The 115,072-nt window shown below is 42.8% G+C and overlaps 4 protein-coding genes and 1 non-coding gene across 13 annotated transcripts; 3 read left to right on the top strand and 2 right to left on the bottom strand.

The window, feature by feature from the left end:
- Positions 1-2,844: 2,844 nt before the first annotated feature.
- Positions 2,845-31,374, bottom strand: LOC129855694 (sarcalumenin-like). Of its 7 annotated transcripts, none has more exons than XM_055923620.1 (18): positions 30,891-31,374; positions 28,919-29,048; positions 26,920-28,800; positions 26,722-26,807; positions 26,279-26,467; positions 26,011-26,122; positions 25,231-25,315; positions 10,050-10,161; positions 9,720-9,813; positions 9,510-9,564; positions 9,159-9,299; positions 6,026-6,186; positions 5,327-5,425; positions 5,027-5,172; positions 4,685-4,856; positions 4,449-4,561; positions 4,268-4,352; positions 2,845-4,175 (listed from the first exon to the last, which is right to left on the bottom strand). In XM_055923620.1, exons 7-18 carry the CDS (start codon positions 25,265-25,267, stop codon positions 4,119-4,121), a joined length of 1,272 nt encoding a protein of 423 aa, XP_055779595.1. In that variant the 5' UTR covers positions 25,268-25,315; positions 26,011-26,122; positions 26,279-26,467; positions 26,722-26,807; positions 26,920-28,800; positions 28,919-29,048; positions 30,891-31,374; the 3' UTR covers positions 2,845-4,118. The 7 variants fall into 7 exon arrangements, with proteins under 7 accessions (XP_055779595.1, XP_055779599.1, XP_055779594.1 ...); XM_055923624.1 differs by lacking the exon at positions 30,891-31,374 and having other exon boundaries at positions 26,920-27,364; positions 28,722-28,800; positions 28,919-29,210; XM_055923619.1 differs by lacking the exon at positions 30,891-31,374 and having other exon boundaries at positions 26,920-27,364; positions 28,711-28,800; positions 28,919-29,210.
- Positions 31,375-37,074: 5,700 nt separating this feature from the next.
- LOC129855696 (mitogen-activated protein kinase 1-like) lies at positions 37,075-53,945 on the top strand. Of its 2 annotated transcripts, XR_008759549.1 has the most exons (10): positions 37,075-37,478; positions 39,023-39,205; positions 40,635-40,824; positions 41,641-41,757; positions 41,891-42,005; positions 43,253-43,384; positions 46,150-46,259; positions 49,753-49,881; positions 50,029-50,156; positions 53,507-53,945. XR_008759549.1 is itself a non-coding variant. In XM_055923625.1 (9 exons), the coding sequence occupies exons 1-8, from the start codon at positions 37,276-37,278 to the stop codon at positions 49,870-49,872; spliced, it is 1,170 nt and encodes a 389-aa protein (XP_055779600.1). In that variant the 5' UTR covers positions 37,075-37,275; the 3' UTR covers positions 49,873-49,881; positions 50,029-53,945. The 2 variants fall into 2 exon arrangements, 1 of the variants encoding a protein (XP_055779600.1); XM_055923625.1 differs by having other exon boundaries at positions 50,029-53,945.
- Positions 53,946-54,142: 197 nt separating this feature from the next.
- LOC129855697 (lysophospholipase D GDPD3-like) lies at positions 54,143-75,645 on the top strand. 2 transcript variants are annotated; one of them, XM_055923628.1, is made up of 11 exons: positions 54,143-54,227; positions 55,645-55,877; positions 56,190-56,232; positions 64,885-65,020; positions 65,266-65,311; positions 67,392-67,510; positions 68,863-68,952; positions 69,159-69,292; positions 69,549-69,608; positions 70,016-70,067; positions 73,691-75,645. In XM_055923628.1, the coding sequence occupies exons 2-11, from the start codon at positions 55,739-55,741 to the stop codon at positions 73,817-73,819; spliced, it is 948 nt and encodes a 315-aa protein (XP_055779603.1). In that variant the 5' UTR covers positions 54,143-54,227; positions 55,645-55,738; the 3' UTR covers positions 73,820-75,645. The 2 variants fall into 2 exon arrangements, with proteins under 2 accessions (XP_055779603.1, XP_055779602.1); XM_055923627.1 differs by having other exon boundaries at positions 54,171-55,877.
- LOC129856315 (U7 small nuclear RNA) lies at positions 72,802-72,856 on the bottom strand. The gene has a single exon (XR_008759724.1). It is a non-coding gene; the product is annotated as a U7 small nuclear RNA (small nuclear RNA).
- A 1,333-nt stretch (positions 75,646-76,978) lies between the features above and the next one.
- Positions 76,979-85,308, top strand: LOC129855698 (protein yippee-like 3). Its single transcript, XM_055923629.1, has 5 exons — positions 76,979-77,370; positions 79,078-79,196; positions 82,307-82,350; positions 83,086-83,194; positions 83,369-85,308. Exons 2-5 carry the CDS (start codon positions 79,080-79,082, stop codon positions 83,456-83,458), a joined length of 360 nt encoding a protein of 119 aa, XP_055779604.1. The 5' UTR covers positions 76,979-77,370; positions 79,078-79,079; the 3' UTR covers positions 83,459-85,308.
- The last annotated feature ends 29,764 nt before the right edge of the window (positions 85,309-115,072 follow it).

Raw genomic sequence — 115,072 nt, forward strand, 5'->3', positions numbered from 1 at the left:
AGTACACTTGTGTCCCCCGTGGACCGCCTCGTACATAAAGCCCCTCCATTCAGGCTACAAAGGCATCATTTTCCTCCTTATCTAGCTTTAATGGCAAGCCGCCTGAAAAATATGTGTACTGTCTTAATAAAACAAATCAAATCAAATGTATTTATAAAGCCCTTCTTACATCAGCTGATATCTCAAAGTGCTGTACAGAAACCCAGCCTAAAACCCCAAACAGCAAGCAATGCAGGTGTAGAAGCACGGTGGCTAGGAAAAACTCCCTAGAAAGGCCAGAACCTAGGAAGAAACCTAGAGAGGAACCAGGCTATGAGGGGTGGCCAGTCCTCTTCTGGCTGTGCTGGGTGGAGATTATAACAAAACATGGCCAAAATGTTCAAATGTTCATAGATGACCAAAACAACATTTTTCACCACAATTTTTCAGATTGTTGGACAATTTAGGATGTGGTGGAAAATGTTGATCCATTAAGATATTTTTCCCTTCCGGAAATGCAGGAATATTCCAGTAGGCCGGTCTGATCGGACCTGCGTGGGCATGCTCCTCAACTGTACTTTTTCTCCCTTTCTCTTAAATAATTGTCGATCCTTCCTGATGACCCAAATGGAATCACGTGATCGTTCCTCAACCCATTGAAAGTCCTGCCTCCCGCCCAGTTGACTACTTTCACATGGTGGAAGCCCTCAATGGCAATGTCCATGCAAAAATGGGTTTTATCCATCTTGAGCAGGGCTCTCCAACCCTGTTCCTGGAGCGTTACCATCCTGTAGGTTTTCGCTCCAACCCTAATCTAGCGCACCTGATTCTAATAATTAGCTGGTTGATAAACTGAATCAGGTTAGTTACAACTGGGGTTGGATTGAAAACCTACAGGAGAGTAGCTCTCCAGGAACCTGGTAGAAGAGCCCTGATCTAGCTACCTCTATCAAACTATGATTTGTTCCGTCTTCCTCTGTTTTCCAAGTAACTATTCGGAGTAGTCTTGTGGCGTCATAATGAAGAGAAAAAGAAAAGGTGGCATGGAGAAATTGAGAGAAACAGCAAGCATAAGACATAAGACGTTCCGTAGGCCTACGCTGGCTGCTGCCGATAGAGATAGCAAGGGAGCGTGATGGGGTTATTGACAGGGTTGCAGAAAAAAGTGCATTGCTGAGCTGCCTGCTGACCATGTAAGGTAGGACCAACAGCCTTCTATGGTTTGAATGAGATTCACTACATGGCCAAATGTATGTGGACACCACTTCAAATTAGTTGATTAGGGCAATTTCAGCCACACCCACTGCTGACAGGTGTATACAATCAAGCACACAGCCATGCAATCTCCATAGACAAACATTCGCAGTAGAATGGCCTTACTGAAGAGGTCAGTGACGTTCAACGTGGCACCGTCATAGGATCCCACCTTTCCAACAAGTCAGTTCATAAAATTTCTGCCCTGCTAGAGTTGCCCCGGTCAACTGTAAGTGCTGTTATTGTGAAGTGGAAACGTCTAGGAGCAACAACGGCTCAGCCACTGAGTGGTAGGCCACACAAGCGCGTAGCACGTAAAAATCGTCTGTCCTCGGTTGCAACACTCCCTACCGAGCAACTGCCTGAATGAATAGTGCCAACTGTAAAGTTTGGTTTAGGAAGAATAGTGGTCTGGGGCTGTTTTTCATGGTTTGGGCTAGCCCCCTTAGTTCCAGTGAAGGGAACTTTTAACGCTACAGCATACAATGACATTCTAGACGAATCTGTGCTTCCAACTTTGTGGCAAGTGTGGGGAAGGCCCTTTCCTGTTTCAGCATGACAATGCCCCTCTGCACAAAGCGAGGTCCATACAGAAATGGTTTATCGAGATCAGTGTAGAAGAACTTGACTGGCCTGCACAGAGCCCTGACCTCAACCCCATCGAACACCTTTGGGGTGAATTGGAACGCCGACTGCGAGCCTGAACGGCCAACCTCAGTGCCCAACCTGACTATTGCTCTTTTGGCTGAATGAAAGCATGTCCCTGCAGCAATATTCCAACATCTGGGGGAAAGCCTTCCCAGAAGAGTCAATGCTATTATAGCAGCAAAGGAGGGACCAACTCCATATTAATGCCCATGATTTTGGAATGAGATGTTCGATGAGCAGGGGTCCACATACTTGTGGCCATGTAGTGTATGACTCAAATGCTGACTCAACTGAGGGAATGGTTTCTGACATTGATATATGACAGAACTGAGCCTACCTGTGATTTAGATTTACTGTCTTATTATTAGGCCTACTATTGACCAACCTACAGGATACACTGAGGGAGCACAGCAGCACGCCTTCACGCAGCATTCCCCCTCACCCTTTACACTTGAAATTCCCAGGGCTATATCTTGTTCCAGTCCGTCCCTGGTTTCACCTCATGACAAAACGTAGGCTACATCACGTGAAATGTCATTAACATTACCAGTTTTAGGCAGTAGTTAGATGCATCAATGTGTGTTAATTTCTGTTCTCTTATCACAGAACCGGAGTGTTAGGTTCCATCCAATTCCACACCCCAGGAGGACCTGCCCCCTGCTAAGGAGTCCCCAAAACACCCTCTCATGGTCAGGATGTTCCATTCCCTCAACTAGTCAGAGAAGCTTCTGAAATACAGTATGCCTGGACTACCCGGGGCACCCAGAAGAGGACTAGCCCCCCACCCCTGGTTCCTCTCCAGGTTTCTTCATTCTAGAGTTCTTGCTGGCCACTGTGCTTTTGGTTAGCTTGCTCTTTGGGGTGTAGGCCGGTTGATTTAATGTCTAAACATGTTAAATGGTTTGAAAATGTGATGCTGTCTGCTCAAATCCAATTTGTAGGTACTACACACCACACAATAGGTTAACAAATGTGACAATTTTCTCACTGCCCATATTTATATATATATAAAGAGGTTTACATGGCATCGATATCCTAAAAATGCATGACCCCTGCTGAACAGAACACATTGTACAAACATTTGCATTTATATAATTTTGAATGAAACGTACTAACAATGTAGGAAAAGTAAAACATCACTGATAATCAACATATCCTCAGTGTCATGGTTGTGAACTGCTTGTTAACACGCAGCCGTTGTGCTTATTCATTAGTCTTACAGTTAGAAACAATTGACATTCTTGGTCAGAAAACGTGTGGAACAGCAAGTAAATAGTATCGCATAAGTCATTTAAATGCTGATTTGCTCACAGAGACATTGTTGCTGAGAGTTCACCTTGTACAAAAACACAGGTCCCATGATGCTCATATGTTATTATTGGTTTATATTGCATCATAGGTGTTTGTCAGATGTTGAAGCCTGGAGTAGCAAACAGGCACAACTGGATACCAAACATTGTAAAAACGTATATAAAATGCTTTGTTCAATTCATAATGTAGTTTGTAAACAGAATCTAATCTCACACAAAAATGCAGGTCCCATGACGTTAGGTAGATTTTAAAAACAACAATCAGGTAACATGGTAGTGAAAAATATTGGGAAATTAATATTACAGTGATTGCCAGAGTTAGGAGTTGGGTTCTGAATGCTCAAATTAAATCAGAAATTGAGGCGATCTATGGTTTACAACTACATGAATGAACAGATATTGGACTGACAACACTTGGACAAGGATTACATTTTCCCATGTCACCCTGCGTACTCCGGAGTGACACGTAAATGGTGCGTTCAAGACAACTCGGAAACTCAAGACATTTTTTACTTGGACATTCGTTGTAGAAAGAGGAGGCCAGAGTTCTCCCACTTGGAAAGAATCACAATCAACCAATAGGAAGCTGTACGCCAGGACCGTTCAATTACGGTCCTGGAGGGCCGAAACACTTTTTTGTTTCTACCTGGTAGTTAATTGCACTCACCTGGTGTCCCAGGTCTGAATCAGTCTCTGATTAGAAGGATGAAAACCAGAAGTGCTTTGGCCCTCCATGACTGACATTGAACAGCCCTGCTCTACACAAACAACTTATGTTAATTTTAACTCTGAGTTTCAGAATTGTCATGAATGCACCATAAGGCATGGCCAGGAAGGTAAAGCCTGAACAGTTTAAACCCTACATTACATTTGGTCCTCTACAGTAGGAATGTTAAGTGGTACTTCAGTGGTTTCCTCCATTTTATTTCAGTCCATATCTTGATCACCCACACTCTGGCGAAGGTATTCCTCATAGAGCTTCTTCTACAGGAAGGGAGAGATACACACAGTTAGTGGTCAAGCACACACAGCACTGCATGCTCACACACATACCACTGCATGGTCACACACACTACCTTCTTTGTCTTCACCACCTCCTGCACATAATCCAGCTTTTCCTGTAGCTGCCTCTTCTGTCGGCCAGAGAGAGTGGGCCGAGTCCTGCAGAGATAGAGAGAGATGCTTTAGGCATAATTAATTGATAACTGGTGGTACTTGAACAAGATGCCGCAGTTTGTGAGTGTGCTCAACTCTTACCTGAAGGAGAAGCGGGCAAGGATGAGGAGTAGGAAGGAGAGGAAGATGAGTCCGCCACAACTGTAGAGCTGGTACTCCACGGACATGGAGTCAAACACTCTCACTACAGGAGCCTGTGGGGGGGGGGGAGGGGGGCGTCAGAGAGTCACACAAACACAAAAATTCCCAGACTCCGTCTCACACACACAACCACGGTCAGACTAACCACACCGTCTCTCTCTTACAAATACACTGACCAGGTAGAGAGAGAGGGCCTCGATGCCGTCATCCCCCAGGGCCATCTTTAGCAGCTCTTTGGAGAAGCTGCCCAGCACCAGGGCTGCCATCAGCATGAAGGGGACACTGAAGCCCAGAAAAGCCAACAAACAGCTTTTACAGCGCGCCCGCCGGTTATCTACACTGGTCTGCCTAAAAGAGAGGGGAGAGGGGGGGGTTATTGTTGTGTTGGAAAGGAGAAAAGATCCGTGATGTGTGTGTGCTCGTGTGTGTGTCATCTACAATATCCTCAGTCATACAGTCTTTTTATCAGCAAGTTGAGAATGAGTGTAGGTGTAAAACACACTGCATGCATGTGTTACCTGTCTTGGCTGAGTGTATCTGCAATGGCCTCAGTGATAAGATCACAGTCCTTCTCTAGTGAGTTGAGTGTGTTCTGGACTGTCTGGTTGATGGTCTTCTCGATGGTGCGACATGCCTCCTCAATCTGGTTCACACAGCGACTGGGCTGGGGTTGGGACAAGCAGGTGGCAGTGAAGTTCAAAACTTAGTATACATACATTTTATTTATTTAGCTAGGATAGTCCAAGATTGCCCAGGTTGGCACATCCAGTGACTTTCAGGTGCCGTGTACAAAAAGGTGGGTGCGGTGCGGTAGCTACCTTGCTGGGGTTGGGGACATAGATGGTAGGCATGTCAAAGCCACACTTGTTGAGTCCCGGCCGCTTGCACAGCTCCTGGACTATCTGCATCATCACCCTCTGAAAGAGCCAATCACGACAGGGATACATTTTCTGATTAGCTAATGTTTGAAACTTCAAGCTGTTAGATTATAACAAACTGGCCAACTTCCTCCCAGCCCCTTGTCAACCTTGCTCATAATGTAGATATGTATACAGTGTGTGTAATAGAGAATTTCCAGGTGAAATAAACACAAAAGCAGCCGTTGATATAGTTAAAAAAATATATATATATATTTTAGTACAATTTGCAGGAGGGCAGAACCTCCAGCACAGAAGCAGAGAAAATGTCTTCCGAGCCTTCCCTGAGCTGGCACTAATATCCCAAGCACATATGTTCTCTAAACACATAAAAGACAAGGCAGTGAATCACACACTCTCACACAATACAATAATAACCCGTGTGTCCTCAGAACTGGCACCTTTAGACTGCACTATCACCAGATAGGTTATGGACAGTTCTCCTTCACAACTGGCCTCCAAGTCTAGTGATTAAAAAACCTTGCACGAACAGAATCATGTGTATTACAGAAAAGGAAAAGTATAATACATTGCGTTAATAACTTAAGTGAATATGAACTTTATTCATCTTAAATTTCCCACTACAGTGTGTGTGTGTACCTGTCTGTCCGACTCTCCCCCAGCCTCGTCGGCCTTGCTGAGGTACAAGCGCAGGCGGTCACCGTGCTTCTCGTTGAGCTTCTCCACGATGTTGAGGGTGCGCTTGCACAGCGCCTGGCCCATGGGGTCAAAGAACACCAGGATGAGGTCACACAGCTCGCCTGGGAGGGAGTGGACAGAGACGAGCCTGTTATGTTCTTCTCAACTAGCCAGATAAACAAAAGCAAATCTTTACACACAGATGGTGTGTGTGTGTCATGATGAAACACAGACAGAGATGAATATGAAAGCATGCGATAAAGTCAAAAGTACAGTACCAGTCAAAAGTATTAACACCTACTCATGAGGATTTTTCTTTATTTTTACTATTTTCTGCATTGTAGAATGATAGTGAAGACATCAAAACTATGAAATAACACAGAATCATGTATTAACCAAAAAAAGTGTTAAACAAATCTAAATATATTTTATATGAGATTCTTTGAAGTATCCACTTGATGACAGCATTGCACATTCTTGGCATTCTCTCAACCAGCTTCACGAGGAATGCTTTTCCAACAGTCTTAAAAGTAGTTCCCACATATGCTGAGCACTTTTTGGCTGCTTTTCCTTCACTCTTCGTGCAAACCAGATGGGATGGTGTATCGCTGCAGAATGCTGTGGTAGCCATGCTGGTTAAGTGCCCCATGAATTCTAAATAAATCACAGACAGTGTCACCAGCAAAGTACCCCCACCTCCATGCTTCACGGTGGGAACCACACATGCAGAGATCATCGGTTCACCTAGTCGGTGTCTCACAAAGACCCGGCGGTTGGAACAAAAAATCAAAAATTTGGACTCAAGACCAAAGGACAGATTTCCACTGTCCATTGCTCGTATTTCTTGGCCCAAGCAAGTCTCTTCTTAATATTGGTGTCCTTTAGTAGTGGTTTCTTTGCAGCAATTCAACCATGAAGGCATGATTCACACAGTGTCCTCTGAACAGTTGAGAGGTGTCTGTTACTTGAACTCTGTGAAGCATTTATTTGAGGCTGGTAAATCTAATGAACTTATCCTCTGCAGCAGAGGTAACTCTGGGTCTTCCTTTCCTGTGGTGGTCCTCACGAGAGCCAGTTTCCTCATAGCGCTTGATGGTTATTGCGACTGCACTTGAAGAAACTTTCAAAAGTTCTTGACATTTTTCTGATTAAGACATGAAGGTCAGTCAAAGTAATAATGGACTGTAATTTCTCTTTGCTTATTTGAGCCGTTCTTGCTGTAATATGGACTTGGTCTTTTACCAAATAGGGATATCTTCTGTATACTATCCCTACCTTGTCACAACACAACGAATTGGCTCAAACGCATTAAAAAGGAACGAAATTCCAATGAACTTTTAACCTCTCTAGGGTATGTGGGACGCTAACGTCCCACCTGACCAACATCCAGTGAAAGTGCAGGGCACCAAATTCAAACAGAAATCTCATAATTAAAATTCCTCAAACATACATGTATTATAAACCATTTTAAAGATACACTCGTTGTAAATCCAGCCACAGTGTCCGATTTCAAAAAGGCTTTACGACGAAAGCACACCAAACGATTTATGTTAGGTCAGAGCCAAGTCACAGAAGAACACAGCCATTTTTCCAGCCAAATAGGAGTCACAAAAAGCAGAAATATAGAAAAAATTAATCACTAACCTTTGATGATCATCAGATGACACATTAATAGGACTTCATGTTACACAATACATGTATGTTTTGTTCGGTAAAGTTCATATTTATATCCAAAAATCTCCGTTTACATTGGCGCGTTATGTTCAGTAGTTCCAAAACATCCGGTGATTTTGCAGAGCGCCACATCAATTTACAGAAATACTCATAATAAACATTGCTAAAAGTGTTATGCATGGAATTTTAGATCCACTCCTCCTTAATGCAACCGCTGTGTCAGATTTCAAAAAAACTTTACGGAAAAAGCACACAATCTGAGTACGGCGCTCAGACACAAAACCAAGCCATACAGATATCCGCCATGTTGTGTAGTCAACGGAAGTCAGAAATAGCATTATAAATATTCACTTACCTTTGATGATCTTCATCAGAATGCACTTGCAGGAATCACAGTTCCACAATAAATGTTTATTTTGTTCGATGAAGTCCATAATTTATGTCCAAATACCTCCCTTTTGTTCGCGCGTTTAGCTCAGTAATCCAAATTCATGAGGCGCGATCACTAGGTCCAGACAAAAAGTCAAAAAGTTCCGTTACAGTCCGTAGAAACATGTCAAACGATGTATAGAATCAATCTTTAGGATGTTTTTAACAAATCTTCAATAATGTTCCAACCTGAGAATTCCTTTGTCTTCAGAAATGCAATGGAACTCAAGCTAACTATCACGTGAACGCGCGTAGTCAGTTTATGGCACGCTGGGAGAGACCTTACTCAATCCCCTCTCATTCGCCCCCACTTCACCAGTAGAAGCCTCAAACAAGGTTCTAAAGACTGACATCTAGTGGAAGCCTTAGGAAGTGCAATATGATCCCATTTCCACTGTATTGGATAAGCAAGTTAAAAAACAACAAACCTCAGATTTCCCACTTCCTGGTTGGATTTTTTCTCAGGTTTTTGCCTGCCATATGAGTTCTGTTATACTCACCGACATCATTTAAAACAGTTTTAGAAACTTCAGTGTTTTCTATCCAAATCTACTAATAATATGCATATCCTAGCATCTGGGCCTGAGTAGCAGGCAGTTTACTCTGGGCGCGCTTTTCATCCGGACGTGAAAATACTGCCCCCTACCCCAAAGAAGTTTTAACAAGGCACACCGGTTAACTGAAATACATTCCAGGTGACTACCTCATGAAGCTGGTTGAGAGAATGCCAAGAGTGTGCAAAGCTGTCATCAAGGGAAAGGGTGGCTACTTTGAAGAATGTCCAATATAAAATATATTTTGATTTGTTTAACATTTTTTTGGTTACTACATGATTCCAGATGTGTTATTTCATCTTCACTATTATTCTACAATGTAGAAAATAGTAAAAATAAAGAAAAACTCTTGAATGAGTAGGTGTGTCCAAACGTTTGACTGTTATTGTATATTCACAAAATTACACACCCTACACCAGCATATTGTGGTGACCTACCCAGCCACATGATGGCCTGGTCCACATCAAAGGGGTACTTCATGTCCCCGTCCACCAGGCCAGGAGAGTCCACAAACGTCACTAGGCTGAAGCGTTTCTGCCGCGACGTGCAGATCTCAGTGCCCAGGTACTCAGACACACCTACAGGCAGAGCAAGAGAGCGAGAGCCCTTTAATTGAACGGTATTTTCATGCATTTCACTCAGTGCTGACTAATGTTTAGAATGGGCCGTCAGTCATGCTGCCATCACCATTGTATTTCTATCGCATCATATAACACAGGGGAGGGAGGTGTTTCCTGAGTCTTACTATGACGCAGACTAATGAGGTTGAATCAACTCTGAAGTCTCACCCTTGATCTCGTGTAGAGGTTTGAAGTGTGGGTAAAGGTGCAGCGTGGCATTTCCCTGAAATACAGCAAGAAACAAAAGTTTACATTCTGCGAGAAGAACAAATATCCACCGTGTGAGAACTTACTCAGTGAAAAGGTAAAGCCCCTCAAAGTACCTCAACCAAAATGCATGAATTGAGGAGCAAACTGAAGTGTACCAGCAGTACTCACTGTGAGAGACTCTCTCTTGCGCCCACTAGTAACAAAGCTGAAGCCTTGCGTCTCAATGGCCACTCCTGTACGCTGGATGTGCTCCTCCACATACCTGAAACAAAGTTACAGCAGACATTAACAAGCACTCTCTCTGGCTTTCATGTCCACACATTAACAAATGGACCATGGGACATAATTACAATGACTGAAGCAAAAGGAAGCATAGGGGACAGGAAGTATCAGTGTACAGAAAAGTCCCAGTCCCTGATGGAATACTTTTCAAAGTGCATCCTTCTCTCTACCTCTTCTGGCATTGTCAATGGTAACCTTGATTTGATTGAACATTACCAGTTGATGAAGGAGCTCTTGCCAGCAGAGTGGTTGCCCATCAACATGACAGTGATCTTTTTCCTGGGTGCCAGCAGAGTCACGCCAACTGACTGGGCCACTGCTACCAGCCCTAGAATAGAGACAGCAGATGAGGGATGTGATCAGGACAATTAGCTAACGTTAGATAAGCGAACATCGGCTAGCTAGCTATGAGATAAATACTAGCGGTAAACTTGCGCATCGATTTGATGAGTTTCACATAATGCTTATTTAATCAACTTTGTTAGCTTACTAGTATTAGCCGCTAAGCTATAGCTAGCTAACTAATCTAGCTACCGCTAGCTATTGCTAACAACTCCTGCTGGTAGTTACGTTAAAGCGGCAATCCTAATTGAAATATTAACAAAGTGTCCTCCCCACCAGTTTCAGTAAAAAGCTGAGGGAGGTGGCTGGAGAAATACAACAACTTCAAATCCATAGACGAAGCTATGTATGCAAGGGTGGTCGTGTAGTGTATCTGATTGGAGTTTAACTTTACAGTAGTACAATTGAATTCAAAACCCACATTTTTGACCAAACAACTCAGATGCTTATAAAAGGGTCTAATATTAAATTGTTCGTTCTCTTATTTGTTCCTGACCTGCTGTGATGACACTTTATTTCTCTCTCCAACCCATGGCCTTTCAGGCTATGATTTCGCTCTCTCTGACCATGCTTAGAATAATGCCTTGTAATTCTTGTTAACGCCTTGTAACTTAAGCTTTATGCCTTGCATGGGAATCCATCCATTTCATAAAGTACTTAAATACACTTGTATTTAGAATTCTATTCCCAGACTTTTCTTCAATGCCTATTATTGTAACTCAGGTCTCCTTGCATATTCCTATTTGTACTATGGAGTCAGATAAAGATAATTAATTGAATGGGATAATTGCTTAGTCTTATGAGTCGCATGTGAGGTATATATACACACACGAGGCAAAAAAAAGAAACGTCCTCTCACTGTCAACTGCGTTTATTTTCAGCAAACTTAACATGTGTAAATATTTGTATGAACATAACAACATTCAACAAATCATACAAACTGAACAAGTTCCACAGACACGTGACTAACAGAAATTGAATAATGTGTCCCTGAAAAGGGGAGGGAGGGGGGGGGGGGGGGTCAAAATCAAAAGTAACAGTCAGTATCTGGTGTGGCCACCAGCTGCATTAAGTACTGCAGTGCATCTCCTCCTCAAACTGCACCAGATGTTCCAGTTCTTGCTGTGAGATGTTACCCCACTCTTCCACCAAGGCACCTGCAAGTTCCTGGACATTTCTGGGGGGGAATGGCCCGAGCCCTCCGATCCAACAGGTTCCAGACGTGCTCAATGGGATTGAGATCCGGGCTCTTCGCTGGCCATGGCAGAACACTGACATTCCTGTCTTGCACGAAATCACACAGAACGAGCAGTATGTCTGGTGGCATTGTCATGCTGGAGGGTCATGTCAGGATGAGCCTGCAGGAAGGATACCACGAGGGAGGAGGATGTCTTCCTTGTAACGCACAGTGTTGAGATTGCCTGCAATGATAACAAGTTCAGTCCGACGACGCTGTGACACACCGCCACCTCCAAAATCGATTCCACCCCAGAGTACAGGCCTCGGTGTACCGCTCATTCCTTTGACGATAAACTCGAATCCGACCATCACCCCTGGTGAGACAAAACCACAACTTGTCAGCGAAGAGCACTTTTTGCCAGTCCTGTCTGGTCCAACGAGGGTGGGTTTGTACCCATTGGTGACATTGTTGCCGGTGATGTCTGGTGAGGACCTGCCTTACAATCAGGCCTACAAGCTCTCAGTCCAGCCTCAGCCTATTGAGGACAGTCTGAGCACTGATGGAGGGATTGTGCGTTCCTCGTGTAACTCGGGCAGTTGTTGCCATCATGTACCTGTCCCGCAGGTGTGACGTTCAGATGTACCGATCCTGTGCAGGTGTTTTTTTTTAATATATATTTTTTTACACGTGGTCTGCCACTGTGATGACTATCAGCTGTCCGTCCTGTCTCCCTGTAGCGCTGTCTTATGCGTCTCACAGTACGGACGTTGCAATTTATTGCCCTGGCCACATCTGCAGTCCTCATGCCTCCTTGCAGCATGCCTAAGGCATGTTCACGCAGATGAGCAGGGACCATGGGCATCTTTCTTTTGGTGTTTTTCAGAGTCAGTAGAAAGGCCTCTTTAGTGTCCTACGTTCTCATAACTGTGACCTTAATTGCCTACTGTCTGTAAGCTGTTAGTGTCTTAACGACCGTTCCACAGGTGCATGTTCATTTATTGTTTATGGTTCATTGAACAAGCATGGTAAACAGTGTTTAAACCCTTTACAATGAAGATCTGTGAAGTTATTTGTATTTTTACAAATTATCTTTGAAAGACAGGGTCCTGAGAAAGGGACTTTTTTTTGCTGAGTTTATAATATACTGCATATTCACATATTACTGCCCACTACAGTTAATGGTGATCCCGACGTAATATATCTTACGGATCATTTGGAGTTTATTTCATTAGATTCTCCGATATATATATATAACGAACACATGCATGGAGGAGAATATGCAAGCAACAGATATGTTTGAGTTATGGCAATCTCGAATTAATGATTTGATCAAGAAAGGCAAGAATGGTCTGACATTTAATTGACTAAGGATGAAATTCTTCATTACTGGCAATATGTTGGCATGCAAAAAAAAAAAATCAAAGACGTTAATTCTATAGCTTGTGTTTATACTTGGAAAAAGTGAATTGTGACACAAACTAGTGTTGAACATGCTTGATATGACTGAAGTGCCAGAGGACATCAGAGCGCAAAATAGAGCAGTTGCAATCAGAACTTCAAACATGCGAAAAAGAGCATGATTTGACAAGGTAATTTCTACATGACGCACATAGAGATTTGTTATAACAGGGCACAAATAATCTCCAAAGTGATTTGTTGGAGTGACGTTGTTGGAACCTAGACTGAGGAAATCCAAACTCGTCATAAGATGCAGAAATCTTGGGATTTAGGTAGAGGCAGACCGTCTCGATTCTTATTGCAACAAAGAAGCTCAAAAATCTACCCTAAAACTTAGGATGTTGATTATTTGACGATGTGTTAATCAATTCTTCCTTTGCAACTCAATTTCTATATCCATATGTGATGGTTATATAGGTTACTTTTGTAAATGTGCGTTCTTTAATGTACACAGATTGCTAAATAAACTAATAGCTCATTTTAAAAAACACAAATAGTTTATTTTCCTATGCGTGGATAGGCCAATGTATAGAAGTATGCGCGCTATGAAAAGTCATTGCTTTGTTTCACAAAATGGCCTTAGAACTTTCACCATTGATATGCTAATGTTGGGTTCTGTAAAACTAAGATGCTAATACATTTAAAAATTGCTTGTGAAACTGAACTTACACTGTAATTCTCACACAGACTAGAATTTGTCAGATTAATTTTTCCGTTGCTTGAAAGTTGTGATTTAACTTCAAGAAATGTTCTTGATTATTTAAAAATTCTGCTTATTTTGTTAATTTTCAAAGAAAACCCATTCGCTCTCAAAGGGAGGAGAGTTTCCAAGTTGTGTTTTAAATATCCTGTCTTCATGATAGTGATCTTTGATCATCTTTTATGTCTAGTACTTGTCCAAAGTTTGGACACGCCTACTCATTCAAGGGTTTTTCTTTACTTTTACTATTTTCTACATTGTAGAATAATAGTGAAGGCATCAAAACTATGAAATAACACATATGGAATCATGTAGTAACCCCCCCAAAAATGAGTTAAATACAAATATATTTGAGATTCTTCAAAGTAGCCACCTTTTGCCTTGATGAAAGCTTTGAACACTCTTGCCATTCTCTCAACCAGCTTCACGAGGAACGCTTTTCCAACAGTTTTGAAGGAGTTCCCACATATGCTGAGCACTTGTTGGCTGTTTTTCCTTCACTCTGCGGTCCAACCCATCCCAAACCATCTCAATTGGGTTGAGGTCCGGTTATTGTGGAAGCCAGGTCATTTAATGACGGACTCCATCACCCTCCTTCTTGGTCAAATAGCCCTTACACAGCCTGGAGGTGTATTGGGTCATTGTCCTGTGATACTCCCACTAATGATACTCCCACTAATCCCAAACCAGATGGGATGGCGTATCGCTGCAGAATGCTGTGGTAGCCATGCTGTTTAAGAATGCCTTGAATTCTAAATAAATCACTGACAAGAACCAAAAAAAGCTGATACTGATATATCTGACTATTAAAAAAATAAATATAATAATAATAATAATAATAATGTAATAATGAGTTACTACAATACTGAATGAACCCTTCTATTTTAACTGAATATAATACATCAATAAAATCAATTTTATTAATGAAACATGTTCAATTTGGTTTAAATAATGCAAAAACAGTGTTGGAGAAGAAAGTAAAAATGCAATATGTGCCATGTAAAAAAGCGAACATTTAAGTTAAACTCAGAACATGAGAATATATGAAAGCTGGTGGTTCCTTTTAACATGAGTCTTCAATAATCCCAGTTAAGTTTTAGGTTGTAGATATTATAGGAATTATAGGACTATTTCTCTCCATTCCATTTGTATTTCATATACCTTTGAATATTGGATGTTCTTACAGGCACTTTAGTATTGCCAGCCTAATCTCGGGATTTGATGGGCTTGAAGTCATAAACAGTGCTGTGCATCAAGCATTGCTAAGAGCTGCTGGCAAATGCAGTAAAGTGCTGTTTGAATGAATGCTTACGAGCCTGCTGTTGCCTACCACCACTCAAGACTGCTCTATCAAATGATAGACTTAATTATAATAAACGCACAGAAATACAAGCCTTAGGTTCTTAATATGGTCAAATCCGGAAACTATCATTTTGAAAAACAAAACGTTTATTCTTTCAGTGAAATAGGGAAATGTTCCGTATTTTAACAAACGGGTGGAAACCAAGTCTAAATATTGCTGTTAGATTGCACAACCTTCAATGTTATGTCATAATTATGTACAATTCTGGCAAATTAATTATGGTCTTTGTTAGGAATAAGTGGTCTTCACACAGTTTGCAACGAGCCAGGTGGCCCAAACTGCTGCATATACCCTGACTAGGCTTGCACTGAACACAAGAGAAGTGACAATTTCCCTAGTTAATATTGCATGCTAACGATAATTTATTTTAACTAAATATGCAGGTTTAAAAAAAATACACTTCTGTGTATTGATTTTAATTAAGGCATTGATGTTTATCGTTAGGTGCATTTGTGCAACGATTGTGCTTTTTTCTCAAATGTGCTTTTGTTAAATCACCAGCCCTTTGGCAAAGTTGAAGTAGGATGTGATTCGATGATAAATTAACAGGCACCGCATTGATTATATGCAACGCAGGACAAGCTAGTTAACCTAGTAATATCAACCATGTGTAGTTAACTAGTGATTATGTGAAGATTTCTTATTAAAAAAAAAACAATAATCAAAGTTTAATGCTAGCAACTTACCTTGACTCCTTGCAAGGTTCTTTTGATGCTGCACTCGCGTAACAGGTGGTCAGCCTGCCACACAGTCTTCTCGTGGATTACAATGTAATCGGCATCGAAAAAGACATCGATTGTTATGAAAACTTGAACTCGGCCATGCCGATTAATCGGTCGACCTCTAGTATGTACGTACGGTCACTGTGGGGCCGACGTCATCAATGCACTTATTGATGAAGCCAGTGACTGATGTGGTGTACTGCTCAATGCCTTCGGAAGAATCCCAGAACATATTCCAGTCTGTGCTATCAAAACAGTCCTGTAGCTTAGCATCTGTGTCATCTGACCACTTCTTTATTGACCAAGTCACTGGTGCTCCTGCCTTCGTTTAAACAGGAATTAGGATAGAATTATGGTCAGATTTGCCAAATGGAGGGCGAGCTTTGTACGCGTCTCTGTGTGGCGTAAAGGTGGTCTAGAGTCCCCCCCCGTCCCCCCCCTCCTTCTGGTTGCACATTTAACATGCTGGTAGAAATGAGGTAAAACAGATGTAAATTTCCCTGCAATAAAGTCCCCGGCCACTAGGAGCACACATTTTGGTTCATGTCAATGCAGAGCTATACGGAGCCCTCCGCATTGCAAAAAAACATTTGAGAGGTGCACGGCGATGCGGTACGGAGTTCAATTTGGCCTCTGTGTGCCTCTGGAGGCTACGCAATTGCGTTACACAATCCATACGGCGCCGCCGACCACATTTTCAGATCAAGCATAAATTGGTTCTTAACCATAAGATAGTTCCCTAAAATTACAAATACACTATCGCTTTAACAAATGTGTGATGAACATGAATATATTTTATGTGACTATTTAACCATTAAATGTATGTACTTCTCTATAGAAATCCTTTTAACATTATGTGCCAGATAGAACCTTATGGCTGAGCACAGATTGAAGAAAAATAATACATACAAAAACATATTTTTGGGGGCCAGGGCTAAGCCAGGGTTTCCCAAACCAGTGTTGCCAACATAGCGTATTTAGCGACTATTCAGACCCCCTCTAGTGACACATTTTCAAAAAAATCAACTAGCGACATATCTAGCGACTTTTTCTGGTGTTATTGGAGACTTTGAGACACTGACGTGAAAACACATATTGTTCTTACTCTTCTTAGCGAACAGCAGGTGCTGTCGTGGGCCCCACCCCCGTCCCAAAGTTCTCACGCAGTCCCTCCCAGATGCAGTCAGAACAGGAGATGTTCACCCCTCCACGTCCAGACTGCAAATGAATCACGCATGCGGGAAGCCGCCGCTGGCTGATCCCACCCTGGCTTACATTCAGGATGGTGTAAGAAATTGTAATAGATACTGGAAACTAGTAATAACAACTTCTCAACATAAGCCATCTTTTATACAAAATACACACACTCTTCTTTTCTCTTGGACATATGCTGGACTCATTAAGACACCAACCACAGACACACACAACTCCCCTCCCCCATGACAACCACAGACACACACAACTCAAGGTTGGAGCACAAAACAAAGAACTATCTCAGGAACCAATGGAACGTTGACACCAGGCCTGATCAGGACTACCCAAGACCCAGATCAACCAATCGGAAGGCCAGACTACTAGATCAACCTACTTCATTCAATGCATATAGAAAGCTGTACAACTGTTTAGACTGCCTCTTTCCTGACGATTCCATACGAATCAGACAGAAGGAGCCGTGCTGCACGCTTTGCCTGATATTTTTACACTTGAATAAACCTGTCTTATTATACAAATATCCACCTCGTCCTATGTCTCCACTTGATCTCCTGTCTCCAGTAAACGTTTTATCAACAATGGGATGTAAAATGTTCTTGTCTAAAATAAATCACTGCACAAAAATAAAATCACTGCATTTGACTCACACAGCCTCAGTCATTTATTTACTCACCTTGTCCAATGTGTGTGTGTGCGCCTCTGTGACAAACTAAACATCTAGCTGGCTAGCTCATCATGTCTCAGTCTAAACTGTACACTCAAAAATACAGAAAGGAGTGGGAATCAAACCCTGAACTCAAAGGCTGGTTGAAGCCATTTAATGGAGATGATACACGGGCATACTGCCTATATTGTAAGGCTGATTTCTACGCCAAACTTAGTAATGTAAAAAAAAACACATGACAACTCTAAAACATACTCAAAAGGCAAAGCCTTATAACAGTTCCACCCAAAACAAACTGTCATTTATGGTTAAAAAAAATTACTCTGCAAAAAAGGCTGAGGCCACCATGGCATTAGCTATCGCTGAACACTGTTCCATGTCTGGTGAGGCTTGCTATGAGCACCAGCTGCCTGATAATGTTTTGCAGCTTTTTGGCACATCAGCTGCTTACTCATTTAAGTCAGCTCCCTCAGTTGCCGAACCTGCCATATATGGAGAGCCTTGACCAAAATGACCCACACTTTCTGTGAGCCAGCACAGCCTGTGTGTGTGTGGAGGGGGGTCAAATTTTCACATTGCCATTGCCAGTTTTTTCTATTGTCTCTTTTTGGTCCATTTAGATTGTTAATGTAGATTGTATACAAAAAAAATGTAAAACAGGTTATGGTTAAAAATGTTAATGTTTTACTGTGAAATTGTTGTAGGCTCCTAAGTGAACCATAATGTTAAAAACCAAACCAAATTATGAAAACTAAACAAAAAAAAATTATTAAATAAAAAACGAAGTAATCCGACAGAGTGTTGTTTCTGTATGATATGTTGGATAAAGGAATAAAGACAGACACTAATGTCAAGCTCAACAGCCTTGTTGAGCATTGTACAAATCCCTACGCGTGGAGTCTGGGGAACAGTCCAGCTAGTCGATTACCTATCAACTAGACTCCGTAACATCATCCTTTTCAATAGAAAGTGCAAACATAACGGCATAACATTGAGTTCTTAACAGTCAAGTCATAACAATTGAAAAGCATGACATTTTCTTTTTACTTTAGTTGTCATCTTCCTTTTTTTTCTCTTTTTTTTTAAATTAACAGACAACAAGTTAAGTCTCTTGCTTACAGAGTAAGCCTGTCCGGTGGCTTGCACAGTCGACCCACCCGTGAGTAAGTATTGGCTCTGACAGGTGTAGGATTAGGGCCACGAGCTGGAGAGTTTGGTGGGGTAGAAGCCTCACCTTCAGTTGGCTCATGTCTCAATTCTGCACCCCTTACCCTTTGGCCTGGACTGTGATCCAGCTCATCTAGGTGAGTGTATGGCATGTCCTGGTTTGTCTGCTCTGCTACGCGCAGACCCACCTGATTGCGACGATAGAGGGAGCCACCAACATCCACCAGGTAAGAACGTGGTGCAACTCTCTGTAGGCACGTGCCCAGCCTCCAAAGTCCTGTGTGGTTTCCCGGCAGCGGTTTCATCCTTATCGTTTCACCCACCTCCAGCTCTGGTAGGTCTCGAGCAGTCCGGTCGTAGAAGCACTTAGCGAGCTGCTTTCTGTGACGCAGTTTGTCCGTGACGCCAACCATGACGCAGGGCTCAAGTAGCTTGTTAGCTACGGGGATAGTAGTCTTCAGACGTCTGGACAGAAGGCGTTGTGCTGGGCTGCTGTCCATGTTTTCGGTGGGTGTGTTCCTCCACTGTAAGATCGCTTTCCATGGGTCGTTGCTGTCGCGCAAGGCCCTACTTAACAGGTTTTTTGCAATCTTGACAGCTGATTCTGCCTTGCCATTTGCTTTTGGGTGTCTTGGAGAGGAGGTCACGTGGTCAAACTCCCATTCTGAGGCGAAACGCTTGAACTGTGCAGTGAATTGTGGGCCATTGTCCGTGATTACCTTGTCAGGCTGACCTTGCCTTGCAAACTGCGCCTTGCAGCGCTTTATGACCGTCTCTGCAGACAAGTCAGGGAGCAGTTCAATTTCACAAAAGTCAGAGTAATGATCAACAATGAGAAGATATTCAGCCACAGACAAAAGGACTAAGTCCATGCTGATGATTTGCCAGGCCCTTGTGGGCAGTTCGTGTGACATCATGGTTTCCTTTTGCTGTTCATGAGCGTACTCGTTGCATGTGGTACAGTTGCTGACAAAGTCTTTAATTTCTGCTTGCATGTTTGGCCAGTATAATGTTTCACGAGCCTGGCGGTAGCATGCGTCACCTCCAACGTGACTGGAATGTATGCGGGTAAGCATCTCTGGACGTAGTGATTTGGGAATAATGACCTTCTGACCTCTGAACAAGACGCCATTTTGCACACTGATCTCATCTCGAAAGGTCCAGTATTCTCTCACTGTGAAAGGTGTCTCCTCTTTCAGATATGGCCAACCTGCGAGAGCCATGGACTTCAGTGACTGTAGGTGTTCGTCCTTGTCAGTATGTTGCCTGATCTGGGCTAGGCGGTGATCTGTGACGTTTAAGTAGTCTGCCTGATTGATCTGTTGAACATCTTGTTGTTCCTGCTGTAGCGAACAGATGGCCTGCCGCTGATAGGCAGTGCCTCGACCTGTACATTGTGCTGTTGCCCTGCTCAGTGTGTCGCTGATGTACATCTCTGGTCCTGGCTTGTAAATGACCTTCAGGCTGTAGTTTTGCAGAGTCAAGAGCATGCTTTGAAGCCTCTTGGGCGCATTGAGGAGAGGTTTACTGAATATGGAAATGAGTGGTTTGTGGTCAGTTTCAGCGGTGACCAGCTCTCGACCATATAAGTAGTGATGGAATCGCTGGCAGGAGAAGACGATGCTGAGGCACTCTTTCTCAATTTGTGCATAGTTTTGTTCGGTGGGGGTGAGCGCTCTCGAGGCAAACGCAACGGGCTGGCCTTCCTGCATAAGGCAGCATCCAAGTCCCCTTTGGCTAGAGTCGCTCTGGATTGTGACAGGCTTCGTGACGTCGTAGTAGCGCAACACTGGCATGGATAAAGCCAGAGATTTCATCTCCTGCACTGCGGCCTCGTGCTTGGGTAGCCAGTGCCACGGTGTGTCTTTGTCTAGCAACCGGCGCAGAGGCTCACAGACTGCTGATAGGTGTGGCATGAACTTTGCAAGATAGTTTGCAAAGCCGATGAGACGCTGTACTCCTTTTGCATCAGACGGGTTTGGCATGTCGAGGATCGCTTGGACCTTGTCTGGGTCCGGCTTCAGGCCTTTTGCCGAGAGAATGTGGCCATGGAAGTGGACGTCTTTCACCTTGAACTGCAGCTTCTTCAGGCCAAGACGAAGCTTAACTGATCGGCAGCACTCCATCAGTGCCAGGAGCTTCACATCGTGGTCGCGTTCTGCTTCTTCGTCTGTTTCACCACAGCCTACGATCAGGATATCATCGGCGATGGGTTCAATGCCCTTGAGCCCAGCCAGTAACTCGTGCTGCTTGCGTTGGTATACCTCAGGCGCCACTGAGACACCAAACGGGAGCTTGAGCCAGCGTTTCCGACCCCAGGGGGTCCAGAAGGTAGTCATGAAGCTGCTTTCTTCGTCCAGCTTGCATTGAAGGAATGCATCTCGGGCATCCACCAAGGTGAAAATCCTGGCCTTGGGAAGCTTATAGAGGACATCCTCTAGTGTCGGCATGATGTAGTGGGATCATTTCAGTGCTTGGTTCAGATGCTTTGGGTCGATGCAGACCCTCAGCTTCTCTGGTTTTTTCACTATGACCATATTGCTAATCCAGTCAGTTGGTTCAGTCACAGATGTCATGTGGCCATCGGCCTCATACTTGTCCAGCTGGGCCTTCACAGCCACTTTCATTGCAATGGGCACATTGCGAGGAGCACACTGGACTGGAGTGATACTCTCATCCACTTCAAAGTGTACCTCCCCAGGCACTGATTCAACGGGCATGTTGAATACATCGTCATATCTGCTGAGTAGTTGTTCTTTGGACAGGGGTCCATGCTGGACATGATCCACAATGTGCAGGTCATTTGGTACAGTGAACTGCATCAGTCCCAGGCGTTCGCATGTAGAGCCTGAGAGGAGAGGATTTTGACTGGTTTTCACAATCTCAAACTCCAGCTTGTGTTTGCGTCCCCGAATAACACATTCGGTCTCAAAGGTGCCCATTGAGCTCATTAGTTCTCCTGAGTACAGCTTTAGTCTAGTATCGCTGGGCAATAGATGTGTGTCAGGTGCCAGATTGATTTTGTCTTTGTAGCTCATTACGTTGCATGTAGCACCCGAATCCAGTTGACATTGTTGTTGCTTGTTGTGTAATCGTAGTGTCACAAACCATTTCTTCCCTCTTGAGTGTTCAGCCCCAATGGATTCATGCATGTAAATGTCACTTTCACTGTTCAGCTCTGAACATTGAGTAACATCATCAACACAGTGAATCTTGCCCTCACTCACCCTTCTTTTGCTTTTGAGACACACTTTTGCAAAGTGATTATTAGTTCCACAAGCTCTGCATGGTTTACCGTAGGCAGGGCAGTGCTCTTTGCCACGTGTGTGTGTATTCCCACAGTATTTACATGCTACGGGGCTCTCTGTGTTCACCGTTCGTGGTGAATTACTCTGCCTCGATTGGTTTTGTCTGAATGTCTGCCTAGCAACAGCATGAACAGTATCAACGTCGGAGCGTGGGGTTTCCGTTTCCATTGCTCTCATTCTCACGTCAGTGACTTCAGCAGTGCGGCACATTTCGATGGCAGTTACTAATGTTAAACCTCTCTCTCTCAGTAGACGCCGGCGCGTATTCTCATTTGCAATTCCCAGTACTATTTTGTCACGAATCAATTCATCTTTCAATCCCCCGTATTCACAAGTGGCGGATTTCTCTCTCAAACGGGTTACAAAGTTGTGTACTGACTCACCCTCTTCCTGTTTGCAGCTTCCGAAAACGAACCGCTCGTAAATGACGTTTCTGGCGGGTTTGAAGTAATTCTCCAATGCATCCAATATAGCCTTTGCATCACACTGTTGTCGTGCCGTGAGGGTGAGATTGTGCCGGTAGATATGCCTGCATTCGCTGCCCATTAAACTCCTCAGAGTTGCCGCTTGTACCTCGTTGGGTTTCTCATGTAGACCGGTCGCCAGCGCATAGTCCTCGAATTCATCCCTGAAGTTGTCCCAATTAGTATTCCAGTCCCCTGTGAGAACCATGTGATTTGGTGGCGGAATGTTCGCTGCCATAGCAATGGAATAGGAGATGTCTTTCACTTCAGTCATGGAGGTAGGTAGTGATGCTAGCTAGCCAGCTAACAACGAGTTGATCAGTGTTGTGAGTAGGAAACGGCGTGTGTTCGCATATGGAACGTAACTGCGCCTATACTGTACTTAGCTACAAAATTAACAAACGTGTGTTTTCCGAGCCACTTCTGATACCATGTTTCTGTATGATATGTTGGATAAAGGAATAAAGACAGACACTAATGTCAAGTTCAACAGCCTTGTTGAGCATTGTACAAATCCCTATGCGTGGAGTCTGGGGAACAGTCCAGCTAGTCGATTACCTATCAACTAGACTCCGTAACAAGTGTTTCTTTTGGGTCACTTTTGCCGGTCCCAATTGTGACATAAAAAATAAAAAAAAGAATCGACAGAAGAAAGTTAATTTGTAGTTCTAAACATATTTAGGGTATTTTTTTACTCACTTTGTCTCTCCCACTACGTTATTCCTCTCTCCAACAGCGTCCAACACAATTACATACACATGGCCAATTATGCAAATGAGGTGATATCGTCATTTAGCGACTTTTAGGACAGCCAATAGCTACCTTCCTTACTGAGGAGTTGGCAACACTGCCCAAACTCATTCGTTTAACAAATTTGGAAAGCCCTGCCCTAAGCCACTTCTTTTACCTGGAGCCAGCCCTGCTCAGAACTATGCTTTGTTAAGATAGAACCTTATAGTCCCAACGTCTGATGCCTTCGTAAAATGCACTTTATAACATAAGAAAAACAATGGCATCACTATAGAGTGGATGGACACAAACTAAGCACCTTTTAACGTAATATTACTACCAAGCTACTAGCTAATGACGCGTTAGTCATAATCAATCGGGTGGGTATACATTTGTTCAACATTCCAACAGGAATCTGTTGCAAAAACGTCGTAAATAACAAAGTTGTATAGCGGGCGAATAAGATACCGGGAAGGGAGTGGGCCATTTCATTATGTTTTTCACTCACCACGTTTATTACGAAAAATGTCTGTCCTCACTCTGGTAGCCTATGGACAAACATTAAGAATAAACTACGTGGTGAGTTCATGCTTATTCGTTAGCTAGGTATATTGATCGTGCTAATTTGTTGGCAACCTTGTACTTTGCGAAGTTTTTGTTAGATTCCTGTTTGAACGTGCGACAAATAATACCTACCCGAATCAATGAGTCATACCAAATATAGCTAGCTAGAATACAGGCTAAATGACATTCCGACTGCAAATGCCTGTTGAAATTGGTTGATCTCTTCATTTGATCAGACATTAGCTAGCAATCCAACTCACCACTGTCGGCGTCGATGTACAACTGATGACAGTCTCGTAAAATGCGCTCATCGCAAGACACACTTCCAGATAACAAGTCGGCATTTGCCGCGATTCGGCTCTTGATTTTTCCAGACATCGCAAACCGTTAATCCAAACGTATGAATGAAAATAATAAATGTTGCTTTAAACGACAAAGTATTAGCTAGCTACTCATTCAATTTCAGACAGATCTAAATTTCCCCTCTTCTTACTCCGTCTAAATTTAAATCACCCCGGTCGGTTGTAGAGGAACGTCGGAGCCACGTAGTCAACCAGTATATGCAAAGCCTTTCGGGTAGTGTAGTTCTTGGTTCTTTTTCTTTGGTATCATGTCGTTTGCACGTGCCATCAGCTACATTGCAGTAGTGTGTGGTCAGTCATGTTACATATTGTAATACAAAAAAAAGGGACATTTTACCACCAACTAACCCTAAACATATATACCAAAGTATAATAATTGATATGTTTTTATATAACACTTGGCTTCACCAAAAAAACAGACCAATATAGTTTAAAATGCCTTTTTGATCTCGGTGTCAGGGAGTAGCAAAGAAACAATGAGAGCATGTCTTCCTTTGAGCAAACCATGTTCCCATCAGCTCTGATTACAGAGGGAGTGGTTACAGAGTAGTCATTGGTGGACACCACTTTTTTTGTTACTCCCTGACCAAGGCCATGATGCCAAAACAGTGATTATGCTGCAGGGCCTTGCTCTGGCCAATCCTCTTGAACTTAGAGGACAGTGTGTCACCACTTGAGGTCACACTACCTCAAAATTCCATTACTATATTCTACTCAACCTTGCACCAACATCAGTGCGAATCATCTTAGTACTTCGGCCAAACACGGTTTCCTTGGTTACTAGTGAGCATGCCTCTCCTTAGCGACCACCTCCAAGAAATTGGAGTGGCTTGCATAGAGAGATAGGACTGAGTCAAGGTCAATCCAGTGGACTTGCCCGGCATCATCGCCCGCTTGCATTGGGAGCGCGCTCAAACTGTTACCTAGGTAACCAGAACAAGAATCTACATTTCAGAGAACTGCAATGTGTGTACAAATAAAGAGCTGAATGGGGAACAATTATAAGTATAAGGAAACATGTTGCATCATATCCTGCTGTGATAATAGCCAAATCCTTATTGTTTTCATTGAATTTAGTCAACATTGATTCTGCATAGATAAGACTGCCTTAACTTGTTGTTTATCAGTGTCTGTAATATTATAAGAGTAATCATTGATATACCAGTATCATCCTGGAAGTTGACAGCAACTGTTTCCATCCAAGAGTTGTCATTTTTTCTTGGGTTATCTACATAGCCATTATAAACCTAAGAAGTAGATGAGGAACAGAGAAAGAAGCATGTGTTATGTCAACTAAACAAACACAAAATTAAAAATATAAGTAGTGTCCCTCATAAAATATATGAGGAAATTAAATTCTTTCCAGCCTGCTGACCTCCAGACCCAGCTCGTGGATCTGCTCTCTGTTCAGTTAAGTCAATTAAGAACAATTTACAATGACAGCGTACCAAATGGCAAAAAGGCCTCCTGCGGGTATGGGGGATTAAAAAAACAACGAAAAATATATAGGACAAAACACACATCACGACAAGAGAGACACCATAACACTACATAAAGAGAGACCCAAGACAACAACATAGCATGGCAGCAACACATGACAACACAGCATGGTAGCAACAAAACATGGCAGCAGCACAAAACATGGTACAAACATTATTGGGCACAGACAACAGCACAAAGGGCAAGAAGGTAGAGACAACAATACATTACTCAGCCACAACTGTCAGTTAGAGTTCCCATGATTGAGTCTTTGAATGAAGAGATGAAGATAAAACTGTCCAGTTCCAGTCGCTAGCTGCAGTAAACGGAAAAGACAAGCGACCCAGGGATGTGTGTGCTTTGGGGAACTTTAACAGAATGTGAGTGTTTTAGGTGTTGTATGTGGAGGATGAGGGTTAGACAGAGGAGGGAGGAAGGAAGGAGTTTAAAGAATCCCACTGACCCCTGGGATGGCCCATTCCCCACAGTCTCTCCTCTTGATGGACACAAACTGCAGAACTGGCAGTTTGGACACTGGGTGTGACACTTGCTGTCCGGCTGAGTCTCTCTTCCACCTGTAGGGCGGTGACACATACAGTAGAGACAGGTTAAACTACAGAGACTACAGTATGCAAATCTACCCCTAACTCCATAGGCCAGGGGTATTCAACTCTTACCCTACGAGGTCCGGATCCTGCTGTTTTTTTGTTCTACCTAATAATTGCACACACCTGGTGTTCCTGGTCTAAATCAGTCCCTGATTAGAAGGGAACAATGAACAAATGCAGCGGCACTGGCTTCAAGGTCCAGAGTTGAGTTATGGCGAGGATTCCACATAGCCTTTCAGAGGGCAAGGTCAGGGTGGAGCTACCTGGGTTGGGGGCCATTCCATTTAAGTTCCAGTCAATCCAGGAAGTACACTGAAATTCAATAAAAAAATAAAAAAACATTTCAATTTGGAACATTTATAATTTGGTTTACTTTCTGAATTGACCACAACCCTGGATACTACAATATTGCTTACACAAATTATCTTGCCTAGGGGGTAGGGGTGGCCAAAATTGGCCACAGGAGTTGGTTTGACTTTAAAGAAAATTTGTGTCAAGGTTAGGGTTAAGTTATCTGAAAAGTAGTGCATAGTTTAAGAGTTGATGGAATAAAGTGGGAAAGTTACCTGGTAGCAATCGGATCTGCTGCGTGATTGGGTCCTCACCGTCCAGCAAACCTCTCCCAATCAAACCAGTGCGGCCGCAAGGATTTCTAGAGGGGGCCAGGGCTTAGCTTACGTATGATGAATTGTATAGAGAATCAATTATTTAAAATTGATATGAGGGCATATACATGTAGAACTCTGTAGCAAAACACTACTTACCCAGCTAGCAATGAGGAAGCGGCACTCTTCCGGGGGGCCGGAAGTCATTGAGTCGGCCCGGAATCGGGTGTCGGACTCGGCCCAGAATCAAAATGAATGACTGCCCAGAATCGGCCCGATGTCAGCCGACTTTTCCGGCATCTTACCAGAATCCCCCCAGAAGCAGCCCGATGCAAATTCAAATAAATGTATACAAAATGTTTACGATTTAGTCATTTTAAATATTACTATTATACATACAAATTATACCCATCCACCTTCAGAAGAAACACCATACACCTGGTGACCGTGCATGTTCCTGGCCCGTCACAGGAGTCGTTACAGCGCGATGGGACAAGGACATCCCGGCCGGCGAAACCCTCCCCTAACTTGGACGATGATGGGCCAATTGTGAGTCACCTCATGTGTCTCCCGGTTGTGGCCGGCACGGGTCTCGAACCAGCATCTGTAGTAACGCAGTTTGCACTGTGATGCAGTGTCTTAGACCGCTGCACCACTCGGGAGGCTCCATCCACAAAGTTAATGCTTATCTATTGCCTTGCACAAAGTATCAAAATTCTAAAATTGTACACAGGACTCTTAAAGAATTTTATTTAAATGTTAATTGTATTTTTTGATCACAGAGACAATGAGAAAATATGGAAAAATAATTAATGAAATGTTAATTATATAAAGCAGCCCATGTAATCATAAGCCAGAGTAGCCCCAATCGGCCCGAGCCCCAAGTGGGCCAGATAACTCTCACCGGAATCGGCCCGAGCTCAATCCCCGCATCCTAGCCATAAGTAATACTGCCGAAGGCGGCCCAGACTAAGGCCACATAACCTCGGCTGAGTCTGACTCTCAGCCAAGTGTCCCGACTCAGCCAGAATCGGCCCAGCTCCACTGTGCTAGCTGGGTAGTAACATGCTGCAGAATGCTAGTTTATCATTGGCTGGTCAATGATTGAATAGGGTCACACATTTGCCACAGCTGCTTCGGACAGCTCATGTCAAGTAGGCATTATGTTGGGAGATTTTAAAGATCCAGATACACAAGTGTTGGATTCTGGGTGAAGCTATGAACATTGCTATACTAGAGACATGATAGATCAGAAGTAATACTATAGTATCTGGGGGGTGATAGAGAATGGTTGTTACATCAGAAGTGAATGGTTATCGGTAGGAGACAGATGGTTTTGGAATGTGTAGGGGAGACGGGTGGAAATCTTAGAACATAAAAATGTCACTGCGGGAGAGAGGTTAATGTATAACATTTACATTATGTCAGGATATGTTATTATCAGGGATCCTCTGGGAGGAGAAGAGACACAGTCTGGTATCAATAACCATGACAGCCTTGAGTTGGGGAGGAGTGAGCGCTTTGGGGTAAAAGTCACGTTAGAACAGATATAACTAAGGTTCTGTCTAGCAACAGAAGATGCATTGGCTGTTCAGATGTGGAGGAGACTCAACCGAGGAGAAAGTGTTAAATATCAGTGCTTCTGTGAAATGTTGTTTGTCTGAATGCAGCTGTATCGACCCTTTGGGAAGAATTTAAATTAGTGAAGCTTTCCTAGTGTCCGTGGAGTCATTTACTCTTAAAATTAGAACCTAACAAGATTACATCAGCATCAACAGTATTAATACCTGCTAAGACTGATTTTCTTGGGGATTTCCACAATTTGAGCCAAAAGTGGCATCCTTGGCATATTTGAATGCTGTTGATGTTGTCTGTAAGTAGGAAGTTGTGTATTATGATGTAATCTTGCTAAGGGTCACCATTGTAGAACTGTGTTGAATGAAGGCTCACAGTGGCATGACCTGCTCCACTTTCTAGTCTCCCTTGTGACTCCGCCTGTCCACATTGCCATCCAGAGCGTTAAACCGCAGGGAGAAAGATCTGTGAAATAATACAACATTGTAATAATACTTAATAATCATTTATATCAACTAATCAGTTATAACCAAATGTCAGTAAAACAGATGATAATATTAATTTGTAACCCTCTCTCTCTCACCCGATGTCTTGATCGGCCCATACAGGCTTGATGATCACAGACGTGGCAGTGTAGCTCACTGGGCTGTCGGTCTTCCAGTCCTCTTTGTCATCAGGCACTGGGAACTGCTGTCTCTGAGCCGGGGTTTTCTCTATTTTGGTTTGGTCAGGGCGTGAGTTGGGGGGGCATTCTATGTTTTTGTTCTATGTTTTCTATTTCTATGTGCTTGGCCGGGTGTGGTTCTCAATCAGAGGCAGCTGTCTATCGTTGTCTCTGATTGAGAACCATACTTAGGTAGCCTTTTCCCACCTGTGTTTTGTGGGTAGTTGTTTTCTGTTTTGTGTCTGCACCAGACAGAACTGTTTTGCTTTCGTTCTCCTGTTTGTTGTTTTTGTTCATTTTTTTTATTTTTTATTAAATCATGAACACTTTAAACGCTGCACCTTGGTCCACTCTTCCTTCAGCCCACGAGAACCGTTACACTGGTTTTCATAGCTGATTTTGAAAAGGCTTTTGATAAAGTACGACTGGAGTTTATATATAAATGCCTAGAATATTTCAATTTTGGGGAATTCTTATAAAATGGGTTAAAGTTATGTATAGTAACCCCAGGAGTAAAATAGTAAATAATGGCTACATCTCAAAGTTTTAAACTATCTAGAGGAGTAAAACAAGGTTGTCCACTATCGGCATATCTATTTATTATTGCCATCGAAATGTTAGCTGCTAAAATTAGATCCTACAATAATTTTAAGGGATTAGACATCCGTGGCTTAAAAACGAAGGTGTCATTGTACGCTAATGATTCATGTTTTTTTTAAAACCAGAATTAGAATCTCTCCACGGCCTCATAGAGGATCTAGATACTTTTGCTATCCACTCTGGATTAAAACCAAATTATGATAAGTGTACAATATTACTTATTGGATCACAAAAAAAAATCTAATTTTACATTACCGTGTATTTTACCAATTAAATGGTCTGACGGAGATGTGGACATACTCGTTATACAAATCCCAAAAGAAAGAAATTATCTCACTCCAATACATTTTTATAGAAAGTTAGCAAAAATAGATAAGATCTTGCTACCATGGAAAGGAAAATACCAGTCTATTTGTGGAAAAATCACCCTGATTAACTCTTTAGTCATATCACAATTTACCTATTACCTACTGACCTGCTTTTTAAATTATATGAACAAAAAATATTCAATTTTATTTGGAATGGCAAGCCAGACAAAATGAAAGGGGCTGTAACGGCTGTCGTCTTCCTCGTCTGAGGAGGAGAAGTTTGAAGAATCGGAGGACCAATGCGCAGCGTGGTAATTGTTCATCTTATTTAATGAAGTGAACAACTCAAACTACAAAAACAACAATGTGAAAACCGAAACAGTTCTATCTGGTGCAGACACACAAAGACTGAAAACAACCACCCACAAAACCCAACAGAAAACAGGCTACCTAAATATGGTTCCCAATCAGGGACAACGGTTGACAGCTGCCTCTGATTGAGAACCATATCAGGCCAAACACAGAAAACCAACACAGAAATAGAAAACATAGATTACCCACCCAACTCACGCCCTGACCACACTAAAACAAAGAAAATACAAAAAACTATGGTCAGAACGTGACAGGGTCCTATTTATATAACGAATATGAATTCGGAGGACAGAAATTATTAAAACCTTTCATTGCTACCTATCCCGGATCCGGGATTTCTGTCATTAAAAACCCTGAGTAGCATAGCGTAGCCTAGCGCCAGAGGGTAATCATAAAATATAATTTCATGAAATCACAAGTGGAATATTGCAAAACACAGCTTAGCCTTTTGTTAATCCATCTGTCGTCTCAGATTTTGAAATGATGCTTTACAGCGAAAGCAATACATGCATTTGTGTAAATGTATCGATCGCTCGACAAAACAATAAGAACAGCTAGCGTCAGGTAACTCGGTAACAACAACCAGCAAAGCAATCAAATGAATCGTTTACCTTTGTTGATTTTCAGTTGGTTTCACTCACGAGACTCCCAGTTAGACAGCAAATGTTCCTTTTGTTCCATAAAGATATGTTTTATATCCAAATACCTCCGTTTGTTTGATGCGTCATGACCAGGAATCCACCGGAAAAAGCGTTCGCTACAACGGTGAAAAAAATTCCAAATGATATCCATAATGTCCACATAAACATGTCAAACGTTGTTTCTGATCCAACTTCATTGTGTTTTTCACATATCTATTCGATAATAAATCAACCGGGACAGTTGGCTTCTCACTAGAGCGAGAGAAACAATGGCTACCTTTCAGATTTACGCAAGATTCACCCGGAGAGCCCCCACCTGTCCACTTACCCAATGTGCTCTTGCAAGCTCATCCTTCAAAATAAAGGCCTGAAACTACGTCTAAAAACTGTTGACACCTTAGGGAAGACATAGAAAAAGAGGTCTTATTGATGAGACTTCACATATGCAATAGGAAGGCATTGCAACACAGAGCTCTCAAAATTAGTGCCATTTCCTGCTTGAAATTTTCTCAGGTTTTCACCTGCAATAAAAGTTCTGTTTAACTCACAGACAAAATTCTTACAGTTTTGGAAACTTCAGAGTGTTTTCTATCCTAATCTGACTATTATATGCATATTCTAGTTTCGGGGGATGAGAAATAGGCAGTTTAAAATGGGTACGCATATTTTGCCATATGTTTAAATTGCGCCCCCTATCAAGAATAAGTTTTAAATATTAAAGCATTAGACCTCCACTAAAGGCATCAGTCATACAAAAGTTATAGTTAAATCAAACTGTTTCTCTAGTAAATTGGTAGGAATGTCTCATCCCATGTTCAAGAATGGCCTTTTTCCCTTTATTCAGATTACAACTGCTCCATTTCGGTTGTTTGAAAAGGAAATAATCTCCAAAATATCTTTATTTTTTAAACAAGCCTTAGAAAGTTGGTTGCAATTTCAGTTTAATCCATCTGAAAAGACAGAACAAATAATAGAACAAATATTGTGGTTAAACTCAAATATACTAATTGATAAAAAAAAACATATTTTTCAACACAAAAAAATTGGTATAATTTTAGTGAATGATATCATAAATAAGACTGGTGGAGTTGTGTCACACATGCAGCTAACAGACTTATGGAAATGTCTGCTCTACCCAAAATTACAACCAACTAATTGCAGCATTACAACAAAAATGGAAGAGGCAAGTAGAAGGGGAAAAAAGTAAGGAACTTGTATGTCGGCCCTTCATTAAAGAACATAAATGGTTAAAGAAAAGTGTGATAAATAAAAACATATACCAATTTCATTTAAGTACCAGAAAACTGACAGTTGTGCCATATAAATGGCTAAATAGTTGGGAAGAGATTTTCGATGTACCCATTCCATGGCACGTGGTTTATGAATTGATACGCAAAACAACGCCGGATTCAAAACTTCACATTTTTATATTTAAATTACTATACAAATTCTTGCTACCAATAGAATTTTATGTACATGGGGGATACAATCTTTCCAGCTCTGAAGAGCTTGCTGTGAGGAGGCAGAGTCATTCGATCATTTATTTTGGCATTGTCCATATGTAAATAGTTTTTGCACACAGGTCCAGGAATGGCTGAAGAATTGCAACATTTGCCTCGAACTAACGCTGCAGAAAGCACTACTGGGTGAATTTAAAAGCCATATTCAATCAATCAATAATATAATTATTATTGTTATTATTATTTGAGCAAAAATCATTTTTTTTTTTTTTGTGAAGCATCACAGCACAGTTGAAAAATATACGCCAAATAGAAATCCAAAATGGATGGTGTTAAAAACTTCTCTAGGATAGGGGGCAGCATTTTCACGTTTGGATGAAAAGCATACCCAAATTCAACTGCCAGCTACTCATCCCCAGAAGATAAGATCTGCATATCATTAGTAGATTTGGATAGAAAACACTCTGAAGTTTCTAAAACTGTTTGAATCATGTCTGTGAGTATAACAGAACTTATTTAGCAGGCAAAACCCCAAGGACAAACCATTCAGCTTTTTTTTTGAGGTCACTCTCTTTTCAATGGGTTTTCATTGGGAATCCAGATGTCTAATTGACCTTCTTGCAGTTCCTACCGCTTCCACTGGATGTCAACAGTCTTTAGAAATTGGTTGAGGTTTTTCCTTTGTGTAATGAAGTACGGCCATCCAGAACGAGGGTAACTTGAAGTGTACTGTTAGATAGAGGCGCATGACCAGAAAGCTAGCTACAGTTTGTTTTCCTCCTGTATTGAACACAGATCATCCTGTCTTCAATTTTATTGATTATTTACGTTAAAAAATACCTAAAGTTGTATTACAAAAGTAGTTTGAAATGTTTTGGCAAAGTTTACAGGTAACTTTTGAGATATTTTGTAGTCATGTTGCACAAGTTGGAACCGGTGTTTTTCTGGATCAAACGCGCCAAATAAATGGACATTTTGAATATATATCGAACAAAAGGACCATTTGTGATGTTTATGGGACATATTGGATTGCCAACAAAAGAAGCTCGTCAAAGGTAAGGCATGAGTTATATTTTTATTTCTGCGTTTTGTGTTGTGCCTGCAGGGTTGAAATATGCTTCTTTACTATGGTGCTATCCTCAGATAATAGCATCGTTTGCTTTCGTCGAAAAGCCTATTTGACATGTTTGACAAATCTGACGTGTTGGCTGGATTCACAACAAGTGTAGCTTTAATTTGGTATCTTGCATGTGTGATTTAAAGAAAGTTTGATTTTTATAGTAATTTATTTGAATTTGGCGCTCTGCATTTTCACTGGCTTTTGGCCAAGTGGGATGGTAGCGTCCCACCTATCCCAGAGAGGTTTTAAGAGATAGATGGGAGGGGTTGAATGGAGCTGAAGGGTGGGACTAATAACAAGATAACCAATGTAAAACATACATTTAAATGTATGTAGGTTCAGACATTTTGTGAAATAGCAGTTACAAATAGAAATCAAACTGGATGAACATCAGAAATAGAGGAAGGACTAAAAACAAACAAAATATAACTATTGTAAAATAGATTGTGTCTGTAAAATGGGTATAAGATGTATAAACTGAAGGTAGAAGCCTAAGTGTTATAGTTTATTAGTTTACTCCAATTGGGGGAAGGGTGGTAGGGTTTGCGGAGAATAATAAAGGTATATTCTAAAAAAAAAAGTGTGTATATCTATATAGGTATAGGTATGTGTATGTATATGTGTAACCGGTTCTGTACTGCACCGCTGTAACTCTGCGTTGTGTGTGGTTGATTGTGACTATAGACGTGGACTTTGGAGATCAGGTTGTTTTAATGAATCAGAATTCACTCTCTGCATCCCGCATCCAAAATAAAAGATTTGTAGAGCACATATGTTCTGCGAATCATCGCCTCTTTCTCTCATAGTGCATCAAAATGATTTTAGAATACAAAAATTAGTACAGCCTCTCCTTACTATGCGTCAACACATAACATATATTTTACATAGATAAAACCACATACCTGCATCCAAAAACAAAATAAAACATTTATAGATAATATATGTTCTGCGAATCGTCGCCTCTTTCTACAACATATGCACAATACACGGGACTGGGATCATTCGAGGTGGTAGCCATCGTTCACAATTACAATAAATAGCCTGCTAATACCTTAGCTAGCTATTAACCATATGTTGAATACAGAATGTTAATATCATCCTAAAAAGTACATCTTAACCATACCATCCACTTATGAGTAACCTCTAAATATACAACATTATTCATGAACAAAACACTGAGCGTATGACTTTGTGCTTAAAAGAATCAAACTTATTCCGAAGACGACAGAAAAAGCTTGCCTTCTCTCAACGCATCAAAATGATTTGAGCACGAGCACGCAGGGCAAAAAGTAAGTACGCACTCCCCTACTCCCAGGATGCAGGCATGCATAATAACGAATCAACATGCGATATTAATATATGAACCTGATGAAATTCACAAAGTACTTTAACAACTGTTACATATGTGTATATGTTTATGTACGTGTATGTATATGGATATATATATTTACCAAAAAAAAGATATGGCGATTGGAAATGATGTAGACAATTACATTGATGGAAGCAACAATCTTTCCGCAATATTAAACTGATCCACCCCTAAGAAGAAGAAGAAAAAAAAGCCTATAGATACACTATCCTACTGATTTACTACTTCTGAAGTACTTGTAGCGCTGAGTGAAGATGGTTTTGAAATCTCACAGTATCAATTTTGCTGTAGCTTTCTTTTATGCCTGCTTCATTACTGCAAACACAGTCATCTGAGCCAGCCGATTGGCCCGCGGAAACCGACAGTGCACTTGATTTGCTCTCTGGGCATGCCGGGATTGCAGTTTGTTTCTCTAGTCTAGACACATGAAATGGTTAAAAACAGTAAAAGTTCGCAAACCCGGCGCGCAGGGCAGCTGAATTGAGTGCATCTACCTCCAACAGCCACCCTTTTCTCCTTAATCTCGATATCGTCTCATCGCAGCAACTCCCCGACCGGCTCGAGAGAGGCGAAGGTGTAGTCATTATTGTTAGGTTTTTTACAGAAATGTTTGGCGATCAACTAGGAATGCCTTGGAGATTGACCAGTCAATCGCGATCGACCTGTTACTGACCACTGCTCTAGAAAGTTGAGTGAAATTGAATCTTGTGCTTCTCTCTGGTCTAATATTTATGCGCTGCAGTCCTGTGGGAGCTGCGCAGCAGTCTCCGGACTACTGCGCGCACGCCGAAATTTAGAGTGAACATAGGTTGTTTATCCTATCCACTATATACATATATTGCTTACACCACCCCTATCTGTGTTAAAATTCGTTTATCAAAACCTTCATGTAATTGTTGTTCATGCTGCATACTTGAGTCATTTTCTATTAAGGTATCTTTACTTTTACTCAAGTATGACTGGAAAAAATGAACTTACAATGACCGTGATATAGTGGTGTAAAGTACTTAAGTAAAATTACTTTTTGGGATATCTGTACTTTACTTTACTATTTATATTTTTGACAACTTTTAGTTTTACTTCACTACATTCCCAAAGAAAATAATGTAGTTTTTACTCCAGACATTTAACCTGACACCCAAAAGTACTCGTTACATTTTGAATGCTTAGCAGGACAGGAAAATGGTCCAATTCACACACTTATCAAGACAACAACACATGGTCATCCCTTCAGCCTCTGATCTGGTGGGCTCACCAAACACAAATGCATCTTTTGTAAATTATGTCTGAGTGTTGGAGTGTGCCCCTGGCTATCCATTCATTTTAAAAACAAGAAAAAGGTGCCATCTGCTTTGCTTTAAATAAGGAATTTAAAGTATATTTTAGAAATTACATTTACTTTGGATTCTTAAGTATGTTTAGAACCATATACTTTTAGACTTTTACTCAAGTAGTATTTTACTGGGTGACTTTTACTTGAGTAAGTTTCTATTAAGGTATCTATACTTTTACTCAAGTATGACAATTGGATACTTTTTCCACCACTGCTGTGATATGTGGTTGTCCACCCAGCTATCTTAAGATTTTTTGTATTTTTTATTTAGCATTTATTTAACTAGGCAAGTCAGTTAAGAACAAATTCTTATTTACAACGACTGCCTACCCCGGCCAAACCCTCCCCGAATACGGACGGCGCTGAGCCAATTGTGTACCGTCCTATGGGACTCCCGATCAAGAACAGTTGTGATACAGCCGGGATAGAACCAGGGTCTGTAGTGACATCTCTAGCACTGAGATGCAGTGCCTTAGACTGCTGCACCACTCGGGAGGCCCTAGGTGAATGCAATAACTGTAAGTCGCTCTGGATAAGAACGTCTGCTAAATGACTAACATGTAAATGTAAAATGGGTTGTAAAAATACATGAAACATGTCCTGGGTGTGGGGAAAATGGGGAAATAAAGGTTTTATCACAATCAACATCACATTGGATCACTTTTAAATGCGGAAGACACATTTCAGTTGAATACATTCAGGTGGAACTGACTAGGTATCCCGCTTAACGGAAGACACATTTCAGTTGAATGTGAACAAATGACTAGGTATCCCCCTTTCCCTTTTATTTGGGTTCAGTTGAAATGTTTATATTCAGCCTGCCATCCAGATGGTGGCAGTAACGCATCATTGTTGGGATGTCAACCGCTGCTTAAATTCCAAAGCAAAGAAGAACTAGAAACGAATCCATTTCCACACTCTGGAGGGGGGCCTTGAACGACTCGTATTCATCCGTCAACGAAACGAACCAAGGAAATATATTTAACCTTCCTAGCAACCTGAAGTCAATTTTAGAGTAGCGCCAGGCCCCCTCCCAAATATTGACTGAAAATAGTAGATTTCTAGACTGAATCATGGCGGATTCGAGCAACAGTGCTGCTTCGACTGGAGCTACAGGCTCGAATACTGGTGCCGCCGGGGCTGTTGAGCCCGAGGGAGCTACTGGAGCTGCGGGGATCAAGTCCGTTTTGGAGGTGGTAAAGGGGCAGAACTTTGACGTTGGCCCCCGCTATGTCAACCTCTCGTACATCGGGGAAGGGGCCTATGGAATGGTTTGGTAAGAGAAAATAAACAATGTTCGCCGTAAAAACGTTGCCTTCAGTATAAAAAAAAATATAAAAAACATGCCAGCTAAGCTTCGCCTGAAGGCGTTGGCTAGCTCACTGCCTCATATCGCCTATTAATTGGCATAATGACAACTAACGTTATCTGGATGTAAACGCACAATTCTACACATTCCCTTGTTGTGTATTCAATTGCATTTAACGTTACCATTGGTAGTGAGGAACTATTTATACGTAGTTAACTGGCTAGCTAGCAACAGATTGACAGCGTTTGGCTCACTTAGCTAACTATAGTAGTTACGTTTGTAGGTAGCTACTAGCTAGCTACGTTTTGTGGTTTTGGTATGTTTTGATGCCCACATATTGTATCCAAGTAACGTGCACAATTGCATAAAACGAACAAGCTAGTTTCTACAAGACACAACATACGTCGTTTGTAGTACATTGGGGCAAACAACGCTAGCTATCTAGCTAGTTTGCAAACTAACTAGCTATATTATAACTGCAGCGCAGGCTAACTTGCTAGCTATAAACGTTATCTTACAATTAGCTACCTAGCTAATAGGCGTGGTTCTTATGAGGCTGCCAAAATCTTTTTCAATACAGGAAGTGTGATGAAGTGATTGCGCAGGTCTTTGTAATCTTGATACATTGAACAGTCCATCGTTCACACAGCGTGAGTCGTTTCTTGATGGGTCAACTCTTACTAGCAAGTTAGTTACCGGTAGCTAACTAAACAGTTCGTTGGTTAGTTAACCAACCTCACTGATCATACCACTAGTTTTCTAATAGAAAATGTCTCGCGAGGCTTTCTGTGCAATGTTGCATAGTGCACAAGGTGGACGAGAGAATTGTTTAATTAAGCAAGATCAAAGATTGAGTTTAGCACGATTTCAGATGTTTTCATTGGTCCTTTTATGGTAAGGGAAACCAGACTTTACAGCTCCAGCTATATGCAGTATCAACATTTTATCTACTTCTTGTAGGTGTATGGATGTCAAGTCAGCAAGGCAAGTTTTGACTTGCGAGTCAGGGCATTTCTGGCCTTACTCAATTTATCTAAACAATGGCTAGGGAAAGTGTTACACCATTATTTCATACTTGACATTTTTTACCAAATGCAGAACTTCCTAGGGCACGCCATAGCATGCACACTCTGAATTTAATCAAAACCGTGTATAGACTGAATATTTATTTTGAATGGCTCAAGAACTTTTACATTTCCTTGACAGTTTTATTTACTAAGTTGTCAATTAGAGCCTAACCTTAATAATTCAATATGAGCCCCTCTTCTGCAATGGTTCCTCTTAGTTGGTTGTCTCATTGTGCTCAGGTGTCAGTCATCACTGTGTCACTATTATAAAGAACTGCCATGTCATATGCAATGTGCTGGGCTTATTGTGCAGGTTGTAACTGGAGCCCTCTCTTCCCCACATCTCTTTCTCTCTCCCTGTCTCTCTCTTACATCCCATCTCTCTCTCTCCTAACTCTCCCCCATATCTCTCCCTCTATCTTCTCTCTCCTCCACCCCACGCAGCTCGGCCAATGACGTCATGACGGATTCTCGCGTGGCCATTAAGAAGATCAGTCCATTTGAACATCAGACGTACTGTCAGCGCACACTGAGGGAGATCAAGATCCTGCTGCGGTTCCGCCATGAAAACATCATCGGCATCAACGACATCCTGAGGGCCCGCCGCATCGAGTGCATGAGGGACGTGTATTCTTTTACCCGGAAAGGGGGATACCTAGTCAGTTGTACAACTGAATACATTCAACTGAAATGTGTCTTCCGCATTTAACCCAACCTATCTGAATCAGAGACAAATGGGGAAACCGGCTGTCTCTCTCGCTCTCTCTCTGTGTTTGTGTGTTTGTTTGTGTGTGTGCTCGATCTCTGCACATTACTAGTGGTGGGTAGGCTAAATAAATACAACAGAATAGGCCTAATTAAAAAAAGGTAAACATTTTTATTTTTTATTATAAAGTAAATAAAACAGTTTCTGAAACTGCATAGCTAAGGCTCTACAGCCTGGATGAATTGCATAAATCTATCATTATGATGCTATGATACAGCCTGCATTGCGTAAATCTATCATGGTATTTGCTGGTCTGAGAAAAAAATTGCCTTTGATAAACCCATTTCATGTAATTCTACATCATTTTATATGAGTGGAGAACAGCTGAATATTTTTTAAATACCACACCAGAGCATATGAGCTGAGTGGAGTGAGGAGCCATGGTTGCGTAATTTTGCAGGTGGGTGGAGCGGATGTAAAAAAAAATATAAAAAAATAAAAAAAAATAAAAAAAATAATAAATATGGAACGTTGGCCTTCTCTCCCAGTCCAATTTCAATCCGGGTACTGTTCAGCCATGAGCTCTGGGCATGCTCTTCCCAGCATATTTCGGTTCCTTTATCACTATTTTAATAAGGCCTATTCTGTTGACTAGTCTGTCCAAGGAGTGAGGGTAAATAGTATGCATTTTCTCTACTATCTACTTTGTTTTACTTATTATTTTGGGTATAGGGAGGGTGAACAAAATGTACATTTGTGGGAGGGTCTGGTACAAATATATTTTACTGAAGGGAGGGCCATCCTTTTCATTTAAGAGATGTCCGATTTTTCTCCAAGTATCCCTCATTATAAATAACGTACAGTCCCGAAATGTTTTGCATGAGTGCAGTATTTCCTTGTTCCTAGGTTGATGACTGAACCTTTGTTTTCAGTGTTATAATTCCATGCAGAAGCATTGGAAAATAAGCAAATTCATTGGACCTGCGCTGAAGTGGAAATTACTGTAAATGAATGTTAGCAATACAGGGGGGGGGGGGCACGCAATATTGTTATGGATGTATAAAGGCCTTTATGTTTTCTAGAACTCCACCAAAAATTCACACTTAATACATGGAATTGTTTACGGTCAGGTTCAAATGGATATGTGGTTGTTGACCTGTAGTGCCCGTAACTGTCATATTCCTCCTCATCCTCTGTTGTCTCTTTAAATGGCGCCCCCTGTTGGTTCTTAACTATATAGTGCTGAACCTCATGGAGACAGACCTTTTCAAGCTTAGATCAAACAGAATAACATGGGTTATGGTTTGGTCCCCCTCTGTTCGTTAGGTTCCTTAACCCCTTGTTTCCCAGCTACATAGTGCAGGACCTGATGGAGACAGACCTGTACAAGCTCCTGAAGACCCAGATGTTGAGCAACGACCACACCTGCTACTTCTTGTACCAGATCCTGAGAGGCCTGAAGTACATCCACTCTGCCAACGTGCTGCACCGTGACCTCAAGCCCTCCAATCTGCTCATCAACACCACTTGTGACCTCAAGGTAATAATAACCAGAATACTACTACTAACCCTATATCTACAATACTACTACTGCTAACTCCAACTGTAACCTTAAGGCATGGTTAGCTACCCATTGGTCTAAGATCAGGGATGATATTTATAAAGTGTTTCAGAGTATAAGTGCTGTTCTATGGTCAGTATTGCCTTGTCAATTATTTTTTATTTATTTAACTAGGCAAGTCAGTTAAGAACAAATTCTTATTTTACAATGACGGCCTACCCAGGCCAAACCCTCCCCAAATCAGGACAACGCTGGGCCAGTTGTGCCCCACCCTATGGGACTACAGATCACTGCCGGTTGTGATACAGCGCTGGATCAAACCAGGGTCTGTAGTAACGCCTCTAGCACTGAGATGCAGTGCCTTTGACCGCTGCGCCACTTGGGAGCCTTAACTATTGCCTACCACTGGGCGCGTACTCGTGATACTCAGTGCCGAAGCGTGCTGCTCAGACCACTGTGCTACAGCAGTTCACTAATGGACCGGAGGCACCTGATCCTAGATCAGCACTTTTTCTCTGGGACACTTATGAATACGCCCATGTTTACACTAGCTATCACCCAATCATAACCATTAGAGAGTGGGGAAATCTAACCTTGGACCAGTGGTTAGGGTTTAACCAACGTGTGAAGAAAAGTATCTACTCTATAACCAGAAGAGGGCGTTGTGAAGATTTGCTGGCATCAACAGGCCTGTATTATTCCACCGATTCTGTTGCAAATTGTTTCTTAAGTGGAAGCTTTGTGTATGTGTGTCTACATGCTTCTCTGTGTGTTTTAACGAGCCTCCTCCGTCAGATCTGTGACTTTGGGCTGGCACGGATAGCTGACCCAGAGCATGACCACACAGGCTTCCTGACAGAGTATGTGGCTACGCGCTGGTACAGGGCTCCCGAGATCATGCTCAACTCCAAGGTGTGTGTGTGTGTGTGGACTGTGCATTGATTCCATGTCTGTGGACCATGTTTTCTCTGTCAGGGCTACTCCTAGTTCTTTGATAGTGCGTATGTGAATTAATGTGTTTGTACTTACTCTGTGTGTTGTTCAGGGCTACTCCAAGTCCATTGATATCTGGTCAGTGGGCTGCATCCTGGCTGAGATGCTGTCCAACAGACCCATCTTCCCTGGGAAGCACTACCTGGACCAGCTCAACCACATACTGGGTGAGAGAGAGACAGCGTGCGATCCAAATGGCAGCCGAATCCCTATCTAGTGCACTTCTTTTGACCAGAGCCTTATGGGCCCTAGTCAAAAGTAGTACAATATATAGGGCAATAGGGTGTGACACTCCCTCAAACTTTTGCATGACTTGCTGTGTGCTCTTTTCCGAAATACCCTTTGGAAATATCCTTGACTTTGACTTCTGTCTGTGAGAAGGGTGGACATGGCAAAACTTACCTGAACTTGCCTTATACACTGAACAAAAATAGATCCTCAGGATCTTGTCACGGTATATCTATGCATTCAAATTGCCATTGGTAAAATGATATTGTGTTCGTTGTCTGTAGCTTTTGCCTGCCCATACCATAACAGCACCGCCACCATGGGGCACTCTGTTGACATCCGCAAACCACTCGCCCACACAACGCCATAGACTCTGTCTGCCATCTGCCCGGTACAGTTGAAACCGGGATTCATTGGTGAAGAGCACACTTCTCCAGTGTGCCAGTGGCCATTGAAGGTGAGCATTTGCCCACTGAACTCGGTTACGACGCAGAATTCCAGTCAGGTCAAGACCCTGGTGAAGACGACGGAGATGAGCTTCCCTGAGAAGGTTTCTGACAGTTTGTGCAGAAATTCTTTGGTTGTGCAAACCCACAGTTTCATCAGTTGTCCGGGTGGCTGTTTTCAGACAATCCTGCAGGTGAGGAAGCCGGATTTGGAGGTCCTGTGCTGGCTTGCTAACATGTGGTCTGCCGTTGTGAGGCCGGTTGGACATATTGTCAAACTTTCTAAAATGACGCGGTAGAGAAATTTAACATTCAATTCTCTGGCAACAGCTCTGGTGGACATTCCTGCAGTCAGCATGCCAATTGCACGCTCCCTCAACTTGAGACATCTGTGGCATTGTGTTGTGTGACAAAACTGCACATTTTAGTGGCAATTTATTGCCCCCAGCGCAAGGTGCACCTGTGTAATTATCATTCTGTTTAATCAGCTTTTTGATATGCCACACCTATCAGATGGATGGATTATCTGGGCAAAGGAGAAATGCTCACTTACGGGGATGTAAACAAATTTGTGCACAAATGGATCTCCTGAAACATGGGACCAACACTTTACATGTTGTGTTTTATAATTTTCGTTCAGTATAAATTTTATATTTCCAATTTCAAAGCATTTCAACTGTTTGCTACCTTGTGTCCTGCTGAACAGGACCCAGGTTTAAAGTGTGTGATTGGTTGTTCAGGGATCCTGGGCTCTCCCACTCCGGACGACCTGAACTGCATCATCAACATGAAGGCCAGGAACTACCTGCAGTCTCTGCCTGAGAAACCCAAGATCCCCTGGAACAAGCTGTTCCCCAAGGCGGACAGCAAGGGTAGAACACACACACATTATTACACTACATTATAGTAATTTATCTTACTGTGAGTGACTTAGTGCATTCATCTTAGGGTCACTAGGTAAGATTGTCATAGTAAGTAAAACTGTTCTTCAATAAAGCAGCAATTAGCGAAGTCAGTGCAATGTTTAGTGCAAGAAAGGCAAGTATAACAGCATTGTTTTATTTTTCACACATGCTCACATTGATGTGTACCCACCTTCCCATGCTAACATACACAAAATGCATACATTCACAGTTTTCAAATACATTTGCAAGCATTATATGCATACACACACACTCCCCTTTTCCTTGCTTCACTAGTGGTCCCTGTTCTCCTACTCATGTGTGAGCTTATGGGAATACTGGCTTTTGGTACACCGAGTAGACATCAACCTAGTTAAAATGGTAACATTAGGTGTCTATCCTTCCCTGTCATGTTGGATTGTGGTATTTATGGATCATCTATTGATTTTGGGAAGAACTATCTGTTTAAAGGTCATGAACAGTAAAAAAAAAAAAAACATCTTTTTCATTCAATTTGATATTTGGATGAAACAAGATCAAAGTATGTTGACCAAAGTATGAAAATGACTGTTGCTTCTACATTGAGCAAGTTTGATCATAAAGTTAGTGGTCCCCTCCCCCATGTCAAACACTTGGATTCAGGAGGTAGGATTATTAAGGGGATAGGGTGACATCGCCCTAACTAATTTTAATACACCAATAGTAACATGATATTCCCTTACCTAATTTAAATAAGTATAGCCTTGTAACCAAGATTGGCGAAGGGTGCCAAAATGTGACTGTTGGGTGTCAGCAAATATATATAATACAAATTTTACACTTCATCTATGGCAAAGATACTTGTATGTTTCCCCTTTCATCTGTGTCTGGTGTTAGCTAGTTACTGGCTAGCTAGGTCTTCAGCCAGCATGAAACAAAAAGGGGAGAAGAGTTGTTCAAAGTTGTCAACACATCTGTCTGTTGCTGTGAACCGCATCCCAAGAGACATAACATTGATTTAATTTCGATGTGCTTTGAGTTGCTTTGTGTATCAAAATTAGCTTGATGATTTAACTGCAACACGGCCCCACTGCATCCAAGTTGATTTACACACTACTGGTCAAAAGTTTTAGAACACCAACTCATTCAAGGGTTTCTTAATTTGTACTATTTTCTACATTGTAGAATAGGAGTGAAGACATCAAAACTATGAAATAACACATATGGAATCATGTAGTAACCAAAAAAAAGTGTTAAACAAATCAATATATTTTATATTTGAGATTCTTCAAAGTAGCCACCCTTTGCCTTGTTGACAGCTTTGCACACTCTTGGCATTCTCTCAACCAGATTCACCTGGAATGCTTTTCCAACAGAGTTCCCACATATGCTGAGCACTTGTTGGCTGCTTTTCCTTCACTCTGCGGTCCGACTCGTCCCAAACCATCTCAATTTGGTTGAGGTCGGGGGACTATGGAGGCCAGGTCACCTCCAGCCCTTACACAGCCTGGAGGTGTGTTGGGTCATTGGGCTGTTGAAAAACAAATGATAGTCCCACTAAGCGCAAACCAGATGGGATGGTGTATCGCTGCAGAATGCTGTGGTAGCCATGCTGGTAAAGTGTGCACATGCGGAGATCATCCGTTCACCCACACCGCGTCTCACAAAGACACTGCGGTTAGAACCAAAAATCTCCAATTTGAACTCCAGACCAAAGGACAAATTTCCACTGGTCTTATGTCCATTGCTCGTGTTTCTTGGCCCAAGCAAATCTCTTCTTATTATTGGTGTCCTTTAGTAGTGGTTTCTTTGCAGCAATTTGACCATGAAGGCCTGATTTCATGCAGTCTCCTCTGAACAGTTGATGTTGAAGTGTCTGTTACTTGAATTCTGAAGCATTTATTTGGGCTGCTATTTGAGGCTGGTAACTCTAATGAACTTATCCTCTGCAGCAGAGGTAACTCTGGGTCTTCCTTTCCTGTGGCGGTCCTCATGAGAACCAGTTTCATCATAGTGCTTGACAGTCTTTGCGACTGCACTTGAAGAAACTTTCAAAGTTTTGACATTTTCTGTGTTGACTAACCATGTCTTAAAGTAATGATGGACTGTCATTTCTCTTTGCTTATTTGAGCTGTTGTTGCTATAATATGGACTAGGTCTTTTACCAAATAGGGCTATCATCTGTATACCACACCTACTTAGTCACAACACAACTGATTGGCTCAAATGCACTAAGAAGGAAAGAAATTCCACAAATTAAATGCATTCCAGGTGACTACCTCATGAAGCTGGTCGAGAGAATGCCAAGAGTGTGCAAAGGGGGGCTACTTTGAAGAATTTTAAATATAAAATATATTTAGATTTGTTAAACACTTTTTTTGGTTACATGATTCCAGATGTGTCATTTCATAGTTTTGATGTCTTCATTTTTATTCTACAATGTAGAAAATAGTACAAATGAAGAAACCTTTGAATGAGTTGGTGTTTTAAAACTTTTGACCGGTAGTGTAGGTGTTTCAAAGAGCTGTCAGTCAAGGCGAGTTCATGAATGTAAACTCCCCCGGCCCACTCGGTATGTCTTTTCAAACTTCCTGGTAGTTAGCCATGAGAGGGGGGGAAAGCATTTTTCTCCGATGTTGAGCATTTCTATCCAAAACACATATTATTGCTGATATTTGAGTAACTCAAAAGCCTTTTACATGGGAACCAGAATGCATGTTAAAGACCTTTTTAACAACACCCGTCTCTCCCTCCAGCTCTGGACCTGCTGGGCCGCATGTTGACCTTTAACCCTATCAAGCGCATCACGGTAGAGGAGGCCCTGGCTCATCCCTATCTGGAGCAGTACTACGACCCCACTGACGAGGTATGACAGCAGCAGGCCGCCCTCACATACTGTAGTGCCCTGTCCAGAAACCATCAAAGGCCCTTTTCACATGAAATTCGTTACTCTGGTACAATTTCCTGAAGCGTTTGAGAATTTTACAAAATATGTTTTGCTTTCACAACACCTAAAAATAGACCACATTTTACATGCTAGCTTTCTTAACGGGCAAAAAGTTCCACGCGGCTCACGCTGTCACGTCACAATGCCTGAAACTTTGGTCCTGGATTGTGGTCCCACTACTCCCGCAGGTCCAGGATTTGTTTCAGCCATTGGTTCGTTTGCGTTTTACAGATGCTCTACAGCACGGATCAGTAGGGATGCGCATCTTTCCCTTTCAAGACATTTCGTTGTGTATCTAGGTTACATGGGCTCTGATACGATACAAGAACAATACATTTTTAGTTTGAAACAATTCGCTGCGATTCAGTTTAGAGAACAAATTGATGTGATACGATTCGATGCACTAACATTTGTTGAATAAACACATTTTCCATTCTAAATAAAAATCTGCTGCTGCTGGTTCTCATGAGCTGGGCATCTCTGAGCTGTATGAATGTAAGCAAGCCCCGTTCAGCAGGTATAGCCAGTAGCTTACTTTTATTCCAGTAAAACACAATTTTCAACAGCGTATAGATAATAATACCCTAGCAAATTATATAGGTTGTCACTCAACTATAGTAATAAAGCCTAATATCGCGTGAGCCATTTTAGCATTTGAATGCTGAAGGACAGGCAGCCTACCTCGCGTTGGTCAGGGTGTCAGGCTGGGCACAGTGCGCTGTTTGATTAGGATACTGATAGGCGTGTAACATTTCAACAAACCCACTGTAGCACTTTACTTCTCATATCCCACTCTGGGCTAATGTGATGGGCTGTAACTGCTAAGTAGCTCTCTGTAGCCCTGGCAGTCCGTCCATACAGTATGTAGAAAGTGCAACACAAGGTGCATTGGATAATTCATTGACGACTTCAGCTTGCTTATATAGAGTGGGTACTACTTGTTTGCTGAAATGGGTACGAGAGAGCGAAGTTCATAATGTGGCGCAAGCACTTTCAAGAGGCGCTGAAAACCCCCTATTCTTCTCAACCACCGAGAATGGGTGTATATCCGTGGCTATAAACATACCTATCGCTCTTGTAGTTTCTTTGGCCAGGTCAGAATCAGCTGCGAAGGCCTGTTTGGATGCACAGGGGAGATAAAGGTTTTTCTTTTTTTAGTTTCCGTCTTGCTCCAGTGGTAGGAATACTGAGGTGACGTCGTCCTGTCAACATGTCAAAATCAAATCCAATTTTGGTGTCATACACATTTAGCAGATGTTATTGTGGGTGTAGTGAAATGCTTGTGTTCCTAGCTCCAACGGTGTAGTAATATCTAACAATGCACACATCTAAAAGTAAAATTATGGAATTAAGAAATGTAGCAATATTAGGACGAGCAATGTCAGTCTGGAGTGTATATGTATGTGATGGGATGTATAGACATTATGGGCAGTATGTGGGTAGAATATTTTGTATATTTGTAGAATACATAGGATAGAAGTGTGTGTGTGTGTGTGCTTGCGCGCGCACACAGCAATAGTTAAATAGGATGGCATTGACCAGAATACAGTATATACATATGAAATGAGTTAAACAGTATGCAAACATTATTACAGTGACCCGTGATTCCATGTCTATGTACATAGGGCAGCAGCCTCCATGGTGCAGGGTTGAGTAACCGAGTGGTAGCCGGCTACTTACAGTGGCTAAGTACCAGGTGGTGATACAGCCCGACAGAATGCATCTGTAAAAGTTTGTTCGGGTCTTAAGGCCCAAGCCAAATTTATTCAGCCTCCTGATGCTGACGATGATGGAGAATTCTCCTGGTTTATCGACCCCACCACTCGCCATTGTAGAGAACTGGATCCCGGCTGCGTATCACAAAAGGACAGTTTGAAATGCGGCAATTGAGATTTTATTTTAGATTAAAATGTTTGCATGGGCACTAGTTGTTTCAACGGAATAGTCTGAAATGTTTTTTTTTCTCCCCCAGCTCAGATTGACTCGAGGCATACAACGTAACGTAGGCATAGCCTATAGGCCTAGTGTTTTTATATATTTTCTTTAATTTATTTATTTGGGTTCACAGTGCGGTATGAGTACGGTTATACCCCTAACTATTGATATTCCCTAGGGTTGTTACATGCTTTAGTTCACCACTGAAGGAGAGGATGCATCAGTTGTCACAAAATATGAGATTTTCAGAAGGTAGATGTGAAAGCGCCCTAAGGTGTTATGATTTCGTGTACTGTAGCCTATTTGTTGTATACTGTTATTACACTTAAGAAAATATACGGAACAAAAATATAAATGCAACATGCAATAATTTCAATGACTTCTTCATTGAGATACAGTTCATATAAGGAAATCAGCCAAATTAAATCAATTCATTAGGCCCTAATCTATGGATTAAACATGGCTGGGTAGGGGTGCAGCTATGGGTGGGCCTGGGAGGCCATAGTCCCACCCCCTGGGGAACCAGTCTCAGCCAATCAGAATGAGTTTTTCTGCACAAAGGGGCCTTATTACAGACAGAAATACTCCTCAGTTTCATCAGCTGTCTTAGCTTTTGCCTGCCCATACCATAACCCCACTGCCAATATTGGGCACTCTGTTGACATCTGCAAACCACTCGCCCACACAACGCCATAGACTCTGTCTGCCATCTGCCCGGTACAGTTGAAACCGGGATTCATCTGTGAAGAACACTTCTCCAGCGTGCCAGTGGCCATCGACGGTTAGCATTTGCCCACTGAAATTGGTTACGACAATGAACTGCAGTCAGGTCAAGATGCGGTTGAGGACAATGAGCACACAGATGCGTTTCCCTGAGACTGTTTCTTCCTTGTGCAAACCCACAGTTTCATCAGCTGTCCGGGTGGCTGGTTTCAGATGATCCCGCTGGTGAAGAAACCGGCTGTGGAGGTCTCAGGCTGGCATGGTTACACGTGATCTGCAGTTGTGAGGCCGGTTGGACATACTGCCAAATTCTCTTAAGTGACGGAGGGGGCATGTGCTAGAGAAATTAACATTCAATTCTCTGGCAACAGCTCTGATGGACATTCCTGCAGTGAGCATGCCAATTGCACGCTATCTCAACTTGAGACATCTGTGGCATTGTGTTGTGACACAACTGCACATTTTAGTGGCCTTTTATTGTCCCCAGCACAAGGTGCACCTGTGTAATGATCATGCTGTTTAATCAGCTTCTTGATATGCCACACCTGTCAGGTGGATTAATTATTTTGGCAAAGGAGAAATGCTCACTAACAGGGATGTAAACAAATTTGTGCACAACATTTGAAAGATATAAGCTTTTTGTGCGTATCTAAAATTATGGGATCTTTCATTTCAGCTCATGAAACATGGGACCAACTTTACATTTTGCATTTCTATTTTTGTTCAGTGTAGTATTTTCATTGTGTTTGTGTAGCCTGTAGCAGAGGAGCCGTTCACCTTCACCATGGAGCTGGATGACCTGCCTAAGGAGAAGCTGAAGGAGCTCATCTTTGAGGAGACGTTCCGCTTCCAGGCCACCTACCAGGGCTCCTGAGACATAGAGGTACACACACATACATACACTTACATCACTCCATAACGATTACTAGAGCTTTGAAAAAGATAGGTGGGCATTCTGCTCACACATGAAGACACTTTTAGCTGTGATTTTTCTTTTGTCATTTTCATCCCCTGTTCATTTGTGTTTCAGCTTTGAAGACGAGTGACAAAGCGAGTCTTGAAACCGTCTTGGAGTCTTGAAACAGGAAGACTCCAAACGACAAGATACAAAAACAACATATATACAGCATACAAAAAAAGGACCAGAAACATTTAACAGTTAGTATTTTCTTATATATATATTTTTATTTCTATCGCGGGGAAGTTGTGTTTTTTTGGTAGGGTGGACTGTTGTCTACTTAAAGGAAAGATTCACCCATTTTGAATGTTATTTTGTTTATGTGCATCTCAGCGACGTTCTATTGATTCCCGGGTTATTTCATGTGTATCCTGAGCTATTGCCAATCAAACAGGCAGAAATTCGGATGGTATGTCGTAGCATTGTGATAAAGCCGCTATCACTACACTGTAAGTTAATAGGAATTTGACTGTTAGATCGCAAAAACATCTATAATACATGTCAGAATACTGGCTGATGTCACACGGGAGGTTGTCTTCTCTCGAATGAGCCATTGATCATATTTTTGTGATTATTCCTACCTCGAAATGTGTAATTAAACAGAGGGTCCACCACATTTCTCCTATTTGTCTGTTCTTTTTAGTTGATGATGCATTTCATGGTTCCATTGCATATGTCAGACTCAGCTCTGAGGCACATCGAGCTGCAGGTTAAATATGGTGAGATTGTAGTCTCCTAAATTGATAGTGCTGTTTGTTTAGGCAATTTTACAACTAACTATTTTACATGCTGATATTGACTCTGGTGTTATTTTTGTGTAGCTACATTTGCTAGCCAGCCCAGCCCGCCAGCCAGCCCATAAAGAGAGCATTGGATTGTGGGTTTTGTTGTCGAATTGAGCTGCAATTGATTTCCATTTTCACATGTTGCTACCAACCTTATTATAACAACAGAATGAAACATTTGTTCACAAAAATATTGTTCTTACATTAGTGTTATTTAACACTGTAAATTATAGGAATGAGTGGTGTTGGGTGGATGTTTTCTTTAAGTACTACTGTGCTCATTTTAACCACCATCAGGATACTCTTCCCTCTTCTTTTACTGCTTTCTGCGAAGTGTGTACCGTTTAAAAAGCAAGAACTTAATCTTATTCTCCCGTCTGACCAACTCCATTTACCACTCTTCCCTGTGAGCCTTTGTTCTTTTTCCCCCTCTGTAAATCTGTGTTCTTTCTCACTAGTCACAGTATATGTTACTGTATTAACCAACACCTTACTGTCTGTCTTGCTCCATGGAATTATTGTTTGAGAAAAAAAGAGAGAAAATATGGATGGGTGCTGGTTATATGTGTACATACATGGTTTTGTTTGTGTGATCTCGTGGCGGTTTGTACACCGTTATTTGAATGTTTATGATCAGTCAGGAGTCGTATTTGTATGTTTTGAAGTTAATATTTGAGAATAATTTAACGTTTTTGGGGGGGACCACTGATTTCTAGACATTCTTTACTTGCAAAAACAAACATTCTATGTTTTACTGGCATGTTGAAGTTTTATATTTCGTTGTATTTTCTTTAGAAATGATGTATGTTGTTCATCTAAATGAACATGCATACATTCTTGAAATGTACAAAAGTGGCAAAGGGAGAGTGGGATGGAGGCATGGAGAGACGAGAAATGGCTTGAATCGTCTTTGTACTGTAACCCACAGCTGGCTTTCTCTATCCACACTTATAAAGAGGACGTCAGCGTTTTCAGATAGAAATACATTACCCAGAACAAGCATGATTACCCCACATCTTAGAAATGCTGACGTGATTCCCCTATTCTTTCTGTGCTAGTCTGACTCACTAACACCGATCAGCGACATGCCACAGAACCTCACCGGTCCTTAAATGGGAGGTCAAGAAAAAAACTCCAATCTTTGTTGGAGAGGGGTACCTATAGTATGTTTCTCTTTGCCCAAAACCAAATTCAATTTGAAATCAGCCTCCATATTAGAAAATGTTAAGTTCTCTGCCTGTTTGCCATTCCTCTCTCTCTCCTCCCTTCATGTGTCTGGTATCGTTTCAGGGAGGACAGTGATCTGTAAATATTGTTCATTTATTTAGTTGTGGAGGGTGGCAGGCAGAATCAGCAGATATACGGCTGACATTTACTTTAAGCTTGTGTTAAACTTATAATGGTTACGGTGTCTATGGTAATTAGTGGCTGATTTGCTCTTTGTTTTATGGTGATTGTTGCTCAGAGCTTAACGCATCGCTGTCAGATCTCCGAGTGTCACATTTTCCACTCACATCTAACAGTGGACTGCTCCATTTTGCCATAGCACATCCTCAGCCCCTCAGAAGCTATAAGCCTATTCATTTGTAGAAGTGGCCCTACTTTCAGATCTGGGATCAGTTTAGCCTCTCCTAATCCTTACATTTAGTCAATAGAGGAGGCGTAGAGTAAATCTGAGGCCAGGGCTGTGTTCAGTACGTTCTGGAACGTTCAATTGAACGGAAGCAATGCTGTACTGAATGACCAGTTGAAAAACAGGGATGGGTTGGGTAACGCTGTCAGCATGGCTACTGCCCTTTTTAAAAACGCTGTCAGTTATGAGCAAACACACCTCAGTGTGTTCAAGAATGTTTTTGGGAAACGTGTCGGTCAGTACAAACCGTTCCGCAAATGTTAAAGCGAACTGAACGCACCTCTGATCGATCAGTGCATATGGGCAGGATCATCCATTCCACACCCCTCAATTACCAGCCATGCTTTACTCAAAGGGCTTTACCCCTCAGGTCGCACCCACCTTACATTTATCTCGCTTCTGATTGGCTGAGACCTCCCAAATCACATCCCAGGTTGCGCTGCCATTCATTTACTCATTTTCTTTTTCTCTTATTTTCTCCTGTACATTATTTTTTTTTTTTTTTTTTTCTCTCCTCCCTTGAACTGATTACTTCCCCCCCCCATCATGGCTAGAAATTAAAGCAGATCTGATTTAAAGGGAAGGAGCATTGCTTGAGGGACATCTGTTCGTCATGTTGGGGGAAGAGGGGTTACTTGCGTCAATCATCTCAATCAGCGCACCTGCACTTTGCCACAGTAACCAAACTTTTTCCCCTTCTGTTTTTTTCTTTCTTGTTTTAGTCTCATTGGCCTATTCTTTTGCGCTTACTTAAATGTATTTTCCCTCCCTCTAATCTGCTTGTTTTTCTGGGCAGATTTTTCATGGAAGCTCACTGGAGCTCGTCACACTTTTTATTGAGTGTGTGCGTGTCAAGTGTCTTAACACACATTTGCGGTGTCCCACCCTGGTCCGCACTGTTTCAGTGTGTGTGTATAGTCTGTCATTGAAACACAGCAGACACTACTACAATCGGCAGGATGTATGCATGTGTCTCTCTGCGTCTGTGTTTTATCGTTTTGAAACGCACTCCAGAGGCTTTCCCCTTACTTGTATCTGCATGTTTGGATTCTTGTGACTGTCTGTCGTTCTCTGACCAAAAGCTGCTTTACTATCCCCCAACCCCTTTTTTACCCTCCCCCCTCCCCACCAGCGACACGACCCAACTGACCGCCAGTCTCATCGGAGGACCATGCGAATAAACCAACCAACGGGACCATGTTTGCAATACGCAATCACTCACTTTTTCACAGACACACGCATACACACATCCTTGCACACAAAACACACCACATATGTACACGCACACAATACATGAATAAAACATGCATAGTCAGGCCGGTTTCTAAATAATGTCCTTTTTTAAATGGCTGTTCTTATTATTGTTATAGTGATGAGTTGTTTATTTTTTTTAATACTAAGGGAGTTTTTTATTTTTTATTAATGTTTTTATTTCTCTTTTTTGTTTCTCTTATGGTTGTGCTATTACTAGTAGTGTTTTCACAGATATGAGCTATTGAGGGTTATCGTCTGAGTATTATGAATTAAACAATTATATACATATAATAAATACAATTCCTGATACTGGTAAAGTGTCTGTTGGTTTTCTTTGTCTTATGGTCTGTCCTTGTTCATGGTACTGAATGGCAGTTTGGACAGCGTTATAGAAATATCTTAGGATACTAGTGAATTTACCAGTAATATTCGCTGTTAACGTGTCACAACCTGCTAAAAAGAGCAATCTCCTCCCTCCTGTTCAAAGCCAAGTTGTCTGTCCTGTTAGACAACTCTTCTTTCTCCTTTTCCTCCTCGGCATGTCTCTGCATGGGTTCGGTATTCTCCCACAGGGCTCAACCTCTGTTTACTTCATCAAGGTTTGGGAATACGTAAAGTACGACTTTAGTTTAATAGCTAATGCAGGATTGAGTGACCGACTGCATTTGAGATACTGGTTGGTTACAGAAGGCAAAGGGCACTAGAACGTCTTATAATTTACAGTACTTGCTTATACTGGACCTTGGATTGTGTGTGTGGCCTTGTCAGTTTGGGAAGGAATGCTATACTGGGGAGTGAAGCATTTTTTCCCCCTCTGGCATACATGCTATGCTTTTGCTTCTCCGATTATCTAGTTTAGTCTCTCGTTTGCTACTTTTCAGCATTTGTATTGATGTAAACAATGCTGTGCTATATAGTATTCTGCTGAAGTTGCATGCCTGCTTGTGAAAGTGCATTTACATAGCTTTTGACACCTATTCTTTAAGTACACTGTGTGTGTTTGCGCTCGTGTGTGATAAAAATGAGTTTACATACCCATCCTTAGTTAAATAAAAGGTGCCTGACGGCATCGAAACCTGCCATGTATCAACGCTTGCTCACACGCCCTTTACCAGCCTATAGTGTTAGCTCTCTCTCATATCTGTTGCTAGAGGTAGCAGCCATAATGTTATCATTACATTCATGTTATTTGAGGTTTGCTTTTAATGTATTTTATAGCCGCACTTCGTGTAGGATAGTTCCATTTACATGATTACTTTATCACACACACGGTGAACGAGACTGAGTTTCTGTGTCACAAAAGGCAGTAAAGCCTGAGACTAACAATATATGCCACAGGGAAGGGAAAGAGAGAGGTGTGGGAGGCCAACTCCTACTAACGGACTAGTATTTAATTAACTGTGATTTTACAACTTCGTTTGGGTCCCAGTTACACAGGGAGAAAGGGAGAGTGCGACGGAGATAAGGGTTGACTACAAACAGAACCCATGGAGGGAAGGGGAGTAGCGTTAGGTGAGGTTATGAGTAAGAGTTTTGCTAAACATTCAAGTGCAGGTTATGGGAGTAGGACCTTGTGGCACTTCCTTTGGATGCCTCCTTTGGTTGTACCAGTTTTTCAAGTCCTGTTTTTTTTTAACTGTATAAAAGTTGTTACAACATTGTTCCAGGCTGACAGGTGACCAATGGACTGACGGAGAGAGAAACCGAGTGATCAGAATAAGAGAAGGAGTAGTAAAGTGGAGGATAGAAAGAGAAGATAATTGTGTGAAAGAGTCAAGTGAAGTTTATAATATGACCAGGTCAATTGAGTGTCTTTAGATGCACTTGAAGAGGATTTGGAGTGGTTTCTACATTGGCTGTTAGTTACCTGTGCTATGAAGCAGCTCGTTGGGGGATAGCTGAAAATATTGAAAGTATTTTATTACAACTTGTAGAACAAGGGACTCATATCTGGCAGGTTATTTTCCATCAGTACACAGCCTGACACTTGTAGGTGTTCTATTCATTTATTGTTAGAGTATCTAGGAGGATCCAAGGACCTCTGCCTTTTGATACTGCGCCTAATTGCCTTCGGACACTTTTGAGGACCGTTTGTTGAGGAGAATTGATTATGGCCAGTTTCCTGTACTTTATCCTTCCGGCCCTAGGGGGCTACACCCTGACGTCGCTCTACCTGTTGAAGAACCCTCAGATCCTCCACAAGAAGAAACGGGCTGCCTTCCACTGCACCCACATCTCACACAGAGGAGGTAAGGAAGGAATGGTGGAGGGATGTAGTAGTTACCTTGCTGTTTCCCTTTTCATCTATAATCATTGATGTGAATGGACTGGACTAGTGAAAGTGGAATGTTTGGAGCCTGTGGTGTAGCTGCAAGCAGGAATGCTGAGTGACTATTGATTTGACCCAGAGTCACACTATATCTGGATAAATATTTGGCTCTGATTTGAACTATCCTGTTAGTTCAAGTCAGTGGGGATCAAGGAAAAGCAGGCTATAGAGCGAGAGTCTTGGAGCTGGATATGACACTGACGTTCTCTGCTTTTCTGATCTGTGTTGGCAGGAAGCGGCGAGAGGATAGAGAGCACCATGGAGGCTTTCACACAGTAAGTGACCAGCCCTAACCAAACCTGACTTCAGATCAGTTATAGTGCGTATAATAAGTATTCACCCCCATTCGATTTCTTCACATTTTATTGTGTTACAAAATGGATTTAATTGTATTTTTCTTAAACGATCTACCCAAAAATAAAAAAATTCGCCATTTTTATAAAGGAGGCAATACATGTTAGAAACACCTTTGGCAGCAATTACAGATGTGATTCTTTCTGGGTAAGTCTCTAAGAGCTTTGCACACCTGGATTGTGAAATATTTGCCCATTATTCTTTAAAAAATACTTCATGCTCTGTCAAATTTGGTTGTTGATCATTGCTAGACACAGACAGTGATTTTCAAGCAGATTTAAGTCAACACTGTAAGTAGGCCACTCAAGAACATTCACTCATTGGAGGCTGCTGAGGGGAGGACGGCTCATAATTATGTCTGGAATGGAGTCCATGGAGTGGTAACCACATCTTTAATGTGTTTGATATCATTCCATTTACTCCATTCCAGACATTGTTATGAACCGTCCTCCCATCAAATCAAAGTTTATTTGTCATGTGACATGCTTACTTACAAGCCCTAACCAACAGTGCAATTTTTAAGTAAAAAATAGGTATTAGGTAAACAAATAGGTAAAGAAATAAAAAAACAGTAAAATGACAGTGAAAATAACAGTAGCTAGGCTATATACAGGTGGTACCGGTACAGAGTCAATGTGCGGATGTGCGGGGCTAATTGAGGTAATATCTACATGTAGGTATTGTTAAAGTGGCTATACATTGCTGCAACTCTCTGTTTATCATCTGAGTATAAGAGGGGGGAGGGGGGGTCTTGAATGGCAGGACAATGCAAATAGTCAGGGTAGCCATTTGATTACCTGTTCAGGAGACTTATGGCTTGGGGGTAAAAGCTGTTGAGAAGCCTTTTGGTTGTAGACTTGGCGCTCCGGTACCACTTGCAATGCGGTAGCAGAGAGAACATTCTGACTGTGGTGGCTGGGGTCTTTGACAATGTTTAGGGCATTCTTCTGACACTGCCTGGTGTAGAGGTCCTGGATGGCAGGCAGCTTAGCCCCAGTGATGTACTGGGCCGTGCGCACTACCGTCTGTGGTACTTTGAGGTCGGGGGCCGAGCAGTTGCCATACCAGGCAGTGATGCAACCAGTCAGGATGCTCTCGATGTTGCAGCAGTAGAACATTTTGAGGACCCAAGCCAAATATTTTTTCGGTCTCCTGAGGGGGAATAGGTTTTGTTGTGCCCTCTTCACGACAGTCTTGGTGTGTTTGGACCATTCTAGTTTGTTGATGTGGATACCAAAGAACTTGAAGCTCTCATCCTGCCACACAACAGCCCCATCAATGAGAATGGGGTGTGCTCGGTCCTCCTTTTCCTGTAGTCCACAATCATCTCCCTTGTCTTGATTACGTTGAGGGATAGTTTGATATTCTGGCACCACACCGCCAGATCTCTGACCTCCCTACAGGCTGTCTCGTCGTTGTCGGTGATCAGGCCTACCACTTGTGTCGTCTGCAAACTCAATGATGGTGTTGGAGTTGTGCCTGGCCATGCAGTCGTGGGTGAACAGGGAGTACATGAGGGGATTGAGTACGCACCCCTGAGGGGCTCCAGTGTTGAGGATCAGCGTGGCAGATGTGTGGCTATTTCAGCATGTCATGTGGAAATTGGTGATGCCACTCCAGGGACTGGCGGTGTGGTTCCTAAAAGGTGTGCACCACCTGAGACCGGTTTCTAAACCCATTGCATCCAGTTGGGATTTAGCTTTGGTTTCAGATGCTCTGTGCAAGGACCCCTTTAAAACCACTGGAGTCTTTGGATCTGAAGATCCTTTCCTACAAGCCCTCCTTGCTCGTGGCTTTGGCCTCCGCTAAATGCGTTGGGGATCTCCATCCGTTATCTATACACTCTTCCGGCACACAGTTCGGCCCTGGAGACTCTAAAATAATGTTGTGTCCAAATGCAGCCTTCGCCCCGAAAGTCATGAATATGTCCTACAGGTCATTAGCTTTTGATCTATTTTTTCTTCTGATGAGCAATAGAGGTTACATGCCCTGTGTCCAGTACAAGCTAAACGCACATACATTGAGCGGACCCGGGATATCCAGTTATGTGACCAGCTTTTTGTCTGCTTTGCTAATCCAGCTCCCTTTAGGGCGCTCTCTAAGCAGCGTCTTTTCCACGGGATTGTGGAGGCTATCTCCCTGGCATATAGCGGCAAAGGTTACTGAATGGTGTACACATCCACTCCACCAGGGGCATTATTTAAAGGGTTGACCGTTGGGGATATTTGTTTCGGCGAATTAGGCATCACCACACACTTTTGTGAGGTTTTATCGCTTGGATGTCACTGCTCCCAGTTTAGCCCACAGCGTGCTTACAGCTGGAAGAGGAAAGGGTCATTAGGCAGCACGCAGTGTACGCAATACCCAGACTACTGGGTGGTCTGCCATGGGTCATTTCATTTGGTATCCGTTGGGCCCGGCTTGGGGCGGGATTCTAGTTTCCCATACTTGTCTTGTACGGAGAGTACTGACTGAAAGGGAACTTAACCTTATGACTATAACTACTGTTCTCTGAAGGAGGGAAACAAGGTACAACACCTGTTTGGCCCTGGACTCGGTGAAGAGCGGTACTGTATTGAAATTTTGTTGTACTTTTATATGGTTGAAAAGGGCAAGTAAAATGCGAACGTCTAGCAACCCAAAGGTTGCGTGTTCGAATCTCATCACAGACAACTTTTTAGCTAATTAGCAGCTTTGCAACTACTTACAGTTTTTTTAGCTACTTTGCAACTACTTAAAATGTTAGCTAACCCTTCCCATAACCCTTTTAGCTAGCCCTTCCTCTAATTTGTTTTGATGATGTGACATCATGAAAGACAGTAGAACCACAACTGTACCTCTGTTTGTCTACATTTCTTAATTATGAGGTTTGCATCTGAATGTTGTATAAAATTAATTATTAAGTATCCAAATGCTTTTGAAAAGATAGAAATGGGATTTTAGTCTTCTACATGAGAAAATGTTTTTTTATGTAAAGTTTACCAAGTCAGTAACCACGCCCACGTGGGCACAGTAATTATGCGAAACGTAATGGAATGCCCCTTTTCCCTGTTTAAAAGGACGTGCTGAAGAATTAACATATTAGACCAGTTATGTTCAGTGCCAGCTGAAAAGGTTACAAATGGTTCAGAAATCTACCACTCTATAGACCAAGCGTGAGCCGAGTGTTGCGAAATGGTTGTAAACTCTGAAACTATCGATCACTACAGAAGAAGCAAATCCTAGACGTCGCCTTATCAGTCTGCAGGTGGAAGCGTATGTAGCCTAGGACGAGAACATCGACAACCTCTGAAGCATTCTAACGAGATCAACTCTGAGAACTACTGTACAAGGTACGGTGAAGTATCCATTCTTACCACCACCACGACCAGGAGTTCTACCTAAGGACATGGTGATCTCTGAACCAGAGTCGTACACCCAACATCTCCGTGACCAAGGATTTGAACGATCAAGGACAGCTCAGTCATAAATACATACATTGCATTCTCTTTTCCCGACTGAGCGAATTTGAGTGCTTAAGAGTTTGTATTTTTGTGAGCGTAGCTTCCCAATGTCCGATAGAGTAACTCCTTTTTCTCCTCCTCTCTCTGAAATCGCCACTGTGTTATACCCAAACTGTCCTGTTTTGCTAGTCTTCTAGAGACAATTTACTGTATAATGTTTGTGTATTCTGTAATTGTTTAATTAGTTAGTAAATGAATAAATAATTGAGCTAATTCATCAATAAAGTAGGGTTAGTGCAGACTACAAGAAATGACGCCGTTCAGAATGACTGAGGTAATAATACATTAATAAGGGACTGTAATCGATAAGAAATGAAAATATCTGAAGAGTTCAATTTGGGAAATAGTGACTCTTTAAACATTTTCCCATGGTGCCCCGACTTTTTAGTTCATTAATGTTACCAGATTAGTTTAATCCCGTAATAATAATTACACAGAGAATTGATTTGATATAACAGTCTCCACATTAATGAGAAGTCACGTCACGACAGTATGCTTGTCATCGTTAAGGACTGGGGAGAATTTCAGGATAAAAAAGATACAGAATTGATCTAAGCACAGGCAAAACCTGGTTCAGTCTACTTTCCACCAGACACTAGGAGATTAATTTACCTTTCAGCAGGACAATAACCTAAAACACAAGGCCAAATCTACACTGGAGTTGCTTACCAAGAAGACAGTGAATGTTCCTGAGTGGCCAAGAAGACAGTTTTGACTTAAATCTACTTTCAGGCAAAACCTGAAAATGGTTGTCCAACAATGATCAACAAACAATTTGACAGTTTGTAGAATTTTGAAAAGAATAATGGGTAAATGATGCACAATCCAGGTGGGGAAAGCTCTTAGAGACTTACCCAGAAAGACTCACAGCTGTAATCAATGCCAAAGGTTCTTCTACAAAGTATTATACAACGGGTGGGTCTAATATCTTGTGTTTCACTGAGTCATGGCTGAACGACAACACGGATAATATTGAGCTGGCTGGGTTTTCCGTGCATCGGCAGGACAGAACCAGCTACGTCTGGTAAGACGAAGGGTGGGGGTGTGTGTCTATTTGTCAATAACAGCTGGTGTGTGATGTCTAATATTAAAGAAGTCTTGAGGTATTGCTTGCCTGAGGTAGAGTACTTCATGATAAGCTGTAGACCACACTATCTGCCAAGAGAGTTTATCTATATTATTCGTAGCTGTCTATTTAACCACTACAAACCGATGCTGGCATTAAGACATTACTCAACGAGCTGTATAAGGCCATCAACAAACAAGAAAATGCTCATCCAGAAACTGCGCTCCTTGTGGCCGGGGACTTTAATGCAGGCAAACTTAAATCCTTTTTACCTAATTTCTACCAGCATGTCACATGTGCAACCAGAGGGAAAACAACTCTAGACCACCTTTACACCACACACAGAGATGCATACAAAGCTCTTCCTCGCGCTCCATTTGGCAAATCTTACCATAATTCTATCCTCCTGATTCCTGCTTACAATCAAAAACTAAAGCTGGAAGTACTGGTGACTCACTCAATACGGAAGTGGTCAAATGAGAAGAATGCTATGCTACAGGACTGTTTTGCTAGCACAGACTGGAATATGTTCCGGGATTCACCCAATGGCATTGAGGAGCATACCACCTCAGTCAACAGCTTCATCAATAAGTGCATCGATGACGTTGTCCCCACAGTGACTGTAGGTACATATCCCAACCAGAAGCCATGGATTACAGGCAACATCCGCATCGAGCTAAAGGCTAGAGCTGCCACTTTCAATGAGCAGGACTCTAATCCGGACGCTTATAAGAAATCCCGCTAAGCCCTCAGACAAACCATCAAACAGGCAAAGCTTCAATACAGGACTAAGATTGAATCCTACTACACCGGCTCTGACGCTTGTTGGATGTGGCACGGCTTGCAAACTATTCCTGACTACAAAGGGCAACCCAGCCACAAGCTGCCCAGTGAGGCGAGCCTACCAGATGAGCTAAATGCCTTCTATGCTCGCTTCGAGGCAAGCAACCCTGAAGCATGCATGAGAACACCAGCTTTTCCGGATGACTGTGTGATCACACTCGCCATAGCCGATGTAAGCAAGACCTTTAAACAGGTCCACATTCAGGCCACGGGGCCAGACGGATTATCTGGACGTGTATTCAGAGCATGTGCGGAACAACTGGCAAGTGTCTTCACTAACATTTTCAACATCTCCCTGACCGAGTCTGTAATACCTACGTGTTTCAAGCAGACCACCATAGTCCCTGTGCCCAAGAAAGTGAAGGTAACCTGCCTAAATTACTACCGCACCGTAGCACTCATGTCGGTAGCCATTCAGTGCTTTGAAAGGCTGGTCATGGCTCACATCAACACCATCATCCCGGAAACCCTAGTCCTACTGCAATTCACATACCGCCTCAACAGATCCACAGATGATGCAATCTCAATCGCACTCCACACTGCCCTTTCCCACCTGGACAAAAGGAACACCTATGTGAGAATGCTGTTCATTAACTACAGCTCAGCGTTCAACACCATAGTGCCCACAAAGCTCATCACTAAGCTAAGGATCCTGGGACTAAACACCTACCTCTGCAACTGGATCCTGGACTTCCCGACGGGCCGCCCCCAGGTGGTAAAGGTAGGCAACAACACGTCTGCCACATTGATCCTCAACACTGGGGCCCCTCAGGGGTGTGTACTTAGTCCCCTCCTGTACTCCCTGTTCACCCACGACTGCGTGGCCAAGCACGACTCCAACACCATCATTAAGTTTGCTGATGACTCAATGGTGGTAGGCCTGGTCGCCGAAAATTATGAAACAGCCTATAGGGAGGAGGTCAGAGACCAGGACAACAACCTCTTCCTCAATGTGAGCAAGACTAAGGAGCTGATCGTGGACTTACATGAAAAGGAGGGCCGAACAGGCCCCCATTAACATCAATGGGGCTGTAGTGGAGTGGGTTGAGAGTTTCAAGTTCCTTGGTGTCCACATCACCACAAACTATCATGGTCCAAACATACCAAGACAGTCGTGAAGAGGGCACGACACCTTTTCCCCCTCAGGAAACTGAAAAGACTTGGTCCCCAGATCCTCAAAAAGTAATACAGCTGCACCATCGAGAGCATCCTGACCAGTAGCATCACACCTGATATGGCAACTGCTTGTCATCTGACCGTAAGGCGCCATAGAGAGTAGTGCAATACGGCCCAGTACATCACTGGGGCCAAACTTCCTGCCATTCAGGACCTATACACTAGGTAGTGTCAGAGGAAGGCCAAAAAAATTGTCAAAGACTCCAGTCACCCAAGTCTTAGACTGTTCTCACTACTAACGCACGGCAAGCGCTACCGGAGCACCAAGTCTAGGTCCAAAAGGCTCCTTAACAGCTTCTACCCCCCAGCCATTAGACTGATGAACAATTAATCAAATGGCCACCGGAATATTTACATTGAACCCCCCCCCCCCTTGCTTTTATACTGATGCTACTCGCTGTTTATTATCTATGCATAGTCACTTTACCCCTACCTACATTCACAAATTACCTTGACTAACCTGTACCCTCTCACATTGACTGACTGTCTCTTCGACATTTCAACATTGTTTCAATATTCAAACTCAATCTCAAGCTGTCCCATAGTTATGAAAGTGTCGGGAGTCAGGATGAGACAGACAGACATTTCTCAGCCAGTCGAAATCATGAATCAGCTGGCATCATTTTCATGGATATATACAAATAAATATCAATTGAAAAAAGATCAAATGAAATGAACATTTTCTATGCCAGGCGAAATCGCGCCTCATTAGCTCATTGTTATGGTTGTATCCAAATAGATTACACTAGAAAGCAACTTAAACAAATGCAAATGGAAGCTACTTTGCTGTTATTTTGGCTGCACTGTTTGACGTGACTGTAAGTTACCCGTAGTTGGCTAGCTAGGATTCAAGGGATAAAAATGTTGCCAGCCAGTATGGGTATGGAACATTTAGAACGAATGACTAGAACAATTTAGAACAAAAAGACTGAACAACTGGGTCGAGTCTCTGGCAAACGAACCGGCTTGGGGTGCAACCTTAGATTTGTGTCGGGACTATATCTTGTGGAAGGATGAAATAGTTTTAATAAATTCATCAAAATAAAGTTGAATGAAAATATGTCAATCATTATTTGAATATGTAGGTAACCCATTGTTCAAAAGCGATAATGCCCTCGAAGCCGGTGTTGGAAGGGTATTGGCACAGTTTGCCGGCCCTCGACGAACACCCGTGCCAATATATCCTCCAAACACAGGCTTCTCGGGCATTATCACTTAACTGAATCAGGGGTGTGAATACAGTACTTATGTAAATGTGATATTTGAAAAAAAATAATGAAAACATCTTTTAACTTTGTTATTATGTGTAGATGGGTGACAAAAATATATTTAATCCATTTTGAATTCAGGCTGTAACACAACAAAATGTGCAATAAGGGGTATGAATACTTTCTGAAGGCACTGTAGGTCCATTATATTTTTGACATTGCTTTCGATTTGATTTTAGTCATTTTAAAGTATGTTTATTTGATTTTTTTGTATTTTTTCTCAAACCACCCTTAATAAGCTGGATTGGGCCCCCTCACGGGCCAGATCCGGGCCGTATGTCTGACAACTCTGAGCTAGATTAGATTCAATCAGATCAAGCATTAACATGCGCTAACCGACACCTGCATAGTTGGTGTTTCAAATCGGTGAGCAGCTGCTCGTGTGGTCATTGTCACAAAGCCACACCAGTCCCACTCACGTTACAAGTTCAGAACTAGAAAATGTAGGCTATATAGAAATAATGAAACTCAAATAAAAAATCATCAAACTAAATATTTCAGCCTAATCGATGTGTAGCTTGTATCACACATTCCAGTGTTGGAACTTGTAAACATGGCTACATGGGATTTCTACTAATGTGCCAATGTCTGCAATAAGTATGATGCCCGGGAGCCACTTGTGGGTTGACAGCTCTCATGCAGTTCCACCTACGACACCTTCAAAACAACAGTTATGCGGGTGTCGGCATTTAATCTAGCCCCCCTCCCCCCTCTCAGTGCGGTGGAGCAGGGTACAGGAATGCTGGAGCTGGACTGTCACCTGACCCTGGATGGTCATGTGGTCGTGTCACATGACGATAACCTCCTGAGGCAGACTGGCCATGATGTCACCATCTCCTCCCTAAACCTAGAGGTCAGAGGTCAAATGTATATTAAAACTATAGAAATAGAATGTAAAACTCCCCTTGATTGTTGCTTGAACTCTTTGTTACCATAGCTATTCTGACCTTAATGTGTATGTATTATAATGTGTATACATGTAGGTCCCTTTTATAATCTGTTCCGTAAACTGTTTGCGCTTTTATAAACTGTTCCATACAGAAATGAGACAGTTCATTCATTTTGTAGTATAAAATATGAATTGTGTTTTCTTCTCAGGACTTACCCTTGTATAAGGACAGACTGGAGGTCACGTTTAATGAAGGTATCCACTGTAACACATACACACACATACACTACATGGCCAAAATTATGTGGACCCCTGGTCGTCAAACATTTAATTCCAAAATCATAGACATTAATATGGAGTTGATCCCCCTTTGCTGCTATAACAGCCTCCACTCTTCTGGGAAGGCTTTCCACAAGATGTTGGAACATTGCTGCAGTGACTTGCTTCCAATCAGCCACAAGAGCATTAGTGAGGTTGGGCCTCGCTTTGTGCACGGGGGCATTGTTTTTGATTTTAAACTTTTTAAATTTTTCATTATTAGTTAATTTTATTTTTTTTAACCCCTTTTTCTCCCCAATTTCGTAGTTAGTCTTGTCTCATCGCTGCAACTCCCATACGGACTTAGGGAGAGGTGAAGGTCGAGAGCCGTGTGTCCTCCGAAACACAACCCAACCAAGCTTCTTGACACAATGCCCACTTAACCCGGAAGCCAGACGCACCAATGTGTCGGAGGAAACACCCGACACCTGGCAACTGTGTCAGCGTGCACTGCGCCCGGCCCGCCACAGGAGTCGCTAATGCACGATGGGACAAGGATATCCCTGCAGGGCAAACCCTCCCCTAACCCGGACGACACTGGACCAATTGGGCGCCACACCATGGGTCTCTGAGTTGCCGCCGGCTGCGTCCGAGTCTGGACTCGAACCCAGAATCTCTAGTGGCACAGCTAGCACTGCGATGCAGTGCCCTAGACCACTGTGCCAATCGGGAGGTCCGCACGGGGGCATTGTTATGCTGAAACATGAAAGAGCCTTCCCCAAACTGTTGCCACAAAGTTGGAAAGGGGGAAGCACAGAATCGCCTAGAGAATGTCATTGTAGCATTAAGATTTCCCTTCACTGGAACTAAGGGGCCTAGCCCGAACCATGAAAAACAACCCCAGGGCATTATTCCTCATCCACCAAACTTTACAGTTGGCACTATGCATTCGGACAGGTAGCGTTCTCCTGGCATCTGGCAAACCCAGATGTGTCCGTCAGGCTGCCAGATGGTAAATTGTGATTCATCACTCCAGAGAACGCGTTTCCACTGCTCCAGAGTCCAATGACGGTGAGCTTTACACCACTCCAGCTGACGCTTGGCATTGCGCATGGTGATCTTAGGCTTGTGTGTGTCTTCTCGGCAATGGAAACCCATTTCCAGACGAACAGTTATTGTACTGATGTTGCTTCCAGAGGCAGTTTGAAACTTGGTAGTGAGTGTTGCAACCAAAGACAGACGATTTTTACAGGCTATGCACTTCAGCACTCTCTGGTCCTGTGAGCTTGTGTACCACTTGGTGGCTATGCCATTGTTGCGCCTAGACGTTTCCACTTCACAATAACAGGACTTATAGTTGACTGGGGCAGCTCTAACAGGGCAGAAATTTGACGAACTGACTTGTTGGAAAGGTGCCACATTGAAAGTCACTGAGCTCTTCAGTACGGGCCATTTTACTGCCAATGTTTGTCAATGGAGATTGCATGGCTGTGTGCTTGATTTTATACACCTGTCAGAACAGGTGTGGCAGAAATAGCCAAATCCACTAATTTGAAGGGTATCCACATACACTACATCACCAAAAGTATGTCTCAATCAGACAGACAGCGTCATTGCATCAATGCTGCGTAATAAATTCAATTTTTTCATTATGTAATCCAAAGTTTTTTGTGGCTGTGTGTGCAGCAAAAGTTCCACATTCACCTTTTGCTACTGTTTCTGTCAAGTCTAAGCATACAATTTTATGCATACGTTGCACCACACAACACACTGCAACTCAATGCTGCAAGGCAAACACAGCTTTCCATTGGAAATTCATGTACTTCTGGTGTACCAAAATACAACGACGCTGTCAGCCTAATCCAGGCAATACACACACAGAGACACACACACACACTCATCCACCATACTTCTCTGACAGAAGTGGGTCAATGGCATAGACAAATGCTCCTTGTGATTTTCGCACCAATGTGTATGTGCGTATATGCGTGCATGCATGTGTGTATTATCATGACATTCACTACCTCACCCTTCTCCCTCCCATCCCCTCCCTATCTTCCTTCCTTTCCCACACCAGGCCGCTACAGCACCGGAACAGACAGGAAGTTCACCCTGTTGGAGGAAGTGTTCAGGAAGTTCCCTAAGATGCCAGTCAACATCGAAATCAAAGAAGACAACAGCTTGCTGATGGAGAAAGTACAGGACTAAGCAGAAATGAATCAAATCCAACTTTATTTAAACTTTACACTTTACATTGTTTTAAGGTGACCCCATTGAGCTAAATCCAATCAAATTCAACTTTATAAATATAGCAGTGAGCAGCAATGAACGGGGTTCACAGGAGGACAGAAAGGACACAAGATAGTTGGATAACAAAGCAAGCACTATATCATGTAGGAACTATCTTCCTTTGTGCAATCAGTGAAAGCATTACCATGGTTATCGCTCAATACCACAAGGATGAAGACATCTATAGTGCCACCAACTGGTTCAGTGCAGCCATCTAAGGTTGCAGTGACTTTATAGTCACACAGCTTCTAAGGACATATACATTGGTTTACATACCAAATTTCATGGCCCCATGTCTATCGGTTCAGTTCTTATAGCCCTGGTGTTATATGGTGCCATCTAGTTGTGTAACGTGGCCGACTTTGAATGCAGCAACTAATCATTCTCCAATTCATTAGAGGTTAATTCATTGAGTCCATACCAAATCTGGAGTCAATATGATTTATGGTTCGTGAGAAGATTTGTGTTTTTAGCATTAGCATATGTGCTAACGTGCATTTATAGGTACAGTGCAGCCATATTTGAATTTAACAACTAAAACCATTAAAGACTGATGTCATGAGTCTAAATATAAAATCTGGACATAATCTGACATATTGTTCACGAGGAGAAGACGATTGCAGATGTTTATGAGCATAAGCGTTCCATATGCAAAGAAGGAGTTGTTGAGTTCTCTTCTTTTTTGAGTAATCAATACCAATTTCAGTGTGGTTCATCTTACAGACGTCCATGATAGCAGTTTCAAGTTGATAGGCCATTGTGAAGTGGATTTAAATGGACACACAAAATCAGATTTTTGATTTGTCATTAACCAATCCCTTAGCTTGGTGTTATTTGGACTTGTTTTTCAAAGATTTTCCAAAATTCTCAAGATGGATGAAAAAAATATCCTGACAGGCCTTATGGGTCCTCGAGGCAAATTTGTTCAGCATGAGGAAAGACACCTACGTCAAACGGGGCGGTGGATATGAGGGTTTAAATGAGACCGCTTATAACATTGCCACCTATGAGCCAATCGGTACCATTCTTTTTGACACATTTTACTCATGGTCTTTGTGTGCCAAATTAGGAAAAAAGTTACCAATCTATGCTTGAGTTATTTGACCATGTCAGGAAAAAAAGAATCTAACAATAATAGGTTTCACAGCTTCACTGAATGTTTGAGTCACAGACAACGAACAACTCCCCTCTCCCTTTCTGCCCCGGTCTCTCTGCTATCGCTCTCTCTCTCGCTCCATACCTTCTTCAATCTCTCTCAGGCGTCCAACATGGTGAAACAGTATGATAGAGAGGACCTCACAGTGTGGGCGACTGAAGACTCTACCATTATGAAAAGGTGCCGCAGAACTGTAAGTGTCAACTAGGGGAAGATACAATAAACTGAACCAGGGGTCTAACTCCAACTCCTGTCCTAGGGAGGGATATTTTCTTGCACTCGCTCAATCCACCCTCTCTCTTCCCTGTCCCTCCTGCTCTCTTCTATCCCGTTCCTCCATCTCTCCCTCTCCTCTCACCTCTCTCTCTCTCTCTCTCTGCTCTCCCTCTCTCCTTGTAGAACTCCACCATGCCCTATAGTTTCAGTATGAGACGAGGGCTGCAGCTGCTCCTCCTTTACTACAGCGGCCTGCTGCCCTTTGTACCGCTGGGAGAGAGCTTCCTGCAGTTCTACCTGCCCCGCATCATTAACAGGTGTGTGTGTGTGTGCATGTGTGTGTCATGTATGTTTTTTTGCATATGGGTTCCAAAGATAATGTGCTGATATAGTACCCATCTGACTTCACCATCATCTGTTATGGATGTGTGTGGTCACATGTTTATCTTTGAGTATAGGTGCAGACGGATGTGTGGTGACAGAGAGCTTTCTATTGTTCTTTCTCTGGCAACCCTGTGTTTGTGTATGTCGTAAATTGTAACTGTATCATATAATCTCATTCTATCTGTGCAGGACATATATTCCTGAGGAGCGTCTTCTGAAGAACAGAATGGTCATCTATCTGATAGAAAAGTGGGTACATTTACTACAGTAAAAAAGCAGTTCCCTTTCCCTACTAAAACCAACAGACTATATACACTGTTCAAAAAAAATAAAGGGAACAGATAAACAACACAATGTAACTCCAAGTCAATCACACTTCTGTGAAATCAAACTGTCCACTTAGGAAGCAACACTGATTGACAATAAATTTCACATGCTGTTGGGCAAATGGAATAGACAACAGGTGGAAATTATAGGCAATTAGTAAGACACCCCCAATAATCAGTGTTGCTTCCTAAGTGGACAGTTTGATTTCACAGAAGTGTGATTGACTTGGAGTTACATTGTGTTGTTTAAGTGTTCCCTTTATTTTTTTGAGCAGTGTACAAGCTTTGATAAAAGATTAAACCACCTGCATAACGTTCATGTTGTTCCAGATTAACGATGAGGAAGAGTCTATTCAAACATCTGGCCAAAAGAGGAATTCAGGTACAGAGCAACCATCATCATTAATATTATCATCATAATTGTTACTGCCATCACTTCCTAGCCCCTTCTGCTAACTTCTACTGCTTCAGTATGTCCTGGCCCGTCAGTAGGCTCAGCAGAGCTCCTGTTACATCCCTCTTTCCCTTATCCAGCCCTTTAAGAACTATAGACACTCTGAGTGTGTAGGGCAAGGAGCAAACATGGGAGTTCCAATCCAGCCTGATTTTAGTGGAATTTCTCTGTTATACTGATCTATAATGGGCTTTTGGATGATCATTGGGCAATGGCCGGCCTCCCCCACCCCACGCGGCATCAGCAAAGAGACCTGCTCCAACTCTGTCATCAGTTAGACAGCCAAGATCATGGGTCGTAAAAAACGGAAAGGGTGCCTATAAACTTAGAAAGAACACATTCTACATTGTCACCTCACACAAAACATCATATTTTTGGGGCGGGCTAAAACTATGATCTGGTCAAACAGTAAAGTGCATTATCCTAATGATTCCTGTAATGAAAGTGGCCTGTGCCCTCGCTGGGGCCTGCTGATGCAATGAGCGAGCCACTCTCCTCGCCCCCCATGCGCTTGAGAGAAAAATGCTTTCTAAGAGTACAACAAGCTTCATCCCCTTGTCCCTGTCGAAGAGAGGAGGTTCTCAGCTTTCTGTAGGTATAATTATTTATTTCCCTACTCTCAATATTCACCTCAATCACAACTATTTTACAACCAAGATATTTTATATGGGTTTGAGATATGGAGCTCTTGGGTAGTAGACTACAACTGCAATTGGTAGTAGCCTACAAATGTGTTTTTTTAGCACATAACATTTACTGTTGGATTAATACATGGCTACTAGCAGTGGGTATTATATTTAGAGTTAGAAATGTAATGAATGTGCTTTTTTAGTAGTTTCCACTTCCACAGGTGTTGAACCCTACATTAATTAGCCTATGATATTAGTTACTGCACATTAAGATGTATGTAATTCTTCTCTATACAACAAAAATAAATCAGTAAATCCTGGAGTATTATTTTGACAGTAAAATATAGCGCCTATAGTTTAATTTTGAACCCCAAAATTCGTGACAATCACTGGATTAGCACATAAAAATATAATGAAACATGCATTCCTGCTTGGACGTGAATACCTCAGTAGTCTATTTATTATACTTCTTAATAAAGTACTACAAATGACTTTATAAGATGATTACTCGTGATTTGGGTCCGACCAAATCATGTGCTGGTGCCACCAACTGTAAAAGTAAGTGGCACCAGTGGAAAATGATAGTCTGGAGGCCTGTAATAGAAATGAATAGGGTAGTTGTTGATTCAGGGGAACACATATGATAGGCACTCATTTGAAATATAGCTTAAGGTCTAGATTCAATCAGATCAAGAGTTAACCAGCGATAGCTGCATTGCTGATGTTTTGGCGGTGTTGGAGCTGTCAAATCGGTGAGCAGCTGCTCTTGATTATTGTCACAAAGACACACCCCTCCCACTCGCGTTAGAAGTTCAGAACAAGAAAGTGTAGTCTATATAGAAATAATGATGCTCATATTGAAAATCATTCAACTAAATAATGAGGATTTCTATCAGCCTAATCGATGTGCAGATTAATATCTCAAACTCCAGTGTTCAAAATGATAAACAAGGCTACATGGGATTTCTCTTAATGCAACTTCGTGCAGCCTATGGCAATGTCCGCTTTAGGTATAATGCCAGGAGCTACTTGTGGATTTGACATTTCTTACACAGTTCCACCGCCAAAACAACTGCTATGTGGGTGTTGGCTAAAGCAGAAGAAGCACAGAGTGACAGCAGAGAAGATGCTGAGATAGACCGACAGCACACATGGAAGGCAAACAAAATAGCTAGAGCAGAGGCACAGTTAAAGTGTTAAGTTGTATCTCCAGTGGTGCTTTTACATATTGTATTTGTTTTAAAAGTTAGCTGGTTAAAAAAGATGAGGACCACATCTCGCCAGCCACTGGTACAGAAATTGTTGAGAAATGCTGTACTTAACTGCCAATGTTATGTGTCAACACACTGCTTGTGTCTAAGTTTAACTTAGTGGATGAGAATGTTAGACAGAAGACTCAAGCCTGGTGTAGATGTAGGTCTGTGATAAGGTCTGGGCAGTGGCTGATAGGGTCTGGGGACCACTCCCCATGTGGTGGGGGGGTGAGTTGGCGGCACGAGTAGTGGTGTGGGCTGGTATGGATAAAATGCCAGGGCTGAATTCTTGTCCCAGTTCATCCCTGTGGCCCAGCTCACTAATAATCACCTATATTTTGCACATTTTGACAATTTTTAGTGCAGCGCTCTTGACCTTGTTGAAGACCGAATGCACACCCGGGTCAAAATGAGTTTGAAACTCCTGGTGAAGGGACAGGTGACTGAAATGGAACCAGGGTCATGTTCATTCAAGAACACCATAGCAAAACGTTGCGCAACAAAAAATGTATATCAGCATTTCACATTCAATGTTCAGATAGTAACTCCCTGTTTCACTCTGTTTTGGATCATTTTCTTCTGTTTTGTACCTAATAAACACAACCCAGCCCTCTCACTCATATCCGCCAACATGGAAATTATTGTTGTGTTTTTGCGGATTTTAGTATACTGTAGTTTTTGCAGAATGTACTATACTGTAGTATTTACGGTAGTGCCTTTGCAGGCATTACTGTAGTATTTACTATAGTGTTTTTGTTTTATTATCTTTGACATAGAAGTGGAGGCTTTCTCCTTCAGGAAACCTACTGGAGAAATACTAAAAGAGCAAATTTTACATAACCTGTAGGTAGGTAGGACTGGTAATCCTTGATGTTTCTACAACTTGATTGGAGTTCACCTGTGGTAAATTCAATTGATTGGACATCTGGAATGGCACACACCTGTCTATATAAGGTCCCACAGTTGATAGTGCATGTCAGAGCAAAAAACAAAAAGTGAATGGAATACTTTCTGAATGCACTGTATGGGTGGCACAAAATGGGGTGAGGGGAATGGGCAGGGTAAATGCAAATTGAATACTATAGGTCCTCATCACCTCTTTGAAGTCACATAGGTAGTATCCAGAGAGTTAGGTAAATCAGCCTTTAATTTCCTTGCACCTTACTTGTGGAATGATCTACAATACACTTTATAATTGGTGGAATTTGTGCCTCTATGGCATTTCAGACGGTTGTTAGGGGACTTTTTTACTGAAGATTGTCTTTTCTGTTTTTCTTTTTGTGTATTGTGTTTAGATGTGTATTTTGGTGCTTAATACAGGGCTCATCTGGAAAAGTGACCTTGGTCTCAGCATTGACTCCTTGTCAAAATAAAGGTTAAATAAAAAAAATGGTATTTACTATTGTTAAAAAAAGTGTAGTGTTTTTGCAGACATTACTGTAATATTTACTACACTGTTTATTTTTGCAGATAATACTGTAATATTCACTGTAGTATTCTACAACATTCTAAAGTACAAGTACTACACATGATCAAGGGATACTACAGTGTGTAGTACAGTATACAAAAGTTTACTTTCAAATTCTTTAGTACGTACTGTAGTATTTTATAGTAATCTGTAGTATTTTTTCATGTGGGATAACTGACGTCTGGCCCTCTCTGTCCTCAGGTGCACCTGTTCGTCTGCAACGAGGATCCTGACATCGAGGCGGCGTTCGAAGCAGGAGCCACAGGCGTCATGACAGACTACCCCACCCTCCTGACTGACTACCTACACAGACACAGGAGTCAAGACTGACAGCCCAAACCTCCAATCAAACTACTAATTCACAAACAGGTTCTTAACTGACAACTAAAGCTACCTATCAAGAGACCTCCACTTGAACATTGTGTATCACAGAAAGAACGGCGGCACGAGCAGTGGTGTGGGCTGGTATGGATAAAACGCCAGGGTCGAATTCTTGTCCCAGTCCATCCCTGCGGCCCAGCTCACTAATAATCACCTTTTTTTCCCCTTTTTTTTTTGACAGCGGGGACATATGACCTTGTTTATCCAGTGGCTTTATTATTAGGCCTACAGTTTAGTTATTGTGTTATGTAGCAAGTAAACTGTAGCTAGTATACTGTATTGAGCTACAGTATCATATCCATAGAATTAGGAATTAGAATAATTTTATAGGATCTCTGATCTTTCTCATGCGTGACCAAGGACAACATGGACAGGATTCAGATGACTCCTACATAGCTTAACCTAACGTAGCATGTGTAGTAGAAATGCCTGAAACTAGTTCCCCTACATACTGGTCTTGACGAGAGAAAAAAAACTTGTCGGGGGAGGTTCTCTTCTGCACTGTTCAACCAATCCAGTAAATGTGGAGGAGGAGAACAGATGGAGTGTCGCCCTACCTCAGTGGAGTAGGCTTGTTAAAGTCCAAAAGAGGAAGTTGAGTCACAGGCTCTGTTTCCATTTCCCCTGAAACCCGGAACATCTGGTTGTTGGGGACTCAGCAGAGATACTTAGAAAGTAGAAGATAGGAATCCCAGTGGCCAATGAATGGTGAAACGTATAATGCCCCACTAGCAGACTGTTGGCCAATCGCGTTCACGTTGTCATTCTGCGTCATGCGGTTGCTAAACTAATCGTCAAGCAATCCCTTCTTAAAAGTCAGGGTATGACGCCACATTCATGTGCAAGTCGGACCTAAGAAACTCGGACATTTCCGACTTGCTAACTGGTTGTAGTTATATACTTACCACGTTCAACGAATCAGCAAGTCGGAAATGTCTGTGTTTCCTAGTTCCGTTTAGCATATGAACAGTACCGCCGTATGAGTCATAATACCCATAAAACCTTGCAGTGAAACCAATCGTTTTTCCACCGTTAATTTTTCCCATAAGTGATTTTAGAAATACTTAAGTAATTTTTTTGTGGTATCTGTACTTTACTATTTCCATTTTTGACAACTTTTACTTAACTACATTCCTAAACAAAATTCTGTACTTTTTACTCTATACATTTTCCCTGACACACACTTTCTTAGGACAGAAGATGGTCCCATTTGCACTCATATCAACAGAACATCCCTGGTCATCCCTATTGCCTCTAATCTGGCGGACTAACTAAACACAAATGCCATGTTTTTAAAATACTGTTGGAGTGTGACCCTGGCTATCCGTAAATAAATTAAATTGTCCTGTCTGGTTTGCTTAATAAGGAATTAAATTATTTGTATATTTAAAACCAAATACTTTTAGACTTTCTCAAGTTGTATTTTACTAGGTGACTTTCACTAGAGTCATTTTCTATGAAGGTATTAAAGTATGTGAATTGAGTACTTTTCCACCACTGGTATCATGTAGGTTTACCCTGGCGTGATGTTTTGATAATCGTGTCAATCTCTCCCCCCGGGATGGTTGAGCTAACATAGGCTAATGTGATTAGTATGAGGTTGTGAGTAACAAAACAAAATCCCAGGACATGCACATATCTGATATGGGCAGAAAGTTAAGTTAAGAATGTAAGCTATCTAATGTTAGCTAAATTTAATAATGAATAAATTGGCTTCATTTCTTTAAAATTGTCACAATACCTGTTAGTAAAGGTGTCAGCTAGAGATGACATGCAGGAGCTTGCAGGGATTTGTAGTCTTGCACAATGTCTACTTTGATGCTAATTACTATTTTAGAATCTGAGGGTAAATAGAGACAAATATAAGTCACCTTATCCAGGAGAGATTTACATAGTTATCGAAACATCATGCCAGGGTAAGCCCACACCAAACACAGACCTTATTTTAAAATCACTTATGGGAAAAATGAATGGTGGAAAAAAGATTATAACCATTTCCCTGTTTGACGGCTAGGTTTTATGGGTATTATGACACCTCCACTGTGGGGCTCTATGTCGAGAAACCTGAGTAGGTAATCTCGAAGGTACGTAATGTCACGATTTGAAAGCTATACGACATTACAGAGTTAATCATTTCAGAAAATATTTGTAATGTTGCACTTCTTGTTCTTCACAGGAGGCCGCTGGGGGGAGGACGGCTCGGCTGGAATGGCAAACATGGAAATGGCATCAAATACATGGAAACCATGTGTTTGATGTATTTGATACCATTCCACTAATTCTGCTCCAGCCATTACCACGAGCTCGTACTCCCCAACTAACGTGCCACTAACCTGCTATGGTTCACGTAATTCGTGCTAATGTTGAGTTTTTGAGCTAGTGCCCAATTGACTACCATTCGATCTCCCTGCCCATTGACAAAGCATTTGCAACGTACATAATGTGCGTAAATACGATTCCAATTGAGCTTCCCATCTCCTCAAAGGTATCCCTGGACTCGGCAGAGGCTAATGGTTCAAGACAACTGGAAACTCGGAAATCTCCGACTTCCGACAGTAAGTTCAAGAAACCTGGAAACTCGGAAAAAACGAGCTCCGACTGGGGAAACTCGTTTTGAAAGGTCATCCAACTCGGAATTACAATTCGGAAACTCGGGCATCTTTCTAGAGCTCCGACTTTCCGACCTGAAGATCACTGACGTCATGATTTTTTAAAAAAATTTAAGAGAAGTTTTTGAGTTCCCAGTTGTCTTGAAAGTACCATAACTATGGCAGAGTTCTATTAAACTGTCCCGGGTTAAATATGCCTATAGCCCGTCATGTGACTGGGTGAGAGAGAAGCGCCCTGCTCAAATCGAACAAATCTGCACCGCTTGGTTATATTGTCAACAAGGCAGCATTATTCATGCTTCAGAAACATGGCTCATAACCATGCCTAGGAATCAAATGTAATAAACTTTCAGCCAGTGCAAAACATGCCTACATTGGCGCCCGGTTGAACCTACTCATAGAAACGAGTAAAAATTAAACCTAAAACTGTTCGACCTACATTCCCCCAGTCAATCTGACGATTCCCATTGGTCGTTGGGGATTTGTTTTGTAGCTGGTGACGTATTTGGTACCGCCTCCTTAACCAGCGTTGTAAACAAACACTGCATAATATTGCAAGTTTGTCCGTCACCACGAAAATATCCTATCTACAAAAAACTTAGTCGGAGTAGCTATTGTTATTTTAACTACAACATACACGAAACTGTTTCATCTCAGAGAAAAACTAATTGTTCCTGTTGTCAAGTGTGAGAGACCGAGAGAAAATCTGCACCACGATTCTTGTTTGTTTGGATCTATCTGTCCGATGGTTTCTTGCTGTAGAAGTGACCCAACAAGCTATCTCCTAGACGATTTAGCTATTTACTGATGCATCTTAGTTGACCATCTTAGTTGCTGGTCATATCTTCGTTCAAATTAGGTCTTCCACTGAAAATCCGATAACTACTTTAGGTAAGTCCAGAACTATTTTCTACTGTGCTTGTATTTCCTTCCATGTAGGTTGCTAGCTAAACCTGAAATGGCGGGTTTACAGTAAACATATTCAGCGTCTTCTCTAAACCCAGATTATGGTTCAGTTGCTAGCTAGCAAGCTAACGTCAAAATGTTAGCTAGTCTCTCACGATAGTTGGCTAAAATGGGTAGCTTGCTACAGAGGAAGGCGGTCGATGAATAATTCACTGTATGCATCGTTTTGGGGGATTATTGGCTAGCTGCCTATGAACAGTAACGTTAGTTAGCTAACGTTAGCTGGTTGCTTTGTCAGAATGTGGGGCGAGTCAGCTAACGTTAGCAGGCCAGCAAAATTGCAAGGATCTGAGTGATGTTTTGCTTGTTCTTGTGTATGCCGTGGCATTAATACTGAGGCGTTATTTTGAAATTACTTTAGCTACAATAATGGATTTTCACACGGACATTTAAGCGTTATTTTGAAATTACTCTAGCTACAATAATGGATTTTCACACGGACATTTAACCGTTTTAAATGACACAAGACTTTTGAGTAAAAAGTAACACATTTTCCCCATCCATCTATGGAGCGCCACTGACTGACCATACATAGTCGGGTTTAGCTTGTAAAGTAGGTCAATGCATGTTGTGTTCTGTCTGGTGCAATGGTCAGTTATTGGGATCCTTGCGACGTCCATACCCAAAACTTAACCCCTAACCGTAAACCCATACTTAAAACATATCAAATGTAAACTTCAATAGGTAGGGACGTTCCAATGATCGTGGATAGCACGGACCCTGCTCCTTCAGATCTGTGAATAGTGAGCCGGGGAAAGGGACTAGTTGACACTAGACTTAGAGATCAGTCTCGCTGCATGTACTGGATGACTTCTCAGTCAGGTTCGCTTAACGGATCACACCACAGGACTGACGATTGCTAAATCAAGTGTCCACTCCTTCCTTCTGAGACATGCTGCTGTGAAAAACAAATGCACTTGAAAGCGCAGTGTTCATTTTATCTGCAACAATTGAATTCCAGCCTGCATGTACTGCCAATATTTTGTGAATTTGAGGTGTTTATATTTATATTTTTTCAATAAAGGAGTTGAGTTCTAAAAATAATAATAAAAATGTTAAAAAGCAAGGACCCTGCTGTAATTTTACCAGGAAGTGTGCTGCGAATTAGACATGCATATGGTTTAAAATAAAGTCACTAATATGAGCCCAGACCTTCCCACTCCGAATAATACAGTTAGTTCATTATTGTGTGATTCCTTCTGACATTTTTTGATACTCAAAGTGTGACCTGTCACGCCTAAATGGAGGAAATTAACAGTTGAGTGCATGCGTTTTCTACAATGCTGGTATTACTTTTTTGCAGTGTTGGACAGGACAGAGGACAGACAGCCAAAAGTTATTGAACTTGTTTCTTTCTCTTGCATTTTCCAGTTTTCAGTCGAAAGCCATGGGAATCATATGTTGCTCTTTGTGTTTACCCAGATTTGCCTAACCCTATTTGGCAAATAAGCTTACAAAATTGCATTTTCTCATAGTTACTACACTTCACAAATAGTGAAATTTAGGGTTTACTACGATCACATTTAGGAGTAGCCTAGCGTTATGAGCCCCTGTAATGGCCAATATCCTCTCGGTCTCTCCTGTTTTCCTGTTAATTACTAAGTCTATCTGTTTTCTTCTCTATCTCCTCAGACATGGTGAAGCTGACGAAGGCTAAGACGTTCCAGGCGTACCTAGACTCGTGCCACCGCAGGTACAGCTGTGTTCACTGCCGAGCACACCTGGCCAACCATGATGACCTCATCTCCAAGGTGAGACTACAGGGACCGTTTATGGCCAGTGGGTTAAATTCCATATAATTGAATAATAAGCCTATGTGTTGGCTGCAGGGGTTGGAACCCGGTTCAGGGATCAGAACAGAAAACCGGAAAATAATGTAATTTTTCAATAACAGAAACGGAACTGGGAACGAAAGTGATCCATACTGCTCCATAACAGAACTGTTATTTTAACAGCATGAAAACCTGTTAATAATGTTATTTTACATTCCAGGCATTTTTTTCTAGTCCCACAAATAAAACGCAACAAAGCGCCTATGCAAAACCCTCTCTATCACTCAGAAACTTATTCCAGTGTCTGTCTGCAAGCTGAAAATCTTAGCCTAAACACGCACAGGCAATCTGCCCCTCCCCACACCGAGGCATAGGCTACTGTACTGATGTTAGAAGCGTAAGAAGACGGGATAGACATTTTTAATTAGCTAGAGAATAATGGATTTACTTTTTCAATGTCAGTTAACTATGCTTAGTTATCACATTTCACGCTGGACTTTTATTCTGGTGCCGTTCTGCAAACACAAGCGTTAGCTTGCTAGTTCAAAGTTCCTTCATAGAAGCTGCTCCGCCTAGGTATAATTCTGTGGACCTAATTCAAATAATGGATGTCATAGCAAGATGCCTAGCACTTCAAGCCTGCTCCTCAGCCCTCTCGCTCTCTCGACCCATAAAATTTCAGTCACATCTTGCGAAATAGGCTACACTTGTCCGTCCATCACTCATGTAAACAACTAGTTTTCCTGCTCTATCCGCACTGATTGGGAAAGTCATTTAATGAGCTAAATGTAGAAACTGTTGATTTCACAGGTAAAAAAATGAACAGAAAGGAACTACATAAACCGGTACTTTTGTTTTTTTGGTTCAAACCGGTTCAGAGTAGATTATGATTATTCAACACTGATACCGATTATTGGAGGACCAAAAAAAGCTCATACTGATTAATCGGCCGATTTAAAAAAAAAAATATATATATATTTATATATATATTTGTAATAATGACTTTTTTTAAACCCCCTTTTCTCCCCAATTTCGTGGTATCCAATTGTTAGTAGTTACTATCTTGTCTCATCGCTACAACTCCCGTACGGGCTCGGGAGAGACGAAGGTCGAAAGCCATGCGTCCTCTGAAACACAACCCAACCAAGCCGCACTGCTTCTAACACAGCGCGCATCCAACCCGGAAGCCAGTCGCACCAATGTGTTGGAGGAAAACCGTGCACCTGGCGACCTGGTTAGCGCGCACCGCGCCCGGCCCGCCACAGGAGTCGCTAGTGCGGGATGAGACAAGGATATCCCTACCGGCCAAACCCTCCCTAACCCGGACGACGCTAGGCCAATTGTGCGTCGCCCCATGGACCTCCCGGTCGGTCGCAGCCGGCTGCGACAGAGCCTGGGCTCGTACCCAGAGTCTCTGGTGACACAGCTAGCACTGCGATGCAGTGCCTTAGGCCACTGTGCCACCCGGGATGCTAATGAACACTTATTTTAACTTAATATAATACATCAATAAAATCAATTTAGTCTCAAATAAATAATGAAACATGTTCAATTTGGTTTAAATAATGCAAAAACAAAGTGTTGGAAAATAAAGTAAAAGTGCAATATTTGCCATGTAAAAAAGCTAAGGTTTAAGTTCCTTGCTCAGAACATGAGAACATATTTAAGCTGGTGGTTCCTTTTAACATGAGTCTTCAATATTCCCAGGTAAGAAGTTTTAGGTTGTAGTTATTATTGGACTATTTCTCTTTATACCATTTGTATTTCATATACCTTTGACTATTGGATGTTCTTATAGGCGCTATAGTATTGCCAGCCTAATCTCGGGAGTTGATAGGCTTGAAGTCATAAACAGCGCAATGCTTGAAGCACAGCGAAGAGCTGCTGGCAAATGCTGTTTGAATGAATGCTTACAAGCCTGCTGCTGCCTACCACCGCTCAGACTGCTCTATCAAATAACAAATCATAGACTTAATTAAAATATAACACAGAAATACGAGCCTTAGGTCATTAATATGGTAAAATCCTGAAACGATCATTTCAAAAACAAAACGTTTATTCTTTCAGTGAAATACGGAACCGTTCCGTATTTTATCTAACAGCTGGCATCCATAAGTCTAAATATTGCTGTTACATTGCACAACCTTATGACATAATTATGTACAATTCTGGCAAATTAATTATGGTCTTTGTTAGGAAGAAATGGTCTCCACACAGTTCACAACGAGCCAGGCAGCCCAAACTTCTGCGTATACCCTGACTCTGCTTGCACAGAATGCATGAGAAGTGACACAATTTCCCTAGTTAAAATAAATTCATGTTAGCAGGCAATATTAACTAAATATGCAGGTTTAAAAAATATATACTTGTGTATTGATTTTGAGAAAGCCATTGATGTTTATGGTTAGGTACACATTGGTGCAATGACAGTGATTTTTTTCACGAATGCGCTTGTTAAATCATCACCTGTATGGCGAAGTAGGCTGTGAGTCGATGATAAATTAACAGGCACCGCATCGATTATATGCAACGCAGGACAAGCTAGATAAACTAGTAATATCATCAACCATGTGTAGTTAACTAGTGATTATGTTAAGATTGATGCTAGCTAGCAACTTACCTTGGCTCCTTGCTGCACTCGCGTAACAGGTAGTCAGCCTGCCACGCAGTCTGCTCGTAGAGTGCAATGTAATCGGCCATAATTGGTGTCCAAAAATGCAGATTACCGATTGTTCTGAAAACTTGAAATCGGCCCAAATGAATCGGCCATTCCGATTAATCGTTTGACCTCTAGTTCAGAGCTTTATTTTGCTGGTCGGAAAACAAAAAATTGTGGTTTTGTTTAGAACCAAACGATTGGAAAATCATTTTTGTTCCAACTCCTGGTTGGCTGTGTGAAATTATATTACATTTCAATAACATTGGAAAAACAGCCACAGTCCTCTGTTGCATTGTAAGCTGGGAAACGTTACCTCAATGTCCCACTTTCTTTAAAACCACCGATTTTTATTTGATCTATCTTGCATTGTCACTCTCTCTCTGTCTTCGTGGCACATTTGAGTTCATTCTCTTTTTTTTCTGTCGTCCAGTCTTTTCAGGGTAGCCAGGGACGTGCTTACCTCTTCAACTCTGTGTGAGTATCTTTACTTGTCATCCAGTGTATTGGCCATATAGCCTACACAGTGTACCCATAATTAATGAGCAAAATAGTATCCCTTTTAGGTCCCTAAAACACAGTCCTACCTTAGTTACCGCTCAAGCCTCAGTACACTGTCATTATCATGCATCTGCCAGGTTCTCCTTACGGCACTTCAGTGTGTTTACTCTAGTCCTGTAAGCCATACAATGCACCCTGAAGCCAGTTCACTATCCTAAAAGTGGATGTCACGTTCTAGTTGAGTTATATTTACCTTCTGTTTGCTGTAGTTTGAATTAATTTTTTTAACTAGGCAAGTCAGTTAAGAACACATTCTTATTTACAATGATGGCCTAGGAACACTGGGTTAACTGCCTTGTTCAGGGGCAGAATGACAGATTTTTACCTTGTCAGCTCGGGGATTCGATTTAGCAACTTTTTGGTTACTTGCCAAACGCTCTTACCACTAAGCTACCTGCCGCTCTATTTAGTAGTTAGCATGTCATTTCTCAACTCGTGCATAGCAAACATCCTCCGATTTGGGGCTAAATATTAGGTTCTGGATAGAATTATCACATTTCTTGTTAAAATTGAAATGTAATTGAAATATATATGCTTATCTGGTGGGTCACCAGAAAATCTGATAAGCTTAGGTCAGGTTACAAAACAGACATTTGTGGCAGGGTACCATTTCGGTAATTGACCTATGGTTCTTGTTCCTGGTGTTTTCAGGGTGAACGTGGGCTGTGGTCCTGCCGAGGAGAGGCTGCTACTCACCGGGCTCCACGCTGTGGCAGACATCTACTGTGAGAACTGCCACACCACACTGGGCTGGAAATACGTAAGGACAAACGCACACACATACTATGCTACTCATCTATGTCTACACACTGTAAATAACTCAAATAATATCCTCAATCCCCATCCTCAACAAATGTAGATGTCTTTTAAGCTTGTCTACTACGCACTCCAGTCTCTTATCCCCCCCCCACCATCTCTATCCCTCTCCCTACAGGAGCAGGCCTTTGAGTTGAGTCAGAAGTACAAGGAAGGGAAGTTCATCATTGAGCTGTCCCACATGATAAAGGACAACGGCTGGGACTGAGAGGTGAAGGGAGATGTTTTCATTGATGTTTCATCCCTCATCCATTGTTCTTCCTGGCCTGAATGTGTGTCCCCTCACCCTGCGTAAGGGCCATCGGCTCTGCCACTCCGTCACTTCATACAGCTTTGCCAAGAGTAGCATATGATGTTTATATATATATATATACACACACACACACACAGAGTATACCAAACATTAGGAACACCTTCCTAATGAACAGCCTCAATTCATCTGGGCACGGACTCTACAAGGTGTCGAAAGCGTTCTACAGGAATGCTGGCCCATGTTGACTCCAATGCTTCCCACAGTTGGCTGGATGGCGGAACATTCTTGATACACACATGAAACTGTTGAGCATGAAAAATCCAGCAGCGTTGCAGTTCTTGACACAAACTGGTGCGCCTGGCATCTACTATCAAACCCCATTCAAAGGCACTTAAATATTTAGTCTTGCCCATACACCCTCTGAATGGCACACATGCACAATCCATGTCTCAATTGTCTTGAGGCTTAGAAGTCCTTCTTTAACCTGTCTCCTTGCCTTCATCTACACTGATTGAAGTCGATTGAACAATTGACATCAATAAGGGATCATAGATTTCATCTGGATTCACCTGGTCAGTCTGTCATGGAAAGAGCAGGTGTTCTTAATGTTTTTGTATACTCTGTGTGTGTGTGTGAGATATATATATATATACACACACACACACTCGTAGGTTTTACGAGTTTCATATAAAACCTACCCCAGTTATGGGAGCACCTTTGTCAATATCGATATCCCAATGTTTAGTTATATTCTGGTAGAGAATGAGTGAGTACAGGCTGTATGTGTGAGCGCGAGTTTGTATACACTTGGGCATGTGTGAGTTGTGTGTTTACGAGTGTGTGTGTTGCAGTGCGACCACTTTAGCAATCTCACTAAATCCTACTCGTGTAATCCGTGCGTCTGAGTGGGATTGCAGTCATCAAAAAACTAAATTCTCTCTCATTAAGTGCAATTCACAGGGTTGAGACAATTAGACCGTTATGCAAAAACCTAGCGCCCGAAGGCTGTTCCCTTTTTTGTAATTTTTAGGTGAATGTGTGAAAAAGCAAATTACCTTGCTTTGTGTGTGTGTGTGTGTGTGTGTGTTTTTAAGACTTCATACTTAATGTTTGATGGTACAAGCAGAGTTGAAAAAAAGTAATTATGTTTAGTGCTGCTCTGTCATGTTACTGTTGGAGTATGAAGTGCAATACAGTAGGTTGTGTCTGCGTGAGAGCGCGTGGTAAAGTTCACATTAAAATGTCAGCAATATAACATTGATCATGTTTTTTATCCTTTAAATGGCAATCAATGTATTCAGTTGTTCATGATGTCAAGGGCTGCAGCATTACAGTTTGTAAGTGTTTCTGTGCGATTGGCCCATGTGAGTTTGAATACTGTGTGTGTACAATTTTGGCGTATGTGTATTTTCTCTGTATGCTGCCTGTGGGTATGCATTTTATGGTTTGTGTGTGTTTATACAGTGTGTAAGAAGTGTGCGTGTATAGTGTAAGATTGTATGATCAAATGCAGTACTTTCTAGACAGTTAGAAAATGCTTTAGTTTGGGGGTAAAATCTATTGTTTCTGATGTGTAATTGGATATCCATTTTTACATTATTTCCATTTGAGATCAATCTTGTAAATACAGCTTAACACTGAGCAGCATGTACATAAGCATTTATTTGATCATATTAGAGAGCAGTGTGTGATATCAAACAGGATGAATATATCTATAATTATGTAGCAGATGGTGACTATGTAAGCTTTTCATTAAAGTGTTTTATTTTAACCTGAACTTGCAACATTAAAGTATGTGGTAAATATATCTGCCTGTTGTTTTTCTTACAGTAGCTATGTTTCCATCCAATTGGTGAAAGATTTAAAGGAGAATATTCCAAAATCTTGCATAATCAAAATCTGCACATTTTTCCACCAAATGGACCAGTTGTTAATAAAAAGCAGTGCGTAATGCACATGAAAATGTACTTTTTCGCTTAAATTGTCATGTACCGAATAAAATCCAAAGTCCTCAATGTGTTTTCAACTCCAGCAATAATTGTCACAGCTGTTGCATTAAATAGCAAATGTGCTTACTCGGTCTTGGCACGTGCGCTCTAGACAACAGCTGGCAGATATAGTGCGGGTAGGTTTGCCTACATTATGAGATTCTAATGGATAAGAGCGACAATATTTTTTATGTCAAACGTCACCCAATCCTCGATGATCATGTCATCAGAATAAACCCTAATTCAAACACCACTCTATCGCCGCACGGAAATAAAAACTGTTACTTTCTCTTTGGAAGAGCGGGGATAGATTGCCGTCTGAAACCACGCAGTGCGCCTATTCGGATTTTTGAGGATAGTTATGTAGCCTCTGTCACTCTTTCGGCATGGTGCAGGTGAAGCACGCCTCATTCATGCATCGCGTCAGAGCAGTTCTTCAACTGTCGGGACAAATTGGTTGCAGTCCAAACACTTAAAAGACACACCCTCGTCCACTTACCCTCGTCTTATGCCCTTGGGGGAATCCTCGTCGCCATGTTGGCGGGTGGTCCAAATTATTAGCCAAACAAGGAGGTTTGCAACATTAGTCCATCAGCCCTCGTTTTTAGTCGGCTTTGCAAGTGTACAAGTATGTTCACTCCGGGACCTGAAACTCCCCATAATCCACTTCTCGACGATTGTACATCAGCTAAGAAAAGTCCGCGAAAACTTAAAAACAACATCAATAGAGGAGTCAACATACAAGTGTAAGTAAAAACGAACGCAAATAAGTTAGAAATGTTGCTACTACGTAAAAAGTAAATATGTTTTTGTTTTATCTTTTGGAAATTGTAGAAATAAAACATTTTCCTTCAGGAGTTCCAGCTAGGCAGGCTAACATTAGCAAATTGGTTTGCTAGCTATCATACAGTAGGTGTTAATTAATAATTATATATTTAATATAAGTATACATACACTCATAACTGACTGTAGCGCATATAAAGCGCCCACAAGCTACCCGTGGCTGAAAATACAATAATCGCGGGATAAACGAGTGACGTTTATTTCCGGCCAAAGGTGGTCCATTTAAAAATCATTCCTTCCTCCCTTGCCCTGCAAGTGTATATGTAACAGTATAGCTTCCGTCCCTCTCCTCGCCCCTACCTGGGCTTGAACCAGGGACCCTCTGCACACATCTACAACTGCCTCCCACGAAGCATCGTTACCCATCGCTCCACAAAAGCTGGGAACAACTACTTCAAGGTTTCAGAGCCAGTGACGCCATCGATTAAAACGCTATTAGTGCGCACCCCGCTAACTAGCTAGCCATTTCACATCGGTTACATATACTCGTCAGACGTCATGGTACGTCATCAGAAGTATCCACTTAATTTCTGGGCTGAGGGGATAGGGTGTGTCTTTTAAGTTTTTGAACCGTAGTTATGGTAATGTTTATTCATATGTTAATTGCATGCAAATAAAGGTTGACAAGCTACCACACCCACAACGGAAGCGCAATCATGGCCTCGGATTCGAAGGTGTTAGAACAGACCAGGAGAGAACTACTGCCTCTCATTGAAGCCCCAAGAGGTTCTAGGTCGACCGCGGTGCTGCAGGTATTGTTAGCAGAAAAAAGGATCCACCATTATAGTGAATGGAAAAATGTCAATCTTTGTGTAAATAAAGACATACGTCAAGATGTATGTCCTTGAACTGATTGTTTTTAAATTGAACACAGGATATAAGGATAATTTAGTGGCTAATGGCAGCCTGCAGTACTCTGGTCAGCCTTTTAAAAATATTTGTATTTATTTACCCTTAATTGAACTAGGCAAGTCAGTTAAAAAACTAATTCTTATTTACAATGACGGCCTACCCCGGCCAAACCCGGACAATGCTGGGCCAATTGTGCGCCGCCCTATGGGACTCCCGATCACAGCTGGATGTGATACATCCTGGAATCAAACCAGGGACTGAAGTGACGCCTCTTGCACTGAGATGTAGTGCCTTAGACTGCTGCGCCACTCGGGAGCCCAAAAATGTTGTTCCTCAATGATGGTGCAGCACTTAGTTAGCCTGCAACGTCACTTCCTGGAGCAGCTCAGACTCTGCATGTCTCAATGAGATGCCATCTTAATCTTAACCAACTTAATTTGGCTTCAATGCGCTATTGAGTCTTAGCATAGGAATGAATGGTGTCACATGATCGATGGCTTTGTCCATTCATATACAGTATCAGTCAAACGTTTAGACACGTTTAGACACACCTAGACACCAGCGTTTTTCTTTATTTTTACTATTTTCTACATTGTAGACTAATAGTGAAGACGTCAACACTATGAAATAACACATATGGAATCATGTAGTAACCAAAAAAGTGTTAAACAAATGAAAATACATTTTAAATTTGAGATTCTTCAAAGTAGCCACTTTTTGCCTTGAGAGCTTTGCACTCTCTTGGCATTCTCTCAACCAGCTTCATGAGGTCACCTGGAATGCATTTCAATTAACAGGTGTACCTTGTTAAAAGTTCATTTGTGGAATTTCTTTCCTTAATGCGTTTGAGCCAATCGGTTGTGGTGTGACAAGGTAGGGGTGGTATACAGAAGATAGCCCGATTTTGGTAAAAGACCAAGCCCATATTATGGCCAGAACAGCTCACATAAGCAAAGAGAAACGATAGTCCATAATTACTTTAAGACATGAAGGTCAGTCAATTCGGAAAATTTCAAGAACTTTGAAAGTTTCTTCAAGTGCAGTCTCAAAGACAGTCAAGCGCTATGATGGAACTGGTTCTCATGAGGACCGCCACAGGAAAGGAAGACCCAGAGTTACCTTTGCTGCAGAGGATAACTTCATTAGAGTTACCAGCCTCAGAAATTGAAGCCCAAATAAATGCTTCACAGAGTTCAAGTAACAGACACTTCTCAACATCAACTGTTCAGAGGAGACTGCATGAATCAGGCCTTCATGGTCGAATTGCTGCAAAGAAACCACTACTAAAGGACACCAGTAAGAAGAAGAGACTTGCTTGGGCCAAGAAACACGAGCAATGGACATTAGACCGGTGGAAATCTGTCCTTTGGTCCGATGAGTCCAAATTTGAGATTTTTGGTTCCAAAAACCTCACACGGAATAGAATAGGTGAACGGATGATCTCTGCATGTGGTTCCCACCGTGAAGCATGGAGGAGGAGGTGTGATTGTGTGGGGATGCTTTGCAGGTGACACTGTCAGTGATTTATTTTGAATTGAAGGTACACTTAACCAGCATGGCTACCACAGCATTCTGCAGCGATACGCCATCCCATCTGGTTTGCGCTTAGTGGAAGTATCATTTATTTATCAACAGGACAATGACTCAACACACCTCCAGGCTGTGTAAGGGATATTTGAACAAGAAGGAGAGTGATGGAGTGCTGCATCAGATGACCTGGCCTCCACAATCACCCAACCTCAACCCAATTGAGATAGTGTGGGATGAGTTGGACCTCAGAGTGAAGGCAAAGCAGCCAACAAGTGCTCAGCATATGTAGGAACGCCTTCAAGACTGTTGTAAAAGCATTCCAGGTGATGCTGGTTGAGAGAATACCAAGAGTGTGCAAAGCTGTCATCAAGGCAAAGGGTGGCTACTTTGAAGAATCTAAAATATATTTAGATTTTGTGAAAAAAATGTATGGTTACTGCATGATTCCATATGTGTTATTTCATAGTTTTGATGTCTTCACTATTATTCTACAAATAAGTGGTAGGCCACACAAGCTTACAGAACGGGACCGCCGAGTGCTGAAGTACGTAGCGCGTAAAAATCATCTGTCCTCGGTTGCAACACTCACTACCGAGTTCCAAACCTCCTCTGGAAGAAACGTCAGCACAATAACTGTTTGTCGGGACTTCCTTAAATGGGTTTCCATGGCTGAGCAACCGCAAAAAAGCCTAGGATAACCACGCGCAATGCCACAATGCCAAGCGTCGGCTGGAGTGGTGTAAAGCTTGCTGTCATTGGACTGGAGCAGTGGAAACGCGTTCTCTGGAGTGATGAATCACGCTTCACCATCTGGCAGTCCAACGGACAAATCTGGGTTTGGCTGATACCAGGAGAACACTACCTGCACGAATACGTCGTGCCAACTGTAATGACAATGCCCCCATGCACAAAGCGAGGTCCATACAGAAATGGTTTGTCCTAATCGGTGTTGACTTGACTGGCCTGCAAAGCACAGAGCCCTGACCTCATCCCCATCGAACACCTTTGGGCTATATTGGAATATCAATGCCCGACCTCACTAATGCTCTTGTGGCTGAATGGAAGCAAGTCCCCGTTTTCACAAATTGTAATAGCCTTACATTCTCCTGCAAAATGTCTTGATAAACATGGATTTCATTTTTCCGTCAATGATAGCAAGCTGTCCAGCAAAGCAGCCCCAAACCCATGATGTTCCCTCCACCATATTTTACAGTTGGGATGAGGTTTTGATGTTGGTGTGCAGTGACTTTTTTTCTCCACACGTGTGTTCCTTCCTTCCAAACAACACAACTTTATTTTAATCTGTCCACAGAATATTTTGCCAGTAGTGCTGTGCTCTTTTGCGAACTTCAGAAGTGCAGCAATGTTTTTTTTGGACAGAAGTGGCTTCTTCTGTGGTGTACTCCCATGAACACCATTCTTGTTTAGTGTTTTACGTATCGTAGACTCGTCAACAGAGATGTTAGCATGTTCCAGAGATTTCTGTAAGTCTGTTTAGCTGACACTAGGATTCTTCTTAACCTCATTGAGCATTCTGCACTGTGCTCTTGTAGTCATAGCAGGACGGCCACTCCTAGGGAGAGTAGCAACAGTGCTGAACTTTCTCAATTTATAGACAATTTCTCTTACCGTGGACTGATGAACATCAAGGCTTTTAGAGATACTTTTATAACCCTTTCCAACTTTATGCAAGTTAACAATTTTTAATAGTAGGTCTTCTGAGATCTCTTTTGTTCGAGGCATGGTTCACATCAGGCAATGCTTCATGTGAATAGCTAACTCAGACTTTGTGAGTGTTTTTTATATTGCAGGGCAGCTCTAACCAACATCTCCAATCTTGTCTCATTGATTGAACTAGGTTAGCTGAGTCCTGACTCCAATTAGCTTTTGGAGAAGTCATTAGCCTAGGGGTTCACATACTTTTTACAACCTACACTGTGAATGTTTAAATTATGTAATCAATATAGAAAAGAAAAATGCAATAATTTGTGTGTTATTTGTTTAAGCACAGTGTTTGTCTATTTTGTGACTTAGAGGAAGATCAGATAAATTTTTATGACAAATTTATGTAAAAATCCAGGTAATTCCAAAGGGTTCACATACTTTTTCTTGCAACCATACATTTTTTTAAAAAACGTACACTTAGCCTACATATCAATACATACACACAAACTATCTCGGTAAAATAGGAGAGGCATTGTGCCGTGAGGTGTTGTTTTATCTGTTTTTTTTTAACGAGGTTTGTTGTTAATTTGAGCAATGTGAGATGGGAGTTCCATGCAATAAGGGCTCTATATAATATATAATGAGTGTGAAAAGACACCTGGTGGCATGTCTATCGGGGTAAGTGTGTGTGTCAGAGCTGTGTTTAAGTTGACTATGCAAACAATTTGGAATTTTCAACACATGAATGTTTCTTAAAAAAAGAATAATAATGGTGTCCCACGAACTGAAAATATGGTTTTGGCTCAGTGTACACAAATGGGTGTCATGCCTCCTGTGAATATTATATCAACATTTGGCCTGTTTGTGTCATTAAGAAACATCTTGAGGATTTCATAAATGTATCATATGTTGGGCTAATATAGATAGATGTTGTGAGAGAAAAGGTTTTGCTCGCATGAGGTAGAGTATCTCATGATAAGCTGTAGACCACACTATCTACCAAGAGAGTTTTCATCTATATTCTTCATAGCCCTCTATTTACCACTACAAGCCGATGCTGGCGCTAAGACTGCACTCAATGAGCTGTATACGGCCAAAAGCAAACAGGAAAACACTCATCCGGAGGCGGCGCTCCTAGTGGCCGGGGATTTTAATGCAGGGGAACTTAAATCCATTTTACCTAATTTCTACTAGCATGTAAAATGAGGGAAAAAAACTGAGGGATGAGGGAAAAAAACTATAGACCACATTGACTCCACACACAGAGATGTGTACAAAGCTCTCCCTCGCCCTCCATTTGGCAAATCTGACCATAATTCTATCCTCCTAATTGCTGCTTACAAGCAAAAACTAAAGCAGGAAGCTGGTCAACCAGTGACTCAGTCAATAAAAAAGTGGTCAGATGAAGCAGATGCTAAGCTACAGGACTGTTTTGCTATCACAGACTGGAATATGTTCCGGGATTCTTCCGATGGCATTGAGGAGTACACCACATCAGTCACTGACTTCATCAATAAGTGCATCGACGACGTCGTCCCCACTGTGACTGTACGTACATACCCCAACCAGAAACTATGGATTACAGGCAACATCCCCACTGAGCTAAAGGGTAGAGCTGCTGCTTTCAAGGAGCAGGACTCTAACCTGGAAGCTATAAGAAATCTCTCTGACCAACCATCAAACAGGCAAAGCAGCAATACAGGACTAAGATCGATTCGTTCTGCACCGGCTCCGAAGCTCGTCGGATGTGGCAGGGCTTGCAAACTATTACAGACTATAAAGGGAAGCACAGCCGCGAGCTGGTCAGTGACACAAGCCTACCAGACGAGCTAAATTAATTCTATGCTCGCTTCGAGGCAAGTAACACTGAAAGAGATATGAGAGCATCAGCTGTTCCGGACGACTGTGTGATCACGCTCTCCGTAGCCGATGTAAGTAAGACCATTTTAAATAGGTCAACATTCACAAGGCCGCAGGGCCAAACGAATTACAAGGATGTGTACTCCGAGCATGAGCTGACCAATTGGCAAGTGTCTTCACTGACATTTTCAATCTCTCCCTGTCCGAGTATGCTTTTTCCGTAAAGCTTTTTTGAAATCTGACAAAGCGGTTGCATTAAGGAGAAGTATATCTATAATTATGTGCATAATACTTGTATCTTTTATCAAAGTTTATTATGACTATTTCTGTAAATTGATGTGGCTCTGTGCAAATTCACGGGATGTTTTGGAGGCAAAGCCAAATGTAAACTGAGGTTTTTGGATATAAATATGAACTTGATTGAACAAAACATACATGTATTGTGTAACATGTTGTCCCGGGAGTGTCATCTGATGAAGAATATTGATTAATTTTATCTCTATTTCTGCTTTTTGTGACTCCTCTCTTTGGTTGGAAAATGGCTGTATGCTTTCTGTGACTAGGTGCTGACCTAACATAATGATATGTTGTGAAGACCTCGTACAACTCTGTGTACTACTGCCTTCACAGAACAGCGCAAACTGTCTCTAATCAAAATAGAAAGAGTGGGTGGCCCCGGTGCACAAATGAGCAAGAGGACACATACATTATAGTATCTAGTTTGAGAAACAGACACCTCATCTCAGTGCAAGAGGTGTCACTACAGTCCCTGGTTCGAATCCAGGCTGTATCACATCCGGACGTTATTGGGAGTCCCATAGGGCGGCTCACAATTTTTATTTGTCCTTAACTGACTTGCATAGTTAAATAAAGGTGTCACACACCACACTTCCCAAAAATATATTTTATTGGCATTTACGTATGTCCCCACTACCAGTAAAACATAATCAAAACCTATTTCTTTCGTTTACTTGCTGTGCTGTTTAATTTTTCATTTGTTCAGTCGTTTCATTCTCAACCAGGATTTCTATGGAACGTCGTTTGGATGTTTACGTGTCTAAAAAGATACACGTCAAATAACACTATTTTACATGTCAAATAAGCTTGTTGAGCAATCGGGACCTGAATATGACTGCCCGTCACATCATTTAACGCATTCATTAATTGTTTACGTAGTTATTGCACATTGATTACACTCACTCGTATTTCATATGTCACAACGATTCATCGATACGTATGCTATAATGCTGGTAAAGTTGTCTCGCTCACCTACAGTGCTGGTGATTTAAAAAGTGTTTTAGAAAAGCTAGCTAGCTCGTATGCAAACAATGTTCTTCCTCAAAAACATAGCAAAACGACAATCTGTTTCAGTAGCTTTATTTAGCTGGCTAACTATATAGCTAGGTGTCATCTACAATAATCCTAATTTATAAAACAGTTGTTATTTGATTAATAGTTGTCAGGCCCATATGTGAAACTAGCCACAATAGTGGATGTTGCGGTTAGCCTTCAAAATAAAAGTATGTCATTAACAGTGATGTAAATGCATACAAATAGTAGAACTATGCCATAATTGAATAGATCATGCTAAACGAGGTTGGAATGTTATATAAAATCAACAAAAGACAATTTGTTTGACAAATCTGTTAATCACACTGGATGTATTATACTTTAGAATTACATTGGGGGCATACTTATTTCACTGTACAGCCTCACCTATTGATTGTGGATCAATGACATGGGATATCAGTTTACTCAGTGACACCCAGAGAACATTAGCATCTTATTGCGGGACTCTGAAACAACTGTGAATTGAGCTACATCAGAGGAAAAACAATACTGCGTGGCTGTTTGAGTCTGATAACTCTGAGGAGGACATTGGGAAAAAATATATTTGGTATTGAGTAGACTGATATCCCATTTCATAGATCCCCAATCCTAAGGTAAAGCTGTACAGTGCAATATGAATGTCAATGCACACAATAGGCTGACTGGGGAGGTGATTTCTCACAGTCCCGTGATGAGAGTTACAACGCTAATATTTGTGTAAACTCTTCATTTGTGTTCTGTGGGTGTCCCCGAGTAGACTGATACCCCATTTCATTGCTTCACATTCCAACCTTGTTTAACGTTGGCTATGGAGGAGGAGACGTTGGCTATGGAGACATATGTCACGGAATCTCTGGGACAGGGGTACATTCGGCCCTCCACATCACCCGTCTCCTCGAGTTTTTTTTTTGTGAAGAAAAAGGAGGGAGGACTGCGTCCGTGCATTGATTATCGAGGTCTCAATTCCATCACAGTGGGGTTTAGTTACCCGCTACCTCTCATCGCTACGGCGGTGGAATCATTTCACAGAGCACGTTTTTTCACGAAATTAAACTGCGCGTATAATCTGGTGTGTATTCGGGAGGGAGACGAGTGGAAAACCGCGTTTAGTACCACATCTGGCCATTATGAGTACCTCGTCATGCCGTATGGGTTAAAGAATTCTCCAGCCGTCTTTCAATCCTCTGTAGACGAGATTCTCAGGGACCTGCACGGGCAGGGCGTGGTTGTATATATCGATGATATCCTGATCTATTCCGCTACGCGCACCGCGCATGTGTCTCTGGTGCGCAAGGTGCTTGGTCGACTGCTGGAGCATGACCTATACGTCAAGGCTGAGAAGTGTGTGTGTTCTCCAAACGAGCCGTCTCCTTCCTGGGTTATCGTATTTCCACCTCGGGGGAGGTGATGGAGTGTGACCGCGTTAAGGCCGTGCGTAATTGGCCGACTCCAACCACGGTAAAGGAGGTGCAGCGGTTTTTAGGGTTTGCCAATTACTACCGGAGGTTTATCCGGGGTTTTGGCCAGGTGGCGGCTCCCATTACCTCACTGCTGAAGGGGGGGCCGGTGCATTTGCAGTGGTCGGCAGAGGCTGACAGAGCCTTCAATCGGTTGAAGGTGCTGTTCACTGATGCGCCCGTGTTGGCGCACCCGGACCCCTCTTTAGTGTTCATAGTGGAGGTGGACGCATCCGAGGCTGTGGTTGGTGCCGTGCTATCACAGCGCTCAGGTACGCCATCGAAGCTCCGCCCCTGCGCTTTCTTTTCGATTTCGAAGACACTGGCTTGAGGGGGCTGAGCACCCTTTTCTCATCTGGACTGACCACCTTAATCTGGAGTATGTCCGGGTAACGAGGAGACTGAATCCGCGTCAGGCAAGGTGGGCCATGTTCTTCACCCGATTTAGGTTAACGATCTCGTATAGACCAGGTTCCCTTAACACGAAGGCCGACGCGCTGTCCCATCTCTATGACACGGAGGATCGGCCCATCGATCCTACTCCCATCCTTCCAGCTTCTAGGCTGGTGGCACTGGCGGTATGGGAGGTGGACGTGGACATTGAGCGGGCGTTACGGGTGGAACCTGCGCCTCCACAATGTCCTACGTGCCGCTTGGTGTCCGTGATCAATTGATTCGGTGGGCTCACACACTACCCTCTTCGAGTCATTCTGGTGTGGCGGGACAGCGCTGGGTCTTAGGGGGAAGTACTGGTGGCCCACCTTAGTTAGGGACGTGAGGTTCTATGTCTCTTCCTGTTCGGTGTGCGCTCAGAGTAAGGCTCCTAGGCACCTGCCTAAAGAGAAGTTACAGCGCCTCCCCGTTCCACAACGGCCGTGGTCTCACCTGTCAGTGGACTTCCTTACCGATCTTCCCCCGTCTCAGGGGAACACCACGGTCCTGGTTGTTGTGGATCGGTTTTCTAAGTCCTGCCGTACCCTCCCGTTGCCCGGTCTCCCTACGGCCCTACAGACTGCGGAGGCCTTATTTACCCACGTCTTCCGGCACTACGGGGTGCCGGAGGACATCGTCTCTGATCGAGGTTCCCAGTTCACGTCTCGAGTGTGGAGGGCGTTTATGGAGCGTCTGGGGGTCTCGGTCAGCTTGACATCTGGTTATCACCCCGAGAGTAATGGGCAGGTGGAGAGAGTGAACCAGGAGGTGGGTAGGTTTCTGCGGTCGTATTGCCAGGACCGGCCAGGAGAATGGGTGAGGTACGTCCCATGGGCGGAGTTGGCCCAGAACTCACTCCACAAACATGTCACCATTTCAATGCGTGTTGGGCTACCAGCCGGTCCTGGCACTGTCGCATCAGAGTCAGACCGAGGCTCCTGCGGTGGAGGAGTGGGTGCAGCGCTCCAAGGAGACCTGGAGGGCCGTCCAGGAATCCCTCAAAGAGGCCGGTAGACGGCAGAAGAGGAGCGCTGACCGCCACCGCAGTGAGGCCCCCGGATAAACGAGGTGTGTTATAGATTACAACTCCCGTCCTATTATCGTATTAACCCCTCGTTTCATGTGTCTCTCCTCAGGCCGGTGGTAGCTGGCCCCCTGCAAGAAGGTGAGGTGCCGGAGGTCCCTCTGGACATCGAGTGGTCCCCGGCGTACACAGTACGTGCTGTTCTGGACTCGAGACGCCGGGTGAGGGGCCTGCAGTACCTCGTGGACTGGGAGGGGTATGGTCCGGAGGAGAGGTGCTGGGTACCGGTGGGGGACATCTTGGATCCGTCACTGTTGAGGGATTTCCATCGCCTCCATCCGGATCGCCCTGCGCCTCGCCCTCCGGGTCGCCCTCGAGGCCGGTGTCGGCGCGCTGCGGGAGCCGCGCGTCAGGGGATGGGTACTGTCACAACTCCTACCGAAGGTGGCTCCTCTTCCTGTTCGGGCGGCGCTCGGCGGTCGTCGTCACCGGTCTACTAGCTGCCACCGATCCCTTTTCCCTTTTCTGTTGGTTTTGTCTTATTGGTTTCACCTGTTTCTTGTTTAGGTTTTTAGTTGGGCTATTTAAGCCGGTAGGCCCGCGTACTCCTTGTGCGGGCTTATTTTTCCACTGTGTTTATGTGTGGCAGTGTTTCGTGTTGGGTTTTTCTCAGGACTAGTTCGGATTCTGTTTTTGGGCAAATCATGGTTGTGCGCCCGACATTTTGGCATGTACGATTTTCCTTGTGTTGTAATAAAAGCACTATTCTGTACCTTCAGCCTCCTGCGCCTGACTCCGCACCCACTATGCCTGAGTGCGTCACAGTTAACCTCTCTAGGGTATGTGGGACGGTAGCATATCACCTCGTCAACAGCCAGTGAAACTGCAGGGCGCCAAATTCAAAACAACAGAAATCCCATAATTCAAATTCCTCAAGCATACATGTATTTTACACCATTTTAAAGATACACTTGTAAATCCAGCCACAGTATCCGATTTCAAATAGGCTTTACGACGAAAGCAAACCAAACGATTATGTTAGGTGAGGGCCTATTCACAGAAAAACACAGCCATTTTTCCAGCCAAAGAGAGGAGTCAAAAAAGCAGAAATATAGATAAAATTAATCACTAACCTTTGATGATCTTCATCCGATGACACTCATAGGACTTCATGTTACACAATACATGTGTAACATGTGGCGTCCTGTGGCGTTCTGCATTAGCATCGAACAGCCCCCGTGATATGCAACTTTTCAGGGAGGGTGAGAAACCAATATACACAGGCAGTTAGAAAAGCCAAGGCTAGCTTTTTTCAAGCAGAAATTTGCTTCCTGCAACACAAACTCTAAAAAGTTCTGGGACACTGTAAAGTCCATGGAGAATAAGAGCACCTCCTCCTAGCTGCCCACTGCACTGAGGATAGGAAACACTGTCACCACCGATAAATCCACTATAATTGAGAATTTCAATAAGCATTTTTCTACGGCTGGCCATGCTTTCCACCTGGCTACCCCTACCCCGGTCAACAGCACTGCACCCCCCACAGCAACTCGCCCAAGCCTTCCCCATTTCTCCTTCTCCCAAATCCAGTCAGCTGATGTTCTGAAAGAGCTGCAAAATCTGGACCCTACAAATCAGCCGGGCTAGACAATCTGGACCCTTTCTTTCTAAAATGATCTGCCGAAATTGTTGGAACCCCTATTACTAGCCTGTTCAACCTCTCTTTCGTGTCGTCTGAGATTCCCAAAGATTGGAAAGCAACTGCGGTCATCCCCCTCTTCAAAGGGGGTACACTCTTGACCTAAACTGCTACAGACCTATATCTATCCTACACTGCCTTTCTAAGGTCTTCGAAAGCCAAGTCAACAAACAGATTACCGACCATTTCGAATCCCACCGTACCTTCTCCGCTGTGCAATCCGGTTTCCGAGCCGGTCACGGGTGCACCTCAGCCACGCTCAAGGTCCTAAACGATATCTTAACCGCCATCGATAAGAAACAATACTGTGCAGCCGTATTCATTGACCTGGCCAAGGCTTTCGACTCTGTCAATCACCACATCCTCATCAGCAGACTCAATAGCCTTGGTTTCTCAAATGATTGCCTTGTCTGGTTCACCAACTACTTCTCTGATAGAGTTCAGTGTGTCAAATCGGAGGGCCTGTTGTCCGGGCCTCTGGCAGTCTCTATGGGGGTGCCACAGGGTTCAATTCTTGGGCCGACTCTCTTCTCTGTATACATCAATGATGTCGCTCTTGCTGCTGGTGAGTCTCTGATCCACCTCTATGTAGACGACACCATTCTGTATACTTCTGGCCCTTCTTTGGACACTGTGTTAACAACCCTCCAGGCGAGCTTCAATGCCATACAACTCTCCTTCCGTGGCCTCCAACTGCTCTTAAATACAAGTAAAACTAAATGCATGCTCTTCAACCGTTCGCTGCCTGCACCTGCCCGCCTGTCCAGCATCACTACTCTGGACGGTTCTGACTTAGAACAACTACAAACTACCTAGGTGTCTGGTTAGACTGTAAACTCTCCTTCCAGACTCACATCAAACATCTCCAATCCAAAGTTAAATCTAGAATTGGCTTCCTATTTCACAACAAAGCATCCTTCACTCATGCTGCCAAACATACCCTCGTAAAACTGACCATCCTACCGATCCTCGACTTCGGCGATGTCATTTACAAAATAGCCTCCAATACCCTACTCAATAAATTGGATGCAGTCTATCACAGTGCCATCCGTTTTGTCACCAAAGCCCCATATACTACCCACCACTGCGACCTGTACACTCTCATTGGCTGGCCCTCGCTTCATACTCGTCGCCAAACCCACTGGCTCCAGGTCATCTACAAGGCCCTGCTAGGTAAAGTCCCTCCTTATCTCAGCTCGCTGGTCACCATAGCAGCACCCATCTGTAGCACGCGCTTCAGCAGGTATATCTCTCTGGTCACCCCCAAAGCCAATTCCTCCTTTGGCTGCCTCTCCTTCCTGTTCTCTGCTGCCAATGACTGGAACAAACTACAAACATCTCTGTAACTGGAAACACTTATCTCCATCACTAGCTTTAAGCACCAGCTGTCAGAGCAGCTCACAGATTACTGCACCTGTACATAGCCCATCTATAATTTAGCCCAAACAACTACCCCTTCCCCTACTGTATTTTTTATTTAATTATTCTCCTTTGCACCCCATTATTTCTACTTTGCACATTCTTCCACTGCAAATCTACCATTCCAGTGTTTTACTTGCTATATTGTATTTACCTCGCCACCATGGCCTTTTTTGCCTTCACCTCCCTTATCTCACTTCATTTGCTCACATACTGTATATAGATTTATTTTTCTACTGTATGTTTGTTTTACTCCATGTGTAACTCTGTGTTGTTGTATGTGTCGAACTGCTTTGCTTTATCTTGGCCAGGTCGCAATTGTAAATGAGAACTTGTTCTCAACTTGCCTACCTGGTTAAATAAAGGTGGGGAGAAAAAATAAAATAAAATAAAATAAATAAATAAATAAATCAGACACAATGTCAAGTAAAATGGCAACCGCTATCTCAGTGGAACAGGACCTATTCAACTGTCCCATCTGTGTAGACATGAAGAATCCGATGACTATGCCCTGTGGACACAGACACTGTATGGGCTGTATCCAGGGCTTATGGGAGGAGGTCAGATCTGAGGAGGACCTTAGGGGAGGTCAGATCTGCCCCCAGTGCAAAGAAAGCGTTACAAAACCTTGGCCCACACTGAACCTAAATACTCTTGTGGCAGAAATGGTGGCCAAACTGAGTAAGACAGAACTGTAAGCTGCTCCTCTTATGGAAGATATGGTTGCATGTGACTTCTGCTCTAGAGGAGAGAACAAAGCTGTCGTCCTGCCTGGTGTGTCTGGCCTCTTACTGTGAGACTCAGCTAAAGCCCCACTATGAAAACCCTTCCGTTGGAAGGCACAAGCTGTTGGATGCCACCAAAAATCAAATTGTATTGGTCACATACACATGGTTAGCAGATGTTAATGCGAGTGTAGCGAAATGCTTGTGCTTCTAGTTCCGACACTGCAGTAATATCTAACAAGTAATCTAACAATTTCCCAACAACCTAATACACACATCTAAAGGGGTGAATGAGAATATGTACATATAAATATGGATGAATGATGGCCGAGCGGCATAGGCAAAGTGCAATAGATAGTATAAAATACAGCATATACATATGGTATGACTAATGTCAGATATGTAAACATGATTAAAGTGGCATTATTTAAAGTGACTAGTGATTGGGTCTCAGTGTAGGCAGCAGCCTCTCTGAGTTACTGATGGCTGTTTAGCAATCTGATGGCCTTGAGATAGAAGCTGTGTTTCAGTCTCTCGGTCCCAGCTTTGATGCACCTGTACTGACCTCGCCTTCTGGATGGTAGCAGTGTGAACAGGCAGTGGCTCGGGTGGTTGTTGTCTTTGATCTTTGATTTTTGAGCCTTCCTGTGACATTGGGTGCTGTAGGTGTCATGAAGGGCAGGTAGTTTGCCCCCGGTGATGCGTTGTGCAGACCGCACCACCCTCTGGAGAGCCCTGCGGTGCAGTTACCGTACCAGGCGGTGATATAGCTCGACAGAATACTCTCAATTGTAAAAGTTTGTGAGGGTTTTTAGGTGACAAGCCAAATTTCTTCAGCATCCTGAGGTTGAAGAGGCGCTGTTGCGTCTTCTTTACAACACTGTCTGTGTGGGTGGACCATTTGAATTTGTCAGTGATATATACGCTGAGGAACTTAACTTTCCACCTTCTCCACTGCTGTCCCGTCGATGTGGATAGGGGATTGCTCCCTCTGCTGTTTCCTGAAGTCCACGATCATCTCCTTTGTTTTGTTGCCACACCCCGAGAGCTCTCACCTCCTCCCTGTAGGCTGTCTCGTCGTTGTTGGTAATCAAGCCTACTACTGTTGTGTTGTCTGCAAACTTGATGATTGAGTTGGAGGCGTGCATGGCCACGCAGTCATGTGTGAACAGGGAGTACAGTAGGGGGCTGAGCACGCACCATTGTGGGGCCCCAGTGTTGAGGATCAGTGAAGTGGAGATGTTGTTTTCCAACTTCTCCACCTGGGGACGGCCCGTCAGGAAGTGCAAGACCCAATTGCACAGGGCGGGTTTCAGACCCAGGGCCTCGAGCTTAATGATGAGCTTGGAGTGCACTGTATATATACAAAAATACAACCAAGTAATCGACAAATCATTTTTCAAAGAAGAAGCAGGAAGGGTAACAGGAATATATACACATTAGGAATATGTTGAATATTTCAGTGGTAATGCCCTCGAAGCTGGTGTTTGGAGGATATAATTGGCACGGGTGTTGTTAAGCCCGAGACAAAGTGGCCGGCAAACCGTGCCAATATATCCTCCAAACACCGGCTTCGAGGGCCTTATAATTTTGAAACAACGGGTAACATATTGAAATATTGATTGACATATTTTCATTAAACGTTCTTTTGAGAAATGTATTCATACTATTTCATCCTTCCACAAGATATAGTCCCGACACATCTAGGGTTGCTACCCAAGCAGGCTGGTTGTTCGTTCTATCGGTTCGGTTGCTAGAGACATGACCCAGTCGTTCAGTCTTTTTCTTCTGTATCTATGGATGCGACCCTGTCATTCGTTCTAAATGTTCCATTGCCATACTGGCTGGCAACGTTCTTATCCCTTGCTTGCTAGCTAGGGACAACGGTTTGATTTGTTTGATCTTAGCTAGCTACATAGCCGTCTTTGCATCAAACATAATTGTGTAGTTATTGAGGTTCGCCAGCCAGCTATTTTCGCCCTAACGTAACGCAACGTAGCCAAACACTGCTAGCTAGCCAGCTTGCCACCGAATAGCAGCATTGTAGAAACGAGTGCATTACAACGGAACGACTTGATCAGTGTAGTGTTGGCTGACTACACAGTTGTCTTTGCTATCTTTGATTTGTATTTGTTCGATCTTAGCTAGCTACTTAGCTGGCTACATAGCCGTCTTTGTATCGGTGATAATTGTGTAGTTATCAAGGTTCGCTGAGGTTCGCTAGCCAGGTATTCTCGCCCTAACGTAACGTAGTCAACCCTGCTAGCTAGCCAGCTAGCCACCGATTAGCAGCACTGTAGAAACGATTACATTACAACGGAACGACTTGACTTGTGTAGTGTTAGCTAGCTACATAGTTTTCTTTGCTATCTTTTTATCTAAGATAATTGTGTAGCTTTGAGTAATTATCGGTTAGCTAGCCAGCTATTTTTCGCCTGCCGCGCTGCCGTCCTCCTACCTAGCCAACACTGCTAGCTAGCCAACTTCTACCGAATAGCAGCACTGTAGAAACTTACATTACAACGGAACGACTTGATTAGCGTAGTGTTAGCTAGTTGTCTTTCCTGTCCTTGTATCCATGATAATTGTGTAGTTTAGAGAAATTTAGTGAAATTGTCGAGGTTACCTAGCCAGCTTCACTTTCAACAACGTAGCCACTGCTAGCCAGGCTACTTCACCAGCCAGCAGTACTATATCATTTTAGTCAATAAGATCTTGTATTTTATTCTGATTTTTTGCAACGTAAGCTTAACTTTCTGAACATTCGAGACGTGTAGCCCACTTGTCATTCTAATCTCCTTTACATTAGCGTAGCCTCTTCAGGAGCCTGTCAACCATGTGTCTGTCTATCCCTGTTCTCTCCTCTCTGCACAGACCATACAAACGCTTCACACCGCGTGGCCGCGCCCACCCTAACCTGGTGGTCCCAGCCCGCACGACCCACGTGGAGTTCCAGGTCTCCGGTAGCCTCTGGAACTGCCGATCTGCGGCCAACAAGGCAGAGCTCATCTCAGCCTATGCGTCCCTCCAGTCCCTCGACTTCCTGGCACTGACGGAAACATGGCTCACCACAGATAACACTGCTACTCCTACTGCTCTCTCTTCGTCTGCCCACGTGTTCTCGCACACCCCGAGACCTTCTGGTCAGCGGGGTGGTGGCACCGGGATCCTCATCTCTCCCAAGTGGTCATTCTCTCTTTCTCCCCTTACCCATCTGTCTATCGCCTCCTTTGAATTCCATGCTGTCACAGTTACCAGCCCTTTCAAGCTTAACATCCTTATCATTTATCGCCCTCCAGGTTCCCTTGGAGAGTTCATCAATGAGCTTGATGCCTTGATAAGCTCCTTTCCTGAGGACGGCTCACCTCTCACAGTTCTGGGTGACTTTAACCTCCCCATGTCTACCTTTGACTCATTCCTCTCTGCCTCCTTCTTTCCACTCCTCTCCTCTTTTGACCTCACCCTCTCACCTTCCCCCCCTACTCACAAGGCAGGCAATACGCTTGACCTCATCTTTACTAGATGCTGTTCTTCCACTAACCTCATTGCAACTCCCCTCCAAGTCTCCGACCACTACCTTGTATCCTTCTCCCTCTCGCTCTCATCCAACACTTCCCACACTGCCCCTACTCGGATGGTATCGCGCCGTCCCAACCTCCGCTCTCTCTCCCCCGCTACTCTCTCCTCTTCCATCCTATCATCTCTTCCCTCTGCCCAAACCTTCTCCAACCTATCTCCTGATTCTGCCTCCTCAACCCTCCTCTCCTCCCTTTCTGCATCCTTTGACTCTCTATGTCCCCTATCCTCCAGGCCGGCTCGGTCCTCCCCTCCCGCTCCGTGGCTCGACGACTCATTGCGAGCTCACAGAACAGGGCTCCGGGCAGCCGAGCGGAAATGGAGGAAAACTCGCCTCCCTGCGGACCTGGCATCCTTTCACTCCCTCCTCTCTACATTTTCCTCTTCTGTCTCTGCTGCTAAAGCCACTTTCTACCACTCTAAATTCCAAGCATCTGCCTCTAACCCTAGGAAGCTCTTTGCCACTTTCTCCTCCCTCCTGAATCCTCCTCCCCCTCCCCCCCCCTCCTCCCTCTCTGCAGACGACTTCGTCAACCATTTTGAAAAGAAGGTCGACGACATCCGATCCTCGTTCGCTAAGTCAAACGACACCGCTGGTTCTGCTCACACTGCCCAACCCTGTGCTTTGACCTCTTTCTCCCCTCTCTCTCCAGATGAAATCTCGCGTCTTGTGACGGCCGGCCGCCCAACAACCTGCCCGCTTGACCCTATCCCCTCCTCTCTTCTCCAGACCATTTCCGGAGACCTTCTACCTTACCTCACCTCGCTCATCAACTCATCCTTGACCGCTGGCTACGTCCCTTCCGTCTTCAAGAGAGCGAGAGTTGCACCCCTTCTAAAAAAACCTACACTCGATCCCTCCGATGTCAACAACTACAGACCAGTATCCCTTCTTTCTTTTCTCTCCAAAACTCTTGAACGTGCCGTCCTTGGCCAGCTCTCCTGCTATCTCTCTCAGAATGACCTTCTTGATCCAAATCAGTCAGGTTTCAAGACTAGTCACTCAACTGAGACTGCTCTTCTCTGTATCACGGAGGCGCTCCGCACTGCTAAAGCTAACTCTCTCTCCTCTGCTCTCATCCTTCTAGACCTATCGGCTGCCTTCGATACTGTGAACCATCAGATCCTCCTCTCCACCCTCTCCGAGTTGGGCATCTCCGGCGCGGCCCACGCTTGGATTGCGTCCTACCTGACAGGTCGCTCCTACCAGGTGGCGTGGCGAGAATCTGTCTCCTCACCACGCGCTCTCACCACTGGTGTCCCCCAGGGCTCTGTTCTAGGCCCTCTCCTATTCTCGCTATACACCAAGTCACTTGGCTCTGTCATAACCTCACATGGTCTCTCCTATCATTGCTATGCAGACGACACACAATTAATCTTCTCCTTTCCCCCTTCTGATGACCAGGTGGCGAATCGCATCTCTGCATGTCTGGCAGACATATCAGTGTGGATGACGGATCACCACCTCAAGCTGAACCTCGGCAAGACGGAGCTGCTCTTCCTCCCGGGGAAGGACTGTCCGTTCCATGATCTCGCCATCACGGTTGACAACTCCATTGTGTCCTCCTCCCAGAGCGCTAAGAACCTTGGCGTGATCCTGGACAACACCCTGTCGTTCTCCACCAACATCAAGGCGGTGGCCCGTTCCTGTAGGTTCATGCTCTACAACATCCGCAGAGTACGACCCTGCCTCACACAGGAAGCGGCGCAGGTCCTAATCCAGGCACTTGTCATCTCCCGTCTGGATTACTGCAACTCGCTGCTGGCTGGGCTCCCTGCCTGTGCCATTAAACCCCTACAACTCATCCAGAACGCCGAAGCCCGTCTGGTGTTCAACCTTCCCAAGTTCTCTCACGTCACCCCGCTCCTCCGCTCTCTCCACTGGCTTCCAGTTGAAGCTCGCATCCGCTACAAGACCATGGTGCTTGCCTACGGAGCTGTGAGGGGAACGGCACCTCAGTACCTTCAGGCTCTGATCAGGCCCTACACCCAAACAAGGGCACTGCGTTCATCCACCTCTGGCCTGCTCGCCTCCCTACCACTGAGGAAGTACAGTTCCCGCTCAGCCCAGTCAAAACTGTTCGCTGCTCTGGCCCCCCAATGGTGGAACAAACTCCCTCACGACGCCAGGACAGCGGAGTCAATCACCACCTTCCGGAGACACCTGAAACCCCACCTCTTCAAGGAATACCTAGGATAAAGCAATCCTTCTGCCCCCCCCCCCTTAAAAGATCTGATGCACTATTGTAAAGTGGCTGTTCCACTGGATGTCATAAGGTGAATGCACCAATTTGTAAGTCGCTCTGGATAAGAGCGTCTGCTAAATGACTTAAATGTAATGTTAAATGTAGCCAACTATGGCTAACTTACAGTCACGTCAAAAAGTGCAGCCAGAATAATAGCAAAGTAGCTGTGTTTGCATTTTTTAAAGCTGTTTTCTAGTGACATTTATTTGGATACATCAATAACAATTAGCTAACGAGGAGCGATTTTGCTTGGCATAGAAAATGTGCTCACTCGTCAGGACACAGTTGTTCAGAGGAGCTAGCCAACAACACAGCTAACACAATCACTTCAAACTGAAGCTGGAAAGACTGCAAAACATTGACCTTATTCTAATTTACATTTCTTTGTATATATGCATAAAAATTATGCCAGCTGATTCATGTTTTCGACTTGCTGAGAAACGCTGCCTGCCTGTCTGTCTCGTCCTGACTCCCGACACGTTCATTACTATGGGACAGCTGGAAATCGAATTTGAGTATTGAAACAATGTTGCAAATGTCAGAGAGACAGACAGCAAGGTTTATACAAATCTCTGCTGTTGAAAACTAAATGTTAGTCTAAAAGAAATGTGAGATGATGTCTAGATGCTTTTTATAGTTGAGATCAAGTTTATAAATTGCTGGGCTGATGAGACAGTGGATTGCACAGTCCAATGGAAAAGAGTAAATAGGCATTTTATCAGATTTAGCCTGTGGTAACTTGTGGAATAGACACCTGCTGGAATGCAGTTTTAACCTATCAGCATTCAGGATTAGCCCCACCCGTTGTATAAACTATGAAATATACTATGACTACTACAGAATATGCTGGGATGTGCAATAAAGTAAATCGTAGCAGCAGTATTGATCGCGTGTGTGTGTCAGTGAGTGTGTATCTCTCTCTGTGTTGTCTTCCTACCTCCACCGCACTTAACTCTGCTGCAGCAGCTGAGCTGTCGGTGCTACGTCTAGCATCACTGGGACCAGAAGATGAGGGGACCACACTGCCTGTACTGGGCCCAGCAACATCCTAGTTGTGAACGAATAAACACATACAGATTAGACAAAGAAGAACATCACTGAATAAATGCCTTACAGATCAGTGGTTCTCAAAGTGGGGGTTGCAAGGTTTTGGGGGTTCACACGTGTGAAACTCGGCAGCATTGCAGTTCTTGACACAAACCAGTGTGCCTGGCACCTACTACCATACCTGCTGTACTCTGGTCGAATTGGACCGAATTTACAAGTTTTCTCTCTGAAAAATATAGATAATTTAATCTGATTGTCATAAGGTTCCATGACTTTGTCCACCCAGGGCATCTGAACACACAAAATACATTTTGATGATTTTCATAAATTTTGGGATGTTTTATTTAACTTTTGTACACCTGTGGTGTTCCTGGTCAAAAACGACCGGTCACTAGAAATTAATAGTTGAGACTACAACTTGTGTATAAAATTGAGTTCAGGCACATGCCCATTCATCAGATGGACACACTTCCTCTCCCAGACCTCCACATGCAGGTGTGTTTGAACACACACACACGTCACTCCCCTTCTTGGCTTCCATGGCAACCCCCACAGGAACCTTTCCCCAATAGACTCTTTCCCCCACAGGAACCACACCTGTCGGCATTCTCACAAGCAATCGCAACATTGTTTCAATAATATATAGAACTTTTCTTGCAGCTCTGGTATATAAAGCTTTTTTGAGGCCTTGCTCACAATTCATTCTGTGGCAGCACAATGACCAAACGATATACTGTATGTGAGGCTCTTGATCATATCATTGATCATGACACTAGTGAGGAGAGAGGCCTGGAAACTGACAGTGAAGATGCATTAGAGGTGGAAGTGTCCGAAGTTGCAGACAACACAGAATATGATCCAGACCAAGAGACAACCGATATGGAACAATCCAGTAATGAGGAAGAGGGCCCTGCTGAGGTTGTTGTTACATTCTGGTCAAAGAATGGGAATTTGTCCTGGTTTTCATCCCCACCTGAGAGGAAAGGTCGGTTGTGGTCTGGAAATGTTATCAGGATGACCCCAGGGCCAACGAGATACCCCATATCCTGGGTTGATGACATAAAATCCTGCCACTATTTAAGCATTAGAAATGGTTTCAAAACAAACGTCCTTGTTAAACTTTGACACAAAGTAGTCTGATAAATAACATATGTTTCATTTGAGTATTTGTTATAGTCAAAATAATCCATTCATTATGCTTTTTTTTACTCAAACACGATTTGTATGAGCTCAATTCAATGAGGCCTACAGGCCATAAATAGCAAATAGAGGTTAAAAACTTGTAATGTTCACAAGTTAAGTTGATACAAAGATCTAACACAACATTAGGTGATAATATATGTATTATTATGGATTTATAATCAGCTATAATGGGGCGGTCATTTTGGATCGGGAACACAGAATTAATTAACATGAAACGAACACAACAGGAGGGTTAAATATTTTGTTTTGCACATTCACCCTCTGAATGGCACACACACAATCCATGTCTCAATTGTCTCAAGGCTTAAAAACCTTCTTTAACCTATCTCCTCCCCTTCATCTACACTCATTGAAGTGGACATCGATAAGGGATCATAGCTCTTACCTGGATTCACCTTGTCAGTCTACGTCATGGAAAGAGCTGTTCCTAATGTTTTGTACACTCAGTGTTTATCTACTATATACTGTATATACTGCTGTTTTGGAGTTTGACTGACAGGGATGGAGTGCATATATATGTTCAGCTTACAATGAGGAACCCTATTGCGTCTGCCTGAGGGGAGAAGCTGAAGCTCTGGGTGGAGTACATGGGAGGGTTATGGCATTATTTTCTTGGCCAGTCTCATGATTGTTTGTTCATAAGCACAGTCTGCAATGTAGAGCTACCTCACACCTACTGTATCACCTTCATGGCTGTCTGGACCAGGCGATTGATCTGCCAAACCAGGCTGAAATGCCATAGAATAGAATGCTCTCTATGACAGCCTGGTAGAATAGGATCATGCCCTTCTGTTTGACTCCACAAACCCTGAACCTACGCAGAAAATAAAGGCGTTGTTGGACACTAGAGCATGTGTAAGAATGGACCTGAGTATTGTCCACATTATGGACCACCACAGGTGAGTGGTCACCAACAGATTTGGGGTCAAAAAACATTTCCACAGTTTGCTGGACATTTAGGATGAGGTGGTGGTCATCACATCACTACACAAACCTTTGTATCTCTGACATATACACAGTAGTGTCAGTGTCTATAAATTAGACCGAGAATGGCAATATTATCAGAAAACTGGACAATATAGTTATCAGGGTGTCTACTTGTACATTAATTGGTATACTGTGTGAATAGGATGGGTGAACTCTCAGCCTTGGGGTGCACCTCAATGACCTTGGGCTCCTGTTGGTCAGAAATGAGTGATACCATCTGATGGTATAGGGTTTGACTGACATCTGTCTGAGTTTACAGAAGAGTATGTGTGACTGCAAGATGTTAAATGCTGAACTAAAATTCACAAATAGCAGTTCTCCAGATGTTGCAGGACGAGATGCAGTATGCTGAAGATTGCTTCATCAGTGCCACGGTTGTATTTGTAAGAAAACTGATACAGGTCCAACAGTGTGTTTAGTCTGAGTGAAGCTTTCATACCATGATCTTTTCAAGACAATCCATTACAATGGAGGACAGAGCAACAGGTATACAGTATTTGTTTTCTTTGGGAGAAGGCTTTTGGGAAAGAGGGGTGATGATTGTTTTCTTTCACCGAGGTGGAACCGTGTGGGAATGTACAGACCTCTGAAAGACAGGGACCCAGGCGGGTGTGACTAAGGGAATGGCGCTGGCATGTATAGTGGCTGTTTTACGGGTTCCTGACTAATTATGCTATTTTGTGTTTTTTTGCATTGATCTCAACTTTTTTTGTACATAATGCTTCTGTCATCATTTCCTATGACCGAAAAGAGCTTCTGGACATCAGAACAATGATCACTAACCTCGGCAGCGAAGGACATACTGCTCAACCGGGACCAGGCCCTAATCCCTGACACTGAGAAGAGGAAAAGACGAGCTCCGTTCGAGATTATTCTATTACTGGGACCTGGATTACCATGACTCATGCGCTGACCAGCTGGCAAGTGTCTTCACTGGCATTTTCAAACTCTCCCTGACCCAGTCTATAATACCTACATGTTTCAAGCAGACCACGATAGTCCCTTTGCCCAAGAACGCCAAGGTAACCTGTCTAAATTGCCCCGTGGAACTCACATTTGTAGCCTTTGAAAGGTGGGTCAACGCTAACATTAACACCATCATTCCAGACACCCTGAACCCACTCCAATTGGTATACCGCCCCCAACAGGATGCAATCTCTATTGCACTCCACACTGCCCTTTCCCACTTGGACAAAAGGAACACCTACATGAGAAAGCTGTTTATTGACCACAGCTCAGTGTTTTACACCATAGTGCCCTCAACTCATCACTAAGCGAAGGTCCCTGGGACTGAACACCTCCCTCTGCAACTGCATCCTGGACTTCCTGACGGGCCACCTGCAGGTGATGAGGGTAGGCAACAACACATCCGCCACGCTGACCCTCAACACGGGGGCCTCTCAGGGGTGTATGTTTAGTCCCCTCCTGTACTCGATATTCACCCATGACTGTGTGGCCGTGCACGACTCCCAACACCATCATTAAGTTTGCTGACGACGATGAGACAGTCTACAGGGATGAAATCAGAAACAACAACAACCTCTCCCTCAATGTCAGTAAGAGAAAGGAGCTGATCGTGGACTACAGGAAATGGAGGGCCGAGCACGCCCCCATTCACATCAATGGGGCTGTAGTGGTGTGAGTAGGGAGCTTCAAGTTCCTCTGTGTCCATATCACTAAGGGTCTAGCATGGTCCAAACACACCAACACAGTCGTGAAGAGGGCACGGCAACACCTCTTCCCCCTCCAGAAGGCTGAAAAGATTTGTCAATGGCCCTCAGATTCTCAAAAAGTTCTACAGCTGCACCATCGAGAGGATCTTAACTGTCTGCATCACCACTTGGTATGGCAACAATTTGGCATCCAACCGTAAGGCGCTACAGTGGGTAGTGCGTACGGCCCAGTACATTACTGGGGCTGAGCTCCCTGCCATCCAGGACCTCTATACCAGTCGGTGTCAGAGGAAGGCCCCAAAAATTGTCAAACACTCTAGCCACCCAAGCTACAGACTGTTTTCTCTGCTACTGCATGGCAAGCAGTACCAGTGCACCAAGTATGGAACCAACAGGACCCTGAACAGCTTCTACCCCCAAGCCACAAGACTTCTAAACAAAACTGCTAAATAGCTAATCAAATGACTACCCGGACTACCTGCATTAACCCTTTTTAGTAATAACTCTCTTGCGCTGACTCTATGCACACATACTGGACCCTACTCACACACTCACACATACTTACACTGACACCCCAACACACACATACACACACTGCATAAGCCCACACACACACACACATGCAAACTGACGCCACACACACACACACACTTTCACACTCAGCACATACATGTGTGCTGCTGCTACTGTCTATTGTCTATCCTGTTGCCTCATCACTTTACCCCTACCTATATGTACAGTACATAGCTTACCTCAATTACCTTGCACCCCTGTTCATTGACTCGTTACTGGTACTCGCTGTACAGTATATAGCCATCTTATTTTTACTCATTATTTGTATTCGTTATTCACTGTGTATTTATTCCTCGTGTCACTATTTATGTTTTACATTATCTTTAACTCTGCATTGTTGGAAATTATCCGGTAGGTAAGCATTTCACTGTTTGTCTACACCTGTTGTCTACAAAACATGTGACAAATAACATTTTATTTTATTTGAAAGTTCCTCTGGACAAAGCAGAGACGCCATCGGGGCCTGTTTCCAATTTGCTTAAAGAGTCTTGTGGCCTCTCTAGGGTTACATTTTAACTTGGGGTCACAGCCATCAATAACAATGGTGTTGAGCATGTTAACACACTTGGTAGAGAAGTAATGTCAGTCAAACTTTCTGTAGAAGTCATTACGTTAATTTGCCATCGTCTTTTCATCTGTTGTGTACACTGCTTTTCTTGTGGGAGTTATGTTATTGATGGATTTTATTGTTAAGCCTTGTCCTTGAATACTGTTCATTCTGGGTTGGTATGCTGCCCAATTCTATAAGAGTAATTATATTGTCTGATGATAGTAAAATAGATGCCATGAGTTATAATAATCAAACATAGATTTATTGTCAGAGTTTACTAGGAGTGGTGGGTTGGAGTCAGGCGCAGAGAGCAGAGGGTTCGGTAAATCGTAAGTTATTCTCCGGCACAAAACGGTCACGCCAAAATACAGGGGCATAAAACAGACCAGCCCAAACACAGGACCAAACAGTCCGGAGAAAACAAACACGAAAACACATCCACAACCAACAGAGTAACAATCCCGCACAAACCTAGGCGGACCTAACAGGCTTAAATAGACATAAATCAAGAAACGAAACAGGGAACAGGTGCAACCAATAAGACAAAACTAAAAGGAAAAAGGGATTGGTGGCGGCTAGTAGACCGGCGACGACGACCGCCGCCCGAACAGGCAGGGGAGCCACCTTCGTTGGGAGTCGTAACATTTATTGGTAAATAAAAAATCGGGTAGGCTGTTTGCTGCCCAATTATTCAAGAGTAACTATAATTATTATTATTGGTAATAAATGAAAAACTGGTAGACTAATAACTAACCTCAAAATAACAATCTTTGCTATATCACACTTACTCAAGTCCATCCTGTTTGCGTTAGCAGAGTCTAGCCTAGTCAAAAGTCAAATTTCCACTGTTGCATTGCTGGAAGCTATTATTACCGTGACTTGTACTGTATATGGACAATATTCTGTAATAGAAATTAAAGGAGGCCGTCTGCTCTCTTCAAACGTTCTTTAAATCAAGTAGTGATGTTCCAGATGCGTATCAAAATAAAGAATACTGGACGTCACCGGAACATTAGTAGGTTGTGTCATGGTCGCCGGGATGTCCTTAAGCCATCCACTGTTTGCTTGGATGTTTTTATACTTTTCTACTGGATATTTATTGCACTTACAGACGAAAAACCTGTCGACTTTACCATGCTGTCTTTTTCTTTATATCTGAAAGCCAATACATTTAATCCCACCAACAGAGGTAGTGATTATTTCAGTATTTTCTTTAAACGTCCTAAGGATCTCTACAGATCGGTGTCCCACTCTCGGGACGGTTGAGCTAATGTGCACTAATGTGATTAGCATGACATTGTAAGTAACAAGAACATTTCCCAGGACATTGACATATCTAATATTGTCAGAACGCTTAATAAATTCTTGTTAATCTAACTGCACGGTCTAATTTACAGTAGCTATTACAGTGAAAAAATGAAAGAATACCATGCTATTGTTTGAGGAGAGTGCACAGTTATGAACTTGAAAAGTTATTAATAAACCAATTAGGCACATTTAGGCAGTCTTGATACAATTTTTTTAACAGAAATACAATGGTTCGTTGGATCAGTCTAAAACTTTGCACATGCACTGCTGCCATCTAGTGGCCAAAATCTAAATTGTGCCTGTGCTGGAATAATACAATATGGCATTTCTCTTATATTTCAAAGATGATGGTACAAAAAAAAAAGTTTTTTTCTTTCTTTGTATTATCTTTTACCAGATCGAATGTGTTATAATCTCCTACATTCATTTCACATTTCCACAACGTGTTTCCTTTCAAATGGTGTCAAGAATATGCATATCCTTGCTTCAGGTCCTGAGCTACAGGCAGTTAGATTTGGGTATGTCATTTTAGGCGAAAATTGAAAAAAAGGGGTGGATCCCTTAAGAGGTTTTTAATCCTGCCATATACCTCTGTGTAAACCAAGCCCCCCCCAAAAAATCCAGGCTTTGGGACGATGCTCACTAGTGAGATAATCAGAAAGATTCATATAAATGCTTTTTTCCCATTTATTCTCCCCATTTAAATGAATACAGTTCTGTCCTTGAGCTGTTCTTGTCTATAGTTGCAGAAATGCCTTTCCGGTTTTGCTACATAGTTGCACACGTGTCGGTTTGGTTGCTAAACAATGCAGGCAAGATATTTATAACAAACGCAAGATAGTTAATCGGTGTTGTTTACAGTGGGAGAAAATTAATTGCATAGTGGGCAGAATTCGCAAGAAGGTGGGCAAAGCCAAGCATGAGCTAGCGAGATCCTATTGGCGCGTTGTAGCATGTATTTGCATATTTTCGTTAGGGAACGCCTCCTCTGTGAAGTGCGTGTACACAAATTCAATTCGACCTTGCACTCCTTCCAGCGCAATTTTTGAAAACGTTGGAAAGCGTCATGTCTACAAAACTTTGTGCACTGTGCTTGTAACAGATTCGAGTTTTGGGAACAGAAAAATGTATTGAGATCAGATGTTTCATCGAATACAAAATTAGAATGTCGGCCCAGTTTCAATTAGTTCCATCCTCTCTCACTATCCGCAACTGGACTTTCTCTCACTACCATGTTTGGTGGAGAGAAAACCTTTTAAACGGATGCTTCACCTTTATAGCCCCTGTGACGTGTTTGGGTTACCCCTTCTGTCTGTGATGCAGGGGTGTCAAACATACGGCCCGCGGGTCAGATCTTTAGACATTAAAACCACCCGCGAGTGGGTCCAGAGATATTAGCGAAGGAGGAAATAGGAATCCCATTGGGCAATGAATGGAGGAATGTATAATGCCCCGCCCAGCAGACTGTTGACTAATCGCGTTCACGTTGTCATGTACCACACGTTAATACAATTCCAATGGAGTTTCCCATCTCCTCAACGACAACAAAAAATTCAGTATATTATAAAATCACCAAAACCAAA

Source organism: Salvelinus fontinalis, chromosome 5 (genome assembly GCF_029448725.1).
Source record: "Salvelinus fontinalis isolate EN_2023a chromosome 5, ASM2944872v1, whole genome shotgun sequence".
Lineage (NCBI taxonomy): Eukaryota > Metazoa > Chordata > Actinopteri > Salmoniformes > Salmonidae > Salvelinus > Salvelinus fontinalis.

What these genes read in the sequence shown, in the direction of transcription:
- LOC129855694 (XM_055923618.1), bottom strand. Translation starts at nt 24,084, where the DNA reads ATGTCTGGAAAAATCAAGAGCCGAATCGCGGCAAATGCCGACTTGTTA. An exon ending in GTACATCGACGCCGACAGTG is followed by an intron (nt 10,162 to 23,966) that starts GTGAGTTGGATT and finishes TCTCTATTCTAG; the next exon opens with GGCTGGTAGCAGTGGCCCAG. An exon ending in GCAAGAGAGAGTCTCTCACA is followed by an intron (nt 9,565 to 9,719) that starts GTGAGTACTGCT and finishes GCTGTATTTCAG; the next exon opens with GGAAATGCCACGCTGCACCT.
- LOC129855697 (XM_055923628.1), top strand. Translation starts at nt 55,739, where the DNA reads ATGGCCAGTTTCCTGTACTTTATCCTTCCGGCCCTAGGGGGCTACACC. An exon ending in GGAGGTCACGTTTAATGAAG is followed by an intron (nt 65,312 to 67,391) that starts GTATCCACTGTA and finishes TTCCCACACCAG; the next exon opens with GCCGCTACAGCACCGGAACA. An exon ending in ACAGCTTGCTGATGGAGAAA is followed by an intron (nt 67,511 to 68,862) that starts GTACAGGACTAA and finishes AATCTCTCTCAG; the next exon opens with GCGTCCAACATGGTGAAACA.
- LOC129855698 (XM_055923629.1), top strand. Translation starts at nt 79,080, where the DNA reads ATGGTGAAGCTGACGAAGGCTAAGACGTTCCAGGCGTACCTAGACTCG. An exon ending in GCTTACCTCTTCAACTCTGT is followed by an intron (nt 82,351 to 83,085) that starts GTGAGTATCTTT and finishes TGGTGTTTTCAG; the next exon opens with GGTGAACGTGGGCTGTGGTC. An exon ending in CCACACTGGGCTGGAAATAC is followed by an intron (nt 83,195 to 83,368) that starts GTAAGGACAAAC and finishes CTCTCCCTACAG; the next exon opens with GAGCAGGCCTTTGAGTTGAG.
- LOC129855696 (XM_055923625.1), top strand. Translation starts at nt 37,276, where the DNA reads ATGGCGGATTCGAGCAACAGTGCTGCTTCGACTGGAGCTACAGGCTCG. An exon ending in GGGGCCTATGGAATGGTTTG is followed by an intron (nt 37,479 to 39,022) that starts GTAAGAGAAAAT and finishes CACCCCACGCAG; the next exon opens with CTCGGCCAATGACGTCATGA. An exon ending in AGATCATGCTCAACTCCAAG is followed by an intron (nt 41,758 to 41,890) that starts GTGTGTGTGTGT and finishes TGTGTTGTTCAG; the next exon opens with GGCTACTCCAAGTCCATTGA.